Below are 142,807 nucleotides of genomic sequence, written 5' to 3'. Positions count from 1 at the left end.
CCTGGAGGTAATTACAGAAACATCAGCAGAAATTGTTCAGTAAGACTTCACCTGCCACTTAACTTCTCGGTAAATTCTAATTCAAAGTGTTGAGATTTGTTAGCAAAGAAATTGTTCCTCCTTTTAGATTTTGGACCAGCTGCAGCCTCAAGGAAGGATGCAGAGGGTTGGCTATTATTAATTCTTATATGGACTATATTAATATAATTAATTTAGACCTGCACTAATGAAGATTATTTATTAGGTGCAATTCATAATGACCTGTACACCTTGTCCTTCAGGAAGAACAGGGGGATTAATAGCAGAAAAGACACAGACCAGGAATACCATAGAGAAAGGAAACTGTCTTTTGAATTCAAAAGAGAAAAAGACAGAGAAAATAAGGGGGCAGAAAATAGGGTTTGCATGTGTTGTCCCAGTGGCTGTACTCGCAGCAATGACTGTGCTTAGATGTTTCCCTGGAACAGAGAAGCAGGCTTTAGGAAGAAAACCAGATTTGCATCAATTTGCTAATTACTGCATGGTGCGGAAGAAACCACGTCTAGATCTATCCCCTAACCAAACGCAGGCAGAGCTCCGCCCCGCTGCACCTGGATCCTCTACTGCTCCGTGCTCAGAATGAGCGCGGGGTGATGCTGCTGGGATCGCCTCCCGCACTCCCTCTCTGTCCCCAAGGTTTGGATATTACGGGAGAAATGTTTCGACCTCACTTCCCTTCTTCCAGTTTGGCAGATAACTCCCCCACTCCCCCCAAAAAACACCCCTAGAAAAATCTGCAGTACTGTGAAAGCCAAAGATGAATTTATTATGACTAATGATTTGTAAGAATTGTGTGAAATGGTTTGGGGCTGGGGAAGGGCAGCTCGTTGGCTTCATCCTCCATCCCAGTGAGCTGAGGAAGCCACAGAAAACGTGCAGCATTTGGGTGGAATTCCTCCGTAACTCATGCACCAGTATCTACTCTTTTCCCTTAGAAATCTTCATCCAAAGACGAAAACTGCCCAGTGATGTCAAACATAAATTTCTCAAGATTTAAAGAGAGTCTGGAAGAATTCTTGAAATGGGTCAACCAGAAGCAGGAATGCAACATGATCATGAGAAGTGAGTCGGGTTTGTATCCGGACAAGAAGTGCACCTGCTCTGACCTTGGAAATACAGCAAAGGCTTGCTCTAGGGGAGAGCTGCCCGGGCAGCGAGGAGGGTGGGTGAGAAGGGGGACAAGAAATGGCTGTTAGAAATCAGAATCTTTGCTAAATGTTAACAATGCAAGCACGTGAATTAAAACTGTACACAGCAATTAAATCTTCGTATAACAAGCACAGCCAAGTATCGTCGTTTGCATCACGCAGTTATCGAATGCGGAGTGTCGTTATGTCACCAGAGATAATGTAGTAAGGCTTGAAGTTTGTGGGGTTTTTGCACAAAGGGACAGAAAACCCAACCCTGACCCACAGACCGTGAGACCATGCGAACGCTTCGGGGACTGGGGCTGGGGAAGGACTCCCGCAGGCGGGAGCTGCCGGGCGGCTCCAGGGTCGAGACGTCCAGCGGGGATTTACGGGACTCAGGACGAGCAACCTCTGGGGAGGGAAGAGACCTGGCACCCACCGTTCACACTGTCTCCTTTAACCCCCCAGCGCTAAAATCCTGGCTGTTAATTTCTACTGGTTTACGATGAGCTTTAACGTGAACCTGACCAAATAAACCTTGAGGTTTCATGTGCCTGCCACTGTGGTCGCAGTATCTTCTCCCAGCACACTGAATAGCTTTTACTTTGAATTTTTCAGATCTTTTCAGTATACAGCATTTATACAGTTTAAGACTAGATACAAACAGGTGCTGAATCACACGCTTTAAAAAAGATACAGAACATAACATTCCTTGCATGAGACCTCGCGTCGCTCTGCCTAAATCAGTACAAACCAGGTGCCAGATGCTGTTTTTTCTGATACATGATACATGGTCTTTGCAAACCAGTCTTAGGCAGAGACATAAAAGGGAAGAAGCTTTTAAAAAACGCAGACTATCACAAACTAGCAATTCTGGTCACAGCAATACCAGTACTCCCAGTCTGCAGTACCAATGCCAAGATACCAGCTATGAGGTCATGGATGACGGGTCTCCCAATGCCTGATGCCTGTCTCCACGTGTAGAGGCAGCAGGGATAGAGTGGGATTCACAGGTACCGTGGATTTCAAGGGGTTTGCCCTCAAGACCTAGAGATGAGGGAACCCAGACTTCTCTAAATACAGATAGAAATATAATTTGCCAAAAGACAGTTGGCGTGTACCAGAATGAATCTAGCTGGTGCCAGTTAAAAATCTGTCGCTCTTCTAAGCCCAGTAAAAGGCTGAGACAGGAATTTGAAACTACCGTGATAAAACACAATGGAATCATCAAACGGTCTTCTAACGCAGAAATATCGCAGATACCTGTTTGCAAGATAAACCTTATTGTAGACCTTTGCTGACACTGAACACGCTTCACCACTCTGGTACTCCCCACCTACCTAACGTCTACAGGTTCTGGACAAGGATTTGTGTTGAAGTCACTAACAAACATGGAAATGACTTGTCGTGAAAGTGGGATTTACCACACATGTAAAACCAGATATAATTCATATACACACACAAACCAGAAGGTTTGCACCGTTTCCCATAATGCCTTAATCACTAACCAATACCTAGTCCAGAGCTGGATGTCAGAACTGATTTTTGCAGCTGACTAAAAGGTGGTGAGAGGGAGAAAGAGACACAGCATTTATAAGTCACCTGGAGAAAAAGAACCTGTCCTATTTTCACGCTTCAGTCCAAAACCACAGAAGTGGTTTTCCAGCATGCTCAGAAGGCCCCGAACCATCAGGCATCTCCAGTGGAGATGGGGTGGTACGGGTCTCAGTTTAGCTGTCTGCATCTTTCTGCATCCCATGCAAGATGAGAGCTTTGGAAACACCCACATTGCAGCGATCCCTGAAAATGTAAATGAAATAATAAATTAACAAAGCTCAAAGCCTATGAAAACATCCGAAGCACCAACATGATCTGAGCTGCAGCAGGGTTCTGACATGTCATATTCCAACAACCAGGTAAAGGATGAGTTTCTGTGGTTGTGCACGGAAGGATGGGACCTACACAAAGAAACAAACCTGCTGAATTACTGCGCTTGAATTATGCACAGCACATACAGTAAATGCAACCAACTCCTAACCTTCCCCTCGGAGCAGCTGCTGAGTAATACCTGAATTTGCTCATATACTCAGCTCCACATCACCTTCCAGAAGACTTTAAAACACACCAGGCTTAAAACAAACCATTTTTAAGCCGCATATCTTCCAGTATTTTTCATTCTTGAAGCCACTGTTCAATGTTACTTAGCCATGATTTTACCTTAGTCCCAGGGTTTTACTTGAGGGGATGCAGCTCCCTCACCCACCCAGCCCAGACATTTCAAAGAACAATTCAGTTTAAAAAACAGCAAGCCATTGAAGAGCACTTAGTTTAGCTTCACACACCCTAGAGATGAACAAAAGCGGTCCAGTCCAACCCTGAGAAAGAACAGATCAAACCACAACATTTTCTGGGGCTGTCCTGTTCAAACACACACCTTAAGGGCTGATCTGTATTCACAGAATCTCACAAAGCCAGAGACAACTCCACCAGTCAGGGTGTGAACTGGGATGGTTGACAGAAGAGGAGTGTTATCACCCAAAAGACACTTCTTCTGCAGGAGTCCATCATTTTAAGGAGTTCTTAGCAGAGAATATATTTCTGTTACCTCCTGTGGTCAGGTTTGCTGAGATACACTTTTTTTTTTCCACTGAGTCCCCAGCCTGCAGCAGCAGCTCCTCCAAAGTATTAAGTTTAACATAATTCAATCTAACTTAAAATTCTGAACATGACACTTAGGCTTACCTCGGAAACTGTGGTATCTCACTGACTTGATCAGAAAGTCCTGTAGCACCCCCAGTGTGATTCATATCTGTTTTTTTTAAGTTCATTAAGAGGGGGAAAAAACCCCAACCACCTACTCTCACTTCTGCTACACCCACTCGTAACTCTAGGTCATTGCCCCTGTAGAGATGTTTACTTTTCAATACATCTACCTGCAGCCCTTGCATCAAGCAAATGCAGAAAAAAGAAACCAACTTAGAAATAAATCTTGACCATTCAAATTAGGTTGGCAGCAGCATTTTCCTCCCCAGCTTTATGAATGCATTTATTTTGAATTTACAGCATTTCCCACACGTGTTTCCTGTACACACACGTTTCCCTTTCACAGCACCCAGTAGGGCTGGGCCACCTCTGCCCGTGCTGGCACAACCCAAGTAACTCCAGACCATGAGAGTCAATGTTTGTTTACCCAGTCTGCTTCCCCCACGATCTCAAATTATTTGTGTAATGAAAAATACTATTTCTGTCTGAAAACCGGGCCTTGGTTTTGCTCTTAGACCACCATGGCTACAACGCACAGAAAAACCTGGCAACTCTGGACAGGGAGAACGGTGACATCCCAGCTCATTGCACAAGGTTTATGGATAAAACACTCAATAATTTAGGCCTCAGCTTGCGAACTAATAAGATACTTGTCAGAACTGCAAAGGAGGAATGTAAGGGGATCTCGCCCCTCACCTGCAAACAGCTTCCCGTCCTGTTTCATCACCACCTTCTTTCCAGAGGTTTTCAGAGCACGTGAGAGAAGTTTCTGATACTCAAAGGGAAGCCCTGCTGGTATCTATTTCCCCATTTGACACGCAGTGGGTGCCCAGGTTGGGGGTCTGGGGGGGGGCAGGATGCAAGTTGCACCCCCCCCCACACGCGCCGGCTCCCAACACGCTCGTGCGGTTCCCTCTGTCCCCCCGCAGCCAGCTCCTGCCTTGCTCCAACTGACAAGCACGAGCAACAGCAGCTGAAACACGAGTGGAATATCATATTCAGAAAAGAGAGCAGGAGGTTTTTACGGGAAACAAGCAGCATTGCAGGTTTCTGGTCTGACAGATGAATCAGAGTTTGGGTGCAGATTATACATCGATCTTCACTTCCTGCACTTCCAACGCTTGTTGGATGAGCATCACAAACCACAGCAATTAGCAGGACAACTGGGCCTTCCTTTCCTTGCTGCTTTCTCACGTCGCCTCAAAAAAATCAGGTAAATGATGACCAAGTAAGACTTTCACTGAGCCTGGCCGCAGTTTGGGCCAGTCGAGCTGCACAGCTCACGCGGGGCGGGGACGGAAAGGTCTGCAAGAGGTTCACCCCTCCCGACGGTGGGGCCGAGATGGCTGTGCCCTACGAGCCTCAAGTCATCCACAAACTCCTCAAGATCAAAGCCACACTCGGCTATTCCTCATATTTCTACACAGTGAAACCACCAAGCAAAACTTAGCAAACAAGCAAAAAATTAGTGCTGCCCAGTGCCTTGGTGTCTTTTTAAGATATCAGTGTGTATCATGATAAAACAACTAAAGCTGGGCAAAGTTTTTAAAAATAAAGACTGATGCAGGTTATACCTAATGTCAATGCTTCTACAGAAGAAGGAGGAAGCATAATTTAGGAGGATTACTGATACCATCCAGCAATCTGAAATTGCCTGCTGAAGCCCTCCTGCTCTCAGTTACTTTAGAGAAGACTCGCACAACTCTCACCCCCAGGATTTGACCCAAAGGAAACACAGTCAGACCCCTTCAGCATGTAAATCATTTCTTCCCATGACTTTACTGAAGAGTGGGGAAACACAACAGGCACTGAGGTTACTGTACCTGTTTATCACAGCTGAAATATTTTAAGCTTTTTTTTTTTTTAAAGATACGCAGAGCTGTTAGTCACATCCTTGAGTCACAAGTGCTGTGAGCTGTAGTGGTCAAAGAATATATTTTTATTAAAAGAAGCAACACCCTTTTCGAATGATAATAGCACTAACTATGGGACAGAATGGAAAAATAATCTTAAAATACCATGTTAAAAAAAAGTCAGTGGAAGAAATGGCAAGTATTTGATCATTTGTTTGAGCTAACGGCCCATCAGTAATCCATAGACTAGAAGTACAGTTACCACTGACAGTAGCTTTATGTAAAAGTTCAAATGAATTTATTTCCCAAAGATTTGAGATCTACAGAAACCCAATCTAATTCTGGTCAGAAACAATCCTGAACCAACCCCATTTCTCTATATTCAATTTCCTAAGTTATTTGAATCTTCATCCAGACTTTGAAGCTTTTTAAGTACAATGCTCTGAGTATTCTCAAAGGCAATGGAAAAAAAAAAAAAGAAATCTGGAGCTAATATTCTTGGCAGCAGCACAATCTTCATTCTAACAACTTTCATAAGTACTGGGCTCTCATGCCTTGAAGCATATTTTATCTGTGACACACTTCACAGGCAAGGCTTTTAATTTTTATTACTTGCAATTAAATGTTCCTACCCCATCCTCATGACAGGGTCTAAGCTTTCAGTGCAGGACTCAGCAGGGACCTCCTTGACTGAGTGTGTTTTAACCACCTACCATGAGCAAACAAATAAAACAGAAATAATGGGAAAGTCCCGTCCCTGCCTCCCTCCCCCTCAGTTATCTGTAAAAGCATCATCCATGTTATCTCTCTGACCTGGGCCGGTAGCAATCCCCCTCTCAGATAAGCATGAGGCCCATCCTACTGAACTCGCTGCGAAGTCAGCACTAACCCACACCCCTGGATGCAGATAACTCGCATCCACTCTCCGTAAATCCAAACACATTATCCTTGAACAGCCACAGTCCCCCCACAACCCGCTTGCAATTTCAACCATATCAAAATAACGGTTGCTCTTCCTCAGCTTCAAAAATTCAGCTTCAAAAAACTGCATATTTCAAGTAAGTTGTGAAAAAATTCAACAGCTAAAAACTCAGCAGCTAAAGTCACAGGTGCATTGTTTTCCCGGTGGCCAAATGGCTACTAGTTGCATCTAGCAATCTCCAAATTACACCACAGAAATGAGCTTACCTTTCTGCTTCATTTTGGGTGGCAAGATGCTACACAGAACAGAGTCACTTGTGATCATTTACTGAAAAACCTATGATGGGAGAGGTTTAAAAAGTATTTTAGCTTTTAAGAAGTTATAAAGGAAGGCTTATTAGCTAGAAAATAAAAAAAGAAAGAGGTGTGATGCACTGAGAGCGCCCTCCCTCAGATAGAAGCGCGCGATAAGGTTGTGGTTGAAGAGCAGCAGGAGCTGAGAGCGCAGGCAGTGGTCACTGCTGTGCCTCAGCTTCCTGTGCCGTCCAGTCTTCATTCCCGGAAAAGCATCGTAAAATGAAATTAAAATGAACTTACTTCAGTTTCTGAAATGAACGTGGCGCTGCTGAAGGGTTCGGGATGGATAACCCTGCGTGAGGAATTCTGCATCCCAGGGCTGGGTCCTCCCTTCCGCCGCCGCAGAGCTCGCCCAACGCCCGCCCGGTCCTCGTCTGAACGCAGGGGAGGGCTCAGTCCTGGCGAGCCAGCAAAACATACGATGCAATTTCCAGCAGCTCAGATGAGTTTTTAGTTCTGCCATCTCGCCAGGATCCAAATCAATCATCAGAAACATCCCTTCTCCAGTTGTTACTCACCGAGCTTCTCGGTTCTGCAGAACACATCCTTAGGTGCCAGCTCCTCTGCTTCTGCGGCTTCCAAGCTACAGCAGCACCTCTTTATTTGAGTTAAAACGCATTAAAATGCAATGTAGGTACTAACTATCCACACCACAGCCAGAATTATTTATTTGCAAGGTGGTTTCAGCTATAGGTGCTCCATTTACCAACGCAGCATGCCAGGTAACTGCGCACATCACGTGAGGAGCTCTGCTCACGACCGACGCTCGCAGAAGCAAGGGCTGCTCTGCCATAAAACGCCGCTCTAAGACAGTTTTAACAAGCGTTGTAGCTGGTTCCAAGTAGCTTCTACAAGCTCCGCTTCACAGCTGGCACAGATCTCTTTCATACTAACAAAAGCTCTCGGTAGTAAAATTCAATTTTAATTTCCACCCCATTTTAACGGAATTTTAGTACCAATTTCTGCACGTAAACCCCTGCAAGGCTTAGAAATTCAGCTGCAGGCCCGCAGCAAAGGGCAGGAGCACAGCTGCTGGGAAAGGACAGGCCTAAATCCTTGGAGAAGAGCAGTTTCCTCCGCCACGGCCTTGGCCAGCCCCACGGAAAGCTCCGACCCCGTCCACCATCCCTTGGCCCCGGCTGCACTGGGCCACCTTCCCCCTTAATGATTCCATTTTATCAGAAGCATGAAACAGCATTTTGCTGGTAACAAACCAATGCCACTGCAAGGTCCTCATTACCCCGTATTCCAGGAACGGCAAAACAGGGCAGGGCTTAAGGTGAGTGATGCTCTCAGGGGAAAACATCGGTAAAAGTCAGACTTGGATAGGTCTTGCTTTGATGTGCTGAATGATGCAGGTTTCAGGTGCGCTTCCACCGCAGGATGACTCAGATCACACCCCACAGCCTGTTCAGCTCAGGGCAACCCTACTGTGAGTTATAAAAGCTGCTAGAAGAGGGCAAACTGTCCTAAATTTACTACAGGGAACGTGCCAGGGAGACAAGGTCGCTTCTATTCCCCCCCCGCCACCCCTCTCCAAAAGGATATTGCATCAACTTGCTGGGTAGACAGAGTGCGATTACTTGATGCTTTGGCTTGTTGTATGGAAAAATATCCTTCTGTTGTGTGAGTCACAACTGTCACTGGGTCCTTTCACCCCAGCCGTGGCTCGGGGGCACCCCGACACACTGACCCACTGCTCCCACTCCCGAGGGCTGCTCTGGCTCCTCAAGGGCACTTAAGGGATGAGAATCAGTCACAGGTAAGAAGTCAGGATTTTCTTAACAAGGAATTTGTTTTTAATAACACTTGGCGTATTTTAAAGATTTTTGTTTTTAAATAAAAGCACTTTAAATCAAGTGAAGCTGGTTTCTAGGAAACAACTCAGCCCTGAAGTGGCCAGGCAGCTGGACCAGATGATCCCTGCGGGTCCCTTCCAGCTGAACCAGTCTACTAATTCCTCCCTCCCAAGCACTGGAGGCTCTTTCTCACACCATTCGAGTCACAACCCACAGCTGATGCTCTGGCCGACAGCTCGCCCAGCTGGATGCGATCAGCTTTGCCCCTCCCCACAAGGCTTTTGAGCTGTGCTTGTGTTTACGTGGCACCTCGAGCAGGGGCCGGTGGCACTTGTGCTTAGGGAGGGCCCCGAGCAGGGGACAGCCCGCACGCAAGGGTCGCCTCAGAGCCGGCTGCGGTCAAGCCCGGGAAGCCGTTGAGGAATTTCCCCAATTAAAGTTTCCCAAAGAATTAAACCCAAATTACAAACCCATTGTGACTTTACATACAGAGTTCACAAGTGTTCAGCTAACAGGGGATGTGACTTACATACTAGCAGCCCAGGAAGCTTTTATGACACTAACAGGGTTGGGTAAATCCTCATTTTGAGCAAAAAAGAGTTCTTGGCCACCTATTTGTTCTAAGACACGTGAGGGATTTGGTCTGACAAATATTTAGAAGAAAAGTGGACTTAGCAGAGCACTGCTGGGGTAACTCTGGGCACATTTACAGGACAGAGCCTCTAACTCCTTCCAAAGGGGGTGGGGAAGCTGCTCAGCCCCTCCAGGTTCGGTGCTGGGTCACAGGGGTTATCTCACCCCCGAAATCGCTCCGTTTGCACTCTCAGCTCCGCACACCTGGATCCTGATACTGAGAAACGCTGAGTTTTCCCACATTTAACTGATAGGGGCAGGAGATAGGGTGCCTCTATCTGTGTATCAAGCCCAAGAGCAGTGCTGGGGCATTTCTTAAGAGAACGTTTAGTGACTGTAGGTGGTTGCTTTGAACAACATCTTGTTTTGAGCTGCCCTCAGGCAATATTTCTTAGAGACAAAAAGCCTCTTCGCCCATTTTATCTGTTCTCATCTCTTGCGATAATTTTTGTGGCAGTTTGGTAAAAACGAGACAGCTGTCGCTGAACAGGTATGGAAATGGAGGGAATTATTTATTCAGAGGTTAGGCAGGAACATGAAGCGCTTGTTCACCCCAGCCTGACAGTGTCATTTCTGATCTAACCAGAGGGAAGGGTATTTTACAGGTTATTTGCTGTTCCCTACAGCTTCTGTATCACAAGGAAGGCTCAGATTCAGCCAGTGACTCCAGTGAGAGCCGGGAGTTACCTGCTCTGCCCTCACCTCAGCCTTGAATCGATGCCTTGACTCAAGCCAACACACTGGGACTCATTGCCCAGACTCCTCTGTAGCCAAGAGAGAGGCAGACACTGCCAGGACGTGGCCACCTCTGAGCAGAGACACACAGTGCCTGCTTTCCTCCTCCAGCTGCGACCAGGCCCCAGGTACTAAATGAGACGAATCCCCCCCAGCAGCATCCCACCACGCCTTGTCTAAAATCACCAGGAGAGGAGCACTCCAGGCAGCGGGTTTTTAAAAACCCACCCTCCCAGCCGGGTACAAAACACGCTTTCTGACTTGCTGAACTTGGAGCTGCTGCTTCTGAAAGACATGAAAGTGCAACCACAGCCAGAGCGGTGCCTTGGCAGGAGCTGAACACCAAGTGTAAAAAAAGAGGCACTGATTGCAAGATGGTTAGTAAGCAACTTCTCATCTGTGTGAAGCTACAAGTTTGTGGTTTCCCAGGTATGAGCTAAAAATGGCTTTTAATCATTAAATCATTTCCTCCTAACTGCTCTCCCAGTCTTTTATTGACCAACACAGGCAAAACTTCATCCTGCAAACACTCGTGCAAATTTTGGTCCTGCTCATCGCTTTGGCAGCTTCCCAAGGGTTGGCAGGGTAAGGACTAAATAACACAAAAGCGACGAGATTCCCAACAAGAGGAATCCCACTGCTGAAGGCACCGGTGTGGGCTTGTGTCCCAGTGCTTCAGAGAGCATCTGGTAAGAACTGGGTAGAGTTTGATTCCTGGTGCTGGTGCTCTCCAAAAGCGTCATCGTTGCCCTTGAGCCGCGTATTGAACTCCCCTTGAACCCTGCACCTGGGTTCCATTTGCCAAGGCTGTGTCTTGCAGTTCTCCCCTTCTCTATTCTAATGAAAATGGGAAACGCTGCTGTTGGGCCCTGGATTTCTTGAGGTTTTTTCAGAATCAGTTCATAATTTACATGCTTTCTCTCTCCCCGTTTTTACAAGAGGCTCACACATTGCTAGAAACAAAATCAGCTGTCGTAGCTCAGAGCCCAAGAGGAGACAAGCACGACCGGCAGCAGCAATCGAGGCCAGCACAGGCAATGGAGAAAGGAAAGAATGTGCTGATTTATCCTCCTGACTGAGAATTATCACAGAAACAGAGCTCTGGTACTCACAGGAGTGATTCTCCCCGGCGCTGTTACTTGCTTTTGAGAAGTACACAGCTATTCAGCTACGATCATTTCTACTCATCTTACAAAAAAAAAAAAAAAAATGATTTAACAGTAAGATCTAGTGGTCCGAAGCAGAAATCCACCTCCCAGAAGCAGACCATCCCAATATTGTCAGTTAATGCTGCTCTCGCATTCCTCAATCCCCCAGAGAGCAGCGGTTAATGCATTAACCACGCTGGTGCACCCCCGGCACCCTCCTGCCCGCGACCGCTGCCATCACCCCGTCACCCCCCAGACATAGCTGGGGACCAGCACCCTGCCCAGCCTGTGGCCATCGGGGCCAAATCAAAACTAATAAGGATGGAAAGATTACTGTGAAATCACATAAAAGCACCCATTGGCACCAGCTCCGTCCCTGGGAAGTGCCGGGTGCCCCATCAGTCCCCAGCAGCTCAGGGACCAGGTCAGGTGCTGCCGTGATCTTGGTGCTACGAGACGCGGCTCAGTGCTGCTCGCCGAGGAGGCAGGTGGAGCAAGCACAGCCTTCGGTGTCCAGCCACCCTCCTCCACCTCTAAACGCACCCCAAGTTGTACAAATGTTTCTTCTGTACCACTTCAAAACCAACTACAGCTTGCCATTTCCTCTTCCTGTGAGTAAAACCATGCTAGTTATCTAGAAAATCCAAGGTATCGTTTACTCAGAGAAAACACAGAGATGAAAAACCTCAGCGACAGAGCCTGTGCAAAGCTTCTGACTAAAAGCGCTGGGGGAGCAGCTGGTTTTTTCTATCATGGGCAGTGCAATCACAAGTGAGCTCTTCTGGGAAGGAATATTCAAAGATGGGAGCAGGTAACAATTCAGATGCTCACACCTTACTCCGGTACAGTTCTGAGTCATTGAGAAACCTGAATTTCTATGCAATGTGTCAATACAGAAATTGTTTCTTTTTAATACTTTACATGATGCACAAACTCTTTCTTGCTTGAATGTGACATAGTAGGATCCTTCCATCCAGGGACAGTGCCCGAAAGCGTATCAGATGCTTTTCTCTGCATACTTGGTGGCCCCGAGCTCCCCGTATTCTCCCAGTCCCCAGCGATGGTGAATAAAACTCTACTGGATGCAAATTATACTAAAACAACATTAAACAGGTAGGTAGCAAGATCTGGCCTTTCAAATATAAAACGTACCCCCCCCCCCCCCCCCCAGAGAGAGACAGATATTTCATTACAAGCTGAGCGAAGTTGGTTAAAGAGACACTCTTTCTCAGTGTTGTTAAAAGACCACATCAAATGAAAAAAGGTTTTGAGCATTTGTGCCAATGCCTTCTCAGCCTCTCCTTACTCACAGGAGAAATTCTCATTAATGTTCTTATTAATTTTTTTCAGATAAATCCAACAGGTGCCTATACCACATTGATGCACTCTATTGCTTATTTGGTGTCCATAACATCACCCAAAATGAGAGTAAAATACAGATTTTTCATCCATTCTGCTTGGATGCAAAAGGTGAGGATCTTATGGGGGTCGTAAGCAAGGGAGGTGAAGCACCCTGGCCCTTCCGCCCCGCTCCCAGCCCCAAACACACACCAAAAACATTCTGGTGCTGCACTCAGACGCAGAAGAGCCCACAGCCCATCGCCTCTGGCAGCCTCCTCCTTGGGGTGCTTTTTATACCACAGAAAAGCAGCTCGAGTGGGTCTTCCACAGCTTTGGGGGGAAACGTGGGGAAGGTGCTTGGCCGGGGGCACAGGGGAGCCCACCTGCAGGACTCAGCACCCCCCAGGCCCCAGGAACAACAACCCCAGCACCTTCAGTCAAAGCCTGATGGTCACTGGGAGGATTCAGCAGCATTCCTGCTCCTGTGCTAGAGGAGATCAGCATCCTCCACGCTGAGCACCAGCCCTCCGGGACCCTCTTGTGCCCTTCACTGGCTCCTGCTAGCCCACTGCCATGGCTGAGGGGCTGCTCTGAGCCAGGAGCACTCAGCAAACTGCCACAAGCACAAGGCAGGGTGCTGCCCACCCCAGGGGTGTCCGCAGGATCCAGCCATGCAGAGATCGTGCGGGTTTTCACAAGCAGAGCTCACGGGGGAGGCTGGTCAGGGAGCAGAGCCTTGGCTGTGCTGACAGGCTTGGGGAGAGATTTCCATCATTTATTTTGGCAAGGCTGAACAAGAGCTCGATGACCTCAGCTGCTTTGTCTGGTAATTCGAAACAGCTCCCTCACTCAGCATGAGAAGGTGGGATCCAACTCATCCAGAGAAAAAGCACGTGGAGGAACGGGGGGACGCCGTGCTGGAAGATGAAATCTTCACGTGGTAAAGGAGGACACCCGCAAGAGTCAGATGTGGCTCTTCACTGACAGGGTGACATCCCAGGCCCAGGCAGCGAGCGCTCCCCTGGGACGAGGGCTGCAGACACACATTGCACATTTTGCAGCGTTTCTCCCACTCAAATACATATGTGGAGGCAAAGCGAGACCAGAGCATGTGAATAAATTAGCACTCATTAGGAAGCGACAGTCTAAGGCCACATGTGGTATTAGGGCTTACAAATTCATATACCTCACTGAGTCAGAAATGTTTCATTTGTTCGCCCTCATTCAAGAAGATTAAAGCGGAGGAAATCACTGCAGAACCAAGCAAAAACATTATATTGCGGTAGACCTGGGTGAGATCTCGCTGCCAGCGCGCCTGCCACGCTCAAACGAAGCCACATCCAACTGCTCCCTGGCCAAAGGAACAAGTAGTCCCACGGGCCCAACTCGACTCCTCTGGAAGATGAGGCACATGCCAGGATCAGCCCCGGCTCCCGCTCCTCGGCCAGGCCATGAGTCACTTGGGAGACTTGGTCCTGGTCTACAAACGGATGCGGCTGGAGGATTGCTGAGCCTCGGGAGAGCAGGGCTGGGTGAGTCATCCCACCCTGGCCCAGACAAGCAGAGAAGATTCAGAAAGTTCATCAGGTCTGTCCTCTGGTAGTCTGGATGCATGAGGCGCTACATCCAGCCTTCCATCATCCTGGCAGATACAGGTTACAGCCACAGCCAGCACTATCCTCCACAGCTATAAGGAACAATAAAGTGTCCCGAGGCCCTAAAAGATCAGCAGCTACACAAGAGGCTGTTAGCACTGGCTCAGCTCACTCCTGTATAATTTTACATCACCATCAGGCTTCAGCTGTTGCAGGGCTCCCACCTCCACGCTGGAGCATGAGGCTAAAAGTGCATCTTTGAACCCAGGCCCTGTTTCGCAGGTGGGGGCCTGACACAGCAAGTGTTGAAGGAAAAACCACATGTGAGTCTGTGGTCAAAGAGGTGAACCCTCCTAGATTCAGCTATCCTCTTTTTCAACAAAAGTGCACCAAAATGTCCCTGCAGTGAAACTCTTCTTGTCCTCTTCAGCTCCTGGGAGCAGAAACACTGGGAAGCAGGAGGAGGATGTTCTGGGAGAGAGCTCAGCCAAGCCAGCAGCACCACCGCACCCAAAGCCTGTCCCTTATTGCAGCACAAGGGAAAGGGCAGCGCTCTACCCTCTTCAGGTCACAGGAAGGGAAAAAATAGGATCATTTCATAAACACTACTCAGAGGCACCCCAGAATAAACAAGGAATTAGAAACACATGGGGTTACACTGAGGGCACATTCAAGTCTGCCATTTCCCACTCACCTCTTGATCCAAACCACCTGGCAAAGTCTATTTCTAACCCAAAACAACATGTTGCAAAACAGATTCACCTGTGCTCTCATTTGCCAGCAAAGGGCTCTACACACCTGCACCAAGATCCACAGCAGAGCACACCATGGGCAGGAGTTTAATCAGAGATGTGAGCTGTGGCCACAGGGCCGATGTCTCCATCCTGCCACCACAGTTACATCCCTGCACTGCTGCTGCCCACCTGCCCCAGCAGCTGGAAACTAAAACTGCAACCACACTCCTTCCTCCCATCGAAGAGCTGGTGCTGGTTGGTGCTCTGGTTACGCCTGCCCACACACAGCAAGGCACTGCAGGGAGAGCTCAGCTCACCAGGACCCGGGTTTCTCATAAAGTTACTGAAGCAGCTGTGAGCCCTTGGGCTGTGGGAGAAAATCATATTTCAAGGAAAAATAATTCTTCAGCTGTGTAGCATTTTGACCCAGTTGATGCTTAGCATCAAGTGAGCAGCTTGGTTTTATCCCTTACTTTCTTTCAAGACCTCCCTAGGAATTCCAAAAGAAACACCCTGAAGCATGTGCTCAAGCCACAGGCAGTCTCTGAAAGCTGGAGAACACCTGGTAGGCCTTTTCCCCCAGGGCTTTGCAAACAAAGCCTGTCTTTGGGGCAATTCTGCACACAAAAGGGTATGCAGAGGTAAGTTATGGGGTGGGGACTGCCCAGCTCTGAAAGGTCAGCTTCCAAATGACTGCAGAGGGTAGGTGAGATTCCCCCCTCACCTGCACAAGCGTGCCAGAAGCATGTGCAAAGCGCTGGCGTTAGCCTCGTGTCTTCACACAGCCCAAGTCATCCAGCATCCCGCCCGCACCCGGTATAAAAATTCTCATTTTCATTATTCTTCCTCAACGTGCTTTACTCACTCTCTTCCCAGAGCAGGTAAATGCACAAACACTTCTCAGCTATGGGTGATCAAAACTCAGAGCCAAGCTGGAGCTACCCTACAATTATTGAAAACTTGTTAAGAGGTGCAAGAGCCAGCAGCCAGCTATCCCCGTTCGTCTCTGAGGTGCAAGTTACATGTTGATTAACCACATCTTAGCATTACTAGTAATTTGTGCAGCCTTCATGATGTTGCCCAAAGACACCAGAACACTCTTTCTTTCTGGGCAGCGTGTCCCATGACAGGCACCAGAAAGATGGTGACATGCAGCCTGCAGAGCACATGGAAGAGGAGGTGTCCACGTCTAACCCCGTGCTGCCAGCAGCGCAGGGCCTCTGCGGAGTTAAGGTGGTGGTGCAGACGAGAGGGAGAAGGGAAGCCAAGACAGGAGTCAGGGAAGCTGGAAATGGATCAAACATAAGGGCTCCTGGGGCTGCACCGGTCTGGAAGCACTTAACTGGAACCATCTTCCTTTTCTGGCTCACCTCCAGCTTGGAGGGACAGGACAGAACCATCCCAAAGGGCAGCACAGAGCAGTAACCACAGGAGCACTGAGTAAGGGATTATCCGAATCACTACACAGGACAAGTGCTGACCTCGGGTTAAGTAAACACATCCTCAACACACACAGGCTAGGTAGTCTTTTCCCTGCAGCACAAGACAGATTCAGGACTAAACATGTGAAATGAGTCCCTAAATTCCCACCACCTAGAGCACACAGGTGTCAGGTTCTGGCTCTTTTCAGAGGCCCTGCAAGGGATTCCTCTGATCCAGGCCAAAGGAGCACATGCTCTGTGAACTGTAGCCCAGCACCACCACACACACACCATCCTCACCTCGAATAAAACTTGGCATCACTGAAAACAGCCCCTTCCTCTTCCCGCATTAGGGATTTTATAGCTCAGCTGAGGTACACAACTCACAACACAGCCCTGCTCCCAGCACAACACCCCAACTGCTCTCCACCATGGCTTGCACAGCTTCCCTTGTCCATCACAGCCAAACATTCTCCACTCACACTACACCTTTTAGTCTGGATGCCAGTTTTCCCCTCTAATGTGATCAGATACATGATTTTCACATGTTTTTTTCCACTGAAACAGGAAAGAGAAGTAACTTGTAATGCAGACAGAAAGAGGATAAGTACTTCACTGAGTCTAGGCAGCTGAACATCAAAGCTTTAGGTGATTTCCTAACCCAGTTGGAGGGCTGCGTTAATTGCCCAGTGACACAGCATAGAACCAGAGAATCGTTTAGGGTGGAAAAGACCTTTATGATCATCACATCCAACCAGCAGCATTCAGGCCAGGGGTTAAGAAACCACATGCTCAAACTGGATGTGGATTACTGGCATGGGCTGGGGGTGGTTGTTCTTCTTATGACTACCTAAGCCGCAATAAGAGATTATCTTTCCATGAGAGCTCACATGGCGTCTGCTTTCAGCAGTGCTGGTAGGCAGAGCAGTGCTTCAACGACCATCAGCAGGCTGACTCTAACAGATGTGACCTGAAGACCCCTCTGAAAGGTCCCAAAGCACTTCAAGGTGTCTGGCAGCCACTTGTCCGCAGTAAACCTTTGCAGTATGTATGAATATCTGTATTAAGTACCTAAAGCCTGTGAAATAAGTCAGCAGTGTGTCAGGAAAAAAACCATTTCAGTCTAAATGAGACTTAAGTACTTACTGTACCAGTGATACACTGGCAGAAATTCTATGCCTAGATGGCAGAAGACTTATTTGTTCCGGCATCTGAATCTTAGATCAAAAAACTATCCCATAGGCTTAATTTTAGGCTAATTGCCATATTGTGTTCATCCTCTAGAATGACAGGAGACAGAATAGAGAATATGATCTGCCAGGATCCACAAACAGGACTGGGAGGTTACTTGAAGGGCCATAAGTGACACTATCTCTTGTCTAAAATAACTATTATTCTTCAGATCAGATTAACAGTAAGTGAATCCTACACACAGGACAAAAAGCAGCTTCGCACTCGAGCAGTTCTGCATCTACACTCATCACATCCTACTTTAGGCATGGACTGGAACGAGGTGGAAGACAACAACTCAGAAAATAGGATAGTGTTTCTCCCAGAGAAAACAAGCAAGTAAAGTTATCTTTAGAAGTTCAGTATGATATAACACAGCTAACAATGGTATTTCCCAGCCAACTACTCTATTTCAGAAGTGGGATGTGGAGATTTTTGGCCAGAGTCCTGATGTGAACTTTATCTGTCAACATACCACGTTGACATAAAGTCTAAGTAGATTCCTCTTCCTCCCCCTGAAATCCAAAGTGTTGCAACCAGAGACTGTGGCTTTGGCTCATCATCAGTTCTTCTTCACATCTTTGAGGCTGTCATATGCTGAGTGCTTTGTTATAAAGCAAACCTCCTTATTTCCTAAGTTTATGTTGTGCTGAGAGATTTTACTAAGAAAACTAGAGGTCAACAATGAAATATTCTGAACAGCCAGCCAACAACCACAACATTCATGGCAAGTGAAGGAGCCCTGTGAGAGATTAGAGAGCAACTATTGAGCTATGCTGTGCTAGGTCATTAAAGCTTTTAGGAAAAAAAAATCTTGCAATTCCTATACCTACCTGCTGTAACTGTTCACACAAAGATTATTTACAAAACAAGATGCTCCTATCAATTCAGTATCATTAACAACTGGAGCTCTACAAGCCTCTGTCTGGGCAACCCAAGACCTCTCCTCCAACCAGTTGTGTATGTTTAACAGAAAAATTAAAACTTTAGTGAAGACATGTACTTAGATGCTGCATCTAAAAATAACTAAACAAAGCAATAACCATTAAATCCATAAATTCCTCACATGTAAAATTGAGGAGCACACAAACATACATTGCTAAGTCACATTGGTTTATTACCAGTACAGTAAATTGATGATATCTGCTATATCTAACACATAAAACCCTTCTGCTCCATAAGTCTTTCCTAGGAGGACAGCGGGGGCCTTGCTTCTAGTCCTGCCTGACAGCAGGTTTAAGCACTACCTCACTCTAGCCCACGCAGTCCTCACACATCAAGCAACAGCCAAGTACAAAGGAACCCAACACTTGCCATGTGACAGTCATGACTGCAACTGGATATTTCAGTGTAATTGAAGTTTCTTTCACTTTCTGAGGCCAGTTTCCTATGTTGGTATATTAACAATTGCCCAAGCTAGTCTTTAAGCAGTAACTCATGGCTGTAAAACTACCACCATTTTTGGCTTTAGGTTTCCCTGCAGTCACCCATATTCCCACAAAGTCATGGCCACACCAGAAGTGGCCAGCAAGAGATGTGAAGTCACTCCTCCCTCCCTCCCCAGGGGCATATCAATACAACAGTTTAGTACTAACAGCAAGTCTCTACACTTCTGAAACACTTGCTTATTTCTCCATATCTTTACTCATTTTAATTTTTTTAGCAATTAACTGTCATTTCTTCCGAATTGTAACTCAGAAATACGATTTCCTTCCTACTGTGGACAACACCGTCCTCCATGTGTTGGCTTGTGGCCATTACACACATGCTAACAAAGCAAAAACACAAAGGAGAATCTGAGCTCCTGTGTTCAAGGGGCATGATTATACCCCACCTGTCTGAAGGGCAAGACCAAACCCCGCTCCAGTCCACAAAAGTAGATTAAGATTTGCTTGCAAGCCACCCTACTGACTTCAGTAGGTGTTCAGCTCCACCAGATCAGGTCTTCCTGTGGTAAAAAACACGGTTTTATCAGCCTACTTTTAGAATCAATTGTCAAAAGTGTTGAAAGTCTTGAAAGGCTTCCGATTTTTGTAACTGCATCAAAAATAGATAGCACCCCATAAGAGAAGAGTTACCACCACCAGGAAAGGCTTCTCAGAAGTGTGATACTGAGATCACAGTTGCCACTGGCCCAAAATGTGCAGCCTGCCTGCTCCCAGGATACATTATAGTTTCAATACACAAATTAAACCTTTCCAACTTCAGCAGAAAGTGCAACAGTTCTGTGTCATGTGCTGGAGCCTTAAATAAAACACTGTCCAAAACCATGACATTTTCTGCAGAAAAAGGGCAACAAAGCAACACACCCTCAATAAAGAAAAAGATAAAGGCCCACTGCTCCCTAAAACCTGATAAGGACACAGAATAGAGAATCACTTTATGGAAAGAACATTTATTTTTGTTTCAAAACTTGTGATCCATAGAAATACAATAAAATCAACATGTACACAAAACTTTAATAAACCAAACTTTGGTTCAAAGAAATATTTAACATCTAAATCTTCTGAGGTACAGAAGGCACAAGACCAGGCACCCACACACACTGAATCGCCCACAGCACTGTTTGCACCACTAGTACAGAGAAAGTTGGGATGGTGGAAGGCAGGTCAAAGACGGATGGCAGGGGTGGGGGGAACATGGAAATAACAGCAACCAAAACACAAGTATGTGTACAATGCCATTTACTTTCTTTCTTTCACAGGTGTTACATATTTTGTTGTCCTTCTATGATAAAGTGCCAGGACTCTTGGAGAAAAAGATGGATCATTTCTTAGAAATGAACTGGAACAACCAACAGTAGAAAAGGAGACAGAGAAACAAAGGCCCGCAGCAGGTTGGGTTTCAGTCAACCTCTGTTCTCCCACAAGGTCTTAAGAATTCATTTCCTCTTTCATGAAACCATTTGTTTGAAACTGTGGAACAAGGATGTGAAATTAGTTACCCGCCACATACCCAGTGCGCGTATCACCGCAACCCAGATGGCTACCTCAAGTAAAATCTCATCTCTCAGTCTGAGGATCCCTGCTTAAACCTCTAGCCATCCAGTGGGAAAGACACAGGAAGATGCAAAGGGCCAGGGAAGAAAGAATCTTTCCAGTTGCACCGTTCTGGGGCTAACAGTGACAGAGCAGTGTATTCTGGGTCTGGCATCATTTACAGATCAGTACCCTCTGGTGCTCCAAGGGAACACCTTGGAGCCTGGGGGAGGTGGCTATGGGGAAAGACAACAAAGCTTGAGCAGCTTTCAGCAGTTAGCAGAAATCCCCAGTGTCCAGACATTCACATTTACCCTACAAAGAGCTCCCCTCCTTCTGCAGTTAAAATGATGCACAAGTCTTTGTAGGAACAGACCTGACTCTAGTCAAGTGATAATTCAAGTCACCCTGATGCTGATCACTACACAAACCTGGTGACATTCCTACACACTTTGTGCTGTCATTGACACACAAAACAAACCCACTAGAAAAGCTACAGCTGAACAACGCTGCTGCTTAATACTATGTGATATTGATGGTGGAAGGTTTTATTACACACACGAGCGTTCCTTCAGGTTTTGTTCCTAAAGGAGTATTACTTACCCCATTTACATCCTACTAGTACTGGACAAGCTGCATGCCTTGTTCTATAGTCACCCTCACCACTTCTGAAAAGATTGTACCAAAACACTGCTGTGCCCTGAAAAGTGAAATTGGATCTGGATTAGTCAGAACCTAGTCAGTGTAATTATTCAGGTTACAGTATAGGGGGGAAAATGTCTATGAATTTAGCTGCAGGCTCTTATGAAGCACTTTAACATAGGCCACCACTGACAGCACGTGAAAAAACCCTTTAGTCCCACTCTAATTCAGCTGTGTTCAGAGGAGAGAGGAGTTCTACCTGAACACAAGTTATGTTATACAGCTCGACACAGAAACCGTTCACATTATACACTGTAAAACAGAGGAAGCAGCCCTGTGGTCTACAGGATCAGCCCCAGCTGCCCTGACACACAATCAAGTTGCAATGAACAGCACTTTGTCACCTCAGCTGACTGAGATGGATGCAGGACTGTACTGAGGAAGAGACAGTAACAGGAGAGAGGAGAAATCAAGCAAAACATAAACAGACTTTACCTTCTTGGGCCATATTGCTGCCCCAAAATCTGGGAAAACTGTAGCTCCTCCAGCTTCTACATCACTCATCTGAGAAAACAAAGCCCACAAACTCTGTCCATTTACAAGACTTTTTGTACATGCAGTCCCACAAGCTAGAGTGCCCCAAGCCCTAACAGAGATTTCTACTCACACCTCCACACAAGGCACTGATGAGGAAAGGGTGCACTTCAGCCAGCACAAACTGCACAAGTAACAGTACCTGCTACTGAAGGCTTTCACTTCAGCTGAAGGCTTTTATTCAGCACTTCATCTAGATTATATACAACCTATTGCACAATTAGCCATGAAGAGTTGTGTACCTGCAGTGTTAATAAGCCAGTACTCTAGAACAAGGGAGAGGACTTCAGAGTAAATCCGTTTCAAGAATTTCATTCCAGTTTATGATCCAATTAGGAAAACAAGTGTCTGTTAAACCACATGTTTCCTCATAAATTGAAACCATGTCTTTGGAACTGATTTTCGTAATTTAGTTTATGCATCTTGGTCAACCACTTCAAAAACTAGACAAACTATTAGAAAACCTCACTTTCTGCACTGTTTCCGAGCTGTTCACCAGTGATGTTATGCCACTCCAAGCTTTAATACAGACAGCTACGTGGCTCTAGAGAAAAGCATGTATCTTTATGCTTTGCTCTTCTGCACTGGAACGAATTTAACCCTACTGAATTCATCAGTAACAACAAATTCAAATCCAAAACCCACCAAAATTCCTGGAAACACTCCCATTAGGAACAGAAAGTCTTTCCACTGATTTCAGTAAGTTTTTGATCAGATTCTAATTAAAAGAAACAGATGAGTCAGATCCAGCTCCCACCAAATTTAAACAGCAGAACTACTATTAACACACTCCCCAAGTCCCCACATTCTCTACTGTAACTTGGATTTCTGTTTAAAGCAGATGTTATTACCACTCTGGTGTCCTCCTGCTTGGTACCTACAATAAAAGGGCATAAGATGCCATAGGTGCACAGGTTTTTGCCCCTTCCAACTAGAAAGCACGTGCATGCAACTTTTCAAGTTAATACCTACGCCTTAGCAACACAACCACTCTTTTTAGTAAGGGTGTTGGTACATGTGTATGTTCTACACGGGACATACAAGGGTGAATTGCCTTTGACCATGTACAACTGGCAGAGAATAAGGTGCATATCATTCGCTCTAAATCAAGGCTTGCCCAAGAGTCTGAGAAAAACAAAATACAGATTGAGACAATTTAAAATTAAAGCCTCTTATCAGCAGACTATTTCACAGCTACCTTTCGTATTCTGATTCTTGTTTCGGAGATTGCTTCCTCCCCCTGCCATATCAAGTGGAAAGTATTTCTGGTTCTGTTTTGAGCTGCATTTCACACCCAGAATACTATCCCAGCCATAAATATTTCATCACAGAGTTTTAAATTTGAAGGTGTATCACTCAAAAGTTAACCACAGATTAGGTAATCCTGATTACTGATATAATATGTATAGATCAATAGATATTGTCAGAAGACCACTGTGAAAACATTAGGCCATTAGTATCAGTGGCAGTTACGTTTGATTCCAGTGTACATGATCTGTAGGCTGTATAATGCATGCAACTAATGAATCTTTTCAATTCTGCATTTGTAACTGAGTTGTGCCAACTTTATTAGCCATCTCTCCTCCATTTGCTGAAGCAACAGCTATGCCAGAGTAACTCTAGCTTCAACAAACAGCTAAAATGAAGGCTAACAGACCACAACATCAAGTGCTGTCAAACAGTGGTGGAAGAACATGACTATCTGACAGTAAACGGCTGATAGTCAAGTTCTCAGCATACCACAGGAGTACCCCAAGCACTCGCCTTTGAGAAATAAGCCAAATTCTCCTCTCCCACCAACAGGAATCCAATGAAGTCAAAGATTTCATAGTAGAGTGGCCAAAAGGGGAAGCTGAGCCCTACATTCAAGTTTTCTGCTCTGAGGTTAAATACCACCAGAATTCTACCTACTCAGATGGGACAGCACCTGATGCTGCAAGAATAATGAAACCCCTACTTCCAGACGCCAGGGAATCTCTACAAATAACCAACTGCACAAGCTGTAAACAAGATGCTGCTAAAGTTACACTCAATGCATAAAGGATCATCATACTTACATAGTTTAAAAAAGTGGCCACACGATTTCCAGTCCCTAACCGCTTGAAAGCATCTGGCTCATCTTTCTATAAAATTAAATGAGAATAACTGCAAACTTCAAGCTCACGGACAGCAGACAAACAGAGGTACTTACATAGTTAAGAAACGTCGCTAGCCTATTTCCTTCCGATTTGAGTGTGCTGTCAAAGGGTCGCTGTAACAGACAACAACTTTAACCCAAGTTCCAAACAGGCTCACACTAGAGTTACAGATGTGTAGCTCTGCAGAGAGAGATCCTTAAGCCCAATTTAAAGAGTTGGGATAGAAAGGGGACAAATCGATACAGGGCAACATTGAAGCCATTACAAATTGCAGCCAGGGTGCATAACTGCATGCACATAGCACTCAGATGCTATAAGGAGAAGTAGCACTGAAGCAATTCGTAGGGCAGAGTAGAAGCAATGTTTTCAGGGCCTGTGGCATTGATGTTGTCCAAGTAAAGTTAACAACACACTATTACTATACCAGACACTGATCCAAAGTCAACAGCTGGGCCATATATGAAAAACTTGTCTTCAGTGGGCTTTAGATAACACATTAGATTCTCATAAATGTACTAGTGGCTCAAAGAAATACTGTTATGAGAAGAAAAAATGCAATTTTTGCCAGCAGGCAAAATTGCAGAATAGCAATAATCAACTTCTTTCAGGTGGTTGCCTGTCTAGGAGTAAGGACCACATCAAAAAGATCAAATTGTCTTTACTCTCTAGGAACTTTTTGAGTTTTGCTGAAGTATGAGATCACACTGGTGCCAGTTTAGAAGCGGAAAGAAGATCTAGAATACCAATGTGTCTCTCCTCCCTTAAAAAAATGCAATTAAAAGTTTATTTACATTGTTAATCATCCGGAAGCAATTTCACCCAGGAGATATTAAGGTGCACTCTTCTACACAAAACCAATAATCTTTAACATTTAAAAGAAAAGAAGAAAATCAGCATTAGAAAAGCAAGAAAAACCACAGCCACCATCTCAAAGACGTTATCGTTCAATCTGCTTTAAGTGTATTTCAAGAAATAAGTCTTTCCTGAAATGGGTTCATAAGAAAAACTCTTGTGTCTGCATACACAAAATCAATCCAAAAGAGCCACCACAAGAGCACTGAGAGAGGGTATTCCCTGGTTTCTGCCACCACTGCCAAATCCAGGTCCAGCCAAGCATTTCTGAACTTCAATAGATCTCTCCAACTTCTGAGCAACCAATAAAACCTCAAAATTGTAATACGCAACTATTAATGTGTCCCTATTTGAGAATTGAGGGGAACAAAAAGCTGCAAGGCTGATCAGGAGATGGGGAGATACAACCTGTATTTCAGTACTGAAATCTGTGATGCACACAGAGCCTGGAGGACCAGTCCAAAACTATGGCAAATTCTGCGACTGCCTTGCATTAACTGATGACTGCAGCCAAGGTTACATGCCAAGTGGAGCTCTGCTCCAGCTGCCTGATCCAAAAGTAAAGTCCACCCTGGCCAATCTGATGGCTGAGGTCCTCGAGTTCAAAGGCTCTGAAGAGAATTTAAGACCATTTGCTTGACTCAGGAAACGAAGCAGTCTTAAAGTTAACAGGAAAATTCTCTCAACAGGCCAAAGCTAACGAATATGAGCTTCCATAGTGTGGAGGTTCAGGATTTTTTTTATTTTTAGTTTTTTTAAAGAGTGCTAAGTTGGGTGGCTCCAATTCTGCACTCAATTATTGGGTTGCACTCTGGCTGTGGCAATGCCTTCTACCAGGTAAAACCACTGGGACAGCCTGAATTAAGCCAGATTCCGTTGAAATGCCACGGTTCTACTGAAAACCAAGGCATCGGATGGATTTTATATTTGAAATGACCGGTCACCATAGCTCTTCAGTATGATTAGCATGTTCATAAACCCCGGTTTAGGGTAACAAGATTCTGTTCTTCTTTTCTCCCCAGTTATCTGCCAGGTAGAGCCCTCTAGTGCCTAGTGTGGATCCAGCACCCACCAGCTGCAAGTTCTGCCCTCCTGAACACCAACCCAAGCCCTCTTCGGACCCTACAGCTACAGACACACCGAGGGTTTTGCCAGAAGGGCTGGATGACCCATGAAAATTTCTATAACGGCTACTTTTTTGGAGTGAGGTGGAAGGATGCCTCCTCCTCAACCAGCTCCTGCCAAGGGCTTTAAAATATCCACCAAAGGAGGACTCAGACAACCTTGCTGAACTCAAAAGCTGGATAAAACAACAGACTCAGAACCCAGGGCTCGCAGACTTCAGTTTTCAAATAAAGAAATGGAAAGAGCATATTCAAATGCTGCATGACTATCCTTTAGTGTCTCCACACTGTGCAAAGAACCAAGGTGACAAAGATAAGCAGGCAGATTTGTTCATTGTTCTCTTGAACTTTCAGCAGAGAAGGCAGTGCGAGGGCTTTTCAAAAGTCATCATCCATCCATGCAACAGGGCTATACGTTAAGTGTTTTAACAGAACACAGTTTTCTCTCAAAACAAACTGTTGTCCCCTCCCCACCCCACCAAGAAATAACTGAAAGTGTGATCTTACCCTAGAAAAATCAAAGTGTGGCTCGTACTGCCCTCCCATTCCATAGTTGGCAACCTACAGTGTGGAAGAAGAAAGCATAAACATCCATTGAACTGCAAGCGACTGCTGCAGGAGATAACATTCACTCTCAGAAATCCAAAACGTGCTTTGAGAAACAGCACTTTGGCAAGACTGTTATCTATAGCACACTTAATTTCTTTTTATGTTGCCGGAAATGAGGTACGCAGATGAGAAAACTTAAGTGCTCCTTTCTTTTCACAGTTTAAGGGTTTTGCTGAGAATGTTTCTCAGGGCCAAACGTTTCTCAATGGCAGTACTGTACTTATCACTACAAAAGCCAGTTTAACATGAATTAGCAGCAATAGTTTTACCACTCTTGCTCCCTCCTCTGAAGAGGGAGCTGAGTGCACGTAGTTCTCTAGTATGTGTGTCCGAACTAGGAGACGGAAGCAGATTGTGTCACACATGTACAATCTGTTACATAGACATGTCCATCCAGGAACACAGAAGGCTTAAAGTAGCTTAAAAGCACCCCTTTGCTTACTTTATCTGAGGATCACATAACATAAGATTTTAGTTACTCTGGGGCTGCACTTAACATGTCTCCCAGATCACTGCACCTGATTTCTGTGGATAGCCAGTAATCAACAGTACTTCAATCAGGCTCTAAAACAGGAATTCAAGGAGCATGGAGGAAGAGAAGGAGTAAACAGGCTAAAGTACAGCTATTCTGGCAGTGCTGTACCACTTCCACTTGCCTGCCTCCCCCCAACAGCCAAAGATCAGAATTCATATGAGAATGTAGCAAACTATGAAAAGTATGAGTCTTTCAAAGGTTCAACTAGGAAGGAGCCTCAACTTTTGCAAACTTGAAAAGAAGTGGTGGGCATTTCCCCCAAAACAAACTGGTAAATCAGATTCCTGCACAAAGTTATCTTTTATTTTTTTTGATATCGCCACCCTTCTCTGCCTGGCACACAAAGGGAAAGCGTCTACCTGCCAGGTCCTTAGAGCCAGCAGCAGCTGGGAATGCCCCACACTCCTCAAACACCTCACTTCCCTACCCTGTGTGCACAGTCAGACAGGAGAACCCCTACAAGGGGCTGCGTGAGAGCCAGCCTAGGTTTATACCTGCATAAGCACCAGACCACCCTGACCAGCACTTATTTTACCAGGATGAACTCAGACAAGTGCACCAACCTGCAATAGTTCAGCCGTTTTCACTGTTAACCCAGTGATCTGCTGCATTCGTTGATTCACCTTGGCCACAACAGGATCATCATCTTCCTCCAACCATGAGCTGGGATAAGGGAAGGATTGAAACACGTTATTTTAGAATACCAGCCACCACAACTGATTTCCCAAGGCAGAAGGATTGTTCTGCCCTCAGTCAGATGGCTAAAAGCCATTTACCACGCATTTGTTGTGCAAGCTTTTGCTGCATGCAAAGCAGTTCCAAGTTTTCAGCTGTAGGTAGCAGATGACAGCTGTTAAGCACAAAAACCTTAAAACTAAACTCTTTTCTGGGCTTACCTTTTTGATACCCTGTAGCTAGCCACTGTAAGGACACCGGTTTTGGGATCACGTACTGTGGCTCGTGCCAGCTGTGTCAAAAAAATCCCAAGTGGGAAGAAACACATCAACTACAGGTTAGAAAAAAATTTCTCTCATCTTAACCAAAATCAACACCTGATTTGTCCAACTTCGATGTATCACTGGATGAAAGTTACAGCTCCAAACTAGAGTTTGTTTCAATTTCATGCTAGAACAGTACATGCAGAAATACAAGTGCAATCCATCACCTGTATTTGATCCTGGAAAAAAGAGTCTGACTGACTGTACAAGCCATCATATTTATTAAATCCATGAGTACTGCTTACTGAACAGGTTTAGAAAATACTTTTTTAAAACAGCTGGAGTCAATATTAGCAAGAGAGAACAAAAACAAAAGTTAACAACTTATGAAGCCCAAGTTCTTGGCAAAGAGAAAAATCATTGGATACTCTGTAAATTTAATCAGCCTGCTCCTCATGTGAACTGAAAAAACCCAACCTCATTCTCAGACAAAAAACAAGTGAAAGCTTTTATAGGATGAGTTACAAATTACAGGGCAGGCAAATGCAGTGGTAGAAAACTCCTGAGGGCAACTCTCAACATCACCATGCTCAGATTTTCCAGTTGGAAGATGCCTGGAACATCTAATTCAGAGACAGTTTGAGATACGTTATTACATTATGAAGGTAACTCTGCAAAAAACACAGCGCACCTACACATTTTAAACAGTAATGCATCGTCACTGTTAGGCCACATCACCAAATCTGCTGGAAAAATTTGGAAGCTGGCAAAGCTGCTCAGGTTTGCTGTGGGGTCAAAGCAATAGACTCCTGCTAGTGTGGCACAACAGGTCGCTTTGGTTTTATACATGTAGCTGAGAACAAGAACCGGGACACTCCTTTGTTTGACTGTAAACTCAGACCACATTTAAATTTAACTCCTACAAACCACAAACACTTCCAATCATGCCTCCTTCCTTCCACTTAATTACAGGTCACAGAAAGCCTTTTTATTTGCATTTTCTTCGGAGCATACAGTCATTATTTCCTTCATTTTTCCTCAAATAAGTCTCCAGCCAGCTTCACAATCTATGTCAGCTGTCTTGTCCCTATACAAGAGTTCTTGGCACAGCTGTTGCTGTAATTCTGACTCACTGTTATTTTGTTCTAGATTTCTCCTGCATAAATCATAACAGAAGAGACAGGCTGACTGAATGTTGTTCTTCACTTGTGCAATGAAGCATAGCTTTGGGGATATAATTTAGCTTCCCAAACTTTTCATTCTGCTGCCACTTTCAAGCTTGTGTATGCTTGCTTGATTTCTGCACCTAGCATTTGATCTAAATAAATCAGAACTAAAATAAGCCTGACTACATTCATATTATTCCATAACTCCTCTTCTCTTTCTGATAGGCAGGCTTCTTCATTTAAGACATACAATCTATACCCCACTTGGTCTAGGCAGCTGATACATGTGAGGCTTCCTCTCTCAGGGTGAGAGAGCAGCCTTATAATAGGCAGTTGCTAGGCTTTGAAGAATCATCATAACACACTGATGGTCAGGAGCTTCATCCAGTCTTCCTCTTAGAGCCTGCATTTAGTTGCCTTTTCCTTCTGAAATTCTGCATTGCTGAAATCCTATAGCACCGAGTCCAAAGATACTCCTTTGTCCCCCTCCATGCCATATTTCTGCCTGTTCAGGCATGCCTGTATTGCAGGTAACATCCAGAATTTTGGGAATAAGCTTCTCATACTTTCACAGCAGACCTGTCCCAATGCTATCCACACCAATAAAGCGAAAAATTTGCTTGACCCTTCCCAGTCAGCTCTGATGTATTGCCTGGAAATTTGGAACTACTTTTTGGAACTGGAGTGAAAGTGATTGCGTTTTGCAAAACAAGCATAAAACCAGCTTGAATACAGCTACTCTCAATCACGTACAGATGTTGTTTCTCTACAGAACAAAAAAGTATTGGCAAGTGTAAACTGCAGATAATGTTAAAGTGCTTGGACCCAAAAGTAGAAGTTTCTTGCAAATGCATTTTAGAACAAAGGAAGCGCTCATCTTTCTGAGCCCAAAACTAACATACTACAGAGTTCTGTCTGAAAGCTTCCATGATTATTAACTAAAATTTCCTGGTTGAAATTAAGCTATAATTATTAAGGACTACCTTATCACAGGACTTACATTTTCCATTCTCTCAGTACTGCAGAACTTAAAGCTATTCCTGCAGATGAGCTATAGACAGGTTTAGCAAAAACAAGAAAATGGTTCCTTTTTTTTAATTGAAAACTTTCATCTGAATCTTAAGACTACAGTTTTTACCCTCTTACAGGACTGATCCCAGTTCTACACTACACAGATTATATGAAGAATTCCTCTGACATTAGTAAGACCCAAAACTCAGTGAGCAAGACTTCAGACTTTCCATAAAACTTTGAACAAAAAGGGAAAACCAAGCAAAAAAGAAACCTGCCTTATTCAGAATGTGCTTAATTTGATAAAGTAGATTAAGTGATATGCTCTATTTGAAAGTTTCCATTTTATCTGAAGCCCTTGAAGTTTTATAGTATGATGTAATAGGAAAAAGTCTCCATTTATGGAGGTGGGAGTCCTCACAGACAGGAGTGTTCTGCCAACACTCCCATAGCTGGCTGGGAATCCTAGAAGTCCAGTTTCACAAACATCTCCAATTATTAATGTGCTCAGGAAGCACCAGTTTCTCAATCTGTTTTTAACTATTTATGTTTCTAAATGGAAACACACACAGAAGGGTAATTCCTGACTGGAATTTTAGTACCACATTTCATAGCAGTAGCAAGAAGAGTCCTGAAATGAACTGTTCATCTATAAGAACAGAAGTGTTTTAGTTTTAATGCTTGTCAGACCTGACAGAAAAGTAAGGTGTAGCATCTACTTTTGGCAGAAAGGAAACAGTTCAGAAATTCTACATCCAGAAAAATCAGACGAGGTAATTACTAGCTTTGCATTAGGTAGCTGCTTTTTTTATTGCGTGCAGAGTCACTAGAATTCACACCATGGGTAACAGGTATTGCACCAAAACTAGAATTCTCACTCAAAGCTGCTGCCTTTGAGCTGGATCTACCCTCAGCATACTGAAGCCATGGCATCTGTTTCTCTGCTGCTAGACAGCTGTCTAGGTGGAAGAGTCAGATCTAAAGTGCTCTGGGAGAATGACTGCATTGTGAATTCATCCTTACAAGTACTCCAACCTTCCCAAGTCCCAGACTGGGAATTACTTCAGAGCACAAATGATTTCTCCACTCTGTTAACTGTATCGCACTATTCCCAAGGAGCTATGCGTGGCTGCAGGAGAACACCGTGGTTCCACTCACGGATGCACCGTGGCACCTAAAGCACCTCTCTGCAGGTCTAGACTACAGTTTAAAACAGAAGCAGAGGATTCCAGGTTACCCAAAGTAATAAAAAAAACCTCTAGATATTCTTCTAGCACAACTTAAAAAAGACCCCACTGTTTCTTCCCACTTCTGTTGGGATTTGGGCTTTTTAAATTTTGTTCTGAAGTTTGGCTCCATTTCAAACGGCAGACTTAAAAGTATATTGGACACCTACTCCTACCCCTAAGCCAGTCAGTCATCTACCTTTTCAGGTCTAGTCCCTAGTTCCCTAAAAGGTTTAAGCCATTTACTGAGAACTTTGCATAATTAAGTGCAACAATGCATAAATACCTTCAGGAGCCTGGGCTTTATGGTCCTACATCACCAGGCAGTTTCGAAATCGTTCCCCTGAGGCTCACAGCTGCAGTGTATCATCTGTAGTATGAAACCAGATCTTTCAAATCCTTTGCCTAGTCTTTGCTAGTAGAGATTAAAGCACGGAATTAGCAGTCATTAGCAAGATGGAAGAGGGGAAACTTACCCTTGGCTTAGCTAGTTGTTTAATTTTCTCAATTTCTTCATCAGACATGACATCATAGTATCGCACAATATGAGGGCTATCCCATTCATCTTCCTCCTTGAAGGGAGCTATGAGCAGATGAGGGTTTCTGTTTCCATCATGGTACCTACAAAACAGCCTTTTCTGTCTTCGAGGTGTCTGAAACAAAACACCAAACAAAATGTTGTTTGCTCAACCACTTTTCACAAACTTAAGAGGCAAGACAAAAATCAAAATGGGCTTCATTCCACAAACACCGGAAAAGCCATCAGCTGACTAGCAGATTTAAGAGGTAAGCATGAGTGATCCTGCAATTTACTGCAAATAGAACAACCTCAATGTATGCCACTCAAGATACCACTGAGCAACATCTGAAACACTAACCTTTAGGAGAACTAAATCACAATAGGTTACAGATTAAGCAAATGACTACACAAACAGCAAGTCATAAAAAAAAGTCTGATGGTTGTAATTAAGACTATGCAGATGGAACAAATGGGTTCTTTTCCCTGCACTCATAATTAAAGCCATGTTTGTTGAGAGGTACTGGAGACTGGTTGGTCAAAACAATCACCTCAGAAGGACATGTCTAAGATGCAAAAGGGATGGAATAATGTGATTCCAGCAGTGTGGCAAAGCATAACCAGCTCCCAGTGGAAAAAGCCTCCTAGTACAGCTTATAGCCAGCATTTGAAATGGCTGAGGAGACAGACTGAGGAGAATCAATTTTCAGCAACCTTTAAGAGGTACAGTTGAGAGCTGGTTTTCTGTCTAGGACTAACAGCTGGAAAGGCCAGAACAGAAGGTACAAATCTCAGCCTGGACAGAACTACATTTAAATTTTTCTTTAAAAAAAAAATCTTCACAGAAGGCAAAACTTATCACCTCCCAGCAAGCTTGATCACCCTCACACAAAGGCAGCACAGTCAGGAAAGTCTTGCCTTTCTCTTACCATTTTTACCCCTTCACCTCTGCAAAGGGCCTCATAGATGTCACGTTCTGGCAAGTAGTCAAGAGGCCTCTCGTAGGCACCACTTTGCACCACTGGTTCTGTTGTTGTATTGGTCTTGTTTACTGACTTCTCTTTCTCCTCCTCCTCTCTCTCCTTCTCCAGCAACTTCTCAAAGTACCGCAGATTACTGCCTGCTCTCTCATGAGCACTGTCTTTGAGAGAAGAACAGACAGAACCAGTGATTTATGCAATCTCAGGAACTGTTAATACAAACAAGTCTTTGTATCACAGCAATAATTCTCCCCTTCCTAAAGCGTTATCAGCAACCAAAGGCACTGCCTTTAGTCTGTGCTGAAAACCAGCGCTGAGAAGTTTCTGTCTTTGCAGGAAGACAGGCATATTCGTGAAAGAATTGTTTCTGGAAGGACCTATCACAAAACTTGTTTATCAGTAAAAAAGCATAGAAGTTTTTGGTCTTCATATCCATCCTTTTCTCTCAACTTTGCTAGCCAGTTCTACCCAAGATAAGCAGATCACAGAGCTCATCAGCAGAGATCCAGTTAGTCCACCTGTTGCACCCCTGCTCTCCACCATGCTTCTCATCCACACGCTCTAACCACTGGCTGTAGTGAAGTCCCAGCCACAGACTTCAGGCTTTCTCCAAAGTCGGGAAGCTCAGAGGTGTGTGTCACTGCTTCACAGCCCGTCTAGACATCTATAACGGAGGTATCCTGGATCACTAGCATCATTGGACCTATCATTAGTGATTTATTAATCACAGAATCATCTCAGCTGGAAAAGACCTTGAAGATCATCTAGTCCAACCATTAACCTAACACTGACCATTCTCAAAATTAATGATGCTGGTATGAATTGATAAGCATCATCAACAGACCTTTACTCAGCATAACTAAGAAAGAACAGTTTCCTGTTCACCCCAAAGTGTTCCTGGACACTAGCACCTAGGGCAGTTCTGACCTTCACAAGCTTATTGTGTTTATTTCATTTAATTAAGCCAGAAGGCCACAGAAGTCATTAGAGCACAGACTAACAGTGACCAGAGAAGGAAGCTGAGTCCAGAGCAGAGGAAGCTGCTGCTCCCAGAGGGGACTGCCAAGTCTGTTCCACTGCTTAGTGCTGATAGGATCTGCATTCTGCTATCAGTACTAAACCCTGTTACTGCAGAGGGAGCTAGATTCAACACATTCATATTCTCAAAAATTTTAATCTATGAATTCTAACGTCTGCAGAAATTACACTGATACATATTTTTCAATGTAAAAGCTCCACCCACTCTCAGGATGCAGCTAACATCTAAACTAAGAACTATCAACATTGAAAATAACATACAAATACATACACAGTAAATGTTAATTCTAATTGGAGAGGATAAACCTTTCCAATGCAGGAAGTAGGCAAAGTTGTATAGGAAGCAATGCTTATTCACTTAAGAGAAAGCCAGAAACAGACCAGAGATAAAAGGAGATTTTAAGAAACTCAATCTGTTCTGAATATTCAGAAATAAATGCTTTAAAATCCCAGGCAAAGTATTCTTCTGGCATCAGAGTACCTGTACTGAGGAGTAAATAGGAATACATGAAGCCTGGAGGACTTTACAGAAGATACAGCACTCTGCCTAAGTCCATGGTAGCCTTGATCTCCAGCTGAGACAAGCCAGCTTTTACCACTACCAAACACAACATCTGCGTAGGCTGAAGCAAAGCACACAAGTACTGCAGTCAGACACACATTTGGTCTTTGGGTAATAACAGCACAGACTATAAGACAGCTTGTTAAAGATACTTCATGTATAAGTACACTTTTTTTTCCAGGACCTATGTTTATTGCAAGCCACCTGGCAGGATATCCCTCCAGTCAGCTCACAGTATGTATGGGCCATGACTGTTCCTGGCTCTGCTGCTGGCAACACTCCCCAGCGCTAGAATTGTGGGGTTTTTGTTCTTACCGAGGGATATCAGACGTCTGGTAAGCTCCATGGCTCTGTGTAAATCCCCAAATTGGAAAACGGCATAGCTGAGATAATCTAGGATCTCTACTTTGCTGACTGTTGTATCCTCCCCTTCGTCGTGTTGTTTTAAGGCTTGCTCCATCCAGAGCACGGTGTGATAGTAGTCTCCATCATTGTAAGCGGTCTTCCCCATACCAAAGCAGTCACCTACTGTCAAAGAGGATCTATATTTTGTTCCTAAAACCAAAAAAAATAGCTTTAAATAATCCACACAGAAGCATCTTTGCCTTCAAATACATAAGGCACATTAAAGAATATGTGTAAACAGATGCTTTTATCATCCAAAAAGGTTTCTAAAAGACAATGCTTTGACAATATTTTAGGTTCTGTACTAATCTGATCACCTTCAGAATTAAACATTAAACTCTATCCCAATTCTGTGGCATTAATTCCTTTGGAAACCAACAGAAGTTTAACAGAAATTACAGTGTTAAGCTCTTGTGCTTTCTGTTGCAGACAAAGGCAGAGCAGGCTAACAGCTTAACAAATTTTACTGAACCTACAAATTACCACTGTTAAATGATCAGAGAAGCCTGACTATACGCAGAGCTAGCTTGTTTGCTCTTTACTGGAGATGTATATCTGTGCACAAGCAAGCTGATTGTTATTTAGACAAACTGGGCATCCATTTGACTAACTGTGCACTGATTTCCACTTACTCCAGCTCAGCAGATGCACAGATAAGACTTAATTTTAAATTCATTGTCAATAACCTACATATAATAAGTAAAAGTGTTTCGTCAGCTCATCTACTCACACTCTAATGAAGCCTATTCAGTTTGTAAACAGTGTGTTGCTAGCAACCATAGCCAGTTTCAGTAAGTCTCACAGAAGTATCAGCAACAAACAAAATTTATCAGGACTCAGCTGCCAAAACACTGAAGCATCCCAATATATCTATGTACTTTCCAAAACATCTGTGGCAAAAACTTAGTCCCCATTTCAGAGAAAGAAGGGGGCAAAGTGATTCAACCAAAGCCTCATGGAAAGACCAGAGCAAACAAGAACAGAGCCAAGCTTTGCAAGAGCCACCACAGCAAAGAATTATGGAGCAGCTCCTTCCCTTGGTCCTTAACTTATTGGGGACAGGAAACACCCATAGTATTTGCTTCCACAGAAACCTGCACAAGAAAGTCTGTTGTCCTTTGTGGTTTTGGTATAGTGATCATAAAAATCAGCATTTTCTTTGAAAGTAATACTAATTAAAAAATGCTAATTGAGCTGGCCACTGCAGACCACAGTGCCTTGGCTTGGGTGGGAACCTCAAGGTTGTTCTCAAAGTGACAAAGTAAATATGTCCTCGAGCATCTAAGCTGCACGGACTCTCAGCACCATGGTCCTGCCCCACTACTGGAAAAGGGTTTTTGGAGAGTTTGAGGATGTTACTACCTCCTTCCTTTTAAAGGAGAGGAGAGCTTTGTGCACTTACCAGGTAAATTTCCTCGAGAGAGAGTTTCAGGATCCAGTTTGTATGTGTCCTGCAGGCGCATCAGAGCCTTTGCAGCTCCAGTCTCATCTTCTTCAGTTGGAAAAAACTGACGCTGAATTGTAAGATTTGCAATAAAGCCTTTGCAGTAAGAGGGAAAGATGTTACTTCCAAAGTTTGAATAAATACCAGTACCAGATTAACACAGAAGAGGAAACATCTGCTTTGTTTTGGGAATTGAGATTCAAATAATCCAGATTTAAAGCCTCTTATTAGGCTCTCAAGTTATAAAAACATTGTTTTCTCCCATTTTAAGGAATAATGCACACAACCAAAAGATACAGGATGAATAACTAAAACCCTCGGTTTTCTTGTGCCACACAATTACTAAAGTACAATGTGAATCTAGTGAGCTTTGTTTTCCTGCAATGTCTCTTTCTAGCGTGAAAACTTAACAGGTTTCCTCAGTTCTCTTGCAATATCCCCAGAGACAACTGCAGATCACAGCACTGGACAACAAATTCAGACTCTGTACTTCAACCTGAGAGGCCAAAGAGCTTTTCAAATCCCAACCCAACAACAGAGACCCTGATCCAGGATCCCCTAAGTAGGTGTAGGACCTTCCTCAGTAAGAGGCTTTTAAACCTGACAAGTAAAATCAGGGGACGTCTAGAAATCAAATTACATGCACTACATAAACATATCAAGGTTACACAGCAGGTTGGTGGGGCAGAAGCAGGGGCAATCAACTGAAGACAAACCACCCAGCCAATTCCAGTCCCACAGCAAGCAGAACTGGAAAAGGAAGCCTTTAGAAAAAGAATTAATGACAGAAGTACTCAGTAAAATTGAGTATTTTATTTCCATCTAGGATGACTATTCCAAAAGGCAATAAAAATCTTGGCTGGAAAAAGCTTCCAAGTACCTAAGCTTCAGCATATGCAGAGTAGAAAGGGAAAACATGCAGTGTTCTGCCTGAAAAACACAGCTTCTTCTGCCTTACTTTCAAGGGGTCCAGTAAAAATAAACCTACATTTTAAAAAAATTAACCTATGGAAGCAAATTCAGGCAGACACTTTGACAATGACGCAAAAGCAAAGATTAGTACTGGAAACATTTGATTTAAAAGGATAGATTTACAGATAGCAATTGTGTATTACCCTGTTATCAACAGACGGACTACAACAGCTGCCAACTGTTAATGCTAGGGCTGATATCAAATCCCTCACCAATTCTGTATGGGTCTTATTTTGACTCTTAAATCTTATCTGCTGTTCAACATGATCAAAAAACAATGATCACCAAGAGAAGCAGCAGACTGGGAAAGCAGAAGAGTAAGTTTTCATAGAAAGGAACATAAAGCTCAAGACCAAGCCTAAAACAATAGTTGCCAACACAGCTCATAACTTTATATCCTGTCATCCCTTTTGCCCCAAACAGCACAAGTCCAAACGTTACAGGCCTAAGACAGGGGATAGTTTCTTTGAGTCTTGACTGAGATGTGTTTCAGTGGCAAGTTTCACTCACTTGGGTAACCAGTAAACAAGAGTTCAGCTATTAGTTTAATTTTCAAACAAATCTGGCAATATTTAAACCACAGCTGAGTCTGCAAACTTTCCAGAATAGAAGGATAAGCAACTGTGTTTTAAGGCCACCTCCTGATGTCTCCTCCCCTGTAGCTCCTTACCATTTGTGGTATCCTGAAGAACCAGGTTTTCCAATTCCAGCCAGTCAGTATTTAAGCGCTTCACCAGCTTATACGCATTTACAGGATGTGCCAGATACCCTTCTGGATCAGAGGTTGATTTGCTAGTCAGTACATCCATTTTTTCAGCCCAGCTGGAACAAGAAGCATATGCCTCAGTCTGAGAACAGTTTACAAACACATGTCTTCCTTCTTAAGTCATCCTAATTGCACAGCTAGAATCAATTTATTGCTGCTTTCACCATCATAACCAGCTTTCAACTTCACAAGGATAAAGTACAACTGATTTTTTTTATTACAGTCTTTTTTTAAATGGATTTTGTTTCCCTGATTACTATTTTAAACCTTACTACAGCAGGCATGCGTCTCACTTGTAATGAGTCTTAGCCATAGATTTTCAGCATACTGCACTTCAGAAAATAATGATATATAGCACACAATCACTGTGAGGGTCATTTATCTATCTCTTAGTAAAAAAGACAAGCATAAATATAACCCAAGAGCTTTTTAGTTTTATGGTAACTAAAGCATAAGCCTGGATTTTCAGACTGGAAACCCTCAGACAGTACCGTGGCAGTGCTATCAGTCACTTAGACTGCAGCCAGTCAGCTTCACAGCAGCAGTGAGAAACTTCCTCCTCTGGTACAGTACATTTGAACTGCCAACTACGCTGTTGATGCTACAGTGACAATTTTTCTGTTGCCCTTCATATTATCCCTCAACACAAACATCTGGCCCAACTGCATGTTCCTCTCTCCAGTACTCAACAGGAAGAAAGCACTCAGCTAAGCTAATAATAACAATAATAACATGGCTTTTCCAGGGATCCTTTGCAGGGATATCAGATTAACAACATATATTAACACCAGTCTCACCTGCACTCCCTTTTTAATTTAGACTTTCACTACTTCTAATATTTATTTTGCAAAGCAGTAAATACTGTCAAGTTCTAGTCTCTATTCACATCACAATGTGCTTTTGAATTGTAAACATATCTCTGGAACTAAGAGACAAACTACTGAAAAGTGTTACCATATTCAAATGATAACATTTAGCACCTCTGCTACAAAGCATATGCCTCTAAAGCAGGGTACAAGGGCTCAAATATTGACACAGTGGTAGAATACTCTTGCTTACAAATACAGCAAAATACAAGTCAAGCAAAAATTTAACACATTAAAAAAAGCACTTGCACATGTCAGTCCATAAAAAGTACTTTTTTTAAAAAAAGACTGGTTCATACATAGATTGAACTGACACTCTAACAATACTTGGAGACTGCTTTTCCTCTGAAGGGCAGCTTTTCAAGAAATGAACGTTTATGCATGGAAGTGACAAGGCATTCCTATTATTTCACCAACCCACAGCCCCATCCCCACCCTACACCCCCCAAAGGGAGATCAAACTGCCACATCTAGCCTGGAGTTTAGAAATTCTTTGGAAAGCATAGCTCCATTTAGAGGCACTCAGCATTTCTGAACCTGGACTTCATTTAGACTATTCTAGTGCCACGCCCTATTAGACATTACTTCCAGCTAGATAAGTATTAACAGTCTTAAGGGACACAGAAAACATCAGTTGTCAGCCTTTCAAATGATCTAAGCTGTTGGGACAAGGTCCGAGATGTGCTGTAGCCAGGTTGACAAGAGGAGGAAGCAGGAGAGCTGTCCCTGAGGGCAGAGCCAACACGGGAAGGAAGCTGGGGATTGGTGTGTGCTCCACTAAACAGTGAGCTGGTGCTGTGGAACAGGTAGCACAGAGCACTGGCACCCAGAAGCATTTCACTCACAGGAACAAGGCTCCTATGACACGAGTAGTGTCTTCTCCACAGAGGCACAGTGATGATGCAAGGACAGGGAAAAATGGGAAGCACCCAGCAGACAACAGTTTCTAAACAAGCAGAGAAAGCCTGAACAATGCCTCAAGCAGGGCCCCCTCTCTGCAGGTTTATGAGAATAAATTACAACCACGTTAGTACCTGTGGTCTCACGGCGATTATCTACTGAGGAAACACTACCAGGATCTAACAGCAAAGAGCGATGACAGAAAGGTGTGCTGTAATTCAACACAACAGATCAGCCGTTCTGTCACCCTTCGTTATACAAACCTCTCCCTCCTACCTTTTAATCTGAGAGAGCTTGCTCTCTTCTGCTCGGATATATTCCTTTAAAGACTGTACCAAGTCTTTCTCCGCATAAATCAGGTCTGTCATTTGACCTAAAAAACAGAGTTTGACAAGTTTTAATCAGACCTAAAAAATTAAGTTTCCAACAAAAGACAGACCTCAGATGCTCTAGGGCTATTAAAACCTATTAAGGGCACACACTATGTCTGTAAACCAGAAAAGCTGTTATACATACAGGTCTGGCATTCAAACACTTCAAGGGGCTTTTAAAATCCCCACTTCCGTGGCTCATGTAGCTTTGCTGTGACCCCTCCGTTGCCTCTGAATTACTTTTAGTATTACAATTTTATGCAAGACAATCAAAAGAAAGGTTTGACATTAATACAGCTATTGAGTCAAAGTAACAAAAGATCCAAATAGCTGCCAAAACATCTGGTTTGCATGTGGATACAGATTAAGTCACACTAAAATTATTGGTCTAACCATTGGCATCACTTAAAGTTACAGTTTTTCAATATGGGTAACCATGGAAACACAACCTAATATTAACTACAGAGGAATTTCAGACCAGTGTTTATAGACTGACACACACACTCTCTCTCTCCTGATTAGCATTAGTGGAAATTATGCTAGCATGTCAATCCTAATTGCTACGACAAACTTCACTTTTCAAAGACCAAACACTGAAAGACCAGATGAGCTTTACAAATACAGCCACAGCTTTAGTTTCAGCATTCCAAAGTAATTATTAATGAGGCATGATTAAGTAAATGGAAGTCAGCAGGTTGTGCTATTTTCAGAGTCGGGAAAGGTTCAGGAATACGGAAGCATAAAGAAAAGGTGATCCTTCACAGTAACTTTGCACAAAAAGCTGCTTAACTTAGGAAAAAGAGAATCAAATAATACACATGTAGTTAAACACTGTTTAGCTAACTCCAGAGCACAGGAACACGTGTTGGAGGTTGGTAGTGAAACACCACTCTGCCTTGCTCTGGCTGAGCAGTTCAAGTGGTACAAAATAAACCACTGGGAGTTTTGAGTTTTATCATTTGGAAACACAGCCCCAGTGAGCTCAAGGCATGTTCTGGAGAACAGCCAGTTGGAGCTAATCAACCTCTGTTAGTTATCCTTACAGGGGTAAATTCCCCACACTATTCCACAGGAAAATATTAGACCAAGTCACAGCAGAAAACTCAGTTTGGGCTTATTTTTAGGCTCTACCACAATCATACATGGTTGTATCATGGCTATTAGAACACAAGAATTAAACTGTCATAAAAAAATATCAATCTATTTTCAGGATTTATAACAATGCAAATTCTTCAGGATTTACTCAGGTCTTACAAAACACACATAAGGTAAGGGGGATATTAATTGTTCCTTCTGATAACTAACTCCAGCTTTTTGAGAAGACAGGAGATTTCAGGTTCTGTGAAAGAAAGTATTTCACATATTTATCACTTAAATTCTCTTCATACATCATAAAGTCAGGACTAAAGTTTTTAAGCATAAAGTTTGTGTTGTGTTCAAGATTACAGCAGTTGCACAATTCTTAATAAAACACAGGCACTGTCTGACTTTACTGACTGAGCCCCCAGAGAAATTTGTATCATGCTGTTCACAATGTGCCAAGTTACCCAACAGCAAACAAATTGCACTGATACAAGACTTGCAAGGCAGAAGAGCATCAGGAACGGGGAGGAGTAGCTCTTCCTATTGCAGACAGTGATTGAAAGTGCCATATGAAGAAAGCCATATGCTTCAACTGTAAACTTTAACAGTTTGCAATCACATTAACTACATCACAACATCATGCATTGGTTCTTTCCATACCTATGGAGGTGAAGAACTCTGCTTCTGTGTGCCAGATCAAGAAAACATAGGTAAAGAACAACTGCAGCCAGGGCTTCATCTTCCAGATAGCTCAAATCTGTAACAGATTAAAAGGAAAAGGAGGAGAAAAAATGATTATTTTATTTGTGAGAAAAAAACTCAAGGCATTAATCTTCGTCTTCAGTCATTCCACCCTCATAAAAATTATTTAGATCCTTGAAACACTGAATTCTAATACGTAAAGCTTGGAAAAAGTCTTCTTCAACCACAGAAGCTGTTACGTAACAGTCTCAAATGCTATCTGGTATATTCTTTGGGATTCACATGGAAGACACTGCAGTCCATGGAAGGCCCAGATGACAGAAGTAATGGAAGCAACATATCTGTCCACAGAGACAGCGAGAACAAGCTCTTCCACAAGGGCAGCTCAATGCCTTCCACTTCAGGCATAATTACAGCTGGAAAATAGGAGAGTATACAAAGTTGCATTATATTCCAATAATAACAGAAGCCTAAATTAAATGGTCAGACTTGTCAAACACTGTTATATAAAAGCTGTCTAGAAATACAAATAGTGAGAAAACCAAATAGAGAAATACAGATTTTTGTAGTGTGGAGGTGGCAGCGATGGTTGGAAAAGTTGAAAGTGAAATTTCCAACTCTGCTTATTCAAGACGCATCATCCCGGCATTTTGGCCTCTGGGCACAGCCCGTATGACTTCTGCATTTCAAAGGCTGCAACAGCTTAGAAACCCAGCTCCTCAAGACGGAGGCTGAAGACAGACTGTTACATCTCTAAGGGCACAGCCCGCCAGGGGCACGGAGGGGAAAGCCAATCTGAGCAGGCAGATAAGCGAGGAGATGCAAGGTCTGTAGAGAAGATCCTCCTGGGAGCTGTAATTCTCCTGGCAGATCTTACAGCCAGGGCTGCCTCTTTCAGGAAATTTATGAGGAGCCTGCGCTGCTCTGGGATCAGCCCACAGCTCACCCCAGAGCTGCCTGTTCACTGAGCTGTCACGTCCAAGCACTGCTGCTCAGCAGACACAGAGCTCAGCACCCACGCACAGTGTCAAAAGGAATATGACTGTCCACCTTAACCCAAGGAGCAATTATTTTTTCCTACCCACTGTAACTGGGTAAACTGGTGGCTGGAAGTCACTGCTTGCAACCCGCTCTTACGCCAAATACATTAAATAACATGCAGCTACTTGGGGCAAAACAGAATCACTTAAATCTGATGAGAAAGGGGGATAGAGGGGAGAAGGGAAGGGAAAATACATGGAACACCCTAAAATTTCAAGCAATACAGCAAGCGGGAAGGTATTAATAAGATAATTCTGGGACAGCTCTAGCTCCTTGCTCCCTTGGGCTCCACATACCTGCCTGCACAACACAAGACAGAAGGTGGATATTGCCCTTCCCTTCTGGGTTTTTTTAAGCCCACAGCATAACAGTAACCCTCACCCTCAGCTGAGCTCACCGGTGGGTGCCACGGGCATAAACACCAAACACACCACCAGCGATACTACCATCCCTAAGAACATCAGAAATAGCTCTGTTCTCTGTTGTGTATCATCACATTGCAAGATGATTGTGTTTAAATTATCCTTCTGATTACTTTAAAAGACTACATGAGGAATCAGAAACATTAACCACAACAGTTTGCAAGCATGAGTAAGCAGGAAAATGTCTCACAGCATCATAATAAGTCTTCTCCTTTCCCTCCTCTGTTTCTCACCCCCCTGCAAACCACATATTCCCAAACTGCTTGTTTAAGTTAGTTCAGACCTAGTACATGGGTAATCTGAGAATTGAGTAAAGCTGAATGAATAGTACCATGCAGAGGTCTGCCAATACTAAAAGCCACAGTAAGCGATGTAGCAGAGAGCACAGCAAGTCAAGAGCACTTGGGAAGTACATTAATTTGGATATATTAAGCCATAACTGTCCATCTGCATAGCCTGTCGTCGTTTCACGGAGTGGTTTTCTGGATGCACTACACAAAGCCTGGCAAAACAATTACAAGGGAATTTTCCAGTTAAAACAACACAACTCTACATTCTCTGCCCTGCACCTCCCCACCATGTTCTCTCACGGCTGAGGATATCTGCCAAGAACACTACAGCTAGCAGCTTGTCTTTATTGCAGATCTTTAACAGCTTTGCCATCCTACTCAGATTCACTTGAGTCAATAAACAGAAACCTCAGTAAACAGAGAAATCAGCTCTTGCTTGAACAAGCAGGACACCTGGCTGCAGGGTGTTTGTACACATTCTTTTCACAGCTGTTACTCAGAAAACCAGCACAAATAATGAATTACAGGAGACTGAACATAATGTTATAACCACATTCTTGGACAGCACCCGCATGTGTGCATACATACACGTATGCATGCCCACCCCACCACAGCTAAACCATCTGCTAACAAAGAGGGTAAGAGGCAGAAGGGACATTAGCACCTCCCACCTCAATAACCGAGACAAATGTTTATAAAGCCAGTGCATTTTAGTCAGAGGATGGAAGAACTTAGTTGCATAGAAATGCCAGATAAGAAGTCTGTAGGACAAATACTGCCTACATTCCTGGCTTTTTCAACAGCATCTTCAAATGACAAAGACATCATGCCAGACAGGTGAATTTCAGATCTCCTTTTATTTAAGTGAGTAGCAAATTCCTCTGCAACGAACTGAGAAGGCTTGAGCAGAACCACTGGGCTCAGCTCAGCCTTGTGCTACAAGAACCCCCCATGCAGGAAGAGGCAGCAGGCAGCTCACCCTGTCCTGAGCGTGGGCTCTAAGATGGCCCAGCACAACGAGCCCATCCTGGCTCATCGGGCTACATCAAGTGCCATCAGCACAGGGGTCCAGAGGCCACGTGTACCTCAGAGATGAGCAGAGACCACTGCCTCACCCGAGACAGTTCTCGTTGGAGTGAGAAGCTGTCCCAGCAACACTGACAGAACTAAACTCCTTGGCATACAGTAACAGATATTTAATGCTTTGCTCCTTTCCTTCCCTTAAACGTGCCCAGCCAGCAGAGCTGAAGCACTGACCAAATGGATATTGTACAAACACTTCTTTTAGAGTGTAAGACCTCAGTGAATCATTGCTCCCACTGGAAAGAGTGCTGTCAGACTTCAGAGAGCACTGGCAGAAGGAAAAAAGGTTCTTCTAGACAAAATAGACCAGGATGGAATTTTTCTTCACAAGTTAGACTGAATTCTTTATTAAGAATTTTTGGAAAGTTTATTTAATCAAGAAGATAAGAACATGGACCTGAACGATAAAATAAAAGTTGCTTGCACATCAACCAGGGTTATCAGTTTCTCACCCACTCTGAATTTCATATCTAATCATGGGGGATTCAAGCCAGCTCCCACATGAACCAAAGGGATGACTTTTTTCAGGTCAGAAGAGGGAAGAAATACCTATTACTCATCCAGTCCCTTTAGGACTCCCACTTCTGATCAAACTGATAGGCTGCAGTTTGCCTTGCACACCACAGAATAAGAGCATGATCCTCACAGAGCCTTCCTTTAGACAGAAGGCAGCACATCTACCCACGTGTGCTGAAGCTAGAAGGACAAAAAAGAACCCCTCTCTTCCCTTCACCCCACAAAAGTCTCAGCAAGTACCATTCAGCTGGCACAACTGTGTATAAGGGGACTTGATTTGCACTGTAGCAGCACACAGGATAGTGCAACTCGAATCTCCAGTTACCTATCTCACAGCTGATCATTCACTCTTGTCAGATTTCCTTCCCAGATAAGGGTGTGCTCAGAAGAACAAAACCCTTCAATTGCTGACCAGCCTAACTAAAAACAGGGACTAACAAAAGCAAGTCCTTCATCCAGGCTCTGAATTTGTACAAACTTCTTATGTAGAATTAAACTAAGTGGAACCAACATGAGACCAGTCCATGTAATTTAAAGAAGTCACACCCCTTATCATCGCTTATTATGGCAAATCAGGCCAGAATGTGACTCTTGCTGTATTGTGAACACTCACTTTGATCACATGAACTCCAGAAAAACCCACAGTATTCTTCCACTGCACCACTTAGACATGGCAGCACTCCCTTTGCTATAGGGAGTGCTATATTTGCTATATAGTGCTTCTCTAGGAGAGGTATGGAACCGGGGTGTGATTTAGCTGGTCCCAGCAAGGTCATCTCTTTCCAAAGACTCGGGGGGGGGGGGGAGAAGGTTTCACAGGGTTGTTTTCAGCCCCTGTGAACACATTTCTTTCTAAGTCTATATTTCAGTCTCCAATCCACTAAATGCAGATGACATTACCTCACAGCCACTCCAAGGTAGTTCACACTCAAGGTAGTGATGCAGCTGGATAACAGGTATAACAGCTAGCTCAAAAGTGAAGAAAAAGCACTAAGTGTGCAACACTTCACTGAGCCATACAAAATTAGTCAAAAACTTGTGTACCATCACTGCTCAGCAGACCACCAACTCACTGCTTCAGAATGTTGCCAATGCTGAGCACAGATCACAGCCCAAGTCACTGCTCAGGTCATCAGACATTCTCTGCAACATGTTTTCCTTCATGACAAATTTTAAATTACTCCCAACAAATCTAGTTTTCTATTTCTTCCAGATTTTTGGTTTGGGCTTTGGGTTTTTTTTTTTATTTAGGTTTTTTTTTTGGGGGGGGGGGGGGGAGGTTCAGAACATACAGCAGTGGTTTCTTCCAAGCAATTAGGACAGACTAGCATTCCCTGGCTTGGTTTCATTCTTACAGACCTATACCCACACTTTGCTACAAGGGAATAAAGTTTGCGAGAAAGTATCATAACTAGACACTGTCAAAATCAGATTAATATGCCATCTTTCTGAACCATCACAATGCAACAACTTACAAGCTGATGGCAGAAATAAGGGTTACAGCCTGTCTCCTCTTCTGTGCTTGTCTATGCTATTAAAGACACCTGGAAAATCACTGCTGCCAGTACCTAAATTTGAAGTATCATGGTGAAATCTAACAAGCAAATCACTACTTCAAAGTCATCTCAGGCCACTCATGGGCTCTTGGTGCATATACAGCTGAGGCCCACATGCCAGGCTCTGAAGAACGGTCCATCCTCCAACAGCAATTTGAGGTTGGACTCCTGGATGAGACAGGTTTGTCTGGGGCTTTGCCAAACACCAGTGCTTTCACCCACTGTCTTATTGCTTGCAGGCACAGTAAGAAGTAGTGAACTGACTGCAGCCGGCTTCATCCCCTTTGCCCTCCACAAACAATGGAGCTTTAAAAGTAGGCAACAACTTGCTATCAGTGTTGATGGCTGTGGATAAGGCTGATTATATTTAAGTGGAAAAGAGTACAAAAAAACCCCTGCAAGATTGCTTACATGCTTATTTAGAGCCAAAAGATGGGCTGAACAGTAAGCAGATTTTCAGGATGTTGCCAAGGAAGAGCTTCTCTCAATACCTCTGTAAGAAAAGGAGCCATAAAAAGCATCCAGCTTGTAGCAGTATTTCAGGTCTTGCAGATTAGCCTGACACATTAGCCAGGAAATGCCTGGCACATGATGGCAGCCATAAAACTATTTAAAAATGATTAAATACTAAGGAAACATTCATTTATCCTAAGAAAGCAAGCCTTCACCATTGGCTGAAGCCTTTAAAACAAAAATTCAGGGCCAAAATTCATTATCCACATGAACTCAGATGCTCCAACATTCAACCACCCTTCTGACCTGAGGAACTTTGGATATAAACACCTGTCAGTGCCCCCCACAGCCCACGCTGTCATATCCTGAACCTCATGACAGGATTCACACACTGCCAGGGCAACACACAGTTAGCTACCTCACTACAAACAGCGAGCTCTCCACACCCAGGGAGACATGAAAGGCATTGCTCACAATGTAAGGTGCTTCCTCGCAAGTGAGTTCTCTCCCTCATCAAATAACTGCTTCCCAGCTCCTTCCCCCAGCACACGCTGGATTTACTGCTCAAACGGTTTATGCCAACATCACCACCTTTTTTGCCAAAGGGTTTACTGCGCATCTGAAAACAATTATAATTGCCTAGCAAATAATACAGCATGGTTGCCTTGTATTTTTCAAGGCAAGCCAAAAGAAAAGGAGGAAAACTGTTCATTTGCACACATTAACAAGGATACAGTACATTCATGCAAAACTGCGTGCATTTCTTCTACTATAGAATGGCTTGTGTTATCTTTCATTATAATAACAACCTTAGAAACTATAATCCTCTTGATTTGCTCCCATCAGGTTTTTTTAAACCCATAGCAAAGAGTATTTCTTCCGCACTCCAGCAGGCAAGAAAATTCATGCTAGTCTAAGGCACAGCAAATCTGTCTGCATCTTACTCTGCACCGTCTGCAAACTGATCCCATATGAAGGAGCCTAGAGTCAAATCCCACACTGTTAGTGAAGACAGCAAGATTGCATGCTCTTTTTCCACTAGAGCTTATTTTTTCAGCATTAAAATTTAGACTGCATTTTATTGTGCAAAGCCCATCATTTTAGTATATCACAAGACTTAACATAACCTTCCATATGCTTATGCAGCATTAAAAAACCTTCCTGTTCAAAAATAATGGGGTTTTTGTATAAAAAGGTCTACTGTCAGTGAATTGTTTCTTTCAATTAATATCAGCAATTTAATTAAAATCAGACATTATCTTGGAGGAGCGGGGGTTGACTCTATTCTAAGATCACCCTAGAACGTGCCCCCTCACCATACTCCACAGTCTCATTTCTCAGACATATAGAAAGCCATATACAAAAATCAGAACTAGTCATAGGAAAAATATCTGTGTTTACAGCTTGCTTCTTTGGAAGTTTGCCAGCGTGCACAGCATGGAAATTATAAACAGACTGGATTCCTGACTTAAACCTAGAATGAAAAACTTCTTATACTAAACGCTAAATCATGCTCCCTCTGCTGTTACTGTCTTTGAAATACATAATCATACTCTGGGCTCATACTTCCTGCACTGGGAAGAGCTACATTAAAAAAATGAATCTCAAGAAATTATTGCATAAGCAAGAAGTAAAATTCCTGTCTGTTAGTGTCATAGCAATGCCAATTTACAACTGTAGAATAATGTTCTGCCTGTAAAACCTGCGTGGCAGTTATTGGTTGCTATATATATTTACAACATACCTGCAGGGATTATTTCCTAGGTCCTTAAAGCCAGAAAACTTAAGTATTACCCTGGTAAAAACAGCTGTGGTGGCCTTCCAGCTCAGCTTCACCCTCACAGAGCACCTATAAAATTAAGGGGCAAGAGATTTTGTTACAAAAACGTCTTCTGGGAAAGCCTACCTTCAGTACTTACTCCTGAGAAGAGGGGTGATTACTGGCTAGGAATACCAAACACCACAAAGCCAGACAGCTCCACAGTCTTTACTTACACAGCCTCTTTCCTCCTTGCTTCCAGGTTATAAGGACATTCTTTGCTGCTTAAAATAAAATTACTCCTGGCTGGTCAAAAGCATGTTTTGCATTACTATGACATAGCAAGCTACTGTTTTGCAGCTGAGCTGTGGTAACACTCCAGGGAGCGCCTTTAGCTTTCACACCAGCCTGCCCTCCACTGCCTTTGCACAACCCTTCTCCACCAAGGCTTCGATCACCGCACCACACCCGTCACACACCACTGTCTGCGCTCTCCTGGCTTATCAGCTCAGCTGCACATCTGTGTGATTTAACAAGGGGACAAACGGGTCTTTTGGAAAACACATCTCAGGTTAAATCAAAATGAGACAGAACAAGTGGGTTTTGCACACCTTTATGAAGCTTGAAGGCATTATTTGCTCTATGCCGAGGCTCCAGCAGGCTGGAGGCACACATACAGCCAGATAAGGCAGCTAACACACAGTAAAGTAAGTGATAATATCAGCTGTATCTGAACCCAAAGGGAAAGGGGAATCAGCCCTTCCACGTTTTTTGTAACAATGACACTTCTGTTTACCAAGACCCAATGATATTTTCGGAATGTTATTTTCGGCTTCTCCCCCCAGCAAAGCCGCAGCCCCTGTCAGCGGCCAGCAGCAGGGAGCCAGGCCGGAGCCATTTGCTAACCCCGCCGTCAGACCCTGTAACCCGGTGCTGCTCCGGGGCAGGGACCGGCACCCACCGACACCAGGCAGCGGAAAACGGGCTCGGCGGGGGCTGGTCCAGCGCGTCACCGCGGCCCTTCAGAGCTGGATCCCCCCCTTTTCCCCTCAGCTCCTCTCCGGCTGCCCAAATGCCCACCCAGCCCCTGGAACGCCCCCAGCCTGACTCCCCGCTCCCAAGAGGGACCCCCACGAGTCCCAGGGGGGGCTGCGAGCCCTGAGGGAGAAGCTGCGAGTCCTGAGGGGGCTGCTGCGAGCCCGCCCTGGGGGAGCCACCGCCCCGCTGCCCCTCAGCGCTGAGGCGGGGGGGGGGGGGGGAGGCAGCTACACCTGCGGCCGCCACCACCCCTCTGCCAGCCCAGGGGCTCCCGCCAGCCCTGCCCGCCCCTCCCCTCCCGAGCCCCCGCCCGGCTCACCCAGCAGCCCGCAGCCCCTCTCGCCGCGCTTCTAGAACCGCCCCGGCCCTTCCAGTCGCGCCGCCGCCCGCCCGGTCACCCGGCCCGCCCCGGCCCCGCTCCTATTGAGCCGCCGCCACGTTCGGAGCCCCGCCCACAGCCCCGCCCCTCCCGCCGTAATACCGCGAGTAGCGGCGCATCCCACAATCCCCCACACCCCCCTCCACCGTTTCCCGCCCTGAGGCGCGACCGTGGGGCCAGGCCTGGAACCGGGGTGTTCCCCAACCGGGGGACAAAAGCGGATCCAAAAGCCGATTCCCCAGAGAAATTAAACACTAAAACCGGCCAGCCTGACTCCGAAAGCCTTCCCTTGCGGGCTCGCTGTGCCGTGCCTGCGGCTCTGGCACTGCCGCCGGGCCAGCGTGAGTTGGGGTGTTGCCCAACATCTCCGTGTAGGCCTTAGGCAGCTGGTAGTCACATAAGGAGAAGGAAAATGATGTTTAAAAGGGAAATGAGGTGATGATCAGTGTGCTGGAACGTACAGGCAGGGTGTGACAGGTTAAGGAGGGCAGGGCCAGTCTCCATGCCTGGGCCCCGCCAAGGAGCAGCCCGAGCCCCCGGAGCGGTCTGTGGGGTCACGGCACAGCCTCGGGCACGGACGGGCTCATCGACTGCGGACAGCATGGACAGAGCTGAAACAGAGCCAGAAAAGATCATTTCCCCAAAGTAAAATCTAATTTATTTTCTTTCCCCTGCACAAACCAGTATTCACACCAGTTCAGAGCGGCCATCATCATTACCAACCATCGTAACAATTACCTTAGCCAAAAATAACATCTTTTCGATATTAAGTAGAGTCAGAAAGCGAATCAGACCAAGACACCAAGAACAAGCTACATCTTGCTTTCCAGATTCACTCCACCATCACAAGTCCATTTGCTGAACAGAGATCTAGTGAAATGTGACTGAAAAAGCAAGGGTTTGGGAGATGACTCATTATATCAGAATCCATAAAGAAAATGGAAAATAGGGAAATAACTATCTAACATAAGGGTGCAATTTCACTGAATCTTTTAGCAACTGCTAATATCGTAAACCATAATAAAAGGGTCCAGCTGTCCTCACCAGAACATCCTAACAGAGCTCCGTATGTTGCACATACATCCACTTTGTACATGGACATTTATTTGGGTGAAGTTAATTTCCATCATACATTTAGAAAAGATTGCATTACTGTCAATGGAAAAAGCAATCTGAAAGTCTGTGATGGCTCTAAAGATACTAAGTACATTTTAGAGACTATAAAAACATCATTAGTCTTCAGAGACAATGATGTGACTCAGAGCCAGATTTCTTACTCAGTTCCGATGCTGCTTTTTTAACCTATTTTTATGGTAGACTTTTTGCCCTTATGTTATGGAGAGAGTTTTTTTTTCTTCTGTTTTAGTGAAAAGGACTAAATATATTTGTAAAGGGAACACAAGAACACATGACTCTGCCTGCTCATGCAAATAGCCAGCTGTGCAGTCCTTTTGTATATACAGACCATATGATGTAGTATTAGCACAGAGAGCCTTGGCTATTTAATGTTTCTAAATACTATATTAAGTGTTATCCTTGTAAAGTACCAGTTTTGCTCTAAGTGTATTTGCTTTGAAATTCTTTTACATGAAGCTGCTGGGCTTGCAGTGTGGCCCTGGCTGGGACCAGGAGCATGTCTTGGGTTAAAAACAGCTCTTTTGCTTCTGCCCCTGAATGAGAGTGAGACGTTTCTGGTAGAAGAGGAGACGCTGCTCACTAAGCCACAGCCCAGGGAGAGGAGGGAGCAATGGCTGGAGGTGGCTTTTTTAACACTGATTCCACCAGTCCAGGTTGATGTCCCTTCAGCACAACCCCAACTGGCACCTGGCGAGCTGTGACTGGAGATCTGGTTTAAAACCAGGAGAATCAAGCATCCTGTGAGTGTTTCAAGCCCTTATCTTCCTTAAAAGTGGAGTCAAAATCCCATTGCGGAGAGCTTGGCTGCCGAATGCACACACAAGTATTTTTGGATGCCCCCTTGTCTCTCACATTACAAGGCTTTTGCCTGAGACCTTAGCAGAGGAAATATTAAAACTATCTAAGAGTACTTACATAGTGCAGTATAGTATTTCCAATAAAACAATGCACTAACTCAGAACAGAGGAGGCAGGGATATGTCTGGATAACAGACTTTTCTGACCTCAGTGTAGCTCAGGTTTCTCCCTGAAACTGTAGCTAAAAAGTACGTGTGTAAAAAGACCTCGTACATGAATAAATTCTAAATTTAGCTGTACGCCTGCTGCTCTTCCTTTGTTTTTTATGAATGAAAAAATAATCACACCAGATCCTAGAAGAGCAAGAATGGAAGCCAAAAACCAAGGCATGCCAACATCCAATCTGTGCTGTGCAAAGATTCAGCCAAAAGTCTGACCAGTTTCTTTACATCTACCATAGCTAAAAGATCATGCTACGCTACAGAGGTGGCGTCTGCTGAAGTAGCACCTAATTATGAGTCTTCCTTCAGTGTGTGCAGAGATGGAGCTTATAAACTGAGGATTTGGTGCACTAAAGGAAATAAAAACTCCATTGTTGATGGCGGGCAGAAGCAGGCGGACTTTGGAAGCGAGGGAGAGGGCGGGTACAGGACTCAGATGAGTCTCCTGCACTGGCTACACCCGTGGGCTCAGCGCTGGTGTTAGTCACTGCCTGGTACCCAGCTGACAGCAAAGTCACAGAGCGTTTGCTGACAGCAAAATTCCTGAGCATTTGTCAGGAAGCCATCCCGAATCAGAACCCCTGAGCGCTAGAGAAATGTGGTCCATCACCAGGAAAAGGTGTGAGTAAGATGCAAGATTGGCCCAACACCAAACAGGAAAAAGGCTACGCGGCCGGACATACACACCTCACTATGAACAGACTGGGGTACGATTTCCTCTTGGAATGACACACCGTGCACAGCAGCAATGGAAAGCTACACCAGGTTACTGCTATCCACAGCGCTCCACGCACTCACGCTGCTCCTCCACTCGGCATCTGCTCTCTGGATTGCAAGGAAGTTTGTCCAGCAGCCAGCTTAGGCCAGGCTCAGGTGTCTCTGTACAGGGCTGCCCCACGCAGGCGGAACAAACCCACAGTGTGTGAAACACTGAGGTGTCAACTACACCACGCTTTGTCCTCTGATAATCAGAGACCTTGGCTGGAAACAAACTCTGGCTCTGAACGTTTCCCGAGCAGTCAGACCTGCGCCAGGATCCTCCTGGAATGGGCAACAGGCCCTTGGCACCTACACGGCTTTGAGAGCCCAGTGCTGTGAGGTCCTGAGCCACCCTGACGCTGGTGCGCAGCCGAGCCCAGCGGGCAGGGGAAGCTGCAGGCAGCAGTCAGTGTTATTCAAGATTGCACCCCTTGAGGACACCAAAGTGCAACCAAGAGGAATGAAAGGATGAAAGGGTGGGATGGAGGCGTTAAATTCTGCCGCAGATAAGCGAGACGAGGGTTAACGTGAGATAAACACACAGCGTGCAGATGGAAAAGGTCTGTCATACCGAGCGGCGGCTCCAGCTGTCTCTGTGCCAGGTTTGGGAAACGAAAGCTGGATTCACCGGGAGCGTCGGGAAGATGATCCCGGGGAGGAATCCGGCGGCTCGTGTTCCTGTTTAACGTAATTATGGTACAGTGGAGGCTGGTCTGGCAGCGCTCGGAGCCGTGCCCAGCTGCACGTTCACAAGGTCATTTAAACTTCGGCAAACATAGAACTAACTAGTAAATGCCTGACTGGCTTATTTAAAACTAAGTGCACCCATACAGAATTAGAGGGGTCTGACTACAGGGAGGGAGAAAGACACATATTCTCCCCTTCCTATCTTATTTAAAATGACCCTTTCCATGTTTTAATTAGATTTTCCAAATTGTTCAGGGATGCCCAAAAGAACCAGGGGATGTAAGGATGCAAATCGTAGCCCTTACTAGAAACTGGAGGGGCTTGCAAGGACTGAGGCAGCTTTTATAAATGTTCTGAGATTCTGCTGTGAAATCTGTCCGTGGGCTCTTTAGTCGGGCAGCTCTGCAAAAGCACGGAGCGACTGCAGCCCCGATCATTTACATGCACAGGAGGCACTGTCCAGGCTGAAACATCTTTTAAATCATACCCGTGTTTTATGCTTTTTAACCGAAGTTTGGCCCCCTCCTCAGCAAATGAGTAAGCTCTTTTGTAACCTTGGCTCTCAGCAATGATGAATCACCCCATGTTCCCTCTTTGAACTAAAGGGAAAACACTGCAAGTCCTGGGAGCGCAGGGGAAGATGCCGATAGCTGCAGCAAAGCTCAGCCCCGGCCCCAGCTGTGGCAGGAAGACACATTCCCATCTCCCCGCGTCACCCCACCCTGGGTGTGAGCGATGGGGAATGTACCTGGGCGGCTGGCAAGCACGCAGCGGCTCAGCGTTGCCCGACTGACCTCTGTGGTTGCCGCACAGCAGTCATTTTCACTGTTCCCAACTGAAAGAGGTGAACGCTTTGAAGTAAGACAGCCGGACCACCCCGGCTGAAGCTCAGAAAGCAACCTGCAAGAGATTTAGCTTTGCAACATGTCTAACATAGAGGTCTGTGCAGGAGAAGCACATTTTAATGTAGAATAGAGAAAGTCCAGGAGGGAGCGTGGAAGAGGACTCGGGTCATCCCGCGCTGTGCTGTGCAGACCTTCCTCCCTGCATGCCCTGGATTTTAACACAGATTTTGTACAAGTCTGAGCGGCCAATGTAAAGCAGGCACTATGAGTCATTCTTTTGCAGACTCCAGTATAAATCAAATCCAGAATAGGAAAGGCCAGCTGGTCACATCATTCCTTTTAGGTTTAGGGAAAGATGTAGTTAAGAAATGTGGGTAAAAGACATTACAAAACCATGGAAAAAAAAAAAAAAAAACAAAAAAAACCCACCCAAAAATCTCAATCTGTATTTTATTTAGGCTACTAATTAGTGGATGAAAAGCCAGACCTTAAAAAAACACATATTGAACCAGGCTGAAGTCAGATCAGTATGAAATCTTTCTCTCCAGAGAGGGGATGATTTGCAGTCACTGTGCTTTAGGTGGCTATCACCTCCCACGCACAGCTCCTTCTACATGTGTGGGTTTTCCACATGGAACTGAGCTATATTTATCCAGAAGAGATTCCACAAATGAGGAAAGGATCACCGCGTCTCTTTTTTTTGTACTAAAGAGAGCAGCCCAGGCAAAAGCACTTAGTCCTTCAGCCTCTCATCATTCTCACACATGACATCCCTTCATTTGTGTTTTGTATCATTCGTGGCTCATGCTCCCAGGCCAGAAGGCACTAGGGTCAGTCTTCTTCCCAGAGGTCTCTCCTGTTCTGTCCGATCAGGGGCTGCTCCTGCAAAGGATCTTTTCTGAATTCCCGTTTCAGTGTTGAAGCGGGGTAACCCTGGCAGCGTGAGTCCTGATCCTTCCTCTGAGCAGCAAGATCTGCACAGCAAAACGGAGCAGCAGAATTGTTCACTTCTGCAGTTCCAGAAATCCTTTCTGGCACATCACTTGATTTTAAAAATATTTGGCTGACTTGAACAGTAGATCTTTATTCCTTCCCAGGCAGAAGAAGAAGTACAGTGTGTGCACTGTATCCTCAGCATAAGTAAACAGTGGATGCCTGAGCGTGGACGTTCATGTAGAGGTATTAAATAAGGCAGTGAATTCCTTTCACTTCAGCTGCTGGAAGGGGAAAGCACATCTCCTACATATACCCATGCTCCAATTCCATACGTGAATTCACACTGTGCACTTGCGAGGGTTATTCCTCCTTGCTCTGCCTGTGATAGGACGCCCCAGGCAGTTCATTTCTGGCGTGATCGGGGGGAAGTGCAGGAGTCAGAGGCTTCTCCCATAATGACTGGTTCGGCAGTAAAGAGCGTGTGGTGGAAGCACCATTCAGCTCCTCATTTTCTAAGCACATTTGAATAAACCAAAGAGCCTAAATCAGGATGGGGTGTGTTCTTCCCTTACGTTATAAATAATCATCAACAAAAAGAGAAAAAAAGAAGTAGACAGGCAAAGGATTTAAAGTGCAACTGCAAGAAATGTAATTCCACATCTGTAAAAACAATATAATTTAACAATTTCTGACATTTGAGCAGATTCAAGGGTTCTTTATAGGCATTTTCATAACTCGTGATATAATTGCAATGATATAACTGGTTTTATTTCCTAGTCTGCTCTGTGTTACATATGTCTTCAGCTCTATTAATTACTGAGCTGAGGCATTCTAGTTAATGAAGATTTAAAGCTCCATGATTAATGCAGAAAAATAATATGTTTGGAAAACGTGTATTAATACAACGAAGAGGCTAAGTAACAACATATGCAGTAAACATAAAAAATGTCCCTTGGCTTTTTTACTTTCTCTAGAGCTGGAGGGAAATTCAAAAGAAAATGAAATTACATTTTCTCATTTCTAATTCAAGAAACACATTCAAATACCATAAAATAAATCTTCATTCACCTTTCAAGTCTGCTGAATCTGGTTTACAGTGTGTGTACGGATGTGACAGAGGAATCTTATCACAAGGAAAATAACTTTGGCCCTACAGACAAGTCTTCGGCTAGTATAAATCGCAAAACCCTAATTTCAGGAGAATGACTTTCCTTTAATTAGCAAAGTTTCAAGCCCCAAGTGATGAAGCTATTTTTAGCTGTGGATCAGACCCTGGTATTGTGGCCTAACATACTGTCCCTGTAATGATTTTGAGGAATCAAAAATGAAATGCATCGCCCTGGGCAAAGCTAGTGCTTGTGTTAGGTTTTCTTTAAGGATGCAGCTCGTGGCACAGCTCTGGTTTTACACAGCTCTGGTTTTACACAGCTCTGGTTTTACACTCCAGTGCACACACGGCCGGATGAGCGGCCCAGGGAACGCAGCCACAGCTGCCCAGCTCCCGGACCTGCCCTTTCCACATCACTTTTAGGGATCATTTTGCTGCAGGAAATTAAAGGACACTCTTGGGCTATTGGAAAGTTCCCTTAGAGCCATTTGGCTGGGCAAAGTGACTTTTCATGCCTCACTGTGGCAGTATTACCTTCTCATTTCACAGGAGCCATCTCAAGGCCATGCTGTGGTTTCTACCATGACCTCAGCGTAGCATTGGCCCCGCACTGCTGCCCAGGTCTGCGCAGGACCCCTGGGAAATGTCCTTAAAACTACTCTCCAAGGGCTCCAGCTGCATTTCCTCCCGTCGAGGAAGGTGTTACAGCTGTTCTCCCCCCCAGGGCCTGGCTTCTGACCAGGGCAGCCTCACAGCCCTCTCCCAGGAGGCCAAAACGCCGCTTTTTTTCATGGTGCAGAATTAAATAAGGTTCCTAATACTTTATTAGCTCCTCATTAGTTGTGCCTCACTGAGCTGTATCTCGGTGAAAGCTGGCACTAATCTTCACCCCCAGGGCCACAAACAGCTCAGCTTTACTTTCTGCTGGGGATCCATTAGCTCTCACCGTAGCCAGGGTTACCAAAAAACATATCCACGCTGGTACAGGACACAACACGCGCCGGAGAACCACCCTATCTCCTGATCCCAGTCGCCCTCCCGCTCCCCCCCGGCAGGCCACGTCCTCGGACTAATTCACGGCATTTCAAACCAGATTTATTCTTGCCCCGTTACAATTAATGACCTCAGAGGAAAACCTCTGCGGGCACCCATGCCGGGAGAGCCCGCAGAGGGACCAGAGGATGCTTCGGCCGAGGCCATTTTGCAACCTGCTGCTTTTGCAACCCTCTGCCCCGGGACCATGAGGGCAGAGCCGGGGCCTGCGGGCCGCGGGGAGCCGGGCCTGGGCCGGGCCCTTCGGGCAGAGTCGGGGCCTGCGGGCCGCGGGGAGGCGGGAGCCGGGCCCAGCCAGGCCCGGGCTGCGCTTCCCGGAGCGGCCGGGAGGGAGCGGGCCGAGCTCAGGCCGCGGGCGGGCGGGCGGCGGCGCCGGGCCCTGCCGTCACCCCAGCCGGCTGCAGGGGGGGCCGCGGCGGGAGCGGGGCTGCCCTTGGCGAGCTGCAGCACAGCCTCGGAGGAGGGCAAAGGCCTGGGCTGAAGGGCTCGCCCCCCACGGCTGGGTGGGGGATAAACAGCGTCAGGTTTAATCAGCAGAAGAGATTAAGCTTGAAATGATTATTTTAATATCCAGCTGCTGGGGGTGCGATCTCGCAGGCAGCTCTGCAGGCAGGACGAGCCCAAACGGAGGAGTTGGGGCTGACGGCTTCAGGAAAGAGCAGGATCACCCCGATCCCTCATCACCCAGGTCATTCACCCTCTGGGGCAGGGCGAGGGGCTGGATGCCTTGTCTAGCCCTACATTCCCATGCAGCCATTTCCAGCCTAAAACCTCCACAGCTGAAACTGAACATTGACATAATGGACATTTTTCTTGCTGTAGGTGCTCAGAACAAATCCATCCCCCCCCCCAGTAGTTGTGCTGGCTCCGCGTGGCCATAGTTAAACAGTTATTATCGCCAAAAGGAAGAGTCTCAGCTAGCCAAGGAAGCAGAACTGGATAGTATGCAAGTACCTGTTACCTCAAATTTAAATATAAATTCACATTTTGTCAACATGTTGTGGCTACACATGTAAGCAATATTTCACTATGCGTTACACGAATAACTTTTAACATACCAGCTTCAACCATACAGAGTTCGGGTACTAACAAAGTAACTCTGGCACAAAATTCAGAAAGTAGTTTTAATGGTTCCAACAGGTCTATTATAACCCAACTGGAAAACGATGGGTATTTCTGTATTTAGGATGTGTGCCATGCTTCTTCTAAAGTAAAAGAATGGAAGTGTGTTCTGCAAAACCTGAGGATCCTGATCTTATCCTTAAAAACATTAAACATACCCAAATACAGACTGGTGATTGATTCAGCATCTTGATGGTGAAACACAGAATTAGTGGGATCAATGGGCTCTCAGTCACCCCGGGATGGGTAATGCCACGCTTACTCTCCTGATCTTGACAGAATTATTTTGGATTAATCCGATTCAGCTGAAAGGGAAATCTGCTCCTGCCAGGCTGTCGGTGCAGGAGCCTGAGCTGGTGATGACGGGAAGATGGTTTGTGACAGCCTCTGTGAGTCACTGGCACAAGCAGAGCAATGTCTGGGTGGCATCAGCCGCTGCCACGGCTCCTGCTAAATGCAGCCTTTGTCACCACTTTACCAGCGTGGCCAGGAAACAAATGAGCAGGAAAGAATGAGCTTCCCTTTGGCTCTCCCCAGCCAGGGACATACAGAAACTGTGGCCTGAAAGAGCCTGTTTCTAAATTAATTTACTTAAATTGTCACCGTCGCTTGCTGGGTGGGAAATCAGGAGAGCGGGAAGCTGGTGTTAGCTGCTTTGTGTCTGACCTCACACCGGCCAGCCAGGGGTTGCACCACAGGCTCTGCTGGCTGAAAAAGCAGCTGAGACACAGCGGGACTATTTCTTCGCATGGTCTTACAGAGACTTTCTCAAGGAAGGCAAAGTGAATTGACACCAAAGTTCATCATATTGCTGCCTGGACTTTACCCTGCATCCCCGCCCCTCTTTCGAGCATGAGATGAACAGCAGCAGCTCCTCTCCGTGCGCCCAGGAGCCGCTGGTCCCGGCTCTGTGCAGCGCAGGCTGCGTGTCCCCAGGGCCCGATGGAGCCATCACTGGCAGAGGGCTCAGAGCCGCTGCGGCAGCACCCCGCACCCTCCCGGCCTTGGTTTTGGGGTGGCTGCAGGAGGAGGGTGTGAAGGAACCAGAGAGAAATGGTGCAGAGGGAGAAGGGATGGAGTCACCCACAAACCTTACGCGTGCATCCCGGAGCACGGCCGAGCCGGGGGGACCCACCGCCCTGGGTCAGACTGTCCCCCCGTCCTGTGGCTGCCCGGAGCGTGGCCGCCCTTGGCCGCTTGCTCGGCACAAGCAGAGCCCAACACACACACGCTCCGTATGTAACCTCCACCTCTTGGGAGAGGGCAGAGGAGCCCACGCTGAAATCCTTCTTGAGAGAGAGAAAGTAAAAAATTTAACGCAACTCCTGAAAGCTAACACATAGTTTAAAGAGCAATGAATATGTTAAAAATACAGCAGGAATTTAGCCAGTCCTGAACAGACACGCCTGTCAGCTGGGTCTCTTTCTCACCGCAGTACGGTATGTTTAATACACCCTCCCTACAAGGGTTTTTAAAAGCATTTTTAAATGGAAAGTGGCCAGCAGCTGTGACGCTACCTAATAAAAGCAGGCCCCAGCGGGAGGCCCGACAGCCCGTCCATAACCCCGCTCCCTCCCGCACGGCCCCGGCCGATAAGGCTGACTCAGCCGGCCGAGGCCTTGCTCAGCGCCGCCGCCATGGGCCTCCGGCTCAGAGCTGAGGGAGTCGTGGTGTGATCGCCCCACCCTGCCTTGGGAAAACCGCTCCTCCGTGCTAGCTCGAGCTCTTTATTCCTCCTCCTCTATTGATACGATGTTTGGCCATGCGTTGCCATGATGCATCACAGATGTGGATGTCGTAAGCCAGCAGAAGACCAAATTCCCTCCAGCTTTGAAGAAACAGTAATTTTTGAGTGTCTACCATGGGGGCTGTTGGGAGCCCACTCCTCATGGGGTGTTTTCTGTGCCTTGGGGCAGTGCCCAGACTGAAGCATCACTGCCTTGTGCTCACCTGCCTTGTGTTTGTGCGGGTGGAAATGCCCTGACGAAGAAATGACAGGAGCTGGCTCCTCGCCATGGCCTCACTTCAAAGCTGCAGAAGCCCATAGTTTGGTTCTAATCACATCCAACCAGCTCTGCGTTAGCACAGGGTGGATCCCAGTTGATGCTGGTGGAAAAGGACTTTGGGGGACAGAGGAAGTTGGGACTGGAGCTGGGTGTAATGCTGAGCTTCGTTCTGCCAGTGTCGGTGGGAACCAGCCCCCGCTATTTAAAGTACCTCCATCAGCACCGGGGAGCTTGGCAGAGTCCTGCAGGACACGTGTGGGGCAGTTCGACCTTCCTACTCCTCCGTGGCCTGGTGTTTTTATAGCTGCAGATGTGCTCGCTAAGCGCAGAAGTGTTCAGCTCCTCTTTGGATCCCACTCATTCCTAAATAAAAGCAACCTAGTGATAAGACTGAAAGCCATTATGTCTAACATCTGGTACAGACTGCAGAAGGTCTCATGCATTTGTATAAGCATAAGATATTTATGTGGGCTGAAGGTGAACAGAGTCCTTCATTTCTTGATAGAGTATTTTACTCACAGAAAGTCACACAAAGAGAGAAAGAGGGGAATGCATAGTCCCATTTATTAATGCAAGTACATGAAAAATCATGTACAGTATAAAATTATATTACGAGACAGTCATAATAGGGACAATTTATAGTTAAAGGTCAAAAGAAATGGAAGACTAACCCGCAGAGCAGCTCTTGGCCTTTCGTGTCTCATTCTTTTGCTATGTCATTGTTTAAAGACAGAACTCTGGGCATCCTCCACAACAGGCAGCCTTCCGCCTTCTGATGTGCCGTACTTCTGGTTTGAGCTCCCGTTCCCACGGCAACAAAACTCAACAACATTTATTGATATTTTCCATATAGTCATGCAATTTCCCCTCTGCCTGGGGACGGAGGGCCCTGTGACCGCCAAGGGGATCCAAGCACGTGGGCAGGCAAGTATTCTGGGAGTGTTGGAGCAAACAGAGCAACAAATTGGAGGCTCAGCTTTAGAGAAATCCAGCAGGATGGTGGTAACATCCAGACACCAAGCTGAGGCAGACAGGCAGAGCTTGTGCAGCTTCTTGTGTCGATACCACAGCCCAAAGTCACCCCAGGCTGCTAAGGCAGCTGAGAACTGCCAGACATCAGTGCAGCTCAGAGGGGGAAGAGCACTGAAATCAAGGGAGTTAAAGGGTGTAAACCAGACATGAGCCATTCTGGTCAGCTCTATTGCTACAGCTCCGTTTCCAATCGTTTCATTAACAGCATCAAAAGTTCTCCAAATACCTACCCTGGGATCGTTATGTGGTTCAAGCTGCTCCCTCCACCATGGGAATCTTTGCAAATGGGTTATTACAGGGCACATCCCCAGCACAGGACTGTGACCCACAGGATGAAGCTGTCCTCACAGCGGTTATAGTAAAACTCTGATTTACACACACAGATCTATAAATGCCACTTTTTCTCCTTAAATAAAGGCAGAGTCTTTTAAAACCAAAAGCACAAGGGGGAAAAGTCTGTTTTCAAACCTCAGTTACAAGCCATGGAAACTGCAAGATCATGCCCAGTGTGCCAAAAAGTGGAATTGTCAGCGAAAGGCTGTCAAAGGTCCTTTACTTCATGGCTCTGCCCTAAGAAGGACCAGTGTGCAGGACGCTCAGCCCCAGCGGCTGGGGCCTCTCCTGCAGCAGGCCCAGCAGAAGGGTCCCTTCGCTCGCCTCGCATAAAGCTCCAGCATGGGCTGTGTGTCCCAGCGCGACTCCTGCAGCTGGGGATTTATTTTCCCCCACCTATTCTCAATAGAAGTGACTGGTTGTTCCTCACTTCGCAGCTGTGCAGTTTCTGTACTTGGTACGTGTCCTCACTGAGCTGGATCTTACTTATTTCAGACGTTTCCCTCTAATGAGTTTGCAGCCTCTTTCAGCTCTGTGTCTCCTCCAGCTCTGCCTGCCCTTGGCAGAAGCCAAGACAGCGCCTATTGCGTTGCCTTTCCTTAAAGGCACTCAAGGCTGGAGGATTTTTCCATTCCTGCCTTCCACGGGAGACAGGCTGTTTCCTGGGTGACCTACAAGTGGATGCCAACACCTCCAGCCAGACAAAACCCCCTCCCGAGCACCCATGTGTCTAAGGAGCTAGTCCAGAAAGTCTACCCCAAAGCAGCCGTGGCCTCACAGTACTAACCCAAAAGTCAGTCCAGCGAGAAGGCAGCGAGTGGCCAAAATTAAGCTGCTGGTCTAACACCTCTCTCCATCCGAGGGGATTTTTTTTCTGGGGATTTCATACTGGGTGAGTCACTTTTCCTTTTAACCTCGCTACTCCAAGTGCATGGATGTACATCTGTCATCCCAGCCACAGCTGGGGTAATGCAGAGGTCAAAGGGATAAATAGCAGAAAGCATTTATGAACACCCTCCCCTACAAAAAAATCCCCTCTTTGTAGCCAGGAAATAAAAATCATACAAAATCCATCAAATTGCTTGCTTGCGTAATTAAGACATTGTTGTAAAAAGTACCCAATGTTGACTTTCTTTTCTTTTTTTTCAACTCCTTTCTAAAAGCCTGTGGAATAGGATTCCCTGTTTTCCATGGTCTCCTGACACGGTGCCAAGCAGCAGAGAGCAGCTGAGGCCATATTTTATCAAATAACCCAAAACCCAACATACTTGGCAATAAATATGCATGAGATGTTATGGTCATTTGGATACAATGGGTGGATTTCATTCCGGTCCAGTCTGTTTTCATTGGTCTTAAAGTTTTTGTGGCAATGCCCTGGCAGGGTGATTATTTTCATTCACAATCAAGTTAGCAATTTGGCCCTTGCTAACACCATTATTACACTAAATTATCAGGAGAGCTTGCAGTCCCTGCTCACATCTGCTGTCCACCTCAGAGACCAGAAATACGGCCCCAACGCTCCTAATTTTGCGTGGTATTAAGTGTGGAGGGAGAGTTGAGTGCATTTCTGCCCCTGCGGGCTGCTTTTAGAAATCCACTTGTTTTCCACACAAACAGACATCCCTCTGATCTTGGTGTTTGGCCTGGTCTGTCCTCTCTGCCATGTCTGAGTTTCTGGGTTAAATGGATACACTCAAGAACCCAAACCCCTGAGCTGTCTTTGCCAGTAAAAATCCCCATTTAAGAATGACCACTGATTTCCTCAAATAAATAATTAGCAATGAGTCAATCAACACGTGGGGTCGGAAGCTTAACTGAGACAAATTATTAAAGCTTCGTTAGCAGAGGTGCTCTCCAGACTTCAAAGCAAACAGAGAGTCTGAGTGAGCTGCTTACAGGAGCCGTGTGAGTAATTGGAAGGGCCCTTTCCAGCCGTGGGGAAGGGCAGTGTAGGAGCTGCTCCCCGCGCTGCTCCCCGGCCCTCGGGCCCCGCTGGCCCCGGCCCCTCGGAGTTGTTCTCCCAAGCCAGGACTCACAGCTGCAACCACCGTGAAGGTGGTGACAGGAATTTGGGGGTTCTGGCTAAAACGCCTCCGGGTATTTCACACTGGGGGCACGGCGACGTGAACAGCTGGAAGGGAAGGAGAGGGCAGCAGCTGAAAATAAACCGTGTTTAGCCAGGATGAGCACAGCCCAATAACAATGAAGTGATGTAAACCCAAAGCGTATCTTCAGCAACTAATTAACGTGATTCCATATAAACAGCCCCAAAGGTAACCTTAGCTTGCCTTCTGCTGTGAAAGCAGACACTGACTCACAAAACGCTGCAGTCTGAGGTTTGTAATGGCTGTTTTGGCTACCGTCACATAGAAAAAGGTCAAAAAATTGCAGGCTGGGCTCAAGGAACAAATAAAGAGCAAATCTTTATGAACCTCAGAACCTATTTCAAGAATAAAATAAATTACAATTTATTTTAAAACTTCTCTGAAACACAGTGTCTTTGTGGAGTTCCTAAATGAGCTAATAATCCAGAATACTGTGGTTTATTCGGGGGGGCAGACTGCAAAATAAAGAGGCTATTTCAGAGGGTTTTTATGCCCAGAGCAGTAGCACCAGTCTGAGACGCTGCTCCCTCTCTGTGGATCTCCACGTGCTTTCCAGCTGAAGTCCGACAGACGCTCGCGGGTCGCAGCCTGCGATACCTGGGGCAGCACTGATTGCCAGCCCCAGCCACGCAGATACTCAACAGTCAACTCAGGGCTGTCCCCCTCTGTCATTTTAATAATTCAAGGAACATGGGTTCCTTTTGTTGTTCTGAAATGGGGGAGTCTGAAGGGAGGTTGGTTTTCTTTACGTGTGGAATTGGCTGATGCTCAGCCCAGAAGCAGCCGACATTTCATTAGGGGTCCCTCATTCAAGGATTTGACTTCTGATTACTAATAAGCTGATTTATAAATTAGCTGGTTTATAAACAGAGAGTAGCCTGAAAAATCTCACATTCATGAAAGATTATCTGTGGCACTAATTGCAAATTGGATTTCAGCAGCTGTATATTCTCCTTCACTAAGCACTGTGATAAGGAAGAGCTGATACATCCAAGCAGAAGATCCATTCATTTTAATGAAACATTTATTTGAATTAATTATAAACCCAGATTCTGTAGAGCATTACTGCTGCCCTGAATTCAATTACGACAGTATAGTCAGTAGTCCAACTCAAATTAATCCAGATCGTCTGAGTTCATCTCAAGAACGCCACAAGATACACTGAGAGTTGTGGGAACATATTTTCTTAACAGAATCAAATTATTTTTCTGGTCATGTTGTTATTAATACCAGTATTACACCAATGGTGTCGATCAGCATGCGTGCACTCGTGAGCACCTGGTCCTAGAGCACAGAAGCAAAAAGCCTAAAGCTAAAAGAAAATCCTTGTATTTTTTTCCTTGGCAATCACAGCAAGTGGAATATATGATTTCCTCCACATTTAGAAAACAGCAGGTTTCCTCAGGGTTATCCTGAAGTGAACTCAATTTAGGGCCCCAGCCCAGTCACAGCAAGTTAAAAGACATCTTTCCACTAACTTCGGTGGGAACCAAAGATTTGTGAAGAAAACGTTGGCACATCTTTAACAATGCAGGAATTTTGTACTGAGTCCTTTAGGGAGTAATTCCTTCATTAAATGCGGAAGAAATATAGGACTGTGCGTAGTTATTGCCCGTGAAGAGAAGCAGGTGCTCCTAACGTGACTTCCAGACACCGATGGAAATGAAGACCCAGCGCAGCCCGTCAGCGCTGGCAAGCAGGCTTTGTGCGGAAAAGGTCCATCATGGCATGCTTGATTCTCCATGTGCTTTTGAAATACCCAACTGGGAGAGCAGCGAGTGCCAGGGGAGGGGAGCCGCGGGCCCCTCCAGGCCTGACACCCCCGGGCTGGCTCCTGGGGAAGTGGTGCCGGCTGCCCAAGCGCCTGAGGCACACCTACAACCGGCCAGAGGGGAGCAGGAGGGATGGATTTGGTATGAATTCAAGGGATTGCAGTTGGAAAGACAGGGCCTCTGGAAGGTCACTTCATTTCTGCACGTCTCAGCTTTGCAACCTGAAAAAAAGCTCTTCCTTCTCTCCATCTCGCAGCAAGATTTCCAGTCTCCATCCGTTACCTTTTGCATTAAAAGGCCAAAATCACAGTATCCTACTCACATTCACCATACGACTATTTTCCACTACAATCGCATTTTCTGACATAAAGGTGTGTTTTGCTTCTGGAGGAGATGAAGCACCGTTCTCGATAAAGCACACTGACACAAAAATGTGACGTGCGTTTGCTGTACTTCAGGATGGAATATGGGGAGTATCTGGCTGAAAAAGGCCCATGGAAATTAGGACTAAACGTGTGCTATGACACATTCATGACAGAGTCTTGTGCCTGTATGGGCTCCACCATGCTAGGAAGCGTGTGCTGTATTTGCATGGGGCGGACGGTGCATGAACTCACCCAGCATCACCCAGTGGGTTAATGCTCTGCGGCGAGGTGAGCCAGGGCCAGGGGCCCAGCTGAGCCCGGGAGATGGGGCTGTGGGAGCAGGGCTGGCCTCCTTGATAGTATCTGCTCAGTGGTGGTCCTAGGGGGGGATTTACTTACAGACAATGGAAAACAAATGGGGTGGTTTTATATGTCACATAATGCTGGGCTATGAAAGGCAAAACAAAAACAAGAACTTCATTATGCTTAGAAACATCCCTGTTTCATTAAAAAGCAAATATATTTTGTCTTCAGTGACTATAAAGCAAATGCCTGGGAAATATCACAAGCAATCCATTCCTTCTTCTGGCCCACTCCGAAAAGCCGCATTGACAGGAAGGCTCACGTGGGTTGGATCAGAGCCAATATACAAAATGTTTAGGGGCCCCTTAGTGCATTCAGCAAAAGTAAATCCCATTTAGGCTCCAGTCTCACTAAGAAACTTCCCTCCCAGGCACCTCCAATGGGCCAGAAAGGTCTTTTCTACACCCCAAAATTATTTGGGGGCATCTGTGCATGACCTATCACCAGGAACTCGTGTCTGTCTGTGTCCACCCCCTGAAATGTCCTGTTGCTGTCAGTGAGTGGGTCAGGCGAGGAGGGACCACGCGTCCAACGAGGAAAATCCAAGTTTTGTACAAAGCACCATGGAAGCGTCCCCATGCACGACAGGACACAGCAGCCATTTGTTAAGTCCCCAAGGCTACGTGACTCACAGCTCGTGAGGAATTGACCCTATATATTTTATAGATCTATAGGAAAACATTTTTTTTTAGGAGTGCTTAGCAACTATAACTAGGAGGTGCAAACTTTCCATGCTGGAGGGATTTATGAAATCATCAGGCTGAATATTCAAAGCACACAGCTTTGTACTTTTGTTCTCCCATGGTGATGGGTCCCAGCAGCTGAAGGTTGAGGCACCTGCGTTTCCTACTGACATGCAGGCCAGCAATGCAGAGGAAGTGCCTGGGAAGGGCGATGGAAAAGAAGCAGATTACTTTATAAACTAACAAGCCTCAAATGAATGCTTGAAGGAAATTACTTTAGTTTCTTGCATAGGAAGCTTTAGGTGAATGTGATTTGATTGCCTATGAGAGGAAAAAAGAGGAGACAGAAAAAAAGCCTCCTGAGAACACTTTATAGCAGAGTTACACAACCCTGAGAGAAGCGGAGCCCTCCAGCTACAGAGAACCCGTGTCCAAAGCAGCGAGATGCTGGGATGCAGGAGGGGGAGACGCGAAGGGCTGGCCCTGCTCCAGCCACGGAGGAGGCTCTGCTGAGCAGCTGCAGGACCAGAGCCGCTGCAGCCCAAAAGGTCTCGGCCACCAAAAAGCCACCAGGAACTGCTGTGCCCCCAGCCAGCTCCGACCAGGACAGCCTCCTCGCCCCTCTCGCAAACCAACACCCAAACAGAGTTATGACATTTCTTCATCACTTAGAACAACCACTCCATCTTTAAGCCCCCTATTTCTTAAAATATCAGCACTGCAACAAAAGGTAAAGAGTGTTCTCAGTATAACAACATGAAAATATATGAGGCAAACCGTTAGCTGGCATAAAGCAGCAGAGATGAATACAGCTGGACACAGCTACGCAGACTGACACCAGCCAGAGATCCAGCCTCGCTGATTAGCCGCCCACGAGGAGGATTATGTAAAAAAGGCTTTTAAAAACATGAACAATAAATTTGCCACCTGGGTATAATTTGTGGATTTTGGTATTTGTTTAGGTCATCACATATTTTGTCTCAAATGAAGCAGCCATAAAGTAGCATAATATTCTGTCTAACATTAAATAACTCCATAAATGGAGATAAATTAACAAGAGTTCAGTTCAAACCAGAATCAGGCTTTGCGGTTTGCTGGAGCTTCTGCATCCTGCCTGCTCCATTGCTTGGGTGCGATTCAGCAGCCGTAAGTCTCTCCCCGTCATCCCACCTCGAGCTGATGCTCGGACCTAATGGGGTGTACAATTTTGTCTCTTTTTAGCTTTTTACAGTGGGTGACCCAATCTGATGAGCTAACAGGAATCTGACATCATTACAGAGGAGAAAGCTCTGTCCGGGACTAAAAATACCATGTTAGATTGTCCAAAAGGAAAGAAGAAGTGTGCTTCCCTAAGCATGTTGTAATTATTCAGTTGGCCACCAGCCGTAACAGCCTCTTACTCATGAATTCTGTCTTCATAGTCACAGAAATAGCGAAAAGACCTCATAAGCTGCCTCACTCGTTCAGTGAAGAATATTTTCCTGACAGCACTGTCCAAACTTTTTTGCCAAGTTCAGCAAAGGGGCTTCCACTATTTCCTTTGTCAAATCTCTTGCAGGATCAGAAACTCTTAGGGATTTTTTTCCGTGGTATCTATTGTTGTCAGCTGGATTTCATCCCTGCCCGACAGCACGGCGTGTGCAACGAGGGGGTCTGCGGGAACAGTCGGATGGAGGCTGCGTGCTGGATGGGGACACGCTGCCAACAAATCATTTCCAAATGAGTCATCAGCAGTTGACGCTCAGTGACTGCGAGATGCAGAGAAACCTCTCTGCTGTTGAACTCAGCTACGTGCCTGCTCCATCTCAGCTTCAGTTTATGAACCATCAAGACGCTCGAGGTTTCTGTGACATTTCAAGAGCATTAGACATTTCTCCTTCAGTTCATCAGAACCCATTTGACTTGGAAAGGGGATCTAGCTCAGAGCTGGCCCTGCCTGAGCTGGAGCTTGAGTCTGATGACCTCCAGAGGTCCAGTCCAGCCTCACATGCCCTGTGATTCTTCAGGGTGTTTCATTAGTGCATGCTGGCCAGCATATACTAATGAGCACATTTCTGAAAGGCAAGTCTGGGTAAAGCTTGTAGTACAGACAAAAACCACGGCCTGGGCTCCCACGGCTACATCTGCACTACACTCCCGGACTGAGTTAGCCAACACTAAATAACTGTATAACTGTAAAATCTTTCTCTAATCAAGACTTTGCAATGAGCATCCGTTGGGGACAAGCGGAGCAGGGCCAGGACCAGCCGTTCCCGGGCAGGGTGCATGGCCCAGCACCCGTCCCACGGCACTTCCCGTTCCTCACTCCGCTGCTTCACCTCCTTGGGGCCACCAACCACTGGAGGCATCCCAAAGCAATCTGTGAAACGGCTGCCAAAACCCGCCCAAACCCATACACACACGTTTCTGCATACGAGTGAAACGGGGGAAAAACACAACCCCTGAAGTAACCTCTTTATTTGGCTGTAAATTAAAACCATTGCGCCAATGCTACATGAGAAATCCCATGAATTTTTATTTCCCCCAGAAGGTTACATTGACCTCTGGTGAAGAGGATTTGAGAAATACTCACTTGACAGGTACCTGAGAGGCATGAAGAGGTTGGCTGTGCTGTCCTGGAGGGATGCTCATGTGGGAGCCCCCGGGAAGGCAGGCAGGGGGCTGGAGCCATGCAGCCTGCCCCTAGCACTAACCCAGCCATTTCCCTTCCTTTCCAAAGTACGCTCTAAAGAATACTTCTTCTGTCCAGAATTATTTTTTCAGTCTCTTGTAGAACAACAATAGTACACCTATTTAAGAAATTCTACAAAAGCACAACTTGGGAAAATACCTGGGGATCCATAAACTAAAAAACTTCCTTGAACACATGTTTAAACTATTCATGCTTCTCCCAAGACTCCGAACAGGCACAATTGACTCCACGTCCATGAAAACAGAAAAGTAAATATCAATCTGTGCCAAGTATTTGTATTCTCTCCTCCTCGGCAGCGACACTGCTTTAAAAGTAGTGCTGAAATTAAGATATTGAAAGTGAACAGTTCTTGGGGTGAACTAAAGAAAAATGATGGAACTTGGGCTTGATGAGGTTTTCCTGAAAACAAGTGAGCAGAGGCAATGCCACGGTGCTGTGCAGCTGCGTGGCAGGGGCAGCCAGCCTGGGAGCAGCCACTGGCCACGCTCAGCAGAACCATCAGCAGATCCACCTTAGTGTTGCCGAGAAAAAATAACGAGGTTCAGAGCACCATGAAGATTTAAAACCAACCAGAAAAACATATTAAGTCTTCAAAGAGGCACAGAGGAATTAAAAAGGCTGAAAAATTCATCCTTCCTGGACATTTTATGAGCCCCCAGCATTGCTAGGATTTGTTTGATCTTGTGACACCTCACCTTGCATGCCTAAACATCCATAAAAATACCATCTTCTGTAGCAAGAAAGTGTGATTTTGTATGATACCTTTAAAAGGTGAGTTTTTTCCTTTTGGTGGAATTCCATTACCTTCTCCTTCTAACTGCTGGTGTATCCAGATGGACCTCAGGGCAAATGATGGGACAGAAGAGGACCCTCAGTCCCACGTGGGTTTTTCAGACACATCCATCTTTTGCTTAAACCACAGGAGGGCGAATTAGAAGATCAGTACGATTTCTAGCATGAGCTGCCTGTTTGTCTTGGAACTGGTTCTTTAACCATTTGATGCCACAGTCTCACTCATTTGTCAGCAACTTTATTTATCCTGTCTGCTAGGACAAATTTGGAGATAATGTTTGCAAAAGGCCCTTAAATGCTTCAGAGAAGCAGATGGGAGTTATTTTCTTAATAATAAATTGAAGTTCAGATATAGATTCATTACCATAACTTAATATGGTGCTTGAAGCAGACAAATACTTCAAATGTTCATAGCATTTGCTTTCCATGCTCGTTGAATTTTCATTGGGTTTTGGGTTCATTGGGTTTTGTAATTTTTTTGTAAATTTTTCAGAACATAGTCAGGTCATACCCTTTCCTAAGAAAGCCAGAAAAATGCTGAAGAAAATAAGGGGCTACATGTGTTAAAAAAGAAGTAGTGATATCCAACTCTTTATTAGGTGGAATCACCAATTATCCTAATGCCACTAAATACTTGGGATAATGGCCAAGCTGCTCATTGAAACGAAATTCCCACCATCACTGGTGGGAGATTTTCTACTGACGTCACTGAATGTTGGATCAAAGTTTGCAATGCTGTTAGACACGTTTTTGTACAATATCACCTAACAGCCTTGCAGGTTCTTAAATATCATTTATTTTATTTAAACTCTGAGGGCAAATTCTACTCCAAATCATGCAAAGCAGCTCTCTCAACCTAAATGAGTTGCCCAGATGCAGCCGAAGGCAGAACATTGGCCTGGTCGATGCAGTTTCTGAGTAACACATTTCTTTCTCTCCACTTCCTTGTGCTCCAGGAAATGTCAGACCCATTTCTCTGAGTAATGACAAATCCTTCAAAATACTTTAAACGTTTGTTTCAGGCTGAGCTTTTCCACATCCGAGTAACTGCATGCTTGGAATGAGGGGAAAAAGAAAATTAAATTACCATTTGTGCAGAATTAGTTTCTTCAAAGAATATGCTCCAGAAGGCAACCTAGCACAATGCTCTGAAGAGATTAGAGGATCATCTTCAGTGGCAGGAGCCTGCAGCTTATTAGCCACATAATTATGTGTCAAGAACTTAATGATACCGGAGGAAAGAAATGGACAAAGATGTGCTTGAACTTCTCCAAACAGGGATGTCGATGTGCGTTGTCCTCTGACTGCAGCCATCGTGTTCTTGCTCTCAGCCTAGACCATGCCTATCTTAGCCGTCATTTCAGCCCCCAGTAAGGATGTCCTACGATGAAACCAATTAAAACTAATCTTGTTTGACTGAAACCCATTCATGCAACCAGCCGGGCAGGTACGGAAAGGGTGCTGAGGAACCGGAGGGGATAATTTCATCGCCCACACAGCTCCAGCTGAAAAGGATGGGCATCTGCACCCTAAACTGACAAACACGGGGGAAATCCAGACAGCTCAGACCTGAGGGGGCAGGTAGGGAGCTGGAGGCGGGCGGCTGGAGGGCCTGACAGATGAAAGGAGCAGTGATGGATGGTGTTGTAGCAACAGTCACTGCAAAAGCAGAGAAGGAAACAAAAGAAACAGGATATGGCTGTTTAAGGAGGTTGATATGTTACATTCCTGCAAGCATTTATGAATTCCTGCTTATGTACTAGAATACAAATATTGGCAATTACTTTTCTTTTTTGCATACTCAGTAAAGTTACTGCCTGTATTCAGGCTTTTGGAATTTGTACCGTTACGTTTGTGTAATCTGGGTCCACAAATACAAAATTAGGGAATATTAAGAGAGAAATAAGACAGGAGACATAATAATTCAAGAGATCAATCTTGAATTGTTATGGCAACCTTGAAAGTTTTATTTGCATGTTATTTCCCTGCTTTTGGCCTCACTTGGTGTCCAGGAGATTCACTCCCAGAAATGGCAGGATTTGGACCCCAAAGCATCTTAATTCTGGCCTGCAGGCCCTGGTAGTGAGAGGAAGGCTTAGTCCATTTGTGCCTTTACAGTAACCAAAAAATGAGGGCTGAGCTAAAGCCCATGACATCACTAGGGAGTTTCTTCATTTGGTGTTACTGTTACTGAGTTCCTTCATTTAATGCTCATGGATACCGAATGCTTATTCTTCTGTCTAGCTTGAGCACCTCATAGCATTTCACCTCAAAGTTCAAGCAAAATATTTTTCCGAAATATTTTTGGAAATCCTCCTCCAGCAGTCCAATGAACTCAGGAAATTGGGAGAGTGCAAATTAAACACGCCTCTCACATCCAGGATAAACACCACCAAATAAGCTCTGCATTTTCCATTTAATTCTGGGGGATGTTTCATTCAGTTCCCCCAAAGCAATAAGAAGTGACGTTGTGACTGTGTTTTAGTGGTTTTCACCTGTAGTGTGAAGATGCTTGTGCCTCTCTAGATAACTTCTGCAAAAGTCCTGTAAGTGATGAAGAACAGCCTGAGTGGAGGGAGAAAGCATCTTCGCTGAGTGCTGAGCTGAACCGTGTGCCTTACGTCCTGTTCTCAGGCCCTGAGCGATGTTATTGGCGTTGCTTTGCCCTTGCCACGAATGCAGTTTACACTTTGCAGAGCGCAGCCTTTTACCCAGGGTGAGGACTGCTCCCCCAGATTGTCCCTGGAGCAGCATATCCGATACCCTCAGCACAGCCCGAGCGCCTGGGCACGGGGTGAGACAGCAGCTGATGGATCGGGCTACATGAATTCTGGCAGAATTCATCACAAAGCTTATCCCCTCATTTTTTAGCGTGCTGTTTGGCCCTCTGTCCCTATCAGTTTAAGGCTGGGGGACGTTCTGAAATGGATGGGGAAGCTTTGGTGAAACCCACCTACAGAAACCGTTGTGATTACTGAGGCTTAATACCGGCATCTGTGGAACTCAGCCTTTCAAAAACAGTTAGTTTGCTGTACTTATCTCTGAATGATAAAAGGCAAACTTTCCTTGACCTGCATAAATTGGGAACATTCAGCTTAATTTTCTCCAGTTGTCTGCATTCTGGAGCTGTACAACACCCAAAAAAGGAAACATCGCTATCAATGGAGTCTAGAGTTGGGGTGATAAATGCTGAGATCCCCAAGAAAGTCAGGACAATCGCTTGGTTTCTACTGTATGAAATAATGGTACTAAAAATGTACCAAATTGGTTTGCAGAATATACCAACAGCTGACATCTATCATGATTTCACAAGAAAAAAATACAAAAGCTCAATGTTTAGCTGCTCGGTGAAGTGACTCACATTAGACCAGAGGTTTTGACTTTGTTCTACCAGGCACCATTTCTGACGGGAAATCAATCAGTTTAATTCCATAATGGGAACAATTAGCCTTACAGAAAAAGCAGATCACTTGTAATCTCATCTTCTGCTTAAAATATTATGCCAAAATTTCTTCTTATTTTCTCAACTGCTGCTCATCAGTCACATTGCTGTGGAAGATGTTACAGCTCGTGTAGAGGAAGAGCCGGGGTTAATCCTGCCCTCGCTCTCAGCGCCAGGGCAGCAGCTGAAGCCGGCGGGAGGAGGTTGTGCACCCCCAAAGCAAACAGAGCAGCTCCTTGCATCTGGTCAATACATTCCGGGCTCGCAGCCTCACGGGTGAGATGAAAAGGAAGCAAGTGTCTCCTCCGGTGCGGCAGCTGGCGGTGGCAGGGTCCCTGCCTGCTCACTTCGGCTGTCCGGGCTCATCATCGCGTTAGTCTCAGTCTGGGGGTTAGAGGCTGGGAGTAAGATTAGACCCAAGCTAACAGGCACTTGCTCATCTGTGTGCTCTGCTGCCTGAGATGGAAAGTGGGACTGAGAATGGGGTGAGCATGGAGCCAAGTCATTTTTCAGCCAAATTGATAGGAAGCAGTAGCTGTGGGATTCAAGAGTTCTCACATACTTCTACATGTTTGGCTGTTTTTCCCTTTTTTCATCCTTCTTAGTTCTAGTGACACACTCATTTGGAGGGGGGGGGGGGCGGGGGGAAGGTGATTTTTGTCAGATTCTTGTCTTTCCCTGCAATATGCTGTCTGCTTACCCAGGGAAGCGGTTGAGTCACCATCCCTGGAGGTATTTAAAAGACATGTAGATGTGGTGCTTAGGGACATGGTTTAGTGGTGGACTTGGCATTGTTAGGTTTATGGTTGGACTCATGGTCTTAAAGGTCTTTTTCAACCTAAATGATTCTACGATTCTATAAAAAAAACCACTTTTGTTTGTAAAAGGCACAATGAAACATTTTCTGAGCTTTCTGCGAACCCTGATGAGCTGCCTTGTCCTTCTCCACAGCCTTCCTTGAAGCTGCCCTTCACCAAGAACAGGCTGCTGCCGTGCTCCGAGCCAACCATGCTGTCACTGCTTCCCAGCGCTCCCCTTGGGAAACCCTCTGCTGGCTCTTATCTTGTGTTTAGTCTGCGATGTTTGTGAGGTAGGGATTTATCCTTGCGGCTCAGCGGGTTGCAAAACCCCAGCTGTATCAAATTCTGGTAGATGACCAGTAGTCTGATGAGCAAGGATTAGAATAACGTGAAAAAAAAGTCTCGTTAATATGTGCCAGAACAGAAGAATAAACTGCATTTTGGGTCAGGCCCCGGCTGCTTTTTACTCTCCACACACATCTGACAAAGACAAAGGATTTACCTTGGTCCTTCCTGTGAATCTGAGTCTGCTGCACAGTGTTTAAGAGAATCAAGGATAGAACTGACCATGCACAGTACAGCTTCTCATGAACAGTTTTCTCCGCAGCAATCCTAGAAAGCTGGGAAGCCTTGGGAGGCAGCAGTCTGCTCCACCCAAAGGTGATTACACACAAAAAAATTCTACTGGACCAACGAGATTTCTTTCATTATCCTAATGATTTCTATCACAGCTGGATTTTTCTCTGTGGAACGCTTAGATCCATGAGATAAACTTTTTAGAAATGATTTAGACAAACAAATGAATTAAACAGAATTCAGAATGACAGCTCCCAACACTTGGGCATCCGCCAAGGAACTTTCAGAAGCCAAAATAATAACTCAGATCTGAGAGATCCTGCAAAGGCTATAAATTAAGTAATCCTTTGGAAACCTGCAGTTAAATCTGCCATAGGGTTGAGATTTGCCTGGACTTAATCCAAATAATGAGATTCAAAATTAACTGTTTTCACAGGATGTTGGTGTTATGGATGCTTTGGATTTTTTTAACTATTAGGTAAAGAAATAAACTGAAACCCTTAAGAATATTTGTATGTGAATCCCATCAGGTTAGGAAGGCACCAGAATGGACTCATTTAGGCAATGGAAATAGAAATTAAGAGAAAAGAGTCAAGGACTACCGATTAATGTAAGAAAGGAAAAGAGGTTATACTTTGAGAAACACTGACTACTGGGAGGGCAAAGCACACAAATGCCATGAAACATTGCTTGGAGTCTTTACTCCCACAAGAATTTTGGATTCATGTGATCAGCATCACTCTCAGGGAGCATTTCCAATCACCAATACTACGAGGAACAACCAGCCGTAGCACCTACAAATGACCATTCACATCACCATTTCAAACACAAACCCTGAGCCACCGAATCTGAAACCCGATTTTAACAGGAGTGCAGCTGTTGAGAAGGGCAACCCACGAGCTAACATCTAGTTTGGTGCTTAAAGCTACTTTTAAATGTCAAATGTCAGTATTAAACTGTTCACAAATGGTCTAAAGGGGCGTTATTGATTGGTCCACTCTGCAGCCAAGGAACTATCTTAGATTTCCACCTTCATTTAAAAATTAAATATGGATGTTTTTATGGATTAAAAAGAGCATCCTATGAAACATATATGTACATTAGTATAAAATATTTGCAACAGCAGCTACACGGAAAGAGAAAGATCTTGTGCCTTGGGTAACCACCGTGAGTTGAAACAGAGAGGCTATAAAAATATTTTCCTCACCTTAATGATAGAAGTATTGAAATTCTCAAGTGATAAAATTAACTGGAGTTTGGAATTTTGTGTTTGCTACGTTAGACATCGGTGCAATAAAAGCTCTTTCAGAGAGGTCATCCATCTGGAACCTCTGGGTAAATAAGCTGCAAGAAGTATTTCTGAACTTGATGAGTGTTACTTCAACATGAACTTTTCATCATATCGGAGTTTGCTGCCTCAAAGAGCAATATGGGGAGTTGCACTTTCTAGTGTATAAAGGAAAGATGTCTTTGGGCTGGTTAGTCACGAGTCCCCTCTGCCACCTGGCTGCCTTGCTCTGGGTTTCCTCCTGCTTGTAGCTGCACCCGGCTCATGGTCTGGCTCAGGGGGACGTTTGAGGTGGCAGGAGAAGGACCAGGGGAGGGAAACAAGCATCATGTGGACCCCACTGAGAGCCGACTATTGATAAAGCTTATGCAGGAATATGAGGAGAGGCGTCTTTGTAATAATATATTACAGACCTGTCTCCATCCAAAGGCGTGTGAATGCAACAGAAGTTCAGTTAATACTTTTCTCACTCACTCTCTATGTGAAGTATGGACCTGCCAAATGAACCCTTATTAAAACTTCTTGCAGTTTAATCATTTGTACTAGTACCAAATAATCACCTTCCCACACTTCAGACGCCCTTTTAGTCAATGTCTTCATCCAAAAAATGTCTGACTCCTTATTTCTTCTTCTTCAGATGTCATTTCATCAATGTACTGGATTAGTGTCTCCAAATGTGCTCTTTCTAGAAGGTAAATTGGGCGTGACTGATGGATGAGTGAAAACTGTCATTCCCAGCCCATTCCCAGTGACATGTGACATGTCCCTGTTGAATAGTTAATCTTGCAGTGAAACATATTCCAGCTAGAAATGGAGAGGTAGCGGCGTAGCTACCAGATAATAGAGGTGCCAGCGGTCGTGCTGGGGACTCCACAGGTATTTGGGGGATTCTACAAGAAGATGTTGCTGGTTTAGGGGAGTCATAAGTGCCACATGAACGTCATGAAGCCACTTCAAAACCCAAGCTGTGCCTGCCAGGAGTAAAGCAGAAAGTGCATGACGATGTGCTGAGCATCTTGTCAAGTTGAGCTGTATGAAACCAAGAGAGATGCCCCTGCTCTAGCGAGCAGAGTTGTGCGGGTAGAGATTTTTAGGCTTTCACATAAAAAACACCATCCATTTACAGAGTGGCTGAATTCTACTTTAAATACTGAAAAACACTCAGCAAGCCTTTTGCAGACCTCTCGCCAGAGAGTACTCATTTATTGAATTTACAAGGTTTATCGGGTCTAAAACCAAAATCTTTCATGAAGGGCCTGGGGGCAGTGCAGAGGACAGCGATTTGTCACCAACTGATAATCAAATTGTGTCTATCGAGCAATGTATGAATGACTAATTTCTCTACTAATAACAAGGAAAACACTGAAGAAAATGTTCATAACAACCCACACATCAACTTATCACCCTTAAACTGATGTGAAAACACCAGAGGAACTAATTTCTACTTCCACTAGACGCAGCCTGCTGCTACAGAGGACTCATGGCTAACTTCAGCCTCCTGAAACCTCTCTAAGGAGAAACAGCCACAGTCCTGAAGAAGGCAATTTGTAGAGCAAGAAAATCTCCTGACCTGGAGAAGAACTATCAAGCCATAATGGTGCTTGAAATCACTCTCACGTGGGCAGATGTTCAAAAACAGCGCCGAGGGGTCATTATCAGGCCTCCCAGATAAGCACAGGACCTCTGCTCGACATTGGAAAACCTGAATGCTCATTCAAAATGGGACACAAAGCTGAATATCCGTAGTTTACCCAGTCGGTCTGTGATAACAAAGGAAGGAAACTGAGAGTGTCACCAGTGGCAAAGGAGAACCAGAATGGAATATTCAAAAAAGAAACAAAGAGGTGATAAGACTTCGGGGTGGAAAAATACTGGAAAAAACCACTGAGGACAATATTGGGGGGGAAAAAAGATAAAGCAAATGGAGTGATGAGATTGAATTCATGAATATGTTTGACCTCTCTTTTGAATAGTGTGTGGTCTTTGTTAGAGCTCGGTATAGGGTTTCAGCGCTCGGCTGAAGAATGAGCATGTTGGAGATACTGTATTTAGCTGGGCGTTAGGGCTTGTCCCACTGCAAGGTTCCTATCATCTTCTGTTGGTTCTGCTGATTTCTCATCCAGAAGCAAAACTCCAATTAGTTTTTGGAAATGACTTAAAATATAATTTAAAAATTCTCAAGTTATCAAAGACAAAAACAGAAAGTTATGAGCCCACTTTGGTTGATTGAAGTAAGAGAATGACTGGGTCCTTTGCAGGCTGCAAAATTGTATTGGCTTTGCTCAACGAAAGCACATGTGAAAGGTGTGTGAGCGACTGAAAGAAAATGAGGCATTTGTGAAATGTGGAGTTCTTTAGCTCATATTCTCATTCCCCAAATCCTGGGAATAAAACCCATCTACTGCTGATAGAGGGGTGCCAGATTAATTCCTGATGCAGTTCTGAAATCGGAGGGCTGCTCTACATGTGGACACTTTGCATCAGGAGCAGTTCAGCTGCAGATACTTTTATTCAGAGTAAAACTGACTCTACTTCAGCTCAGTTTAATGTATTTTGAATATAGTCTCATTCGGAATAAGCACACCAGCAAGTTTATGCCAATTTGGTTAATTCTAATTGTATTTTACTTGAGTTCAGTTTTTGACAAGCCTCAAGTTACATGAGGGGTTACACGAGCATTCAAAAGGCTGTGAAGAGAAAGTGCCTTGGAGCCAGCAGCTTTCCCATCAGCTTTTGAAATGAATACTTTAATAGTGGGTATTTCTGTGTTTTGATCATCTCTTTCCTATGACAGCGAATTACTTTGAAAACCCTGACGGTTTGCTGCACAGCAGAGCCTGCCACTCACAGCCTGAGTGCAATTTAGAAACCACCCCGCTAACGAAGCCCTGATGAATGCCAGTGGAAAATGTTTGACTCCACAGAACTGCTCTGGTTTTTTTCTCTGCTCTTTTCCTTTTGTTTTTATTGTTGCCACTTTCCAGCAAACTTAGTTTCTTTTACAGAAAGGAGAGCAGGAAAGGGGGGACACAAACTGATCCTCCAGCTCTCTGCAAGACAAATTTCGGTGTTCGGCTGGCTGGAGTTTCTAACACAAGCAAGGAAACCTCAGGCCAGCCTACTCCCAGATTTCTGCAGGCTTGGTGATATCATGCAGGAACGAGGAGGTGATTCATCACCAGTTGCACAGCAAAAGTCACCTTTTGTAGCCCCTCTCGGCAGAGACACGCGCTCACGCGGAGCGAAGAGGACGGGGGGAAGCTCTGCAGGTCCCAGCTGCCCCTGAGCTGCTCCTCTGTAGGCACCTTTCTAGCAGAGCAAACAAAGGTTATTGTGTTTTGGGCTGGTAACATGGTGTGCTCACTGCATTCACGTTGCTAAATCATGAGGCTGCGGCGTAGCTCGGGAGGGTGTTTAAAAGTCTCAGCTCCCACCCCCTGTCTCAGACCAAAGCCACCTGCATCACATGGGCACGGCAGGGGGACGGTCACACAAACCTTCCCGTGTCACAGGCAAACACATACAGAAAGACTTCACAGCAAATAGCACGTAAATCACACTCACAGGGATGGGGCAGCAAGAAGGTGTGTGATGAAGCTGGACTTTTCAAACAATTCATCCTTTGTTAGGTTGTTTTTTGAAGTGGGTTATTCCAGCCCAGCCCTTTCCAGGAAGAGAGGGAGGTTTACAGGCGTTTTGAGATTTGCTCTCAGCTTTTGGGGAAGACACTGACCACCCCTCCCACCCCCAAGCCACCCCTGCACGCCTGCGAGCCCTCGCATCAAACACCCTCCGCAGCGTGGGCATCCCATGGGTGCGCCCACAGTCACGGACTCAGCTGCACCGCTGGGAAACGGGGATGCTCTGCGGTGCCTGGGGCTGCCCCAGGGCCCCCCGCAAGGACACAGTGATGCTGGGGTGCATTGGCCAAGCGATTCCCAAACAGCTTTAAAGCCAACCTGGTTATTTTCTTGGAAATTTATCTTTCAGCCAAGGGATAACCATGAAGGATTCTCAAACTGCCTTAAACCCAACCTGATTATTTTCTTGGTGGTTTATCTTTCAGTCAAGTGATAACCGTGAAGGATTCCCAAACAGCTTTAAACCCAACCTGATTATTTTCATGGAAGTTCATCTTTTGGCCAAGTGAGAACCACAAAGGATTCCCAAACTCCCTTAAGCCCAACCTGATTATTTTTGTGGAAGTTTATCTTTTGGCCAAGTGAGAACCATGAAGGATTCCCAAACTGCCTTAAACCCAACCTGATTCTTTTCTTGGACATTTATCTTTCAGTCAAGTGATAACCGTGAAGGATTCCCAAACTGCCTTAAACCCAACCTGATTATTTTCGTGGAAGTTCATCTTCTGGCCAAGTGAGAACCATGAAGGATTCCCAAACTGCCTTAAGCCCAACCTGATTATTTTCGTGGAAGTTTATCTTTCAGCCAAGAAACAACCACAAAGGATTCCCAAACTACCTTAAACCCAGCCTGATGACTTTCTTGACATTTTCTCTTTTCCCCTTCAACACACTGCCGGCAGCGAATAAACCAGTCGCGACTACACTTTTGCATCATTTTCCTTCCACTCCAGAGCACGAAGGCGCATGTACTCCCGCGAGCAGTCGCTCCAAACCCCACTGATAGAAGCGTGCGGGGAAAAACCCGACTTAAAGCTCCCCCCGACGACGGCCGGGCCGGGTCGGTCCCGCCTCCCGCGGGGCGTGGCGGGGAGGTGGGACCGACCCGTCCCGGCGTTTAGGAGCCGGCACGAAGGGGATCGCGAGTGGGAGCCGGAGCCGCCGCCGCTCGCGGGCAGGGAGCGCCCAGTCGCCGCGATGTCCCACTCAGTGGCCCTGCGTGGTCCCTCGCCGTGGGGGTTTCGTTTGGTGGGCGGTAAAGATTTCAGCGCCCCGCTGACCATCTCCAGGGTGAGCCGGGGCCGGGGGAGGGGGGAAGGGGGGAGTGAGCGGAGCGGGGACCGACCGCAGGGATGGAGCTGCGGGAACCCCCTTTAAAATCTTCAGGGCGGGTCTTTTAAAGTCTATTTTATTATATATCCCCCCCCAAATACAAAAAATCAGTCCCCCCCTCTTAACGCAGCGCTGTTTCAGCCGCTCTTCCCTGTGCTAACGCACAGCAGATAACATTCTCCCGGCTTTATTTCTTCGGATGTTAATTCATAAAGATCTGCTTTCAAAGTTTTTAGTGCTCAGCACTACAGAGGGCTTGGACTTGTGCCCTGGACTGAGTTCACAGGCTGTTGGTTTTTTTTTTTTTTATTTTAGGAAGGCACAAGTAAAGTCAGTAAGCAGTTTCTCTGCGCAGGCTGCTGCGTTGTGGGGTCCCAGTGGGCTGGTAGTAATTACTGTGTGAGTGTACTCACACTTGTATTTTAACCTCACAAAGATGTATTCTGGAAACTTCTTTGCTAAGACACCGCGGCTAGCTTGAAACAGGCTTTGTGCGTTAGCTCTACATGGAAACAAACCATCCCCCGTGCAGGAAGGAGCGCGGCGAGGTGGTGCGATGGGCTGTGTGATGGATGAGGTGCTGGGCACGTTCCTGCGGGCGCTGGTGTTTCCATCACCATCGGGCTCCCCGGGAAAGGGCTGGACACCCGGAGCTGCCCTGCTTTGCCCGGGCCGTGTGTTGCCGAACTCTCCCAGGCAGCCGCTGCTGGAGCACTTGAACAAAAACACCGAGAGGATTGAAGGACTTTGAAAGGAGCTATAACTGAGAAATATTGCCATAACGCGTGCAAGCTGTTTGCTGCCTTTTCGATCCTCTGCCAAAGCTGTGACAGAAAAGGGAAAACATGTACCCTGAGTTTTGAAGAAATAATTATGGAAGAGAGCGTGTTTTAAACAGGCTTGGTTTGTATTTGAGTCCAAATGTGCCCATTACACAGCTTCATGCCTCTGGTTTTGGGCTGTCTCTTACCAAGTGTCCCAGCCAGGGGTTTTTTGGAGGAGTAGCAGGAGGAGACGGATGGAGAGGAGGGAAGACCTGGACGGGGGAAGGCTGGAGTGGTGCAGGGAGCAGCAGCCGGTGAGGTCGGGCAGGCACCCACACACAGCTGGGGTGTCTGTGCTGAGCGGGGAGGCACTCGGCTTTCGGGGCTCAGCATTTGCCTCCTGTGCACAGGCAAGTCATCTTTTCCCCCCCAGTAATGTGGGATGTATCACAATAAACCACAAAATCGCCTCTCAGTGACTGTAAAAGTGTTCCCGTTGTGAAGATGGACATGTTAATTTAGCCAAGGGAGCCTGTTTTCCTGTTACTTTGAAAAGAGTTTGGTTTAATATTAAACAAGAAAAAACAAAGTCTGCTTTTGCCTAGGCAGGTGGCTTCCCAAATTCCTTGTTTGATTCAGCAAACCTGGGAGGTGTGAGGATAATTCTCATCGGGCCAGTCATGCTTTGGATCACAATGAGCTGTAACACAAGTAGCAGTCGTGGGGTGTTGTTTCATGTTGCTGAGTGTGGCAGCCTCTTAAATTAGATCCTTTTTAATTTCTGCTCCCACCGCAGAGAGGGGTGATGCTCTGATGTGCCGTACACTAACGGCTGCTCCCGGAGGGTGATAAACAACTCGCTGGGATGTAAATATGGGTGCAGGGTGCTCTGCTTGGGCTCTAGTCTCTCGACACAAGAGGACACCTCACTGGCTTTGGAAATAATATCTGAAAAGGTTAAAATTGGGGAAGTGGCTTCTGCCAAAGCTCCCAGCCATGGGGGTGCAGGAAGGGGCTGCTGGGGGCTCCCTGGGAAGCCAGGGCTTTGTTGGGTGGTGGGTCTGTGCAGCTCTGCCTTTTGGAGAGGACTGAGCGTGGCTGGCATGGTGCCATATTCACTTTTATTCTGTAACTGTCTAGTTAAACAATTAGGTTAATTGTCTAACAAGGAGATCTGTTCTTTCCAGCTTGAAACCTGGGCAAGGGGGCTGGGGGCTGCAGGAGGGAGGGAACCTCTTGCTGTAGCCTAATGGTTGAGGCTTTTGACTTCTGCCTCCTTCACAGTGCTTTTTTTCTAAAAAAAAAAAAAAAAATATTAAAAAAAGTAATTGTTTTATATTAAAATGCCATTAAATTACAAAAATATTTTGAAAAGCAGAAATTCTGCAGGGAGGTGGGGCCAGATTCTGGGAGTCCCCCATCCAGCTGTGAGCCCAAGATGCTGACATGCTCCAGGTGGGATGGGCTGCCCAAGGGGTGCAGGTTTGCTGCACCCCACTTCTGTGCCCGAGGGGGGCTGAGAACTGATGTGCCTCAGGGTGCTTGGGCTGTAGCTCTGCAAGCAGCCTACCTGGACTAGTTATGTTGGGAATTCATAGGTTGCAGTTTGGGATTTGAGGCATCCAGAAGCCACCCAGGTTCAGTTCTGGGTGCCAGAGGCTGGCTGCCTGCTTTTAAAACACAAGTTCATCTGTGTTTAAAAAAAAAAAAAAAAAAAAAATAATTATTTGGTCATTGATAGGTTGGTCTTCCCTACTCTTTGCTAAGCTACTACAGGAAACAATTTCTCCCCAGGTCTCTCGCTAGCTGTGACAGTGCAGAGGTGTGTTGCAACCCCCGGAGCCACTGCAAGCGATGCCTTGCTGTCTGTCAGGGGACCCTAGAAGGGTGCAGCTGCTTCTCCAAAGCCTGTCTGAGTGTCCTTGCTCCAGGTTAAGCAAAGGCAGAGGTCCTTAATGTTGCATTAGTGAGTCCTGAAGCTGAAGTGTTACTGCTGGAGGGGAAATAATGAAGCAGTCAGTGTGAAGCTGAAGGTAGTCCCCAAAAGTGGCTTGTGACAGTGTTGTCAAAGGATAAACTTGAAAAAATATGGATTTGGTAGCAAGGAAAATAATGATCACCCAGTCCTGCTTTGGAATGGGACTTGACTCACTGGGCAGGACTTGCTTTAGCCTTCAGCCCCCTGCGAGGTCACTGCATTTGTGCAGGTGCAGCTGTTTCAGATATGCTCACAAAATCAAGGCATGATGTATTTTCCTTGAAAGCAGGTCACCTCCCTCTGTGGTTTGATCAGTCTTAAGTGACAAGTGGTAAAGATCTGATTGCCCAAATGAGTGGGAACAGCTGATGCTGAGCACTGCCCTAGAGAGGCCAGGGCTGCAGTTGGAATCTTCAGTATTAAGGAAAGAGAAATGCAAACCCAGAAGGGCGTGCTTAGGGCATCTTTCTCATGTGGTCACATAAAAACCTAGGTGTGCTAGCTGCCCTTTTTTCCCCCCCTGTTTCTTCTTGCATTTTTGGAGGACCCAGATGAGCAGGGTTGGAGTTTGCTGGGCTGGTTTGGAGACGTGCAGCCCTGGAGGGCCCTGCAGCAGCTATGTAGAGGGGTTGGGGTGCTGGTGTCTTGTCAGCACAGTGCTGGGAAGAGAATTGTAGCCCCAGGCTGTGCTCTGGGGCAGAAACCCAGCTTGTTTTACACCCACAGTTACAGTCAGCTAACACCGGGTGTAGTACATCACATAATTAATAATGGTTCCTCCTCTTAATGATATTTATAGGGGTAGGGGAATGACTTAAAACATCTGCTTAGAGTTGGCCTTAATGACTTGATAGAAAGTGCTTTTAAGACTTAATCTGTAGCTGACAGCTGCTTTTCCTTGGTTGAGCAGGTTAACAACTGGAGACTGTGTTTGCCCTTTGTGGGAAAGGGGGCTCGTACTCAAGGTAGCAACAGCATTGCCTTTGACCAGCAATGGAGTAACTTACTCAGCTGCTCTCAGTGTTGTTCTTGTAACCACATCAGTGAGTGCTGCGGTTCTGTGTGGGATCACAGTTGATCTACCCCTTGCCTGGGATTAAAAGATAATCAGTCATTAGTGTAACTAGAGGAGCTGAATGCATTTAATCACTTGAACTTGCTTGTCCAGCTCCTAGACCAGTCAATGTCGTCACCTACCCAACTCTGCCGGTGTTAAGCTGAGCACTTGCTGCTTTTAGAATAATTGATAAATTGTTTGACTAAACAGGTAATCGACAAATGGACTGATTCTGGTATTTTAAAAAAAAGTTTTAAATATAGTTTTTCCTTTATCTGCTGGCTTTGACATCAGTTTACTCACTAGCAGAGCAGCAAAAATGCATTTTTCAGTGTTGGCTTGGAACTGTAACACAAGAAGGGTGAGAAATAATTGGTCTGTGATCCATTATCCAGGTATTGTTTGAGTTAAGGTTGACTCTTAAGCTTAAGTAGCTTTTGTATTTGAGGAAATATGTGTCCTGTTAAAGGTTAGGACACTCAGGAAGGAATTCTGCTGAGGGAGGAATTCCAGTAGAAGTTGTCTTGTTGACTCCATTTCGGGGCAGCCGGTAAATGCCTGAGTGCATTGCTGTGATCCCGCTTGAATGCAGAGTACCTGCTCGGAGGAATAATTTTTGGGGTGGCCTGTGAGGCTTGTTCATGTGTGCTGGGGGTTTTGGGTGGTGGAGCACGAAGGGCTCTGCAGGCCTATGGCTGGGCAGTGCTGGGGGGTCTGGGTTTGGGTACCCCAGGAACTCCACGTATGTCGGCAGAGAAGGCAAGAGCCAGAGATGCCAGCAAAGGGAATGGGTTGTTTTGGTTTTTTTTCTTTGCTTCCCATAAGGTTTTTTCCTGGTTTTATGTGTAACTGGTATCTATTTGATTGTTTATTAAATGGCCAGGATGCGCTTTCCATTCAGAGCTCCCAAATGGGCTGAAGAAGTTGCTCTGTGTCAATGAATCCCACAACTAGGACCCCAGCTGATTTCTGCTGACTTCTAGTGGTTTTATTGCCTGTGTGGAAGAACCAAGAGGTGCTAGCTAGTCATGTTTGTTATAATAGTTCAAGTGGGGTGATTCCTTTTAAGTGGAAGGAGATAGCTTTGCTTGTTTTTCTTTTTTGGTCTCATCATCCTTCCCATGATTGCTTGTTGTAAAGTCTGGAGTGAGAGATCTGGGTGGTTACACTTGAAGCTGTAGTGGTGCTTAACAGTTAATCTGAACTACAGATAAGAACTAAGGAAAGTATGTAACAAATATACTTGCTGCTGAAGTTATTCTATCACTGAGGCTTTATTTAATAACTGAAAGAGAAGAATAAATGCTTGTGCTGGTTCAGGAGACAGTAATGGTAGAATATGCTGGAATGAAAGCCTAATGCTAATTACCGTAATCAAGCACACTGATAATCCAGAGCGGGGAAAGCAGGCGGAAAGAATGATTCATGTAGGTCCATTCATGCAAGGTCTGACCTTGGGGCGAGTTTAGCAAAATAAACCCAGCACACCCTTGAAAACACTCGGGCCTCTGCCAGGCTGAACAAAGCAGAATGGGCTCAGTGTGAGTGGGGGGTTTAGAGCTGGGGTGAGGGTCTTTGTGGCTTGGGTTGGTTGTTTTGTGTTTTTTCTTTTAAATGATGGTGATGTCAATTTTTTTTCTAACTTCTTGAAGATTGAAAGATTGCCTGTTGGGGCAGGCATTCAGAGTTGTTTTGGAAAAGTACATGGTTGTATCCCACTTGGTACAGGGATAAAAGAGAATAAAGTTAGACAGCAGACTTACTAAAATGGCCCTGTTAGTGTAGGAAGCATGCAAGGGGAAATATATGCAATTATTCTTTTTTTTCTTAAACTTTTTTATGGCTATATAACACAATAGGTAGTGATAATCCTGGTCCTGCTTGGGGGTAGATCAGCCCTCTAATACAAATAGGCCATTGTGGATTGTGTGGAATTAGTGCAGACTGTTGCAATTTAAATTTTTTTTTTTGTAGCTTGGGAGGAAAATGCATATCACACATCTGCAGGAGTCATGTGGCAAATCCTAGAAGGCACAAGTCCTCTTAAATATAGTATTCCTAATTGAATTTGTTTGATTTCTAAGCTCTTAAAATGCATTGATTCATGGTTCTTAGACACCCAAACACTTGGTGAAAATATTTTTATTTTTTAAGTCATCTGTGCCCACAGGTGCTAGAGCGTGAAAGGAAACAGTAGATCTCTCAAGATCTGGTAGTGTTGATAAAAACCCTAAAACAAACTTGTTCACAGAGGATACTCTGCTTGATTTGTTGTCAGTGCAGCACTGCCAGACACGTACCGGAGCAAACCGCGGCGCGTTCAGCCAGAGCTTGTTAACGCAGTGGATTTGTACGCTGCCGTCAATGCCACGCTTGCCCCAAGCCCTGGGAGATAAGGTTATGTTTGGTTTCTACTTCAGGACTTACACAAAAACTTCAAGTAGACCCAGGATTCATCCAGTTACTTGGAGCAATTGCAAAAATGTCGAGCCACAGTGTGACATTCAAGTAACTTTTACAGCCAGCAGAGCCCTAAAATAAACCCCACTTTCTCACCATAGAGAACAGAGCTCTCTTTAAAAAAAAAAAAAAAAAAAAAAACCAAAAAAAATTTGCTGTGCAAGAGTATTTCAGCCAATGAATTTTCCAAACATCATAAAGATGTCTCAAAGCCCATGCCACACTCAATCTTTCTTGTCAACCAGAGCAATTCAAATTCACACCCATTAAACCTTGAGTAGTTTTATGTGTTGTGTGGACTGATAGCAGATTATGTGCAAGTGACATTTTACAGCACAAGCTTGGGAAAGCAGAGTATACCAGCTTGAAGAATATCTAAAGTAATTATTATTAATAATCAGATATAGGCAATGCACAATTAAATGAGAAACTGTCTTGCACAATCGAACCCAGGACCCTTCAGTAACAGACACCAAGGAGTAGCTGCTCAGCTGGGAGGTTTGCAGGATGCTGGCTCTGAATGCTGTCGTTCCCCACAAGCCACAAAACACTTCCCAGAGGCCTTTAGAGTTTGGTACCAAAAAAAAAAAAAAAAAGACCAAACCCCACAAAATATCTAGTGTTCGCAACTACGCTGGGAGAAGCAGCCGCTTTGCAAAGGCACAAATCCCCGCGGTCTGTGCGAGATTAACACCTACGTGCCTCGCAAGAACGGAGCTTCAGGTTTGCTCGCCAGATGAAGTCAGTCCTTTTGTGTCAGAGAATTTTCTTCTGTTTGGAGATAACTCTGTGGCCACTTTCCTTTGGATAGGAAAGTATCAACCCACCTTCCCGGCTGAGAAGGGCGGTGATTTGAAAGGGAGAGCTCCAAAGCACCCAAGGGTTTCTCCAAAGGAGGGTTTAGGGAGCCCTACTGTAGCTGTGAGGTGTCTGAGAAGGGGAGGCTTCATGGGAGCACTGAGCATTGCACCTCTAAAGGAGATGAAGCGATTGTGATCATAAATGTTTTCTCTGATGCTGCAGAATCGGGTTTGCTGAGTGGCGCGCAATGGTGCGGTGTCTCGGGGACGGCAGTGATGCTCCGAGCGCACCTACGTCGGGGTTAGCCGGTGTTAGCCTGGTGTTAGCCTTGCTTCCCCAGACAGCAGAGGAAGCATAAAGCAGATCTAAGTGTAGCAGCAGCCATAGTGGTTAAGAATGGGTCATTCTGGGTAGTAAAGCAGCGTATCTGTAACTTGTCCTTGGAGGAAGGGGTGAGCGGGCTCCTGGTGACTGTGAAGGTGGTGGGCAGCGCGGGGTGCTGCGGCTCCTGGTCTGAGGGCTGCGGAGTTCTGGGTGCCCCTGGGCTAAGCAAGGCAAGCTTTTGGCAAAATAAACCAGAGGTGAGTGTCTGAACGAGCTGTGACTTTCTCAATCAGCATTTTGAGGTTTGCACTCTGGCTATGTGGTTGGCTGCTCTAAAATTCATATCAGATTTAATTGATTCTCAGCCTTTTCTTTGTAGAGAGACCTCACCCTTTGAGCTGAATTAGGATCTACGCTACGAATCTGATCCTAAATTTGGTTTTGGATTCATCAGTACTTGGATTGAAAAGGATTTTCAAGTGTCTTGCCTTTTATAACACTCGTACTCTGGTTCTTTCCCTTTTACGCTCTTAAGCTTCTCGTTTTCTTCAGTAGTTAAATTAATTCATGTTGCATAAACAGTGCTCTTCATTTACTGGTCTGTGGAGCATACCTAAACAATGTCTTGATACATTGGACTTTTTATAAGCAATTAGAAAAATGCAAATGGATTGGCAAGGAATGTATGTCAGTTCCAGGCACAATGCTTTGAAAAGCTGAGGAGAACCTCTGGATAGAATGCTTAAAGGATTTGGGCAATTTATCTTCATTAGATAGTCATTTAACTCTTGCTTCTTCCTGTTTTAAAAGATATTGCTACCGTAAGATCATCTGCTGCCTCGTAGCGTGCTTCCTGATAATAGAACAGGCTTGCTTTGTTCAAAAACTGAGAATTTTGTCACACTATCTTGACAGCCTCTCGAAGGCTTTAATCAGGCCCTTTTGATCACGCTCGCAGAACAGAAAGTTTCCTGACTTGTCTGTAACAAACTACCATTGATTAAGAGGAGAGTGGTGTGGTCTGTGTAGGCTTGTATGGGCTCGCATGGTTTAACCCATTAAATTCTGGGGAGATGACTTCATTAATTGATGGGATATGGTGTGTTTTATTACAGTAGCGCTTTTTTTTAAAAAAAAAAGTGAAGGCGATTTGGCAGAGAGAAAGCTGCCTTTATTATGTAGGTGTGGTTGGCCTGAATAAGTACCTTTTGTTAATTTGAGTAAAAACTGCTGGGGCAATAAATATGAAGTTCTTTCCAGTGGCTGTGCTGAGACCTGTGCAGGCAGTGAGGTGGAACCATGTCCCTTGTCCTTGGGTCCTGACACAGGTGACGTTACAGAGGCAGGTTTCTGGGGAAAAGAGTAAAAAAAAAAAACCCAAACAAAAGGAGGTGGGTGGGTGTTAAGTTACAATGTATTAACCTTTTGCTACAGCGTTGATTGTTTCAGCCTGTGGTGTTGGCCCAGTTCTAGAGATGGCTTGAGCAAAGCTGCTCCCGAGCTGTGCGGGGTTGTCCCCGCGTGGGCCGCGGGATGGGCGCAGCGAGGCGCCGGGGACTTTGCCCTCTGAGCCTGGCTCTGGTCTCGCAGCCCTGGCACGCTTCAGTGCTTGATCTCCAGGGGGGAAAGTAGAACGCGACGTGTGTTTCAGGAGTAAACTCCTCTCAATGCACATAATCTTGCTTAGTAAGTGAGATTGCACAGCTTCCAACACCAACTGGCTTAGGACAACAGTTGCCTTAATGTGCTTTATTTTATTGGCCTGATGTCAGATGCTAACACTTAGTAAATCCTAACGAGGCTCCGGTGGCCAGATAAGATAGCTGCTGCTGGCTTTGGGGGTTTTCCAGCCTGTTCCATAGCATCAGAGTATCCACTTGGCTGGGGAGGGGCTGCTTGAGGCTGGTCCCCTTGGAGGAGAGGAGAGAGGTGGGCAGTAATCTTGGGAAAAGTGGCAGGGAAAATAATTAGAAAAAGCTTATTTAAAAAAATTGGTTTGTAATTGTGCAAATACAGTTCACTGGTTGATGACTTGGCAAAAGGAGATACTGACTTGTGGGGTGTTGGGCTGGTGCTACAGCCTGTGGGTCGCCTTTCCCCTCGTTGTCCTCAGCGTGGGGGTGATGCTCACAGCTCTGAGCAAACCTCCTGCAGTGGCAGAGGACAGTGGGACAAGGGCTGTTTAGTGGGGTCTCTTGCTCTAAAATTCTCCTTTTCCTGCTGGAATAATATAAAAGGACCGAGACAGGCGCCAATATTTGACCTCTAGTATTTTTTGAAGCACAGTGCTATGTGGAGGACATACAAAGGCGTCACAGATGAGACTTGTCCTGAGGGGATTAGGGAGAATAATATGCTTTTTGGAAAAGGGATAAAAAATACATTCTGGCTTTCTACTGGAGCGAATCCCTGCAGGAGGCACGCTGTGCAGGGAGAGGCTGCTCTCTGTGCTCTCGGGAGCCTGGAGTTACTTACCGAGGGCACACGCTCTGCAAACCTCCACGTTCCTGCTGCTACAGTAGTGTCGGCTGTGCATGTGTGTTGTTTCTATTAGTATTTTGTTTACAAATATTTTTATGCATCTGCATTTTTTTGGTGAGAAATAAAGAAGCAGCTCCTTATTTTTTGGAGGGGTTAAATGCAGAACATTGTTCTCTCTTGGCTTTATTTAATTTTGGGAGAGCACTAAAAATGACACACGTTTTCGCTGCCTTCCCGGAGCAGAGGCCGTGCTGTGCGTGCGCGGGTGCAGCACACGCCAATGTGCTTCTATGGGCATAAAAGGAGCTGTGAAAACACGAGTGCCAGTGACCTCCCTAGCACACCGACTGGTCCTGCACGTATTTTGGGCTCAGTTCCTTCCTGCTGAAGATGCAGCAGTGATTAGGTGATGGGTAGCGGCTATTCTGTGTATAGCGCTGTGTGGGATCTGCTTAATCATCTCATGAAGAGCTCGCCACCAGCTAACTCCATCCCTCCCCTGGTCCAGATTACTCTGAGTTGCTTTGATTCACCCTCAGAAAACAGCTCAGCTCTGCTGGATTGCATCCCAGGCCATGCTTAAACTGCTGAGCACCAGGGCTGGACAAGGGAAGAGGCTGGATGGCACCTGGGAGCAGGAAGGTGCAGAGAGAAGGTCCTCTCCGCTCTCATGGGCAAGCTGTAGGCTTGACTAGGCTGTCCTGGGCAACTTCACCCCAAATCTTCATCAGTTGGCTTCGGATTGATGTTGGTGGGAGAATATCTCCAAGTGCAGGGCAATAACTGGCAGCGTAAATTAACTGGTGGCTGGGAGTTCACATCTGTGCTGCTTCATTGCTGTATAAAGTTGGGGCTTTGGGAGCTCGGAGCTTCCAAATGAGGCAGGATTCTTGCATGGTTGAAAAAGACAGACCTTTAGGGGAACTTTAATAAAAATATTTACATTTCTTTAAGCCTGAGGTGTTTGCTGTGGGTTTGGCTCTCAGAGCCATACACTCAACTGCTCTGAACATGTACTGAGGTTGCTGTCACCCCACGGCACAAGCAGAGCCCTTTGGGAGCCGCGTGGCCGTGCAGGAATTGAGACCCCGTGAGCTGCCAACAGCACGAGGGCTCAGACCACCCCGTCCACCCGTGTAATTCTCCACCAGCACCTTGCTTCAGCCCTGAAATACCAGCACCTGCATGCGGCCCTGCAGCCCTGGGGGTTAGCAGGGTGTGAGGGGCTGGGCTGGCTCCTTGCTAGTGTGTAATTGCCCTTCTTGAGCTCTTTGCTGAAGGAAAAAGCAGACAAACAGCCCAAATCCTGGCAGGAGCCCAGCGTGGGCAGGCTGAGGCATGGCACACGCAGGGCGCAGCAGGGCTGGGGGACGGAGGCCGTGTTCAGCCCCAGCTGAGACTCTGCTTTGGGGCACTTGCATTGCCCATTGAAAGGCAGCGTGGCAGTGGGGGGATGCAACCTGTCCTGGTCCCGGGGAGGCCGCTTACACCACCTCAAATTACGTATCCACTGATCTTGTCTTGGTCTCTGTTCATTCAACCTTGGTTTCAAAAATAAACAGAAGACTTATCACTGGTTTTCTTAAGCCTATCCTATTCTCAAACCTCAATCCCTTTGGAGGCCCCTTTCAGGAACACGGAGCTCCAGGGACTTGGTGCACGTTTTCTTTGCAGCGTTTTAAACTTCGTAACGTATCCAGTTAATCTCAAATTCGTGCACGCTTCGCTCACAGCAGACCAGGGGACTCAGGAGGGAGACAGGGCCTCTGGTAAAAGCTCCATCCCAAAACCCCTGTGCACTGCTGGGCTTTAAAGTCACTGCCCTGGAGAGACCTTACACCCCCAGGCAATACAGGCAGCTGTAGTTACAGCACCAGAGAACAGGCTAATATGCAAAACAAAGTTCATCACTTGAACAAAAAAACACTTGTTTTTTCTATGAGCTTGTTGATAGTAAATGCTCAGCAGCTGGTGGGGCAGTAACTGGCCTTTGTAAAGGAAGAGGCTGGTTAAGGAGAATTCTGGGTTGAGCCCATTGCTGCTGGGTGTGGGTGCTGGCTGCTTGTAGCTCCGTGGGTGCTTGAGCAAGACCCCCCCCAGGTCCCTTCTCCTTCCTCGTGCATTTGTTCAGTTCCATGTGACAATAGAGGATTGTCTTTCTTGGATGTTTCGCTCCAAGCATAGGCTCTGTTACCAAAATGACTATACTTAAAACTGCATCCTTGTCCTTATGGCGATCCCGGGTTTGCAGGAGGCTGTCTGCAGGGATCTGCACGGAGCGAAGCAGGTAGGACCCTTGCATGAGGATTCAAGCACAGCCCTGGCCCGCAACCAGGCTCGCAGGGCTTTCTGTGGCATGTTTGGTGTCAATGGCTTTGCACAGTTGTGAGTTCAGAGAACTTGGTTTGAAGTATTTTAAACATTGTTCACTAAAATACAAACGTTGGCCTTGACAGACATTACAGTACTGATTCCTGAGCTGCTGTGACACTGATGCTGTATCTCAAACTAATGAGTTCCTGGAGTGCAGCTCCATTTCAAGCCCTCAGTCATCTCCATGGCTAGGATAAAATGCTTATATGAAAATACTGCCAAAATAATCTGAAATAAACCAGAATCTAAAAATAGGAAACAGCTAAGAGCCCCATTTATGAACAGCTTATTCTCCAAGGAACCTACAATCTGGTTAAGATCAGTGCAGGGAGAAAAATCCATTGGACATCTAGACAGCACTGAATAGACAAGAACAAAATACAGCTGTCCTGGGTCAAGCTAAAAGTCTGTTAGTCCAAAAGTCTGCGGGCAGACGCCAAGGGAAGCGGATAACAACAGGCAAGAGCATGGAGATGCTTCCTTGGAGGTGCAAGCTGAGCTTCTGGTTGACTTTCTGGTGGGTCTGGCAGCTTCTGTGGCTGTAGAAGGACCCCTAACGCTCTGTGAATGCCATGTCTTCTTACACAGGTTCAGAAAAACCCCAATGGGACAGAAATAAACCCCAGGGAAAAAGTAAACCTCTCCTGGGTTGCAATGTCCTGTGTCAGAGCTCTACAGCTAATGCATGCTGTGTTCAGAAATCCTCATGTTTGCTCCGAGCTGAGTCACTGCAGAGCCTGCGAGCAGGGAAGGAGTTGGCCAGGGGTTTTGGAGTGAAATAGCCCGGCTGAAACTATTGAAGAGCAAATGGCAAATGCTGATTTACTCTGACAACACAACAAAAGGCTTAATTCAGGCTGCCAGTTCCACTTAAAAGTAAAAAGTGGTTTGGAGCCCCTCAAACACCTTCAGGTTCCCGTTTCGGTGGTATTGGTGGCTGTAGTCGCACAGGGAGCGGCGCAGCACGTCTGGATTATGCCGGGTGCTTCTTGCTGCCTGTTTTACCGCCCTCAGTCCTGCCAGCAGCCCCGGTGCGATCCACAAAGGGCTTCAGTGGTACGACTAAATCTTCTTCAAATTCCCTATGAAAATAGAACTGGAGAAGGGGACATGTGCATGCCTCCATTTCTAAAAAGCTGCCTGTTTAAGGATGGCCTGTGGTGGTCAGTGGGCTTGTGGCCACCTGCTCCGTGGTGCTCGCCACTTGGTGTCTGGAAAGCTGTACGTGGTTCGTTAGCGTCTGATTGCTGCCGTGCACCAGCATAAGCTGTGTGTGAGGGGAGGTGGAGGACAGAGCAGTGATCCTCTTGCCTGGATCTTCTGAGCGGGGTGTGATGGAGCAGAGACCCATTGCCTCAGACAGGGGGGTTGTACCTGTGTAAATCAAAGCTAAACAGAATCGAAGCACCATCACACTCTAAATGTGGTGAAATACGAATAACCAAGTCAGACTTGCTGTATTTTCTCACTTGATAAACCGTGTTGTTGGTTAGTGGAGTGTTAGCAGATGCTCCAAGTGACTGAAGAGGAAATTAGAGGGCAAACACGTAGCTATTAAGAGTTTAAACAGACACATTTACCTGTCTTGCCTATGCCTTGCATCATTTTATATTATTGCAAAAATTAAAAAAACATTTGGGCTGATGTAAATGAAATGGTAATTTCTCAAGTAACATTTATGGGCTGCAGGATTGGTCTTATGGCTTACCACAAACAGTACCTGGACCTGTCATTAGTTCCTCAGGAAAGAAGTTACGGGTTTTGTAAGGATCTGGCATTCCTACAAAACCAGAAGGAAAGAGTTGTGGAGACTTAACGAGCTGCGTGATATTCCATGCAGGGCCAGAAAGAGACAAGTCATTTGAATGACGGTCAGGAAAAACTGATGTCAAATGTAGCCTCTCCACGGGAAGCATTTAGGGTGACTGCTCTCATCTTCTAATTACGCAGTTGGCCAAAGAGGAGGGTTTCGTGTGCTCTTTGGGGATTGACTCTCGCAGCATGATTTAAGGCCTGCAAGCCAAAGGAGTGTGAAGCATTTCTCTGGAAAGAAGGTATTGCGTTATTTCAAGCAAGAGACAAATCTGAAGAGAGGACTTGGTCGCACGCTGACTGGGGTTGACAGAAATCTCTTATTTAGAGCATTGTTGTAGAGGATGGCCCTTGGAGAACTGACCTGTGAGCCCTGGCTCTGACGTCCAACCTCTGGTAGATGCCTGGTAGGCAAAACACGTCTCCCTCAGAAATAACTATTCCCTTTATCTGCTGCTTATTCCAAGAAAACGGGACTTTTTTAAAAACCGAGCATTCTATTAAGTAACCCTTTTATTTTTCCCTGCTTAGATTAACCCTGGCAGTAAAGCAGCCATGGCAAACCTGTGCCCAGGAGATATTATTCTGGCAATTAATGGAGAGAGCACGGAGAACATGACACACCTAGAAGCACAAAACAAGATCAAAGCATGCATGGACCAGCTACTGCTCTCCGTGAACAGGTAGGTCCTCTTCTGTTTGATGTGCTCGTGTCAGCTTTGCTTGGCTCTTCTGCGGAAGGTTTGCAGTTGGCCCTGGAGCAGATGTGCCCTTAAGCTCAGTTCTTGGGGCGTCCTCGTGGTCTGTGTAATTGTTATGCATTTTTAAAAACAGTAAAACAAATTTTTTTAAAGATCACCAGTACAAAAATGGGTTCAGCTCATTTATATGTGTTGATTATCATTTATAGCTTGCAAGGCTTGTCCAGGCTGTGAGCTGGGTCAGATCCTTCAACCCAATGGAGGTTTTATCAACTCATGCAAGAGTAGTACTGGGATTGAAATCTCCTTTGGGCAAAGCCTCCCACTTCATTAACATCCATCTGTGATTTTTCCTAAACATCTGTTCAACGAATATACATTTCAAGGTCCTGCCAAATTCACTTTTTTAGAATATTTCGAAGCAAAATGTAGGCTTGGGGGTTTTTTTGCTTTCCATTGGAATTAATTCTGTAGTTAACAGTTCCTAATACAAATCACAAATTATCCAGGCAAAATGAGTGCTCCTTATAAGGCTCACAAATGGCTAATGTTATCTGTAATAGATTTAAATAAGTGTATACAATTTTCCACTTCAGATTAAAAAGGCATTTCCTGCTATAAAGAGCTATCACTTACTGTTTGTACTTCTCTTGGAAAACATGCAATTTCTGACTGGAAGCCTGGGCCGTGGGGAAGGAGCGCTGCCATAAATGGAGCAAAGCCTCGTTGGTTCCTCATGGTCCATCAGACAGCGGTGTCTGAGGTGAACGGCTGAAGCAGAGCCCCCTGAGCTCGGCCCGTGCTGTGGGGATGATGTGGCTTCAGCGTTAGGAAAGAAAGAAAAAAAGAAAACCAAGAAAACCCTTCATGCAGGTAGAATTTCCCGTAGCCGAGGAGAATGGTCATTTTGCTTCCCATTTGGAACACTTTTAGGGAGAGTGGATGGTCTTCTACCCCAAATGGGGGCTGTTCCTGGGGCAGGACGAGGGTTCCCCTCCTGGCTGTCCACAGGCTGGTGGAGCTCTCTTTGGAAGAGATGGAAATCCTCATGTAGAGACAGAAGGTTCTGGGGGAGCTACCAGCTTCTGAGGTGGTTTGGCAGCAGAACAACTTTGTCAGGAGTTAGGATAAAGTTTTGCTGAAAACAGCTTTCACCTGCAGCATGGCAGCATTTTAGTCTCATGTATGAGGGTTTCTGCTGTGTGAATTTATGGGCTGAATTCCCACTTTTACACCTCATTTTAGCCACTGGTTGGCTAAGATCGGACCGTTGACGACTACTCCTCCATGGGAGGAACATGGTACATGCCCAGCTTTCTGCTGGTGTCCACCCCATCTTCGTGGTTAGGAAGAGGTGCTTGAGTCTTGCTGGTGGTAGCTGTGACCTTACTGGTGGTGGTAGCTGCTACATCGGTGTACGTGGTGTCAGTAGTATTTCTGTGGAAGTGCATCTCCTCTCCAAAGAGGTGACTTCTTGCGTGGACACGGGTTGTGTCACACGGGTACAGCTCCGCTCCATCGCAAGAGGAGTGGGCGGAGGTCTCACACCAGTGCCTTGGTGGGGTTAATTCTGAGATGCAGAAATGTTCGTTAATGACCTCATGGTGGTCTGGAAGCTGCTGTGTGGGAGACTTCTGGCAGCAGGAGGGTCTGTGGCTTCAGGTTGGGTTTGCCCAACTCCACCTATCAAGGTGGATATTTTTAACTGTGAGACCTTGCAGCGTGTCCCCAGGAGTGGTGGATTCTCTATAGCAGATGTTGCTGGTGATGGCCCGCAGCCTTGCAGTGGTTTGTGGGAGAGGTGGCCTCGGCTTTACTAGGCAGGAAGGTAGGCAAGAGGATTGCGATGGCTTTGTCAGGCCTGAAAGTCTTCATAAATGCAGATTTTAAAGGCTTTTATATCTCAGGCAAAAATAAATGCTCAGGCTTTTGCTAGAGAGGAACAGACAGGCGCTGGTGACAGTGAGGAACTGTTCAGCGTGGGGTGGCTCCTCTCAGGGAGGAGATGGCACTGTTGGGTCAGTTGGGTGTCTCCTCCAAGAGCAAAACGTACCTTGGCTGTGCCCAGAGAAGCCTGTGGGAGTGGCTTTTCTCTTGACAGGAAAAACTGAATAGCTTCTTTTTTTCTACAGTAAGGACAGCAGCTCCAGTCATGCTCTATTAGGTCTATTTTTGGTTTGGCCCAAAACGAGTGCTCAGTGACATGGCTCTTGGATCTCTCTCCTGTTTCCCAAGCGACCTGTTGGATCCAGATGACCCTGCCCAGCTGTTAGTCACAGCTGGAAGCGTGGCTGGTGCTCCCTCCTCGGTGTGAGCAGATCCCTGCTCCGGGACCTGCCTCCTGGAGAGCAGGGTGACCTGGTGCTGGCGAGGGCACCACGTCCTGGGGCAGTGATGGGGATTTTGTTGGTTTCTGTGTGTGTCCAGCAGCTGCTGCTTGTCATGGCTGCGGGTCACCGCCCTGGACTCCGCTGTGAGGCTGAGCTCCAGGAAAATGCCACGTGAAGAGGCCTGGATTAGTATCTTCTCCCTCGGGCAGAAGGATGCTCTCCAAGCCGTGTCCTCTCTGCACACTGCCTTCAACAAAATATAGTTTGCAAATCAATGCAAGAAGTGGTTTTATTCTTTTAAATAAGTGTGTTTGTGTGAAATATATTTGAAATAATGAGCTTGTTTGGTTTATATCTTTAGTGAAGACACATGAAATTTGATTTTAATTCTGTTTTGCTTCCTCCAGCCGGGCTTGTGCGCTGAGGGAGGGCAGGGAGCCGGGCAGCGAAGGGCTTCCAGCCCTCTGGTGCTCTCTGGACTTCTTCCATCCCATGCCCTTTCTCCATGAACCCTTGACATTATGTGTTACCAAGATAGAGAACAAAATTGGTTTTGTTTCCAAACTGCAGTCAGTAAATGCCCTTTGACTAGAAAGTTCAGTAGGAAAATCAGAATGAGGAGAAAACATGTGGGGGAAGACAAGAAGGGGGAGTTACTGTGTGGTGTGACAGGATGTCCTGAGACCGACGTGGCCTCTCTGGGTTTCAGGGGTGCTGGGGATGCAGAGCACCCACGGAATTTGATGGGAGAAGATGCTGATTATCCTGTTAATCAAATTTGCTTCATGAAGACATTTGGATACACTGGTGGAGAAACAAGTAAAGAGCCAGGAGGACTGACTGTTTGTGGGTAGAATAAACAATTAGAGCGTAAAACTTTCCCACGCGGCGCAGGCAGTATCTCTCCCCTGTACTTGGGAGGCAACAACTGAAGTGAGTGGGATTTCTGTTGTGACACAAACTTTGGCCACAGTCAGGCGTGACCGTGTGGCCAGACCACAAATAGATCGGTGCATCTGTCATGAGCACAGCCTGTCGTTAGGAACATCACACTGGGTTTCGTTGTTTTTCTCCTACCCGGCTGCATGGCAGAATCTGTTCATCTGGTCAGTCTGGAAGGAGAAAAACTGAGAGTTTCTAATCAAAGGTGAACATGTAATTTCCAAACACTGTAACACACTCCCTGTGGCTCTGCTGGCTGGAGGACCCTGCCAGCTGCTGGGAAGCACATCTGCTCTGGCTTTGCTCTCTGGGAGCTGCACTGAGCTCTGACGGGAGCTGGGGGGGGGGTCAGTGGCACCAGGACCCCTGGGGAAATGAAGTTCTGAGGCAGCAGGAAAGATCTGCGGTGCAAACGGCATGGCTATGTGGGCAGAAAGGAACCACATCATTTCCTAGTGTACCTGGCACCATTGTACGACAGCTCCTGGGAAACTGGAGGAATATTTGTTTTCTCTCTTTGGGACACCCCAGTTTCCCTGGACTGGTTATGAATCCTGCAGGGCTGGGGGTGCAGCACTGAGGAGGGAGCTCTACAAATACGGGCTGTTGGATTGCAAAGAAAAGCAGAGCCCAGGGCAGCTCTGCAGCTGATCTTTCACATAATTTTGGGGAGGCTGAGGGAGACGGTGTCTGGAGGGCATCAGAACGCGCAGTGTGGTGAGAAGCTGGCAGAGCCTGGGCAGTGGTCACCTGGGATGGAAAAGCTGTTTTGTTTTCTAACAGTAACAAAGGATCCAGCAACACAGGTTTGATAAACCTCATCTGGATTCTCTGCAGTGATGTGTGTTCATGTGAACGAGTACTTGCACATTAAAACCAGTGTTATTTCTTCCAGTCAACCCTTTCTTATCCTGGAAGACAGTCAGTGTCCAGGCAAGTGCACACAAGCAGCTTGGGGCCCAGAGATAGCCAGCTCAGCAGCACAGCTTGCCCTGTTCTTGCTTACACATTACTGTGTATTTTCTTATCTCTTTTAAAGAAAGCCCTCCCAGGAACTTTGATCGTTAACATCTCTCGTGGTTATGCTGCAGCGCTGGTTGTTAGGGAAGACTTGTTACTTCAAATCGGGTCATGCCTCAAAGAAAAGCAGCCATAAAATTGGGTTGGAGCTGTGCTTCGCTGAAACCACCACTTGAGAACAGAGGGTTGAGCACCCAAAGGACCTCAGGCGCTGGACAGGAGACCTTGTGGCATCACCGATGCTGTTCCTGCTGACGCACACGGCTGGAAAGTCCTTGGCAGCACTGTCCAGACCTGCCCGTCTGTGCCAGAGGGGGAAGGCAAGCCTGAAAGCTTTCTCTGAAGCTTTTGTTGTCTGCCAGCTGGGACAGTGAAGGCTTGTGCTGCATCCTTCCTGGAAGAGCTGGCCCCAAGCCCACAGTGGGAAAACTGCCGGGAAGGGGATGTTACAGCTTTTCAAGTGTGGTGAGGGCTGTGGCTCTCCTGTGTCCTCTGCAGCCCAGAGTGTTGGTGTCTGAGGCTGCCCCTGCTCTCAGGCTGGGCTAACATACATTTCTTTTTTCTAAATTCTCTACTCTGTCCTTTATCAGGGACTTTAAGTGCTCTTGGGGTGGTTCTCCCTCCTTTGCACCCCCATTCTCTAACGCCTTTCTTGGCTAGCCCCTGTTCCCCCTGAAGTGTTTTGTCCGGCTTCATCAGGTTGTGCTTTGCCCTGAGATGTGCAGGGCTGTTTCTAGGCAGCGGTGCTGTGAAAAGCAAAGCAGCACAGTAGCTTTACTGTTCCAAAACGGAGTGGAGGAAAATCCTCATCAGCTCATGAAAGGAGTCGATAGAAGTAACCGATGCTCGTGTGGGTGCTGATGTAACGTGTGAGGAATTACCACGACATCCCCATAACAAGGGGTGGGCGTTCAGGTCGTGGTTAATAGCTCTGAAATGCAAGGCCAGGAGTTCAAGTGGGCTTAGTAAGGCTGGAGCAGTGCCTGACACCTGGGCTGCGGGGGGAGGCGCTGATGGTGCTGATGAAGACTCAGCGGGTCGGTTTGGGGTGCCCTGATGATAAATCAGCCCCTTCCAGTGTTGTCACCCAGCTGTTGAATCCCAAGCCAAGGGAGCACGGGGTCTGCTCCGCCTGCCTTACTGGTACCTGCAAGGGAGGGTAAGGGCAGGTATGTGGCAGCTGGTTGGAGAAGATCCCAGGTGTTAAGCAGACCTGTGAATTATTACTCACAGAAATGTGGTATGGAGAGCTTGGTATTTAGCCACAAAATGTATGCATTTGACTGGCGGCCAAGGATTTCAGAGTTTTAAATAATTTAAATGTGTGGATAAGGATGATCACATGGTAGAACTTGTTCTCTTTCTTTTTTTCTCACTCTGAAGTTGTCTCTAAGTTACACAGATGAAGAAATTCCTTATCAGGCAAGAACTGTGCTTTCTGGTTCCTCCGCCCTGGGAGTAACGTGGTCATATTTCTGTGATGTGCAGGAAGGAATTCATGTGTGTTGTGAGACTTTTCAGAGGAAAAAAAAAAAAAAAAATTTGATGCCGTTCTTCCCAGTCCAATCCAATCACAGCTGTTTCTTATGGGGCTGGGTGGGTGCTTGAGGCCTGCCTGGCCCCAGGCGCAGCCAGGGACCCTGGGGTGGTTGCGCTGTGTTTATTTCCTGACTGTAGTGTCAAAGCGTAAGTCCTCAAAGGTTCAGCTTTGGTTCTTTCTATCTAAAATAAATCCTGGAAGCAGTTTCTTACCCCTCCGTCTGGTGTGTGTGTGCTGCAGGAGCAGCCCTGCTGGGCCCTCGCCCATGGAGGGAAGGTATTTTGGAGATGGTAACTCTTCTTTTTAAATAGCAGCTGGGGAGAAACCCCTGCCCAACTCTGGGAGCTGCTTTGCTCTGTGCAACCCTGGCAGACAAGAGGCTGGGGAGAAAGCAAGGCGGTGTGTGTGGGCTAGGAAACCCCAAATTGTTTTAGAGACAGCGATGGCGTGCAGCGTTGCCCTGGCAGTACGGGTCGGGTTTGCTCTCGTTTGCTTGAGGCTGAGTGACCATGAGGCTCGTGGCCGGGAGCTGTGCCCTGCCTTGGGGTGGATAACCTTGGGGTGGCTTCCCAGGGCACGAGCAGCCTGCGGAGAGCCCCCATGGACCCGTGTGCCGTTACGCTTCTGCTCCGAGTTGGCTCGGAGAGTTGGAGTATGAAGATTTTCTATTTATTGCTGCTCTCTGTACAGAGAGGGAGCTTCTCTGGAAGTTTCTATGGGAGAAAGCCCAGTAATGAGTTTACTGGATGTGTAGCCCCAAAAGTCCCTGGAACATCCCATAACTGATGTTCTTCCGAGCCCTCCTCCCACCTCCCCCAGCTCGTGGAGCTTTTGTTGGGGTCTGTTTGCTGCTGGAGGATGGGAAGGATGGCAGTGTATGATGTTCTCAAGTTTCCAGTAAAAGTACAACTGAAAAAGTGAATCACAGCTTCCCCTCCAGAGCTCCTCGAGGACTAATAGAGAGGAAAACCGGCAGCTTTCCAGAGCCTCGATACACAGCGATGGTTTCAGCCGAGAGGAATGAACAAGGAGAGATCCCACAACTTTTCCTTTGCGTACCCAGGATGAGCCGGGTCCATTGGGGCACTCAGCAGAGCTCAGCTCCTGTTCCTGTTCACCAGCCTGTGCAAACGTGGACAGGACTATACAGATTGGGGTGAAATACAGTGATTTGGTGGTTCTGGAGGTTTGCGTAGCTGTCGCCTGCTCACACCTGCGTGGCTGCACAACAGCAGACGGCGGCGGCCCAAGTCCGGTCTGGCACTTTCCCAAGTGCTAAATGTTAGTTTATAAGGGGATGGAGAAATCAGAAATTCAATAAGACCCAGGAATTCTTGCAATTTAGAAGCAGCTCTACAAATGTAGAGAGCAAGACTTGCAGATCATTACCAGGTGAAAAAACATTTTGGTAAAATATGTGAGCATGTGCAAGTAATCTTTTGAGAATGACATTGAATCTTTTAGAAAACAAATGGTGGGATAAAAGGTGTCTGCAACTTTGGTTTTTTTAGTTATGTCTTGTTAATGGATCCGTTTCCCACGAAGCCCCGTGTTGAAGGCCTAGCACTAACCTAGGTCAAGTTATTTTTTTTAGGATTGTCCCAGCAGCCATTAAAATAGAGTAGAGCGTTGTTAGTGCAGGGTAATGATTTCCACATAGCTGACTTTAATCCCCTACAACACATCTGAAAACACTTTCCCTGTCCTCGAGCTGTAAATTAAACGACTCGGAACATTTGAGTGCGACGTCTGATCTCTCACCCATTACGTTAGAAGAGCGTGATTAGTTTTTGCTGTTGCCTAAACACAAAGCTCTGACTGTTGGTAGCATGAACCTGCTGCCAGGGTGGCTTGGGGTGCCCATGCTGACCCCAAGGTCCCACTGATCCAGGGCTTGCTCGGCTTCCCTGTCCTGGGGGGCTGCAGGGACCCCCCTTCTGCTGCTGGTGCTGCCAGGGAGCAGGGCAGGGGGGTGTTCCTGCAGCTGGGAGTTGGGTGTGAGCTCAGAGCATCAGCCCCTTTGGCAGTAGCTGCCCATGGCATCATACTCTGTCAGAGTCACCTCTTAATTATTTCAGATTACCTCGTATTCTGCTGTTCCTGGGGAAAGGAGGGAGTCTCGTGTAAGCATGAACACTTATCAAACTTACGACTTGCATTTCTGTTTGAGGCTGGTGTTTCTCCCAGCCCCCTTTGCTTTGCCTTTGAAAGTGCCAAATAGAACCTAAATTGTGCTGTATCAGCTTAATTTCAGAGTCGTTCAAGTGGAAGCTGTGGCTGAGGTGAGGCTGGCTTTGTTCAGGCCACTGCTGGCAGCTGTGCGGGGCTGTCTTGCTTACACCAAGAACTTTTGAACGCTCTGAAGAACTGATGGTGAAGCCCTGAGTTTAATCATTAAAAGCACAAACTATGAAGGGGCTTTCTACATCAAACCAAAGTCTGGCCGTGACTTGCATGGGGTGTGAAGACACCTAGAATGATGTTTGAAAACACAAGTTTAGCTGCTTTCTGGTACAGGCAGTGTGCTCTTTGTTCATCAGGGTATGGCGAACTGGGAAACTCCAACGAGAAAATACTGGTAGTACTGGTGACTGAAGGAAGTAGTTTCACACGGAGCCAATTTGCTGCTATTGTTCTTATCTTCTGCAATGTAAATCGCTTTCTGAATCTTGGTTCTTTTTTAGTGGCAAATTGAAGTCTTCAGGGATCCTTCAGGCTGTGTTTGGCCTGTGGGCTCCAGAGCTGAGCGATGGGGAATGTTGTAACTGCCCCTTCTCAGCGGCACACATCAGGCTGATTCAATGTAGGGAATAAAGCACGGAAATTATAATGGTGATCTCTGCCAATGTAATTAGGCATTTTCATTGTTCTGGGCCTCCGGATGAAATTCTCAATGTGGAAGCAATATACACAGCACTGGATTGTGGCAAAAAGCGAGCTGGGATTGCTAGGAATGCTGCTGTTCTGGGAAGGACTGTTTGTCCCACCAAAAACAGTTGGAGAGACCCACTTAAAGTGAATTGTCCCAGCCTAAAATTAACTAATTACAGTAAAGATAATTTATCAGAATAAGACATCTAGCTATGAGAAAGAGCATGTATTTCCCTGTTGAAAAAGCTGTGATGGTAGTACTGAGTAGTGGTTTGGAACAAAAAAAGCCTTAAATCCTCAGGGGATGGATCCAAAGTGTGTTAAAGGGGTCAAGAAGTCTTTGCTTTTGAGAGGTTTTGGACCAGACCCTGAATTTGGAAAGGCAGGTTTGTAAGCTGACTGGTTTGGCTGCAAAATACCAAAGGTAAAAAATCACCTCAAGGATTCCTGGGTTAAAACCATGCTCCTTATTTTTCAAACTTGGACTCTGGAGATAATTAAACCAAAGCTGAATGTGGTATGTGGCAGGAGCCGGAGTCCGACGAAGGGTGCGTGGCCGCAGCGAGTGATCTGTGTCTATTGGAACAAGACCTCCCCTTTTCATGAAGTGGTGCACATGCAGATTGTGAGGATAAACAGAATAGTTTGTGTTTGCAAACTTTATCTTGTACTTCATGCAGTTTCCATCTCCCAACTCCACCTCTTAGCATCCAGAAAAGCCTGTGTATGTGCCTGCTGGACCTTGCCCGGGCCCCTGCAGCTGCCTCGTGCCCTGAGCGTGGGAGAGGACGGCCACACTGGAGACTGCATCCCAGCCGTGCCCCCAGATGCCTCTGCGGGGAAAAAATGATCAGGCACATGGAAAATCTTTGGACAGTGGCAGCGCCCTGCTCTGACTTGGCAGGACTGAAGATGCATTTGCGAATGGAAACTGTATTTTTAGGGCTTTTTCTATCTGGCACCTGTTGAAAGGGTCAAGATGATTCATACAGGGTCATGTAAGCCTTCTCCCTGAAATACATTTATATAATTCCTGCTGTGGTCTAGTATATAAGCCTGCCAGGGAATGCATATATATATATATATACACACACATAGATATGTATATATATATACACACACACAATCAGAATACATTTCAGGATGCAGGGCCAGAATAAAGAGGCAAAGCCAGGACTATGCAAAACAAGAACCACCACAAGCCTGTTGACTGATTTCTTGAACTGAACTAAGTTTATATCTTAAACTCCGCACCAAGTGGGAGCTTGTAGTTCAAGAACGGTTTTGGGCTTTGTGGTTTTAATAGCCTGGAACTGGCATCTTCTCTATTCACCATTGTACTATTTCTGAGGATAATTTTAGATGAACACATAGATATTTTCATTCCCTGGTGGGCCTATATATTATACATATGTTTGGGTTTTGTTGGGTTTTTTTAAGAAGTTTGATTTTTTTTTTTTTTTTTGTAGCTGTTTGGGGTTTTGTTTGGGTTTTTTAATATTTTTAAAGCAATTTAAGTTGAGTTTACTGAATTTCCCATTGCAGAGCCGAAGGGAAGACCTGGTCACCCCCTGTTCTGGAAGATGGCAAGGCTCAAGCGTACCGGATCAACGTAGAGCCGGAACCGCAGGTACGGCAGCAGCAGCCCTGCACACAGGCTGCTCTCCCAACTTGTTTTTCTGGGGAGAGGAGATCCATATCTGGAATCTGGGAAGCCCTCTGCTCTGCCTGCAGTCCTTCCAGAGGTTAAGGAGTTTCTGTGTGTGGTTTTAAAACGTCGTGTTCGTTAGACTTTTCCGCGCAGGTCTCGCTGTGCTTTCCTTGGGCTGGTAAAGCTCAGGCTGCTGTGGTGAACCAGATCCCTGAACTGATCTGGCTTAAACCCAGCTCTGTAATTGTCCTCCACCCAAGTTAGGCTTTGTTGAATCAGCTTGCCAGTGGCACGAGGAGGCTGGGCCGTGCTGCTGGGTGGGCAGCACCCAGCACCAGACCCCCCTCGAGGCCAGTGACCAAGCTCGTGGTCAGCATTATTTTTTCTGGGGCTGTTGGAAGCCTTCCTAAGGGTGCTGCCCGCTGCCTGTCCTTCCTGCAGCACAGCACACCTGGGGGCTGTTTGCATCTGCCCCGGCCGACGTGCCTCTGTCTCGGCTGCTTCCAAAATCCACCGCACCCTCCTAATCCCGTGGCAGTGATTCACTTCACGTGGTGGTAGATGTTATATTTCTTTTGTAATAGTCTCTTTTTTTTTTTTTCCTGTCTCACTCCTTTCTCTTCCTTCTCTCTGTTTTGCAGCTTGTCTCTTCCCTCTGTCTTCATCTCTCTTCACTCCTGCCAGCACTCTGCCTGCAGCCTGCCCTGCCTTCCCACCCTGGGGTCTCTCAGAGCTGGGGTGAGGGCAGCGCTGTCTCCAGCAGCAGCCTGCTACCAGGAGGTGGATGGAGCTGGACAGATCTCCATCTTTCGTATCCATCTCTTGACTAATAGCTCGTTAGCGAGGTCAAAGATGACTCTCGTTCTGCTTTGGCTCCTCAAAGGGAAGATCAACAGTGTCTCACTCCTCCCTTTCTACCTCCGAGTTACCTGACTGTTGGGTTTGTGGGTGATACTGTAGAGGTATCTGAGAAATGAGGAGGAGATGAGGAGGAGGGGATGGGGCCGGGGGGAGCTCCTGCTGCCTTGCTCTTCCTCAGGTGAGTGCTGAGCTGATGCACATGCTGCAGGCTTTCCCAGGGCACATGAGGTTATGGATGGCAGGACTGAAGTCTGCTGAGACTTCTCATGGCTGCAGGTTGGCCAACCCCTCCCAGAGCACTGGCGGAGGCACCAGAGCTGCCTGCAAGCTTCAGAAAACAAAAGTATATCAGTTCGGGCTGACAAAAAAAAAAAAAAAACAACAAAACACAACAACCCCGCAATTGCCACAGCAACACAGCAGCACTGTTGTGCCAATGCTGAGTGCTCAGACATTGCTCATACAGTTCCCTTCTCCACAAAGGTGGTTTGTGTTATGGGCTGTTTCACCAGAGTTTTTTTCTCCAGCCCTTGCACAGTGCCCACGTGCAGATGCTGCTGGCTGAGCTCTGCTGCTCGTTCCTAGAGGTTGCTCTTCATGTGTCCTGACAAGGGTCCCAGGGCCCTCCCACAGCCCTTCCTTGGCTCAGTCCAGAAGGAATAAAAGACCTGTGAGGGTGGATGAGGGTGGGATGATGCTCCGAGGAGCGGCGTTGGCCTCGTTTCCCTTTGAGCAGCAGGGAGATGGCACTGACAGCAGAGACGTTGCCAAATGACAAGGATGGGGTTAAGATTCTCCAAACCCTATGAAGAGCAGACCCACATGGTCACAGCTATGAGTGTTGGTCATTGCAGCCCTGTGACAGATCAGTAGAACTTGCAAATACTCTGCATCCCTGCCCCGGGGCAGCGGGGAGAGCGGCAGCAGAACGGCAGCACCAGCAAACCCGCCCCAGTATCGCACGCGAGCGACTCGTGGGTCTGCTCGTCTTTGCTGCCCTGACTGACAGAGGAGGGTGATCTGTGTGCTTGGGCTTTGAGTTCTGGCCATGTTTGCTTCATTAATCAATTACAGCAATCTTTTTTGACAGCTATTTTTTCTTAATAGACTTTGATGTGCCCAAAATCCTATGAATAATATTAAATAAGGACCAAATGTGCAGCAGTTCCGCTGCCAGATACAACATTTCTGAGGTTTAATGCAGATTGGATTTGAATCTGAGTATTAATATATGTTACATATGGATCCTTTTAAAAATTAGACAGTTACATAGAATATAATGAGGGGGTAGAGATGGATTTTCCTGAATCCAGACCTGCGCTGAAAATGTCTAAATCTGTGGAGTACTCAGTGTGTCTGTGGCCGGGCACCGAGAGGGGCGTACGGGCAAGGATACACAGGTACAGACAGCAGGTTCCTGCTTTTGCTTTCTTTTTTCAGTGGCTGTATCTCCACATTGTCTCGCTTAAGGGCTTTTCTGGTCTCCCAGAGAGGAGGTGAAGGAGACACCACACGCACTCTTGTGGTGGTTCCACCCTCAATGTGCTGGTTGACTCTTCTCCCTCCCCAAACTGCCTGTACCACAAGCGTGGTTCGCTCTGCTCAGAACGTGTGGCAGTAGCTGTCCTAACCCCCGTGTTAGGGCAAACGTCCTCTGACTTGCAGGATGCTAAGGGTGAGCATCGGCACCCAAGAGTGTGGGTGCTTGCAGCCACGTCCTGTCCCCCAGGAGTGGAGATCGGAGCGGTGCCGTGTGACCCAGGGCTGTCCTGTGCTGATGTCATTCAGCCCCTGTAGCAAAAGCATTTACTAGATTGTGAGAGAGAAAAGAGTCGTTGTAAAGTAATAGCTTGGCTCAAAACGTGCAACCTTTAGGTGTACTTCCTCGCATCTGGAAAAAAGCAATCTGCTTTGAAACACAGGGGAAAAAAATTCTGCTGGAATTCTGCTCTCGAATCACAAAAATAGGTTTGGGGTTGCCCTTGAAAAGGGTTTTGAGAGTTTGACCCCAAGTGGCCTTTCCAGTAACGTGGAGTGCATGTCTTTCCTTCTCCCAGGTTTTACTCTATCAAGTTTTCCATTGTACTGGGCAAAGAGGTCTTGAAAGTTTTGACTTGTGACTACAGTAATTCTTGCTAGAGGCCCTGAAACACGTGAACATAAGCTGAATGCCTAAATCTGTGATTTCTAGGAAAGCATGTACCCTATAATTACATTTTAGTTTATTTAGGTGCAATCTTTCTCTCGAAGGCAGTGAGGCTTGCTTTTTTGTGCTGGAGAACCTGCAAGGTATGGATCAGCTGTTGAGCTCTCCTGTCCTCTCTTTCTACATCTGTCGTGGTTTGTCAGATGAGTTTTGCGGAAAATCTCTATTTGGAGACCAAGAATGGAACCAATCCTCCTCTTTAAAACTTTGGTTAATGCCATGACTGCAGGGAATAACTGCCCTCACAGCTGAAGAAGCTGGAAGTGGAGAGAGCTGCTTGTTCACAACCAGCAGAAATTTCAGTGAACAGGATGCTTGTGAGTCACCTTGGTGAAATAATACTTTTAAAAAAAGCAGACTTTGGTTATCAGTTAGTTACACTATGCGAGTCTGCCCTTAACAGCAAGGGTTTGTAGAGGAGGATGCAAATTCAGTGACGTTCAGACTTGCATCCTAAATAATGAAGGGCTGCGTCTTTGTCAGACCTGGCCATGGGGGGGACGCACGGGGATGCTGGGGGGTGGCTCGGTGCTCTCCAGCCAGTTGTCGACGTCAGGATCGCCGTCACGCAGACGTGACATCACTGCTGACGTCTTGGGATCTCTGGACTCGCTTTGCCACCGACTGTTCACCCGGTGTTGGCGTCACCGAGGGCCCCGGCTCCCCCCTCCCTGGCAGACTGGGAGAGCAGGAGCACTGATCTATCAGTTTCTGGAAATCCTGCTGTCTTCAGCTTCTTGCAGCATGAGCTCGCTAGTCAAAATACTGCCATGTGGTGCTAATAAAAGGAGAGGATGTTTGTTTTCTTGACCATTCCCATACTGCCAGAATTGGCAGCTTTCTGGCTGGGGGGGCTGGAAATGTGGGCTTCGGGCCTTGGGGCAGAGCCCCGTCAGTGCTAATTGACAGTAGATCAGGTGTCTGGGTGTGAGAATAATTGCAGCAGAAATTAAATTGGCAGCGTGTAGCCAGAGCTGGAAGAGGATGAGTCCTCCCAAACGTGGACGCTTGGCTAAAATAAGCTACATGGGGTGGAAAGGCTGGGTTGAAAGGCTGGGTTTCCTCCGGTGTCCGGAGAGGGAGAGGCACTTCCTCAGCCCCATTCCCACAGGAATGGCATCCCAGTGCCACCCAGCTGGCAGAGCGGCACCCGTGTCCCTCTCAGGAGGAGGGATGGGGACGGTGGGTCGGTGCTCCTGGTCCCCCTTGGCTGGGTCCTCTCTCGTGCTGTGCCCCGTGAGCAGCAGCTTTCCGAGCCCGACCGTGCGACTGAGGGCTGAGCTCTGAGCTGTGGGGAAGAGCTGGTCCTTCTGTAGTGTCAGGGGAGTTGTACAGGAAGGATGAGAAGGCTGTTTCTTCTCATCACTCTCTTTTTTTTTTTAATATAATGTGTTATTTTGTGCTCGACACCAAATTCTCAGTCCGTAGAGATTCATGTTAATTTGCTGTGACTAAATCAGGTGCAAGGCATGAAGCTTGCCATGTGAAAACACCAGCCAGGATGGGGTAAAGAGGAGGAACTGGAGCAAACTTACATCTACCGTAGCTGTTCAAGCAGCCTGAACCAGGCAGTGCAAGAAACCCAACGCTACGTGTAAGCCAGGCCAACACATGGCACAAAAGTACCCAGATTTGCTTTGATAAAAGTACTGTTGTCAGATGGGCTCCGGTCTGTGTGGTTGAGGGACTGGAACATGCTGAAGAGGCGGTGCTGGGTGGCAGGACACGGGTGACCCTGCTTTTCTGGTGCCTGATTTGAAGACCAGCTTCTTCCTTCTACACGTCCTCTGCAGCATCACCCCCATGAGCTTTGTGTGCCTGCCCCCACCTCAGAAATAGCCACCTCGTAATAGTATCAGTCTATTATTCTGCTGCTCACGCTTGCTCCTGATTAAAAAAAACTAAAGAAAATTATCTGTGGGCTTCAGGTGTGAGTCTGAGCCTCTGGTGTCCCAGCTCTGGGCACAGCAGTGGTGTCCCACAGCGGAGCAGGGAGGGAGGGTTGGTGCTAACTCGTGCCTTAGCTCTGATTTTAGCAGCTTTAAAAATGTCTTAAATATTCTCATATTTATTTTTTGGTCTCAGTAGATTATTGTTACTGTTTTTTATTAAGGATGAATGACTCCTCATTTGATTAATTGGCGCCAAGTATTGCTTTAAGTTCTCAGTGGGTTGGTGTCGTGCAGGAAATTTCCATGTATATCTTTGCAAAAGCATGGCGTAGGCCATACTTATTTCTGTGAATCGGGGGTTAAAGCCTCCTTGCTGAAGAGGTGGAATTTCCTTTCTCAAGGTGATCGACCTTCCTTCCTCCCCTGGGGATGGGCCGTGGCTGCTCCTGGGAAAGCTCTTGCCAGGACCCCTGGCCCTCGCGCGGGCATCGGCTGGTGCTCTCGGGGCAGGAGGAGGGGGAAAATGTCTGCCTTGTACTTTTGGGAAAACAAAGGATGAGATAATGCCCTGGCACGAGACTGCGTTCCCGTCGCATGGGAACTCCCAGCATGTTGGTTGAGGACTGATTTAATAGCAGAAACATGCTGAATCCTGACGGCCGCTGCAAGCGGCGTCTGCCTTGAACTGCGAGTACTCGGGCAGCGTTTCACGCTCAAATATCAGGGGTTTATACCCCACCAAAATCTGCTGATCTAATTTACTGGGTGAAGAGGTTACACGCAAGTCGGTGTGCACTTGTGTTCATGTTTTTTTCCCTGTGATATCGTATTAAATCATCCAAAAGCAAAGGAATTCTCGCAGACCACTGTAACACGTCGAACTGTTGTAGCTGTAACCTTTTATGTGACGTCCTCGATATACCTCTTCTGTAAATCACCATCTTTAAGTGAGCTTCAATAATCCTCGTATATGAAGGAGGAAAAAAACAGTCTTAGGGTAAAGGGAAAAAAATTGAGAATGGAAACTTCAAAATGGTGTTTTCTTCTATCCGGGTAGCTTGTTCTCATCGAAGGTAAATAGGAGCTATACTGAAATAGTAACAACGTGGGGTGATTTAGGACAAAACAGAAAACGCCGTTGGCTAAAGCGTTAACAGAGGTATATACCATGTTATTTTACTTGATAACATCAGTTTCAGTGCTGGCTCTGTTAACGCAGGGAAGGAAACTGCCTGCTTGTGTATGCAGAAATAGCGAGTGTTTGTGTGGAAGCACACGTGGACTCCACAGTGTTCCTGTTCTTACCCATCGGGGAAGAATAACTTCTCCCATTTAATTTTTCCTTATTGCTCACTTCAGATGAATGAATTGCTCTTTGCAGTCACTTGTGTGACCTGCTGGGGTGAGAGCGTGCAGGGAGAGCAGTCCCCGAGTGGCTGGGTGCAGGGAGGGGGATGTTGAGTGCGGGGAGGGATGCTGGGGGGGTTGAGGAGGGATGCTGGGTGTGGGGGGGATGCTTGCTGTGATCCCCCCAGCTCCTTGCAGCCAGCCAAGGGGCACAGGGCATGCGGAGAGCCAGGGTCGGCCGGGCAGCAGCTGCCTCCCATCCCCTGGGAGGAGGGTTGGGGTGTCCCAGGGGCACTGGAGGGCTTGTTTGTTAGCAGGAAAGCCTGAGACACGTTTTTGACTCGAGCTGAGTTTATCTTCTTTATTAATGAGTAAAAGCAAAAAGTTGGGGCATTCCAAAATGAAAAAAAAAATATTAACTAATTGCTTTTGTTGTTTTCTTGTGTACCTTACCCTGGCTTTTACAGAAAGAGATGTTCAGATAAACCACGCTGATGAAGTAGGCATCTTTCGGTTTTAAGCGTGTAATATTTCTGTAAGTTGAAGCTTAGCTTCTTGCCAGTAATGCTTTTTTTTCTTTCGATTAGCTGCTGATAATAGCTGTGGAAAGAAAATCAGAAAGTATGATACAATAACACCTGAAAATGCAACAACTCCCGACTGGGAGTAGAGGAGAGAGACAGTAAGCTGAAAAGGATGAAATCAGGACACTGCTGTTAGTGTTAAGCTCACTGAGTTTGTTCTTTAAGCCAAACACCAGATGGTGACACAAGTGATTTAAGTGATTTCAGGTGGCACCGACATGGGAACAGGAGCACCTTCCCTAAGAGTGGGGGGAGCAGGCAGGAGGCTGGGGTGGACGCTTGTTGGGATGGTTTGGGGGTTTTTCCCCTCTATAGCAGACGTTGTTTTCTGTCGGTGGGGAGGTTGATCCAACACACACAGCACACGGGGCAGCCTGAGGCGGAGCACTGGCAGGAGCATCAGCCTGATGCCCACGCTGAGCAGTGCTCTCGTGCGCCCTGCCTGCCTGCTCCTGGGCTGGGAAGGTGACCCTGAGTGCTGGGAGCAGAGAAAAAATCCTTTTGAGGGTTTTTAGACTGTCGTTGAGCTTAGCTGTGGCTAGGTAGTCATCTGGCAGGAGGGCACTGCTGCTGCCGGAGAGAGGAGGAAACTTGAAGGTTCTTTTGCCTTTGTTATCCAGGGTTATTGTGTTGCAAAAGGACCTTGAGGTTTCACTGATGTTTCTTGTCTATTAATGGTCATTAGATTTTTCTGTATGGATGAAAGTTAACTACTACTTATAGGATACAGAGAAATTCTAGGTTTCTCACCTACTCTAATTTCTTCCAAAATTATTTATGAATATTAGTTCTGTTCACATGTGCAACTGAGCTAGTCTTAGGACCATGAGAGCTGGCAATACTCACACCTAGCCTGAGCCTTAACACACGTTTATGGTGTTGCTGCAACGCAGTAGTTACTCCCATGTCCAAATGTGTTTATGTTGGCTGTGCAGAAGGGCTTTGTCTGCAGAGCTTTGCCAGAAGGTGTTTTGAAAATGCAGCCGGTATATCCTGTGCCCTCCAGTTCAGCAGAGCCGATGATCCCCAGGTATCTTGCTTTTTTTATGAAAGTGTTAATAAAACCGATGCATTTGTACAAAGCCCTCCTCTGTCTGCTTATTAAACACCCCCTTGCACCCCTGATATTAAAAGCACGTCCTCTGCGCTGGAGCAGGCGAGATAAATGGAAACACATTTTAATCATTCTTGCCGGTCTTGGGTAACTTTTTTTTTCCATTGCTGCGGATTTTTAAGAGACCCCTGGGGAGCCAGGTAGCTTAAGGGATAAAGTCGTGGCATTGCAGCTCAAGTCCCTCTTGAGCTCTTTAAGTCACACAAGGGCTGTGGCTTCTCCTGGGGGGTGAAGCTGTTTGCCGGAGCCGCTGGGAGCCAGTAGCCATCAGACCCTCGCCGGTGGCCATCAGCGTGACTGCACCACAGTGGAAGGTGGTGCGGGGTCTGTGGAGTTAATTCCCATTGTGCGAGATTGTCCCTGGGTTAGATGTCTGCTGTCCTTGTGCTGCACGGTATGTAGTACAGAACATGTGCAAATATAGAGCTGAAATATTTTCCGAGCTTATCCTAAAACCACTTTTTTTTTTTTTAATATCATCTCATTTTACATCACAGAGCTGCTTCTCATGAGATCGCTCCTTCAGAAAGAGGTGGACATCCTCCTCCTGGAAATTAAGAAATTCCCAACCATCGTTTACAAATGGTTTAGAAACTTCCTTGTCATGTAGATACATTTCGGACGACTCTTGTCAGGGCTGCTCTAACTCTGTCAAAAGTGACGCATTATTTAAAGCAAGTAGGAAATGTTTAGCTTTCACCTCTCCAGTGCTGTCACTCTTGATCCAGCGTGCTCAGCAGGGTGAGCCGCAGCCCCAGCGGCTCTGCAGTGCCCAGGGTGAGGGCAGCGGGTGCTTTTGGTCAAGCCCCAGCTCCTGGAGTCATGGGATTATTCCTGAAAAACAAAGCCAGGCTGAAGTATGCAAAGGTATGTGTGTTATACCTGTGGAAAATATGTGTTATACCTGTGGAAATGGGGTTTTGTGGTTGGAAATTCGCACTGATGGGAGGTGGTGGGGCTGACCTCAGCATGCTCCCTGCCGTTGAGCAATTAAATAGAAAGCAATGGAGACTTTCATATAATGCTTTTGCTGTAGCTTGCAGGGGTTTCAGCAGCGTGTAATACAGAAATGAGCCTGACTGCTGGGTCTGAGACCACGAAGCTGAGCAAACCGTAGCAATGCTTGCAGGGGCTGCGCCTCTGCCCGCTGGGACACGACCCACAGGTGTTTTTCAGCACGTTCAAGACCCAGCACGAGGCTGTGGGGCTCACTTTGAGCCCCTGTCCTGAGATCTCGTCTGCTGTGCGCTCACAGCCGTGCCTTCTCAGGGTACAAACCGTCCTGAGGACGCGGGCGGGCTGGGGCTCGGCCAGGCTCCAGCTTGAGTCATGTTTCACGTGAACGTTGTCTGGGGCCTTTTAACTAAAAGACCATCTGATGTTAAGGGTTTGGTCTCTTACTTAGAGAGATCTGAAAAACGAATTTGGTGTTTAGCTGATGCCTGTGAAAGGAGTGTAGTAAGAAGGACGTGATGGATAAAGCTTTTCTTCAGACCGTGGTATACGCTGGAAGAGGAACTTGGCAGACTATTTGAAATCCATCTCATAAAATAACCCACACACTCTGTTCATCCAGCTTCAGCAAACTACACCTGATATTTTTTCTTATCTGATAATCTTCTGAGCTGAGCTAAGTAGTAGGATTGTACTTACTGGAGCTTTTTAAAGGTAGATTGAACCCTGCTTAATCTGGAAAACGACCATCTCAATAGGACATCTGTACTGTGCTCATAGGGAAATGTCTGTTAAAATGTGTGTAGCTTTCAAACTTTATCCTTTTCCCTCAGCTTTGGGGGCAGTCTTTGACATAAGGGTTCGCCATGGGACTTCTTTCGAGGCAGTGAGCTGGAGAACTGATCCTGCCCCGGCGTAAATCTGTTATTTGCATTCAAATGAAAACAGTGCCGTCAGTGCCATGCACCTCCTCTGTGGGGTAATAACAAGATTTCCATTTCTAGGACTTTTGAACCAGTTTATCAGAGACAAAGCACTGTCTTTGTTGAAAAGCTGAGGGCAGGGAGAGAAAGGGATCATTCTATTGCAATTGTCTTCTGCGCAGAGGCTGAATTTCAGCCTTGAGGGTGTCGGGGTATGCTAGGATATATCTTCAGGCTTAATTGCATGTCACATTTGCATGAAAGAGGATTTGCAGCAATGAAGGCAGTAGAATTTTGCCCACAAAAAAGCCCTTTGCCAGGAGAAGTCAGAGTCAGGTCATTGATGTCCCACTGAACCCCTTGGGTCAGAAGAAGAGGCAGCCACAGGCTGAAATTGCAGCTTTGCTTTAAAAAAATCCTCGCCCGTCTCCCATCCTTTCCTCCTGCTGCCAGGTCTGAGCGAGTCCCGTTTTGCCCTGGGCAGCCAGCAGTGCCCACTGGAGAAGCCAGAGAGCCCCTCACCATGCTGTCTGGGTGCCTTGGACAGCAGGTACGGTGGGGACAGGTCCCACACTGCTGCTCAGCCTTGCAGGAACCGTGATGGGTTTGCTCTGAGTGACCTTCCTTTGGGTGTAACTGAGGCAGATGGTCTCCTAATAATAATAGCGACGTACAAACGTTAGCCTGGTTCTGCAGGAAGGTACTTCTGCCCTCTTCTCTTCCATGGTAGGCAGTGAGGGGCCGATGCCAGGGACACATCTTTTAGCCATATATTGCAGAGGCAGTTGGAGAAATGCTGGCGGGGTCTCTGCAGAGCACAGCTGGGCTCCATTACCCGAGCTCGGAGCGAGGGAGGGAGCAGTCAAACGCTGGTGAGGAGCTGGAGGGCTCGGCTCCTCCTGCCGCTGCTTCAGGATGGACACAAGTGACCAAGCGTGGTCACAAGAGGTACCTCTTCCAGGCAACCCCATGGCTAAGGGATGCTTTGACCTGCTGGTGCACAAATAGCAATGCTTGTGTCTCTAATTCAGCATTTTGGCAGCAAACGAATAGCTGACACTGATTGATCGTGTTCTGGTTTTAGGAAGAGTGGGTCTGAAGTACATCAAACTGAAAACTGCTTTCAGCTGAGCCAAGCTGTTAATGACCTTCAGCTCTGCTTAAGTCTGGTGCAGCACGTGTTTATAACAGAGAGCAGAACTGGCTCCCCTGGGCTTAGGAAAATAAACATCTTGCTGGCGATCCCTGCAGCGGCCGGGCGCCTGCGCCGGTGGGAACTGGAGCTGCTGCTGGTCCTGTCCCTGCAGATCTTCTCCCACCACTGCAGAGTTGGGCTCCAGGATGGATTTGGGACTCGGAGGTGTAATTTCAGAGGTGTGCTTGGCTCTGCAGCTGGGGGGTTTGCTCCCAAGGAAGGTTTCTCAGATATGCCAAAGCTACCATTGCTCAAAGCCCTCCCAAACCAGGCCATGGGTGTAGGTGCTTGCATGGAGGTTGTAGGAGCCAACATTGGCCTCTCAAATTAGCAGTCTTCAGTTTTAATCTTTGTCTGATAGTCTGGAAAATGAGATGGATTATTTTGTTTGTACTTCTGGACTTTTAAGGGTCTAATTTAAAACACTGTGAAGTGAATGAACTTTAAATGCTTTGGATCAGAACATGAAGTCTGATGTTCTCTAAAGCTGTGTCTAAAACCTGTGGTCTCTAGAGCTAAAGACTTGTAGTTGAAAAGGCTGGAAGGACAAATAGGGCATTCTGCAAAATGACCAAAAAAAAAAAATCTTTTTTTTTTTTTCTTAAGAATAAGAAAACTTGAGGCATCAAAGCGGTCAAACTTTAGGAAGGTAAGGTTGGATGTATTTTACCAAACTGTATCAGAATACAAATGTGAGTTCCCAAAACTCTTAAGAAATCGTGTCTCATATGGCGTGTTCTCTGAGTGCGAAGGGCAGTTAACTCCTGCAGCTCTGCCAAGTGCAGCCCTGAAGAGCACGGCTGAGGTTGGCTGGTACCACGAGCAGCCGAGGCAACGAGCACGGGGGACTTCTGCTTGCCAAGAGGTGGGCTTAGGTTTAAATCTGCGAGTTAAACTCTTCCCAGCTTTGGATCCCAACATTATTCCTGTTAGACAGCTGAAACTGCATGCTCACCTTGATGTATTTTAAAAATCTGAAGAGATTTATGCTTTCTGTTGGCTCTACAAAAGGTGGTTTCAAAATATGATAAACTTTATGAAAGAGTTGGGGCCAGAGACTGACTTTCAAACCTTTTGAAAAATCCTGATCAGCCACATGTTTTCCTGCTTGTGGGAAAACTTATTTCATCAGTGATTAGCTTGGTAGGAGTATTTAATTTTTGAGTTTTCTGTCCTATTATAGGTTGACTAAAAACCCTGAGGGACAAAAGTGTCTCAATTCAGCTACTCCAGCAGAGTCAGGGGCACAACTGCAAGGAGCAGGCAAAGCCTCTCTTCGTATTCGTTACCTAGAGTATACTTTAGCTCTGCGGGGTGAAGCCACAGAGTATTTCTGTTGAAACCTTCAACTTGCTTCTTTTAATGTCCCTTATATATTTCCTGAAATTGGAAACGATACGTCCTGGGAAAAGCGTTTAAGCTTCATTACTTTGCTGGCTGTGCTCATTGCTCCACTGGCTGTGTCCGGGCATCACGCTGCAGCTAAACGAAATACCTTCAGCTGATACAGGGGACAAACGATTTGCTAATCGGCAGGCATGGAACAGAGGGACTTGCTAGAAATGGAATAAGTGCTTGTAGAAGCAGGAAGGAAAAAAACCTTTCTATATTTCTGTCTCTTTGAGGAATTCCCAGGATTAAATCCTTCATTCAGCATCTTTCCCTTAAATATAAAAGGAAATCCCATGTTTTAAGAACACTGTGTTTCTTCCAGCACAGAATTCCCCTTTGGAGGAGCTGCTGGGATGGGTGCTGTGCCGGGGCGTGCTGCCCCTTGCAGAAGCACCCGCTGGGTTCAAGGGCCACCAGCTCCTGAGTAGCTCAGCTGAGCCCCTTTTCTCCCTCTTAAATTTTTTTTTTTTTTTCTGATGAATGCCAGAATAATTTACCTGTTGTTGGTGTTGTCAGGATGGTTTTTGTTTCATGCTTTATTTTCTAAGGGTCTTGAGAGATTTTGTTTGGTTTTCAGTGTAATAGTATGTTTTTACAATAATCAAAGTGGCATCAGTCTCCTGTTAGTAGAGTCTCATTCTAAGCACCAGCCTTAACTCTCAGCATATCTACGTGAGCAGAAGCTTCTTGTGGGTGGTGCAGAGCCGGGCGGGCGTGCTCAGCGTGGCCCGAGGCTGGCAGGGTCACTGTCTGCAAACACTCCTTTATGCCAACGGCTGTTGCAGGTTTTCATTAAGGAAATCAAAGACCTGTTCCTGTTTCCAGCAAAGATGCAGACCCGATATATCAGTCCTGTTTGGGGTAGAACAGCCTCTTTCTTTTCCAGATTTCCTCATGCATGTATCATTAACTTTTTTCCCCTATGAGATTTATAGACACATTCATAAACATGTTTCAGCTGATTAGGGTATGGGCTGTTTGCTTCAGAAAATCATTCTTTTTGTGCTCTCAATGCTGCGTTGTGGGGTGGGGACAAGAGCCAGGCATCCAAAAACCAGTTAAATTTCTCTTTTCTCCTATCTTAATAAATGGTGGCACCCGAGAATGTGCTTGAGACTCTATACAGGGAGCTACAGCTCAATGCAAGTAAAATTGATGTTATCTGGCTGTTGGTGACCAAGGGTCAGTGGAAGGAGATGCAGTAGCCCAGACACAATAGCCAACCCACGGCCCCTCTCTGGTGCTTTTGGATGCTCATGGTGGTGGCAGCTCAGCCACGTTACAAAGCCATGGGTGACCCAGCAGCATCCATGGGGATCAACAGGCTCCTCCTGATGGACACCGGAGCGCTCCCGCTGCCCTAACACCTCCCAGACCAAGGCCACAGAGATGAAGCAATGGGCACCCCAGGGCATCCTTGGGCAAGGCGCTGCGTGCTGCCAGCGCGGCTCCTTCCGCAGCTCCGTATAGACGGGCTGCCCCAGCTTCCTGCACCTCTGCCAAGAGAAACTCACCCATACACCGTGTCACGAAGTAGTTCCTCAGGATATAAATACTGTCTCAGTAAGGGCAGCCCTGCCCTGTGCTTGATAAGGCACAGACTGTGTTCGTGTGGCACTGATAAATGCATCTTGAGGAGGAGGTGTTTTGACGAGGCTGTGCATGGGGTGGCCGAGGCAGGTGGTTGCTGCGGGGCATCTCTTTTCTTTTCTGTAGGTTGTTCTCCTCCAAATAATCCCTTTTCCTCTGCTCATCCCTTCCCCTGGTGGGAAGGGACAGGCTGGGGGTCTCCAGCAAGGTGGGGATCAGAGGTTGGTCTTGGCCGGGCACGGGCCGAAGGCGCTCGCTGCACGTCATGCTGCATCGGTGCCGCAGCCACACACAAACCCACCCCAAAACCCACCAGCTCCCTGGGACTGGGACTTCAAACAGCTCCTTTCCAGCTCTGCCTCGCGTTTATCAGGTGTGGGATGGCTCTGTGAATGCTGTTTGCCAGGAGTGGGGAGGCCAGGGCTCCAGGAGCTCCAAATGCTTCATGTCAGGAGGTTGGTTACGTTTCATAACTGATGGTCCTTGAAGGCAAGCGTGAGAAAACATATCATGAGTTTCTGTTTCGTAGGCTAAAAGAGTTCTCAGTGAAACTTCGCAGGCCAGCTCTTAGGAAGGGTTTGTAAACCCTCTTCATTTAAAGGAGGCCATAAAAAGCAGGAAGAAAAGCCAGCAGAGAAAAAAAGCAAATGAGATCCCAAAGGGGGGAAATTTTTTCCGATCTTGAATTTGAGAACTGGAAAGAAATCCATCTGGTTCTAGGTTTCTGAGAACGAATGCATGAGTGTTTTGCACAATGTGGAGCCTTGCAGAGGTCTCCCAGCCTTTGAGGTGAGAAAAAGGAGACTGAGCTCTGTCGCAGGAGCAGCTGTTTGTTCCCGAAACAGGCAAATTGCATGGCAGAGAAATGGAGAGCAATGAGGAAGGCGAAGACTGGTGTGCTCTCAGAGGGATAAACACTTTGTGTGCTTCCCACAAAGCCGTTAACTGTCCCTGACACAAAGCACAGCTTTCCAAAGCCTGCAAAGATCTTGGTAGAAAAGGCTGAGGGACATCCATTGCTTCTTCTCCGTGGTCTGGGAGGTGTTAGGGCAGTGGGAGCGCTCCAATGTCTTCAGGAGGAGCCTGTTGATCCCTATGGATGCTGCTGGGTCACCTGTGGCTTTATAACATGGCTGAGCTGCCACCACCGTGAGCATCCTCCTCCTGCAGGGGCAAGGAGCTGGTGGCAACCGGGGACGCCGAGCAGCTCAGCAGTGCAGGGAGGGCTCTGAAATGCCCCGTTTCCATCACGGGCCTTTCATGCCTTCTGGAGAGTGCCCAAGCACTAAATTTTAGCTTTATAACAACATTTGTTCTCAATGTACAAATTGCTGAGCTTAACGGGGACGAATGGGCAACACTTTACAAGCTACCTTGGATTAAAGCAAGTCCATGGAGATGATGCTCTCCTGGCCCTTTGATGGAGGAGGTTTTCATTCCAGGAAATGGCCAGCGCCGTGCTCCCCGGCGAAGGGTCTGGGTGTCCCTGGTGTGAGGAGCCCGTGGGGCCAGAGGGGAGCAGAGGATCCTGCCCTCTCGGCAGACAGAGCTCCAGCTGCCACTTCCCTCGGACCGAGTGTGCATCTGGGCCCCGGTGCACAGACAATTAACCATAATGGCTTTTTAAAAGCATAACTCTGTAGCTCGCAATGGCCTGCCAGCCACCATGGGCCGCTGCTTTCTTCCCCGAAATGTTTATGATCCTTCTTTTCCTCTCTGTGTCACGGTTGAAAGTGTTTTCTTTATTTCCCTTGAAATAATAATGTCAATCTGGGAATTGGAAACCCATAGCCTGGTTGTACTTTTTTTAAAGAGTATAAATTGAGGGAACAGTTAAAATTATATTATTCCTGGCAGCAAAATTCCTTTTTTAATAGATAATTTGAAGTTATTACGTTGGAAGCAGTTTTCCCCACGTGTGTGTGCATGCACAGTGTGGAAGGAGCAGTGCCGAGAGGGCTCGGGTGGCTGCCGAGGCTTTGGAGGGGGTGGAAGCGCCGGGAGCTTGCTGGAGTCTGCAGTTTTTCAGCTGGTGGCAGAAAAAAACTCAGAGGCACCATTTTGCAGTTCTTAATTAAGCCCGGTTTTTCTCAATGGGAGTTTTGCCTTAGGAAAAACTGAAGTATTGGACTTTTTCTAGCAGGATCTGTTTTTTATTTCTCTTAGCTGTTCATTTTTACAAGACTTGGGAGCACCAGTATTTTCTGCTATGCCCCAGTGATAGACATTTGTTTCCAATTAGTATTTATTGGATTATTTTAGTCAGAAGTAAGCTTTGTATTAGAGCCCTGCAATATGTACTTTGTTATTTGTTCACAGGACGGTGTTTTCTTTTTCTGCTTGGTTTTGCATCAGCTTCAGTCTACTGAAAAGCTGGTGCAAGGCAGCATCACTGGGGATCTGCCCTGAAACAAATTAAACCCAATTAAACAGATTACAGCCTCTCATACCAGCATCTATTCCTTCCGTCAGTACAGGCGTGTTTCTGACTCGCGTGGCTGGAAACAGCAGCAGCCGGCGTGTGTCCTTAGGCTGTGTCCAGCTTTCTGCTGCTTTTCCCCATAGCTGGAATCGGCCCCTCTCTGGGCTGCTGGTTGCTCCCTAGGCTGAGCTTTAGTGGGTAAAGCCTGGCTCAGGTGGCTCGTGGCAAGATTAGCAAAAGGTACTGTTGGCTTTATGGGTGTGTGCGGGGCTGGCTAACAAAGCTTTGGAAAAACACATAGGTAATGTTTTATGTAGGTAAAATAATATGGAAAACTTGTGTTTTAATGGCATCCGAGTTCCTGACTTGAGGTCATATGACAAAAGAATTTCCGTAGTTTGCCTTGGGAATTGAATGAAAATATGAATACTAAGCTGAACCCTTGACCCATGCGTTTCTTACACTGTAAATGATCTTATTTTGGGAGAAAACCTCCCGAAACAAACACGGATTTTTGGGGACAAGGGTAGCTGCAAGTAAGTGGAAATACCAGGATTGGCCCCGTGGGTTCAGGTCTTGCCCAGCCTGTGCCGGGTAGCTGCAGAGCTTGGGTTTTATCGTGTTTTGCTAATGTAAATCAGGAGTGATTGCCCCGAAGTCAGGAGAGTGATAAGTGCTCTTGGAGTGATGTAACGTGAAACGAGAAGCAGACTTTCTTTTGCGGAAATAACAAATATGCTTTTACAGGAGAGTAAGTGCAGAATACTTGGCAGTGGCTCACTGTGGAGAAACAGGCAAGTTCATTTGGTCGGAGACCAAGGAAAGCTGCATAGATTCAGCAAGATTTAACTGCAGGTCAAGCCTGAGTTTTTCTTTTCCTGCTGCATATCTCTGTTTTCCACAGCACGTATAAAATATTATTACTGCAAACTGCACGTCCCAACGCAGCCTCTCTGTGTGTATCACGCTAAGAACTATAAATCTCAGCTTTTTCTGCTTTTTCTTCTCTTCCAGGACAACGAGCCTGCCCAAAGCAGGAGGCCGATGCCCCCCGGGACTGGTGGCAGCCCCATGGAGAACAAGCAGATGCTGAACGTGCAGCATCACCACCCGACCCGGCTCTACGCCAACAGCGGCTCCGAGCCGGCTCTGCCAGGCCAGCTGAGCGGGCTCCACATCACTCCTGCCCAGAGGTAGGACAAGAGCACGGCCCACGCTCTGCATCCCACCAGTGTTCCTGCAAACTCAGTTTCAGGGGTGTGCGTTGAGGCTGCGGTGCTCCCAGAGCTCCGGAGATGCTGGGTTCAGCTCCTGCTCCGTTAGCTGAGTGTAGGTGGGAGACAAAAAAAAACCCACACCCAACAGAACAAAAAAAAAGGGGGTTTGGAGGTGCCAAGTTCTGAACAAAATGGCCACATGTATGTAGGTAGCAACTGCAACACTGAATTTAAGCTTGTGATGCTGAAGTAACGTTCAACTCATTACCTTGGAGATGGGTAAAGGCGCTGGTTTTCCAGATCTACATAAGATCCTTCTGTTGCTGATGGGGGTGGGTAGATGAGTGGCATCAGATCCAGTCCCCCGGCTGGGATTAACACCAGGGAGTCTCACAGACGTTAGTATCATGGTTTTTCAAAGTATATTTTCAAGGCAGGGTGGAAGGGGTTTATCCTCCTAGGAGTGGGGATCACACTCCCACAGACCCCAGAGCAAATGCTTGGCCTGGGACCTGGAGGTATCCGCAGAGAAAATTAACCCCGGTAAACTTGGGATGTTTATAAGTGTAAGATCTGCTCAGTGCAGCTGTCCAGGAGGCTGGGAAATAAATAATGCTTGTAGGAAAGAAAAAGCTTTTGTGTAGCCAAGAGCACTTTGGGTGGATAACTCGGACTTTGAGACAGGCCAGGTTGTGGGCTGTGATGCTTTCACATGGCTCATGCTGCTGATGATTTATGCTCCTCCAGACTGGCAAAATATTCTGCAAGAAAGAAATGTCTGTATCAAATACAAAGAGCAAAGAGAGTTTCTTTTCAGCTTGGGAACCCTGTGCCTGCATGAATTCATATTTCAGTGACGCTGTGAGCCAGCTTATTCCCTGTGCTGCTCCAGGAAAGTTAATGAAGTTGGAAAGAAGAGAACCACACAAAAAATACAGAGAACAAAATCTGATGTTATCAGTGTGTGAGCCAAAAACCAGATTAGGTTGGGTGTTTGAGTAGAATTGTGTCAGAAGTGCATTCTCTTTGAATTTGTGTTTGATCAGGCTGCCCTGGTCAAAACCTGCCCTTTTTCACTGAAAATGTGTGAACTGATGTAGGAGAGGGCTGTAGCAGGGCAGATGGGAACTCGGGGCACGTGGGGAGGGAGTCACAGGGACTGGTCCTCTCCTGTGGCAGCGGCACCTCTGCCCCTCGACTCGAGAGGCTGGTCACTCCTGGAAAACAGAGCTTCGGCTTTTCTTTGAAAGTTAATTTTGTCTGGCGCTTTTTTTTTTCTTTGTTTGTTTGAAAGTGAATTTTATTTCTTTTTGTTGTTGTGGGTTTGTTTTGTTGTTTTTTTAAGTGGGCATGAATATAATGTTGGTGGAAAAAATGAGTCAGATGATGACTAAAATGTGTTAAGCTGTCTGATGGGGTTCAGGGCTCTTGCTGTTTTATTGGTTTTATAATGACCTTGATGACCTTCTTAAAAAGGAAAAGGAGCCCCTTCCCCGAAGCTGTGCTGTGCTTTGGGGCTGCAGCAAAGCACAACAGCACTTGAATTTGTCTCTACTCAGCAGGACACTTACACATGTGCCCAAATATTTTTGATCCCAAACGACACTTTTCATGTTTTGATGTCTCAAATGAACTGGAATTAACAGTTTAAATTACTATTTGATGCCTGTTGTACCCCAATCACACCGCATACACTCAAGGAGCAGCTTTGGGTCTGGGGCTGAAGGTTGCGGGGGGGGGTATGGGACTGCTCTCCTGTCCTGACCGTGGTGCTGAGCAGCCCCCGGGGGTGGTTTTCTCATTTAAGCTGTGGGCTGTGTCTGGCAAATGAATCTTTTAACGCTGTCGCTTACAGAAACACTAACTCAGAAGAGGCGCCTGCGGATGGTGAGGGGATTTGCTGTCATGCCTGTGCCTGGCAGCAGCACCCCCTCTCCCCAGCGGTACCAGGGGTGGGTGGCTCCCCTGGCCCTACATAATTAATTTACCACTTTTTTTTTTGATAAATTCCATGTGTGGCAGAGCAATTTACAGTGCTTGTAGGCAGCTGCCCTCTTTCCTGAAGGCAAATGGTAACTGGGCCAGCCCTGGCTGTGTTGCTCAATCAGAGCAAGTTTAACTTCCCGGGTTCGGTGGCTGTTCCCGGGCCAGGCATACCTCCAGGCAGAGAAACGCATGGGAACAGAGACGTGTTGAATTGAATCCGTGGGAATGTGGAGGTTTCAGTACCTCCCTGATGAGCTGACAATTGCTGCTTATGTTTGACTTGAGCCTTTCTTGCTTTTTCTTTAAAACAGCCTGGACCCCTTGAAGTCTCTCCCACGGAACAGAAATGGGATTGATGTGGAGTCGGATGTCTACAAGATGCTTCAGGATTATGAGAAGCCCGTATCAGAGCCAAAGCAGTCTGGATCCTTCCGATACTTGCAGGGCATGTTGGAGGCTGGCGAGAATGGTAAGGAGGTTGGCACCCATGGCGTGTCCCAACGAGTCCCCTACGCGTCCCCATGCCCGGGGAGGAACCATTGTTTGGTCCCTCTGCACCCGCCACGTTGCTATTGCAGGCTTAGCCTCCTTCTCCTTCCCTTGCTGAGATCCAGAAGCTGGAGTAGCCTCTAAAGGACTCTAAAAGCTGATGGGGTTGGCAAACTCTTCCCCTCTGTCATTTCACCACACATCGCTTCGGTGCCGAGGTGGCTCAGCTCGACACGGGAGGGTCCGGGCACCCTGGGAGGGGGAACGCCCGGGGGGCAGGTTTCAATTCAGGGTTTCAGATTGAGCATCTGGGGGCTTACCAAATTTTGTGGCTGATTTGAGCGTCGTGTGAAAGTTGGATTTACAAACAGCTTCTGTGTGGCAGCTGTTTTCCTGAGGTGGTTTATGAAACGTAATGGCCTAAAGCAGTTGTGTGAGGTCACCGGTGGAGAACCGTAGGCCTGCTTAAATAAATGGCATTTGCATAAGGACGTGGGATGGTCCTCAGCAACGCAGGGATAGAGATCAGGAGCTCTTGGCTCACTTCTCAGCTCTGTCATGGCTTCCTGCCTGTGTCGTTAATGCGGGAAGGAGCCAGCTCTAAGCATTAAATAATAAGACCCCCAAACTATACATTTCAGCTTCTTTTTGTTTGTCTTTCAACCTTAAGTCCATCGGGGCTTTCATGTTCAAACTTTGAGGCTTCACTTTACAATCATTAGGGCAAGACTCTTCATTCTTCTTCCTTCCAAGAGCCTCATACTCCAATCATGTGAATCCAGGAACTTAGTTTTTATGGGAAAATACCAACTGCTGCAAATCTCATTATGAAGCTGTGAGAGGTAGCGAGTCAAGCTGTTGCGCTTCAGTTTCTGTGTATATAAAATGATGGAGAAGGATATTCTTTGACTAGAAGGATATTGCTTCTCGCTTCCCAAGAAGCAGCATGACTACGGGTAACATCTGAGCATCAAGAGTTTCTACCAGTTTTAGTTTTCTCAGTGGTACTTGGGCATGTCCGCAAAGCACGGGGTGGGACTGGCCTTGGCAGTACTGGGTGTAAATATTACAGCCCCTTCGAGGCTGGCAGGAAAACTGGTGTTAATTACAAGTTCCAGATGTACCTTCGGGTCCCTCACCAAGAGCAAGCACAAGCAGTTCCCCGGTGAGGTGCCTGCTGCTCCCCCAGGTCTCCTTGTTAGGAGGAAGCAACTAGGAAGTGACTGTGTTAATCCAATTAATAACGCTGCTGCCTTCCTGCTGTCTCTGTGTCAGGGAAAGGGAGAAAAATTGAAGCTTTTCTGGTTTTCTGCTGCCTCCCCTTGCATCCCACGGCCCTGGGGTGGCACAAACCCAGCGCTGGCCTTCAGGAGGAAGGGAGAAAGAAAAGGAGGGAGGAAGGGGAAGACAAAGGGGTGCCAGGACAATCCTGGATGTCTGCTCACTCTGACAGTGTCTTGGCACCAGCCCGGCGCTGGTGCAGCACAGCAGGTTTGGAGCCTGGGGCTGAGGTGATGCTGAGGGGTACCAGGCAGCGTGGTGGCAGGCTGGAGGTGTCACCTCCTGGGGCTCTGCCACCCACCCTTTCCCTCTCAGCTGTGCTGTGCAGGCAGAGGGGATGTGGGACTGTCTGCAGGCACGGTCTCACTCGTGCCTTGGTCATTACAATGCTATCAGTGTTTATTTCATAATGGATGAGAAATTACGTGAAAAGCATCTCTCCTGGCATAAAGCTCTGTGATGCTTCAGCACGGTTTAAATCCCCGGGAGCGTTGTTTTACAGCTTCCACCCCTGCTCCTTTTTCCTTAAGCCTAAAATTACACATTTTGGCCCCTGAGCCTGCTGTGCGTTTTCCTTTTAAAGTCAAGATCTCCTCTGCTGAGGAGCTGCGTGTCTCAGATGACGACCTGTTTCATATGGAAGGTGTTTCTACTGGAAGCTGTATTTCCTTCAGTGTCGCCAGCCCCATCCCACACCCTTAAGGAGCAAAGCTTCGTGCTGAGGATCTGGTGGAGGCTGGAGGGATCGCTGTGGTTGCCTCCGTAGGTGCGGGAAGGATGAGCACTGCGGCCACACGTGGGGACGGCGATGGTTGTGGAGCTAAGGCATCCCACTGCCTTGCTGAGGACCATAAATTACAATGAGACTGTGGGCTGGTAAATAGAAGGAAATAATCCATCGTTTGGGAAGATGGGAAGCAACCCTCTCTGCAGGGCTTGTTTTGCTGTAAAATCTCTTCTCCCCCCTCCCTGCCGCCTTTAAGCAGCTTATCCAAGCGCTTTGTCTGAGAGACTGTGACAGCTTAACTGTTAAATGCTGGCAGAGGAGCGTGTCTAGTCCAAGCACGCCATATCTCACGCTGAGGGAAGCCAACAGCTTGAGCAGTTGTTTCTGTTTATTCCCAGCAAGGCAGCGGAAAGACTCGATGGGTGAACTTGGCTGGAGCCAGCCAAGTGCCTGGAGGAGCCCCGAAGTGGAGCAGCCCCTGTCCGCTCCTGGGCAGGCAGTCTCAGACATATCGAGGCTCTCAGCATCTCCAAACACCATGTTATATCTTGGAAAAGTGGGGTTTGGTGGGAAATTAGTCCCAAATTGGCTTGGCTAGAACCCTTGGCAGCGTTGGTCTCTGGATCAGAGCCACAGCTGGAGACGGGCTCTGCTGTGCGAGGGTGTCTGCGCATCCCCAGGGTAACCCCGGGGTGTTGGGCTCGGGCATGCTCCCTCCTCCCCAGCCGAGCCAGCGGGCACTCCCGAGATGTGCCGGAGGGGCGAGCGGGGGGTCTCTCCGTGGAAGGAAGCTCCCACATGGGATCAGTGAGCGACCGCTGGCCGTGACACACCAGTTCCAGGTACTAACAATTCACTTTAGGAAAGTTCCTGGAGTGTGGGGGGATCTTCAGAGCAAGATCCAAGTGGAAGTATCCAAAACGGGCGCAGTGTGTACAGACACCTGGGTCAGAACGAGCCTGGGCCCCTGCTGAGACCTCCTGGGCACCTCAGGCTTTCAGCACACGTTTAACATTGACCATGGGGCTGAAATACCCTGAAAGCTCAGGGAGCGGAGGAATTCCAGATGCTGAAGAATGGCTTGTTCATCCAAGAGCTCCTCTGCTGCGTTTCCAAACTCTGTCAACTGCTGGGCTGAAATACATCGTCCTTTTTCATGAGCTTTTCCTTTCTATAACCGTAGGCCATCACAGAGGAACCACAGATCAATATATACCCAAAAAACCAGACAGTTGTGAGCCGTGAAAAACCACACGGTGAATACTGGAAGCTTTGAAGTGTCCCAGTGGTTGGCAAGAAGCATGTCTGTATTGTCGAAAGTACAAAGGCAGGTGATAGATGACGTATAGGGAGGGGGGCTGCAACACCGAAAACTTTGCCGTGATATTGTTCGTATGCACAGAATTTTCATTTCTTCCTTTCCTGTCTTTGGACCTTTATGAAAGGAGGCTTGGTGCCCCAGAAGAGCTTATCTTCTATCACAGCGTTTTATTTTAGATTATTTGAGATTAAATGAGTGTTCTAAGAAGAAAAATCCATGTAATTCTATTATTGTTTGTTTTAATTTGCCAAATTCTCCAAAAGGCTTTCATCTTTGTCTCCTTGACTAATAGTGGATCTACCAAGTGCACCTGAAATGTTGGTGTGATACAGCCTCTTCTTTCTGGAGCCTTTCTGAGATTTTTGCTGTTTATCTGTCTTAACTCACTAAATAGTATTTCAGCCAAATTCACCTCTCACCTCTAGATTAAGGCTGCTTTGCCTTTTGACAGGGTGTATGTACTGAGTTGGTGCTGTCACAGTACAGGGATAGATCGTCTGCTGATGCAGCCAAGGGCTTCTGCCACCGTCCGTGCTTCGTTAGGGTGAGCAGAGGGTCAGCACAGTGTCCTGCCGCCATCTGTGAACCTGAATGCCCTGTGATTTTTGAGATAGTTGGTCTCACTGTTTGCTTTTTACTTCCTTACAAGCAAGTTGCAGATTCTGTTGTGACATGCAGTGACTCTGATTTCTTAAGAAAAAAAAAATGAGGAAAAAAAAATAAAAAGTCTTGAAAGGACAAGTTCTCAATCTGTGTCTGTTTAAAATTCTTGGCAGGTGAAAAACTCGACAAACTGAGCAACCCCCGAAACATCAAGTCCCCGGTGTCAAAGCTCGGCGGCGCCATGTCCGGGCTGCAGATGCTCCCCGAGTGCACCCGCTGCGGGAACGGGATCGTGTGAGTGTCGCGTCTCACCGGAGCCTCCGGGTCGGTGGGGACGGGAACGCGGGGACGCGGCTGGGCCGGGTCCTGCCAGACATGTGGGTTTGAATTTCCAGCAGAATACCTTGCGTTTACAGCAGAATGCCTTGAATCCCTTCCTGGCTTTTGCTAACCGTATATAAACCTGGAATTGAGGAATACGGTTTGGATTGCCCCTTTTAAGGGAATCTTGCAGCAAAACGGGGATGATTCATGGGATGGTTTCTGCCCTGCTTATCATAGTAACTGCCCGGGGACTATGAATAGCACCGGCGGCGCTCACACTCTTTCGCTGCCTTACGGAGGGAGAAACGCGTCGAGGGTCAAGTAGAAACAGTCTGCGGATTATTTGTGTGTGTTTGTTTGAAGAGTTCCTCTCCGACGGATGGATGTTGAGTCTGATTTCAGAGAATGTGGGTGTTTTTTTGCTCCGTCGTGTTGTAATTTATGTTCTGTTGTAACTTACATTCTGCTCAAGCCAGATTTGCTGGCTGAGACTCTGCTCTGCAAACGCCTGTGACCATGTTGTCACTGGGGCTGGGAGCTGAAGGTCTTGGCTCCAAAAGCCGCGGTGCCTGTGTGTGCAGCGCCAGCCCTGCCAGAGCGCTCGGGGGATGCTGGCTCCCGACATTCAGATCCAGGCTGAGCGTAGATATTTAAGGCTCTGCTTTGCATCGAGCCGTGGAGCGGTGCTGCGGGGGGTAAGGACAAACGGGAACGGAGCATCCCTTCCCGCAGAAATACGGTGGAGCGGGGCGGCAGCGTTGGGTGGGCTGAGATGTTGGGATGGGAGCCCACAATAACACCCTTACGTGCCCCTACACGCTGCTTTCCTTATTCCATTTTACTCAAGGCAGCAGGAAAAGCTGTTTACACTCGTCGTTTCTCCATCTCACCCGAGCTCTCCCCATCTCTCACCAGGGGCACGATTGTCAAAGCTCGGGACAAGCTCTACCACCCCGAGTGCTTCATGTGCGACGACTGTGGCCTCAACCTGAAGCAGAGAGGGTATTTCTTCATCGAAGAGCAGCTGTACTGCGAGACACACGCGAAGGAGAGGGTTAAGCCCCCCGAGGGATATGACGTGGTGGCTGTTTATCCAAACGCTAAAGTTGAACTTGTCTAAACCCAGGCTGTGCTCTGGAGAGGTCGGGCGGCCGCGCGCCCACCCACGTCCTCCCCGCCGGCTGCGCAATGTGGCTGTAATCAACCCCGATTACCAAAGCCCAAGTTAAAATGCCTTTTCCTAGATAAAACCGTTTACACTTGGGATCTCCAGGGGATGGTGTTGAAAGCATATGAACAAGTTTTTCCCTTCTTTTTGACACTCTGCTTTTTGGGTTGCTGTGTTGGGTTATTAGTCTGTGCCATAACCGTATCCAAGATCTGTGTAAATACTGATTAATTCTCTACTCTGTTTCATATAAAACCAGTATTCCTTTTTTTTGCTCCCCTCTTCTGAAAAAGCGAGGAAGATGTTTTAAAAGCTCAAAGAAAATAAGGCACTTTAACAAAAGAAGCTAACTCCTTTATCCTGACCTTAATCTTCTGCCCTCCGGCTGCCCCAGTGATAAACCGACCCCCTGACGAGTCTGGGATGTGGTACTGGTGGGTCCCTGGCTCAGCCCCATCCCAGCAGATGTGCCAAGGAAGGACAGTTTCTTAAAACAGTATTTGCTGTGAAATTCCCTGGATCAGGGCACTGCAGTTTGAGGCTGACACGGACCAATCCGAGTTCCCTGAGAGATCTCCACACTGAGCGTGCGTCCAGGCTTTTTTATTCCTTCTTTCACTCTTAATTCAGTTGTTCTGTCACCCGATTGCCCGAGCACACCTTCAAAGGACACTGAAATAGCGCAGAGCCCACCTTGACTATGCCCCCCTCCTATGCTCCCACTTCTGTCCTTGCTTTGGCCGTTCTGACTCTTCCCCAATTTTTGCTATATTTTTGTAGTCTTTTATTTCTAGATCCCCAGACTGCTGCCATCCGGGTCTGCCTCCCAGCAAGGAGGTGGCAATAAAATCCCTCCAGGCACTTAGGAAGTAACCGGAGAGGCGGTGAGCCCCGAGTCCAGAGGGCAGTGGCTTTGGATTTATACCCGTGCCCCAAGGTTGCGCTTTCAGACCTGTCGTCCACTTTATCTGACGGGGAAAAGTTTTTGAGGATCTTGGGATGTTGCTTTGTTGGAGAAATGTTTTATTTGTGTTAGTGTTTGGAGGAGAGAGAGTTTAGTCACCCAGCTGCTGGGTGCCACTGCACGTGGTGGTAGGAGCTGTGTGTTTGGTACCACGAGGTTACTTCTGCTTTGTGACAGCCTCCTTCCTCCTCCTCACTTGAGAGAGGGAGGATGTGGGGGAGAAAAAGAAACGTCTGTGCTCGCTTCCCTTCTGTGGAAAAGGAAAATAGAGATGGGGCAATGGCCAAAGCACTTCTGGCTCTCCGTAACGGTGGTCTGAGAAATCTGGGACTGGAGGAGGGCTGGGAGCTGAGCGTGCAATTTCTTCCTACAGGTTCTGCACACCAGAAGGGAGTAAGGATTTTAGGGTGTTTCCGGGCTCCATCTAGACCTCTTCATGTGGTGCTTTATAGGGCTTGAAACTGCTCCTGCCTGGTGCCCGGCAGCCTCCCAGCAGGGCTGGGCTGCCCGAGCATATGTCCCAGCTGGGTACCACCTCGCAGCCACAGGGATGCTGGCCATGTGCCTTCCTGCCAGCACCAGAACATCCTCCTCCCCCTCCTTCTGCCATCAGGATTTTTAATTATTTAAAGTGCAAGAAACATGTGGAAATTTGTATCACAGCGCTGAGCCTCGTTTTTCTTGTATTTGCACAGCCTTGCTTGGTAGGTTGGACCATCTGAAGGGAAATACTTGGGACAACTGTGAATGAGGAGGGGACTAACGATAATCAGGTGGGAAGCGTTACTGCCCTTGTTTGCAGGCCTCTGCTTGGAGCTCGTTAGTTTGTCATTGTCAGAAACATTTGTTCTGAATTCCTCCATTAACCTCACATGTTGCTGGGCTGAGCTCCAGTGCCTGTAGCGTGAAAGTTCAGGCATCACCCAAACCCAGGACTGAATCCAGCTTGGCTGAGCAATGGAAAACTCACAACATGAATGGCCCAGGGGGCTTTTCCCATTTTCCACAGCAGATGGTCGTAGCTGCCACTCTCTGCAGCTCTTGTCTCCTGTCTTGTCCCCCCATGTCGACAGTTGTGTCCTGCAGCGATGCCAGGCGTCTGGCAGCCCTGGCACAGGGGACACCTTAGAAATTCATAAATTATTTCATTGCCCTTATTTTGAACACCTGAGCAGGCTGCTGGTGGGACATCCTTGGTGGTCTCACCCAGCTGCTGCACCAGTACAGCACTGGGAGTGCTGGGTATGAGGCTTTTCTTTTAATTCAAAATGAAATTCCCACAAATCAATTTTTCCTCGCAGTTGTTTCATGATACCCTTTTTTAGGAGTAATCAACTCATTTGATCCCCCCCATGGAGCTTGAAGCCGGAGCTGCCTCGCACAACCCCATCCCGGGGCACGTTGATTCCCGGGTTCAGGCCACCTTGTTCACGTTACGGGGTCTGTAGGAGCTGCGACAAGCGAGCCTCCCTGCCACAGGTAACGCTGCTTAACTCTGTAAAACGTGGGGAGGGCGCCGTTTATGAAATATAAAATAAAATTGTATTGTCAGTTTTATGTCTCGTGTTACTTAGCTTGGCCTTGGCCCGGTGCCCAGCTGGGGCTCTCCCGTGGCAGTACCTGTATGTTTGGGGGTCCCTCAGCATCCAGATAAGGACCCTGGATAAACTTTAAAAAGCATCTCGAAGACGGAGCGCTGCACTTCTCACGGCGTTGTGCATCGAGAGCCTTGTTTGAGGTTTGACCTGTGTGTTTTTAAACTCATGAGACCTCCCTGGGCGCAGAGAGGGGAAGGGCCATCGTGTCTCTGCCCGTGACCTGAACGCCCGCGGGTTCTCTCCGCTGGTGTGACCCAGCTCATCCTGTGATGGTCCAGAGCTTTACCACCTTTACCCCTGCATAAGGCCAATGAATTAATTTAATTAGCAGCGTTTAACCAGCCAAGGTGCTGCTCCAAGGGTACCTTCTCCCACCTGAGGGCCCAGGCTCTCGCCAGACCAGGAGCTGCAGCTCTGCGGAGTTGGGGATGTCACCTGCCCCGTCGTCATTGGAGTGATCCAGGCAGCACCCGAGCTGGAAAACACCCTTGTCCCCGAGGGAGATGTGACCCACGGTACAGCCATAAGCAAACTGCGCTCCTGAAAATCCCCTTGCACCGCGCTGGCTGCCCCATTGCTCAGTCTCAGCTTCCATAAGCCAGCACAGGGAGCCCGGAGCTGTGACACCCGCATGGCGGGGACAAAACCACATGGTGGGGACAAAGCTGGTCCCAAAAGCCCTGTCCCACCCCCGTCATTATTAACGCTCGACCTGCAGAAACCTGCTGGGTGGTAGGAACCCAGGGACGGGGGGTGAGGGCAGCTCGCTGGGGTTTCGCAGCTGTAGCGTAGAGGGATGTTTGTTTATGGAGCTAGATCTCCATAGGCCTGGTTTTAATACTTGATTGGTATTGGATTCACTGGTATGTGGGAAAGTCAGAAGTAATGTGAGTTAAGTGCCTCCAACAGATATTTAATCTAAAAGGTTTTATTTGGACAGCGTTCATATCTTGAAATTGTTGCTTGTATGTGCTTAATATATTTAGAAAGACAAAGCCTCTGAGGATCCACATGTGGCATGGAAGATTTCCATACAGTTTGGGTCTGTGTAACTCCCTGTCTAATTACAGCACATATTCAAGTAATTAACACGCTTATGACTCTCCAATTAGTGATTTTTTCCATTCACCCTTGAAGGTCTGTCAGATACGTTTATATGTTATAGCCACCGCGATCCCCGGCCCCTCTGCCCTGGGCACTGGTGCTGTGAGGCTCAGCCCCACAGCTGAGCTCGGTGGGGAGATCCCCAGCTGTGAGACTGAAGAGGGGGACACAGGGGGTCTGGGCAGCCCTGGGGTCCCTTTGAGACACCCTCCCACCCCCCCAGTCCCTGTGGCAGCCCCGGCCCATGCAGCAGCCACTGTCTGACCTGCCCAACCCCGGGATCCTCCTCTGGGCTCCTCTCTGCTTTGGAAAAAAAAGACACATAAGATCAAACACGGTGAAGGGCACGGTTTATTAACTAAATGAGGTGGGACCGAGGCCAAATGATTCAAGTTCTAATTGTTTAACTTTTTCCATGTATCATCATTAAAGTTTCCTACTTAGCCAGGCGTTATTTCCATCACCACACCCCCTTTCTTCTGCTGCTTTTGTTTGGAGTTGTTTAACTTTGCTTTTGTTACTGGATGGCTGCCCCAGGGACCTTAAAAAAAGCTCAGCTGGTCCATTTGTATTAGGATAAAAGTCCTTGTGCCATAGGAGGGGAGGTAGAGGGAAAGAGGCTCTTTGGAAAAGTTCCTTCTCTCTTTCTCAAGTCTGAAAGAGGCTATTTTAATTACTTCAGGGAAAAAATTCTTCCCCACACATATAATAAAACACACAAAACTGCTCCTGACTGTAAGGGAACTTATCTGCAAGTTATTTTGCCTCTTTGTTTCTCCCCAGGAAAGCACAGGCTGTCAGGAAACACCCACCGAGCTCCCCCAGCCTGGGAGCAGCTTCTCACACCAGGATATTTAAATATTTTGAATTTTTATGTAGTCCTAAAGCGGTTTCTTCGTGCAAGAAGAGCTGGTGGAGAGGGCCTGGGCGGGGGCCAGCAGCTGCTGCTTTGGGCAGTTAATGTGCACAGGGTCACTCTCTTGCTGAGCAAAGACACTTGCTCAAGCACTCTTCAGGCTTTTAGCTTTATTAAGGAAAACAACTACTTTTTTTTGAAGAAGAAACATGTCAGTTCTCCACTCCCAAACCTGAGGGGTGCCAGGAGGCCAGTGGTGAGCGTCTGATTGACTTACAGGAGACTCAAGTGGCCGTGGTCACCCAAAGGACACTGAGCACCGTCCTTGGAAAAGCCGGCTGGAGGGGACCTCAGGAGGCCACCCGGTCCCTGCTCCTGTCCCCAGGCCCCACCACCCACCCGTGTCCCTCCTGGGAGTATCTAATCAGTCCTCAGGATAGATCTGTAATGATCAGGAATCAGGATGGAGAGTCCCAGCTCCCCAGGCAGCGTGTCCCAGGGCCTTTCCGAACATCTGGATGGGCGGAGGAATGCATAGGGTAGAGAGTGATAAAGGGGGGTGCCTGGGGCTATATAGGGTGTGTAGGGGGTGCATGGGGTACCTGAGGGGCAGGTGGGGTGCTTGGGGTGCAGGGGTGTGGGTGCAGGCCGAGCTCCAGCCCAGCCCTGCCAGGCGCTGTGCCTGTCTCCTGCACCATCTAGTGATGGAAACTGAAATATCCAGCGGCTTCAGGCACGATGAGAGAAGAATCATAGAATCGTTTAGGTTGGAAAAGACCTTTAAGATCAACCGAGTACAACCATTAACCCAGCGCTGCCAAGGCCACCACTAACCCACGTCCCTAAGCACCACACCTACACGGCTTTTAAATGCCCCCAGGGATGGTGACTCCACCATGACCCTGGACAGCCTGTTCCAGGGCTTGACAACCCTTTGGGGGAAGACATTTTTCCTAATATTCAACCTAAACCTCCCCTGGCACAACATGAGGCCGTTTCCTCTTGTCATGTTATTTGTTACTTGGGAGAAGAGACGAACCCCCACCTCACTCCAACCTCCTTTCAGGCAGTTGCAGAGGGCCATGAGGTCTCCCCTCAGCCTCCTCTTCTCCAGACTAAACCCCCCCAATTCCCTCAGCCGCTCCCCATCAGACCTGTGCTCCAGACCCTGCACCAGCTCCGTTGCCCTTCTCTGGACACACTCCAGCCCCCCAGTGTCTTTCCCGTGGTGAGAGGCCCAAAACTGAACCCCGTATTTGAGGTGCGGCCTCACCAGTGCTGAGCACAGGGGTAAGATCCCATCCCTGTCCCTGCTGGCCACATTATTCCTGACACAAGCCAGGATGCCATTGGATTTCTTGGCCACCTGGGCACACTGCAGCTCACATCCAGCTGCTGTTGGCCACCCCCCCAAGTCCTTCTCCTCTGGGCAGTTTTCCAGCCGCTCTCCCCAAGCCTGTGGCGCTGTGTGGGGTTGTTGTAACCCAAGAGCAGGACCACCGGGTTGAACCTCAGGCCTTGTTGAACAACTCAGCCTTGTTGAACCTCATGTGATTGGCTTCAGCCCATCGATCCAGCCTGTCCAGACCCCTCTGTAGAGCCTTTTTACCCTCCAGCAGATCAACGCTCCCGCCCAACTGGGTGTCATCTGCAAACTTACTGAGAGTGCCTTGATCCCCTCATCCAGATCATTGATATATTAAACAGAATTATTAAACAGAACTGGCCCCAGTACCGAGCCCTGGGGAACACCACTTGTGACCAGCTACCAACTGGAATTAACTCCACTCACCACCACTCTTCAGGGCCGGTCTGGGAGGATTCCCAGTGTTGTGGGGTGGTTTCTGGGTGGGAACACCTAAATCCACCCAGAGGTCTGCGCTTCTAAGAAATCTCTGGCAAAGGCTGGGCTGGGAGAGGCAGTTTTAAGCCACAACGATGGGTTTGAGCCTGTCCCCTGGGTATATTTGCGTGCAGTCAGATATCCCGGCCCTTCTCTGGCAAAGACCCTTTGTCTTTCCTTGCCCTGATGCAGCCCTGACCCACGTCGCTGTGCCCTGACCCAAAGACTGAGGGGCTGAAGCCCTTGGTGAGTGGTGGATGGTCTTGGGAAAGCTGACTCCACTCAAGCAGATGCGTTTTGGGGGGGTTATCCTAATCCTCACACGCGTGCTACAGGCACCCTGGCTCTATCTCTTTTACAGGATTCCTACCACAAATACCTGAAAATTGCCTGAAAAATAATCACGCTGAGTACTGGTCTGCCCAGCTCTGCTTGGGAGGGGGAGAGTTCACACGCCACTGCCAGGAACTGGGAAGTGATGGCCACAACTGCCCTTAAAAGCTCTACGTCCCGTAAATTAATATGGTTTCAGATGAGCCTTGCACCAGGCAATTCTCAGCGCTGCTCCGTGGATAAGTGCACTGCTGAGAGAGCAGCAAGGCTGAAATGAGACATGAGCCTTTTCGGGAGTTGCTAAAGATCATTTTTTTTTTCCCAGATGTCGTCAATCCAGTGGGATGTGGCTCTGATGGATGCGCTCAGTGGCTCTGGGGCGGGCAGGAGGGTAAACCCAGGGCTTTGGGCAGAGCAGGGTGGTGCCATGCTCCGGCCAGGGGGCACATGTCCAGTCCCTGGGCATGGAGCCCCTCAGGGGACACTCTGCAGACTCAGCAAACACACTTACAAACCGGATTTGGCTTTGCCCCATTGATAAGCAAGCTTCCACTCGATCTGCGTGCTACGCAAACAGCGCGGAATTACACAACTCAAAACGGTCACGGGTTTTTTGAATTCCCAGCTCTGAAGATGGCTACTGGGAGGTGACACAGTAGTCCCACTGAGGCAGAGGATCCCTTGAGAGGGGCCTTGCCCAAGAAGAAGAGAAAAAGCGGAGCTGCTGTGACCACCCTAACCCGGAGCAGCCCACAGAATCCCAGAATCATCCAGGTTGGAAAAGACCTTGAAGCTCCTCCAGTCCAACCATGAACCTCACACTGACCGTTCCCAACTCCACCAGATCCCTCAGCGCTGGGTCAACCCGACTCTTCAACCCCTCCAGGGATGGGGACTCCCCCCCTGCCCTGGGCAGCCCATTCCAACGCCCAACAACCCCTTCTGCAAAGAAATCCTTCCTAAGAGCCAGTCTAAGATCGCACCCAGGAGCGATGGTGACGGCCGTGCCAGGCAGCAGTGTCACACGGGGCGGGGGGGGTGATGTGACATGAGCACACGAGCAGGAGCTGAGCTGCTCCGTGGCCGTCGGGCAGCTTGCACCATCACAGCAGCTCCTCGGTGCCACCTCCTCCCCCAGGCCATGTTAGAAAAATCTGTTTGCACAAGAAATATTTGCACAAGAGGTGGTTTCTCAGCTCTTCAAAGACTCGCTCCTTCTCCCCCCGGGACAGAGGTACTCCTCCTTTGCTCTGCCGGCAACTCAGCATCTGATTTCACTTTACAGGAATCTCTCCCACCTCATTTCCCACACGCTGCTCTTGGTCTAATAGCTGAAAGCGCGTTTGAGAAGGCTGCAGTGAAATGCACTGACCATTTTTGGAGGGGTCATTTGGGAGAACTAGGACCAGTCCTGCCTCTACAGGGAATTTACTCCACGACTGCCTGAGCCATTCACCAGCCACTAATTCCGTGTGGTTTCCACAATCTCCATGCCTGGGTTGAAGTGTCCCGTTGGAGCGTAAGCGGGGTTTGCAGTCTGGGGAGCAAAAGCTGGCGGGAGAGTGGCATCGCTCCGGGCTAGAACGGTTCTATGTGGCAGCCAGTGGTGCTGCGGCAGAGCTGGCTACAACAAAAGGTATTTCCATAACTACTAATTGATGTGGATTCACCATATAAGAGAAAACCCCATGGTGTTTTCATGTTGAACGGAGGAAATTTAGAATACATTAAGGATTCATCCGCAAACCAGATAAACCCGAGCATGTTGTACGTGTCTACCGCTTACTTTTGATGTGCTAAATTTGCAGTCTAACCACTTATTTATGAGCCCTGCAAATTATTGCTGTTATTACTGTTGACTGAATAATTACTAAGATTGCATTAACATTAATGCTGAAGACAATACATTCCCAATTCCTTATGTCCTCACGGGAGCAGGCATGCGTTGTCTGCCTTCACTGCGGTTCTTGCGCTGCCCCGAGGCAGGGCAGGGCAGGGCAACGGCTGCTGCCTGCAAGCCCTGATCTGCCCGAATCAGCCCCAGCCCTGCTCTTATCACCAGGGTCAGCCTGGGCTGCGGGGTGGCTCCAGCCCGGCATCGAGGTGCCACCTCCAGCCTCTCTCCAGGCAGGAGGGATCTAAACCTTCCCCATTTCCTGCACGACATCGGCTCTCCATCCCTTATCCCGAGTAGCAGTGGATTTCTGCCCAGCCTGGATAAACGCTGCTGCCATCTGCTTCTCCTCCCTGGTCTGTGCCTCCACCCCACAGAACCCTCGGCTCGTCTCTGCTGGCAGGATGCCTCCCAGCCTGCCCTCACCCACTGCCGGCACAGGCATCCTCAGCTCCGTTCCCCGAGCGGGCACCCGGCCGTACACCTCCGGGGAGCTCTGTCACTCAAGCACATCAAGCACTGGGCATATTTTAAACACCATCGTGCTTCTCACCACCCCCAGAGTTATTTCCAAAGATGACAGTGTCGCTCAGATTCCTGCAGTGGCCTTACCAGCTATCTACACACCCAGCTCCAGGCGAAGGCGAGAGTCACATGTAAAGCGATAATGGTTAACAGTTAGGAAACAAGAATATAAAAAGCTCCTCTCCCGAAGCCAGAGCTGCTACAGGCTCCTTCCCAGCAGATGCTGCTGACCTTGTCTGCTGCGTAAACACCACTAGGAAAAAACCCCAGGCTGCAGATAATGGCAGATTTTCAGGGGCTGTGAGCACGTTTGATTTCTAAAGCTGCGCCTGGTGCTTATTTTCCGCCGTGCCCTGTGTAGGAGGGCTGGCATCCCTCCTGCCCCCAGCTCTGCCCGCCTGGCCGGGGGGCAGGCACCCTGCTGCCCCCCCGCTGTGCTCCTGCAGA

The 142,807-nt window shown here is 46.9% G+C and overlaps 3 protein-coding genes across 7 annotated transcripts in view; 2 read left to right on the top strand and 1 right to left on the bottom strand.

Annotated features, from left to right (window-relative positions):
* The window catches only part of LOC141929171 (uncharacterized), a 4,856-nt gene extending 3,621 nt beyond the window's left edge, over positions 1-1,235 (top strand). The window contains exon 7 of the mRNA XM_074838351.1: positions 975-1,235. Coding sequence (XP_074694452.1) covers positions 975-1,235 — 261 coding nt within the window. The remainder of the gene's footprint in view (positions 1-974) is intronic.
* An 18,843-nt stretch (positions 1,236-20,078) lies between these two features.
* P4HA2 (prolyl 4-hydroxylase subunit alpha 2) lies at positions 20,079-50,662 on the bottom strand. Of its 5 annotated transcripts, XM_074838747.1 has the most exons (17): positions 50,596-50,662; positions 49,224-49,328; positions 42,077-42,173; positions 40,239-40,335; positions 38,101-38,252; positions 36,417-36,554; positions 34,925-35,164; positions 32,959-33,170; positions 31,989-32,165; positions 28,068-28,138; positions 27,735-27,834; positions 26,535-26,588; positions 24,105-24,164; positions 23,971-24,036; positions 21,815-21,883; positions 21,281-21,377; positions 20,079-20,614 (listed from the first exon to the last, which is right to left on the bottom strand). In XM_074838747.1, the coding sequence occupies exons 3-17, from the start codon at positions 42,153-42,155 to the stop codon at positions 20,544-20,546; spliced, it is 1,683 nt and encodes a 560-aa protein (XP_074694848.1). In that variant the 5' UTR covers positions 42,156-42,173; positions 49,224-49,328; positions 50,596-50,662; the 3' UTR covers positions 20,079-20,543. The 5 variants fall into 5 exon arrangements, 4 of the variants coding, with proteins under 4 accessions (XP_074694848.1, XP_074694847.1, XP_074694845.1 ...); XM_074838746.1 differs by lacking the exon at positions 23,971-24,036; XM_074838744.1 differs by lacking the exon at positions 24,105-24,164 and having other exon boundaries at positions 50,596-50,655.
* Positions 50,663-82,317: 31,655 nt separating this feature from the next.
* On the top strand, positions 82,318-135,764 carry PDLIM4 (PDZ and LIM domain 4). Its single transcript, XM_074838728.1, has 7 exons — positions 82,318-82,500; positions 97,124-97,275; positions 107,542-107,626; positions 125,142-125,320; positions 127,642-127,799; positions 131,925-132,045; positions 132,991-135,764. Exons 1-7 carry the CDS (start codon positions 82,408-82,410, stop codon positions 133,193-133,195), a joined length of 993 nt encoding a protein of 330 aa, XP_074694829.1. The 5' UTR covers positions 82,318-82,407; the 3' UTR covers positions 133,196-135,764.
* Positions 135,765-142,807: the final 7,043 nt, after the last annotated feature.

This window comes from Strix aluco, chromosome 13 (genome assembly GCF_031877795.1).
Source record: "Strix aluco isolate bStrAlu1 chromosome 13, bStrAlu1.hap1, whole genome shotgun sequence".
Classification (NCBI taxonomy): Eukaryota; Metazoa; Chordata; class Aves; order Strigiformes; family Strigidae; genus Strix; species Strix aluco.
Note: the sequence above shows the minus strand (reverse complement) of the source record. Positions and strands in the feature narration are given on the sequence as shown.

Bases quoted from the DNA above. Each gene is read 5' to 3' on its own strand.
- P4HA2 (XM_074838747.1), bottom strand. From the start codon at position 42,155: ATGAAGCCCTGGCTGCAGTTGTTCTTTACCTATGTTTTCTTGATCTGG. The intron at 38,253-40,238 runs GTAGGAGGGAGA...TTCTTGTTCCAG, and splicing joins AAGCTCTCTCAGATTAAAAG to CTGGGCTGAAAAAATGGATG. The intron at 36,555-38,100 runs GTAAGGAGCTAC...CTTACTGCAAAG, and splicing joins TCTTCAGGATACCACAAATG to GCTTTATTGCAAATCTTACA.
- PDLIM4 (XM_074838728.1), top strand. From the start codon at position 82,408: ATGTCCCACTCAGTGGCCCTGCGTGGTCCCTCGCCGTGGGGGTTTCGT. The intron at 107,627-125,141 runs GTACGGCAGCAG...CTTCTCTTCCAG, and splicing joins ACGTAGAGCCGGAACCGCAG to GACAACGAGCCTGCCCAAAG. The intron at 125,321-127,641 runs GTAGGACAAGAG...TCTTTAAAACAG, and splicing joins CACATCACTCCTGCCCAGAG to CCTGGACCCCTTGAAGTCTC.